Raw genomic sequence first — 144179 nt, forward strand, 5'->3', positions numbered from 1 at the left:
TAAGTGATCTTAGAAAGTTGGTATTACCAAAACATTTACGTAAATACTCGGTTGAAACATTAAATAGCCTCGATTTACTGCCCTCAATTTACATGATTTTCTATAAACATATGATATTTAAATGTTCCCTGCATATCCAGGAAAAATCACTATGGTTTAATGGTTTTTATATTATTCTAGATGTATGAGATCTAAAACAATTTGAATTTTCTGTTCGAGGTAAAAAAATTGCACTTTTTGGACATCCTTCTTTCTTTATTATTTTATATTTTAATTTTACATAATCTTTCATAAATTATGAAATATTTCGTCAAATTAATTTTACGATGAACTTACCTCAATACTTTTATACACAAAATAATGAAAGAAATCAGTTGGTGTAAATAAAACATATAATTGTATTAAAAAATATGTAATTGTTCTAATTGTTGTAAATTACAATCGTTAAAATTTAAATTTTTATTTCAGTTTTACTAAATTCTTAAAAAGTACGCTACTTGAAATATATTACAAAATATATTTATAGACAAAAATGAGAAATATTTTTTTCAGCTACGCTTTTTTAAAGACATCAAGGTTTAAATAGAAATTGAGATTTATTTTAATTATTTAAATTAGACTTGTGTAGTGAAAACAATTATTACAGTATTAAATAGGTTTTTAACGAGCTAATGTAAAAACATTTATTTAAAGATGTTGTAAAAATATAAAAACAAAAATTCTAATTGAAAAAACACTTAAAGAAAAAAAGCTTTTTATTCTGCGACACCGTATTTGACGTTAATATTTTGTTTAGAATTATTATGTAACTTTGATTTATCAAATCTATATATGTACGACTGAAGAAGCCACAAGTAAGCGGCGAAACGTAACATGTTTTTTCAATTAGAGTTTTTGTTTTTATAAATTTACAATATCTTTAAATAAATGTTTTTACATTAGTTCGTTAAAAGCCTATATTTCATATCGTAATAATTGAGATTTATTTATTTACTTAGTATTGCATTAAGAAAGATTTGTGTGTTTTGTGTACAACTAATCAGAGTAGTGTTAATGAAAAGTCAATTTTCCGCAAAATTGACACAGTATCATCTGTATATTTTTGCGATGAGCATAATTTTATTCCAGATTAAGATTCAAAGTATTTCAGCGATTAAAGGTTATTATTATTATTATATAAATATAAATAAAACTATATTCTAATTTTTTTTTAAATTGGTTTTCATAATATTTGGTATTTCATAATATTTGGTATAAAAAATTATAAAGTAGAATAATCAAAAACATGAATAGTTTATGAAATATTTTATATTTTTATGTGACACATTTTGACACAAAATATACAATAAAATATATAATATACAATAAAATATCTCATAAAATATTCATTTTTTAAAATAGTCTTACTATAACAATTTTACACAAAAAATAATAAGATTAATCAATCATTGTAAGAAAAAACCCATAATCTTATAATTTAAAAACATAATTTAAAAACTCATTTTTAAATTATATACTTTTTTAAAATATTTTAATATTTATATATTTTAACAAAGGTATGTATACTAGTGGACTAATGGATGAAGTTCAAGATAAAACAATTTATTGTCGCTAATAGATATATTTGTAAAATAAATCTCCCAAAAAGATGCGCCTTAAAGTTCGTGATTGGGGAAGCAATGGTTAATTAAGGAGAGTTGCTCAAGTCAAAATAATAAGAATTAGTTCAAATTTGTGGGGGATATTCGTCTATGAGAATCTGTCGTTCATGCCGAAGATGAAGGCAATTGTCTGCACGGTGGTCGAGTAATTAATCATTAAAGTTATACTTCTCTATCTTTCTTACACACGAGCGACATAGCAAAAAGGTTATGTCACCTGTAATTTAACTCTCAAAAGCAAGTTAAAAATGATAAGAATGTAATGAAAATAGATACAATTATTTCGTTATACATTTACGAAGGACTTTGACGAAAATTGAAATCATTTGTCTACATAGTTATCAAGAAATTGTATAAATAAAACAGCATATTGTAACTGTTTTGCGTAAAACTATCGTGGACGCTTCGACAAATGGCAACGTGAGTTAAATACTGACGTATTTGGATTTTAATTGTATAAAACATGATTTAAAATCTTATAAAATAGCTAATTAAATGTATTCCACATATTCATTTGCTGAAACTCATTTATTTTACACGACGAAAATTTGATTATTTGGAGTTGGTAGCTGTTACAAGCGCCCGTGTAGAAACATGGCTTTTGCACTTTCTGCACTTTAAAGAGAGATAAATATACATTGGACATTGGAGAGAAAAAAACAAAGGATTGAAAGTACAAAAAGTGCAAGCAACGCGAACAGACACGAGATTTCCCCTCTTGTCGCCTGCCCCGCAATGACAGCAACCACTCTCCTTAATGTAGTAACGCATACAAGTAATATAAGAAAATAATAAAGAAAAATTTTGCAATAAAATTTTATCAAAGAAGACAAAATAAAATTAATGATCTTTTTTTTTAATATTGAGAATAATAAATTAAAAGAAAGTTTTAAAAATTTAATATAGATTATAGTAATAAACATTAATATCAATTATAAGAAGAAAACAATGCTGGCAATATAAAGCTATGAAAAATTTCTGTTCAAAAAATATCCTAAAAGAAAAATTACATTTAGTTGAATTTTCTAGGACAATAAATATGATGTTTTTTAAATCGGCCAACAGAGCCAAAGCACGAAAAATTAATTATTCGGAACTGTATCTCTTGGTTTGAGATCACTGAAGCGACTTTTCGGACCTATATTTTTCACGTCTATTTCTCCATATGTAAGTTTCGAGATTAATTTATATATGGAACTTAGTGATCCCAAACCAAGAGATACAGTTCCGAATAATTAATTTTTCGTGCTTTGGCTCTATTGGCCAATTTAAAAAACATCATATTTATATTCTTAATATTGAGAGCCGATAAAAATATTTCTTTCTGATTTCTAGGACAAGTTCAATATGTAAAGAAAATGCCGCAGAGATATGAAATAATTATAACAAATTTATTAAAGTATAATAAATGTAAAATATAACAAATATAAAATATAATAAATGAAAAAATGTTTGTTGTTATAAAAGATTTTTAAATACAATAAAATTGTATATATTTAAAAATTTTAAATAGACACGAGTTCTCCGAGATATTTCAATCTTGAATTATACATAGAACGTTTATCAAAACAGATTTTTCCGGTTGAAAATCATCAATTAAAATATCCCTCCAGAGAAAAAGATTCTTGTGATATATAAATGAAATACTGAAATCGTTATAAAAATTTTTTTAGAAAATAGATCTTAGCAACAGAAATAAACGATGATTGCACCCTCGATATTAATTTTACAAAAATATAGAATTTACAAAAATATAGGAAAAAATTTTAGAGCTAATTTCAGGAAAAATTGAAAAATAAAGTCATCTTCATATACAATGTTTGTGTAAGTGAAAACAAATGTACTACTAACAACTCCTAAAGTTTTAATGGATTTTTGGAAAACTCAGAAAATTTAATAGAAAAATGCGACAAAAGAATATTTTTTCTAAATCATTAATAGACTTTCAAAAAATATTGTCGTTGAAAATTATAATTTGATAGATCACATTAAATAATATAAATGATTTATACTCAATTACTTGAACAGACTCTTCAACACATTTTAAAACAAATAATAAACTATGGGGTAGATGGAATTATTTTTCTTTAGTTATTATCATATTAAGATTTAAAGAAACAAATAGTAAAATAATTAGAGGGACTGTAACAAAATATGATTTTAAAATTATTCAAAGGTAAATTATACTTTAATGTTGGTAGACTATCTATATAGCCTTAGTTCGAAAACCGCTTGCTAAAATGAAAGAGGCAGAAAATAGGCAGGAATTAATTGCCTGAATTATTTTAGAAAGCGTTTTTTTTTTTAATTAGAAGAAAGATTAATTGAAAAACCTGGTTTTTAGATTATTTTCGAAGAAAGAAAAGAAGAGATATCTTCTATAATATAAGAAATTATTTCAAAAGATATTTTTGCTAAAATTTATTAGAAATGACATTAAAAGAAGGAACTTTATATAAAAGATGGATTCAAATTAAAAATGTTATACAAATATTATTATTCGAAAAAGAATTTGTCAAATTTTCTAAAAGAATCTATATATAACTCTCCTTCCGAAAGGCATGTTGAAATCAATAAAACCTTTGAAAAGATTCGAAAAGATCTTATTGAGCAATTTGCCAAAAAGATGCTGCAAATCATGTAAAGTTTATATTTAAAAAAATTTTTTTGATAGAGAAGTTTTGTAAATTTATAAATGTTAGTGAGTTCAACGTGTTCAAATGAATGTACTTAGGTCTTCTTTCGATTTTATCTGAGAAATAGACTTGTTAGTAATTACTAATTTATTTTTACGTGTAAATGAGTGAAAGTCTTATTTTATTTCTATTAATGTTTTAACTGACTAGACAACACAAGCGCGTGCTTTGCCATTGATTTTATGTGCTTTGATTTAATATTATTTTGAACAACTATCAAACTATTAACCTTTGTGTTGACAGCCGTTCAATGCTACGAATATAACACACAATGCAAATCGAAACAATTAATCAGGAACACGGAAAAGCGGCAACAATATATGCGAGAATCGACTTTACATGCCTTTTTCACAAAAAGGATACGGTCAAAAAAGTGAAATATGTGAACGACTATGCTAATATGTATGAATCAAGGAAGGAATTTTCAGTTGTGTTGTAATAGTTTGACACAGTTGTTTAAAAATAAAATTAAATCGGATGATAAAGACAATAATACTATCTCTTAGATGCATAATTATACTGATTTTATAAGAATCTCTATTATAATGAAAAAAAAATTAATTAATATAACAAAAGAAAGTAAATATAAAATAATAAAGAAAGAAAAAAGTGACATTTATATTCATATTTTTTTTCGACTCAATTTTTGATTGATATTTGGAATGCATTATATTTAAATAAAAATAATAATTAAAATTATACAAAACATAGATTAACATAAGAAATATTTAAACTCAAAGGACAATAATGTTAAAAAATCCCCGATTTTTTGCCCCTCAGGGAAATAGATAAAACCTATTCCATACATTTTCCGCACATATAAATATAAAAATGTACCTAAGATCGCGGAGAACTCTGGGGAAAACTTTTGACAAGCTGTTTGACTGGCTAAATAAGGTGTTAAAACGGGATCACTTTTCGGTTTGTAACGTTGATCGAAACGCACTAAATTGAAATTTTTTCCGAATTCTCACAGTTTAAAAACCTGAAATAATCTGATGATGAATGAAAGATGTTTGAAAGTTTAGTACTGAGCTTTATCTAAAGCTTATCATATTTCCCGTATAGGTAGTGTGATTAGGATGAAATGGTCAAAAACTAAAGGAATCCTCCTGAAGCGACATTAACGAGTTTTAACGTGACGTTTTGACATTATTGATAACATCCCAGCAAACACCGATATATAATTGTTACATTGCTATAATAAAACGGAATATAACAGGTAATATAACGTGTATGTTACATGTAACATCCATGTTAATTGTAATTTCCCACTCATAGATGTAACATTTTAATATAACATATATTACATTGTAGTTATATTGTAATTATATACCAAATAGCACATTGATGTATTGATAAGTCAGTGCTATCTTGGGATATAATGACAATATAACTACAATGTAATATATGTAATATTAAAAATGTTACATCTATGAGTGGAAAATTACAATTAACATAACGTTACATGTAACATGCTTAAGTATATAACATTTATATACTGTGTTTGCTGGGATGATAATATAATATTATCTATGCTATTAAATATTTTACTTGCAGAAAAAATATGTAGAAGGCACACGCGTGTGCACGTACGCATACACGCACGCACGCACGCACGCACGCATACACTTTCAAATACCTTTTATTCAACATTACAGATTATTTTAGGCTTTTAAACTGTGAGAATTCTGGAAGGTACTTATTAGTTCATTGCATTTTGATCAGTGTTAAAAACGGAAAAGTGGTCCCGTTTTAACACTTTATTTAGCCTCCCCGAGGGGCAAAAAATCGGGTTTTTTTAACATTGTCCTTTAAGAGAGACGGATAAAATATTTTTCCACACATCAAATATTACTGTTAGAAAATTTTATTTTAATGTAATTATTAAATTTATAAAAGCGAATTTCAGTAAAAAAAAGTATGATATATCTGGCAATGGTATGATATGTCCGATCTTACGTAATGATTTTGTCATTTTTATGAAATTTTATTAACTTTCTTCTTTATGATTTCTTATTCTTATGATTTCTAATATAATTCACGATTGATTAATGTTTATAAATAATTTCTAACAATTTTATAAAAAGTAGAACTAAACATATTAATTTTCATGTGTCCACACTTATTACAAACAAAATAAAAAAAATGAAATGTTATATAACTTTAAAAATTAATAATTATTAATTTTTATAACATATAAAACATTCATAACACCTTTAATATTTTTATATTATAAAAATTTACTTTTTTAAATTGTTGTACCAAGCGTAATTTTTTAATAGCTTTTTTTATATACAGATGTTTAACAGATTTGTTGAATTTGTTTTTTCTTTTCGAAGCAGAATGTGTATGTATTTCTGTGAGAAAAACAACTACATCACACATTAAAAATGTGAAATATAATTTTCAACATAAAATTACCAGCAATTATAAAGCGTATTAATTAATATACATTCGCTATTATCGCAATAAAGCGCTTGTAAGCAAAAAGATTTAGAAAAATTTACGCAACGATCTCATAGATTGTTGCAATATCAACCGATACTTTAATCATTGTAGATTGTAACCACGAAAATATAAATTAAAAACCAAACAAAAATTTACGAGCACATTAATCATTCTATTCTCATTTTGTGTTTATCAATTTTAAATTGTCATTACTTACATATATTCTAATCTTATATTTTTGTAATACAATTATAAATTGAACATTTTGAAAAGTTATTTGTCTAAAAATGAAAAAAAAATACAATCAAAGTTTATGTTAGACATTTAAGAAAAAAATTAGGTAAACTTTATACAAATGCGAGACATATCAAATAAAAATAAAGTTATATTGAATAATAAACTTGGTTTAATTGATGAGCGAGATAATATAAATTCGAAAGATAGAAAATCTGATTTTATAATCTTCAATGAGAAAAGAGCTCTAAAATTACAAAGAATTTGGAAAGGACTCTAACAGATAATCAAGAAATTGAATAACACCGTACATTATATTCAAAAATCGAATATAGGAATAGAAATAAAAATTATTTGAATAGATTCTTATTGTGAAAGGTAGATACCCAGGTAGGAAGCGTACATTATTTTGATGTCGAATAACGTCATTAGACGTCAAAGTGACATTATTTTGACGTCTAATGACGTCAATTTGCTTTACTTGGGTAGAAGATTAAGTTCACTAATTGGAATTGTTTATTAAATTAATATTAGATGAATCAGATGATAGGGTTAGAAATGATGAATTTTAAATGTCTTCAAAATAATCGTGGATTTAGATCCGGAGTTCGAGCTACAATCTGACTTGCATTCAAGGTCCGTAAATAATGAACGCAGGACAGAATAAACAGGTCTTCGCAATTTTGAAAAAGTATGTGTGAGTGCGTTCGTACGTAAGAGTAGTCTAGTAATCCATATATAAATGATAAAAGAGCACATTAATCGAAGTATGCTTTTTAACTCCGGGTTGAAAAATAAAATAGACTCTGTAACTCAAGATCATATTAAACATATATATATATATATATATATATATATATATATAGTAAAAAAAGGAGTTGTTTTTTGTGAACTTGAAGGTTGTGTTTGATTTAAATAGATGAAAGTTATTGATGGCAAGAAAGAGAGAGGGTGAGAGAAGGGTTAGAGGAAATGTGAGGATATATTAAAGATGTTTGAGGGTAAGGAACGATTTAGGGGAGAAGTTTTGGATGGGAAAGAGAGTAAGGTAGAGTTGTCCTCTGAGAGAATTGTCCACTACTTTTCAATTTGGTGGCGGACCTAGAAAAGAAGATTAAAAAAAGGACTGGGAAGAAGATTAGAGGAGGAAAAGGTCTACAAGTTAACGTATTTTGAAAAATCGTTAATTTTTATGTTACTTTTTATTCATTTGCATTATTATGTCTATATGTTATTTTAAAAAATGTTAATATTGTTTTCAATTTCAATTATATCGTTCGATAGAATAAAGTTTCAGCTTTAAGAGTCAGTTTTTTTTTAATATTGCCATACAATGATTTTTAATATGGATTTAAATAATTAAAGTCAAAATACTTATTTTTTGTTTAATCCGCGATAACTTCAGTAAGAAAAAATCTTAGAAACATTTTTAAGGCTTCTGCACACTTGATTGCCAAGTCCGCGTTGACAGTGACGATTTAATTCAAAATAATGTGGAAATATAATATCTCATCTATATTGTTTTATCGATAAAAGATGTACAATAATAAACGAAAATAATATAATTAATAAAATAATGTGATTTTGTTTATTAATAAATAAGCATAAATGACATTTTAATAAGCTAAATTGTAATTGCGACTTAGTGTTATTTTTCGTTTTACTGCAGTGTTTTTATATTTAAAATAATTGTCGTGATGTTAAAATATACCGAAGATTCCCATTTTGGCATAAATATATAAAAGCAAATATTTATTTATAATTTCGATACCTGTCAAACAGCTGGTTTTCGTCCTTATGGTTAGGCTCAATTCAATTCGACATATATGTATGCTATTTATTGAATATTCAAACAAAAGGTAAGTTTTCGATATATTTTACATGTCTACTCTATCGATTTCCAACGCTATTTTATTGAGAAACTTTTTTTATTTTCAAATTGAATACTTAAAACGTCGCTAGTGATATTTAAAATAGGAACGATATATTAATTATCTAAAAAATAATAATAGTAATAATGTTACAAATGTGACTTATGAAGTGCGAGAAAACAAGTCTCCTTATATCTCATTGCCGTATGTCAAAAATGTGAGCGAGAATATCGGTCGTTCATTAAAAAATGCTGGCTTTAGTGTAGTTTATAAAACAGCCAAAAAATTGGGCATCTTAATAAAACGAGGCAAAGATAGATTACCTAACGACGATAGAACTAATGTTGTGTATAAATTTGACTGTAAAAATTGTGATTCCTCATATATCGGTCAAACAAAAAGACATTTGCGTACTTGTATGAAAAAACATTATTTTAACAATATAAAATTACATGTAACAAATCATTCGGTCATAAGCAAACATAGACAAGAGTTGAGACATGAATTTGATTGGGTATCACCCGTTATATTACATAATGAAAAACATGTTAGAAAGAGAGAAATCGCAGAGATGTTTTTTATCAAAAAAGTTAATAATACAGTTAACCTACATAAAGACACAGAGAATTTAAACAACATCTATGACAAAATTATAAAGGTCGTATAAACTCTATATACTCAGTTTTGACGATCCATCATAACGATAAGATGCGGTTACTTTCTTTCAAAGTTCTTTCAAAAGTTTTTTCAAATGTTTTAAAAAATTCCGATATAATCATATTGTTTAATAATGACAATAGTGTCAACTAACTGCGCTTTTATTAAGAAAGTAAATTTTAATTCTTGCTCTTAACATCAAAATGTTTATCTTTATTAATCTTAATTAATTGTATCATTCATCTAGTTTCTCGCTTGAAAAGGACTAAAAACAGATGGTCGAAACGTTGTGGAAATAAAATAAAAAATTTTTCTTTGGCTAGTTTGGATCGAATTTAATATACCGTTTCTATTTTTTTATTTTAACGTAAGTCGCAAGAATTTTCATAGTATATTTTTTCGCTTCTGACGTCACAATTGAAGATGGCTGCGGTGAGTATGCAGGACACGATATATAAGACCGTGATGCAGGAGTCTTAAGTAGAAAAGAAGTGGTGGAAGAGTGCTATATATTGCTTGAAATTCAATAAATTTCAACGAATGTCATCTTTATGACCGACAAGATAAAACCATTATTGGCTGATGCTATCAAATCATTGAGAAGAAGAGTAAAGCAACGAATGTCATCCTACTTATTTCACGCATGCGCATGAGTTTTGGGGCATTTATTTCGAAGGAGTTAGCAGTCTAGTAATATGTATGTGCATGTGACAGACTCACAAAGTGAGAAGAAAAGGAGGATGTTCAAAAAATGCGATTTTTTTTACCTCAAGCGTAAAGTAAGATTTGAATTGTTTAGGTCTTATACATCTAGAATAATGTAAAAACCATAGTGATTTTTCCTGGAAATGCAAGGAACATTTAAATCTCCATCATATCCTTAATAGCACACCATATCCGAAAGATATTCAGAGGATATCAAGAAGATATTCTAACACCCTCAAAATATTTTCTTGAACGTCTTCAGGATATGTGTGCTGTTATAGAAATGTATATAAAAAAAAATCACGTAAATCAATGTCTCATAAATCGAGATTTCTTGATGTTTCAGCCGAATATTCTGATAAATATTTTAGTAATACCAAGTTTCTAAGATTATTTAGAACGATTTTTTTTAATGTCATTTAATCATAAATTGAATAATATATATACAGAGTGTCTTTAAAATCCGACCCGGTCTCTTTATTTTAGAAACGATTTGAGATACAAAAAATTGTTTTAAACAAAAGTTGTAGGGTTTCGAGAGGAACATAAGATCGTGCCATTAATTTAACCTTGAACAATCATTTAAAGGTCACGTAAAGGTCACCTTCAATTTCTTAAATGGAACTATCTATTTTTCATTACATATTCTTGTAGATTATTTCAAAAGCTTTACAAAACCCTATACTAAAATATGTTTTCATGGAATTCTTTTCGAGTTATAAAGGTTTGGTTAACAATTTTTTGACATAAAATGTAAAATATCTTGTAAAATATTCATAACGGGGATTATTTGTTTTTTATACCAGTTGATTATTCCGTGCAAAAAAGTACCGAAAACTGAATATTTTACAAGATATTTTACATTTTATGTCAAAAAATTGTTAACTTCAAACCTTTATAACTCAAAAAGTACTCCATGAAAAAATACTTTATTATAGAGTTTTGTTAAGCTTTTGAGATAGTCTACAAGAATATGTAATGAAAAATAGATAGTTTTATTTAAGGAATTGAAAGTGATTTTCACATGACCTTCAAATGACTATTCAAGGTTAAATCAGTGACACGATCTTATGCCCCCCTCGAAACCCTACAACTTTTTGTTTGAAACATTTTTTTGTATCTCAAATTGTTTCTAAGATAAAGAGCCCAGGTCGGACTTTAAGGAACACCCTGTATATATTATACATTATTCAATTTATGATTGATTGACATTAAAAAATCGTTCTAAATAATCTTACAAACTTGGTATTACTAAAATATATACTAAAATATTCGGCTGAAATATCAAGAAATCTCGATTTATTGTGAGATATTGATTTACGTGATTTTCTCTAAACATATGATGATATTTAATGTTCCCTGCATTTCCAAGAAAAACCACTATGGTTTTTACATTATTCTAGATGTATGAGACAATTCGAATTTTACTTTACACTCGAGGTAAAAAAATCGCACTTTTTGCATATCCTCTTTTCCACATTGTCCAACTACAGTTTTCAATATATAAAATTGATCAAACTCGTAAAAAATATGGTAACCTTTTGAGTAGAGATTTCAAGCTTCGAAATCTTTTTTTTTATTGATGCTGTTTAAAATTTGCTTATTTTTTAAGAAAAATTAAGTGTTTCTTTTTGTGAGCAGTAAAGACCGCCCACACTAATTACAAGTACACAGCGTTATTCCTTATCACAAAAATAAGTCAAAAAATTCTGAATAATTTTTTTCTATAACATCTTTATTAATAAAGAATTAATTAATTATTGGGTGAGATCAAACAGTACCACAAGACGATTGGATATCCCATATATGTATACATTTGGTCAAAAAAGTGCAGTGGAAAAATAAAAAAAAGTTGTGAAATTTAAAATGTGCTTATAACGCGCGCAACTAATAATTGTAGCTAATGATATCGAAGTTATATGTTAATATAATGAAACCGTTGCAATCCGGAACGGGAAATCTGGAATATTCCAACCATATGGTATCCAAATGTAACATCTGGATATAGATATTACTGAAAAGATTCTCTGAAGAATTCACTTCGGCAAGAAAGGGAAACAAACGACAGATTCTTCCTGCGCATTTTATCATCTCAAGGAGAGGTATATTTTGAGAAAATTTTAATATTGATTACGAAGAATCAATTTTAAAATGGTGGATTACACAGTGAGAAATTGTAAAATTGATTAATATAAGATCCAGTTTGCACAGAGTGAACCAGTTCATATAATTTAATGCTATTACGTCTAGTTTTTTAGATAATCAAGAAAAAAAGTAAAAAAATTTGTGAAAATTGGAAGAAACTAAAGTTTTTTTAAATAATCTTTTTTTCCAAAGATATATGCAAACAAAAATTCAAATTGTTTTGAATTATGCAAATGGAAATCTATCGATTTGGTTTATTTTTATATAAGTAGGGGAGGGGTGACTAATATGAAGTTGTATAGCCCCAAAAATTTTTTGAACTTTCACAGGACAAAAAAAATTTTTTTTATGTAATAGGAATCAAGATAGATATTTTTTATATATTTTAAATCCAAATTTATAATCTAATTTTATTCCATTATGTCTAATATAATTCTATAATACGTTTGCAGACTTGTAAAATCAAATTTTTTTTCAGAATATCTTCAAATCGATTTTCTCTTGTGTTCTCTTTTTGTTTTTCTTTTTCAATTAAGTACAACAAAAATCTGACATATGCTCATCCTAAATATCTTAATCGTTTTTCCACATCTTTGATATTCTGATTTTTCACTTTGTTCTTTACTAAAATCGGTTTTTTAACAACAAATTACAATTTACAATATGTGTCTGTTACCAATTTATCGAGCCGCTGCAATTCTATTCAAAAATATTGCATTGAATGTGGGGTGTCTTGAAGTGATGCGCGCACACACATAGACATGATTTCAAACATCAATGTGAGTTTTTCCTTCTTTCATCTTTTTTTCTTTTTCCACGGAGAAACCCTCATGGACATCCTTTTACCCCCAGTAGTTCTTAAGGATCGAAGGGTAGTGCTGAACTCTTACTGGCGAAATGGGGTGTTTCACTCGGCCTCTATTCGTGTAGGGTGCCATTTTAATTTGCATCGCTTCGGGAGACCTCGCATTCAATGTAACATTTACAAACAGAATTGCAGCGACTTGAATTAATAAATTTTACTTTAATAGAATTTTAAGATTTAATTACAAAGATATATATAACAAAAATTGGGAATATGCAAAAAATGATGAACTCCCTTTTGACATTTCGCTAAAAAAATCGTTTTTAAATTGATCACAAAATTTAATAGTGTGCTCTATATATACTTTTTCAGTTACAGCCTATATACAGTCCTATAGTATGTCCGAATATATAAATATGTACAAATAACTAGCATAAATACAATCTATAAAAAACTCTGAAATATACCCTAAGAGAACAAAAAGACAAAATGATGTCAATTTGACATCATATTGACTAAATATTGACCAAAAAATATGACATAAATTTAGTCAATATGACGTCAAATTGACATCATTTTGACTTTTCTGTTCTCCTTGGGTAATTAGCCGTTAAAATTTATATTACATTTGATGTTACATTTGACAGTCTTACTAATTATTAAGTTTAATTGTTAAGAAAAAAATCTAATAAATATAAAGAGAATAAATAATTACAACCAATGATAGATATTTGGATTTATTAAATCAATACAACCATCACTTACAAACATCACTTTCGACCATAATTTTAGTCCTCTTCAGGTATACTAAAATAAATTATAATAATGGCCTAGTTTACACCGATATACTTTGATACGCGTATTAAGTACTACTGACCAATCATAGTCATTCTATTCTTTAGAAGAATGGCTCTGTGATTCGTCAGTATGGCGTTTGATACGTGTATTAAATAATCGGTGTAACACTTCGTCACTTGTTTGTGTTAAACTGAGCATAACTCTAAACAACTTTTATTATTTTATCATAAATACTATTTAAATTATCTGTGTCCTTTTGTAGGTTAATCAGATTATTATATTTTTTAATTAATAAATATAAGTTACTAAAAATGTGCGTGCATACGTAAGTGAGTGCGTGGAGAAAGAGAGAAGGATGGGAAGGGGGAGGAGAGAGGAGAGAGAGAATAAAATTGAGGAAACAGGAAAAGGAAGGTGTACGGCGCAGGGCATGTAACGATGTTCGAGAAGAATTTTTGTAGCAAAAACGTGGTCTGGCCGGTTGGCTGCTGTTGGTTGGTAGTTTTCAGAATGGCTCGCTTCCGGCAGAGCCAATGTGGCGCAACACACGACGTGGTGCGACACCTGGCTGGCTTGTCTGCCTGCTCACTCGCTTAGTTGCCCGCTTGTTTGTCTGTCTGCCTGCTTATCTGCTTGCTTGCCTGCCTGCCTGCTTGCTTGCTTGCTTGCTTGCTTGCTTGCTTGCTTGCTTGCTTGCTTGCTTGCCCTGCGTGCGATTCTCAGCAGATAAAAATAATCGCCAAGAAAGTAGAAAAGTTCCGAGCCAAACAGGTTTCTGCAGAGCAAGAGCGAGCGAGTCAGCCAGTAAGTCTCGACGTATTCTTGCTCTCGCTCAGTTGAATCACCGTACCACACCGCACCTACGGAGGGACGCGGGTGCGTGCTCCCGACACAACGGGTGGCTTACGGTTAGCACGCAGGATCGTAATATTATGAGGTTCCGTCGACTGAGATCAAATCACGATATTTCGATCAAACGAACCTGCATAGGTGTGCCAAGAGCATATAGATGCATGTTCGTACGTGCATCTACAATTTACCACATGCAATTCACGCAACTATATGAGAGAATATGTAATAATTTCAGAAAATAACAAGCATTTTTTGATACCTGAGAGGAAAGGAGAGAAAGATTTATTAAATTATTTATTAATTTTTGAAAGACAATATACATCAATTTAAATCTTTCAATTTATTTATACAATACATTGCAGTTCATATGAGGAAGCAAATTAAATAAAATTACTTTTTCGGAATATTTAAAGTTTTAAAGATATTTAATAAAGTAATCTATTTTTTTATATTTTTATGTACGTACGTAGAAATATAAATATATAACTATAATATAATATAAATATAATATTAAATTAATTAGTGTCAAGAAATACGCTGATTCTAGATTAGAAATTTTTTTTAGATTTTATTAAATCATTTGTGTTATGTAGGAAAGTAATAAATTTTTGAAATAATAAAATTTAAAAAAATTTTAAATATATATATTTGTAAACTATCACATGTACATAACACATATATACACATATATGCACATGTTTCTTATCTATTTTTTTAAATTAAAATGAATTCTAAATGTACGAAAATATTTTTTTGCATTTTTGTAGAGTGTACAAAAGATGAAGTAATAATTTGAAGATTTTTGAATTTGACAGTTATCTATATCAAATAGAATTCAAATAAAGCATACACGGGGCGACCGGAGTGTTTGTGACGATCCTGATTAAGGCGGAGCCCGTATATACCGCGAAGAGAGGTGAGCGATTGAATCGGATTGGACTAAGGCGCAATTCCGACGGCGAGCGCAAAGAAACTGGTTTCGGTTTTGTGGAGTTTGCACCATTGCACCGCACTTTCAGTGAGACAGTCCAATTTATGCATCACGGCTATGTAGGCACTACACAATATCAAAACGCTGCGCCCGAGCCTTAAAATCCAGTCATCGTTGTCTCTTGTCTCACGCACACATCGTCATAATTATTATCGTTTTCATCATTATCAGTGCCATTATCGTTATCGTCGTCACTGCCATCGCTGCCGCTTAAATATCGCTAGTAAAATAATTTATAAAATCTGTGTTTCGACGTGGTACTCTGCCCAACGGACGGAAATCCAAATAAAACAAGAAAAAGAAGAAGAAGAATTTATGTGTCTATTATCTGTCTCATTCTTCGGTTCTCAATCACGTGCAAGTGCCTACGCAAACTAAATTTAATCCAAATGATCTAAAAATAATACGCACTGGTCACTCAAAACAAACGGACCTTCCTCTCGTCGCCAATCTTTCTTTATCTTTTCGCGCGTGTCGCGTCATATCGTTCGATGAAGTTACGCGCAATAGCGTAAATGTAACCGCGAGTACAGCCGCAGCAACTGCTGTCTCCGCTGTCGCTGTCGTCGCCACCGCCGCCGCCGCTGCCACCACCGCCGCCACCGCCATCGTCGTCACCGGCACCGTCAACGTCACCGCCACTGTTGCCGCTATTGTAATCATTGCTACCACCTCCTCTATCTCCATCCGTACTGCCATCGTCGCTGTCAGTACCATTGTTATCGTCATCGCTACCATTAACATTATTGCCATTATCACCTCCACTATTATTACTTTCACCATCACTATCTTATTCATCATTATCACCATCGTCACCATTAATATCACTACTATCATCATCATTATTACTACCACTATCACCATCATCACCACTATCACTGCCGCAACTGCTGCCATCACTACCGCCACTTCCACCGTCATTTCAATCGCCACTTTTACCGCCATTTCCACCGCCACCTCCACCGCCACCGCCACCTCCTTCATCTCTATCAGCACCGCCACCGCCACCGTCATTGCCATCATCACTATTACCGCCATCGCCATCGCCACCACCGACGCCGCCACCGCTGCCGTTTCCATTATCACCATAAGTCAACCTGACGTACGGAGAAGCGCTTTCCTCGTGGAAAAACTGTGACGTGCTAATTAATTATGAATTTCATGATACCTGGCCGGAGATCCTGACTATTCTCTTGTGTTGCCATTGCAATTAGTGTTCCTTCGTCATTGAAGCAACGAATCTGCTAAATTAATACCGGTGAGGAGTACAAATTCAACACAGGTACACACGCATCTTTATCATGAATTGCTCCCTGACATTGCTCCATTTTCTTTGTCTTTCTTTTCTTTGTTCTGTCTTTGCATCTTCCTCTCGCGGTTTATATAGAACCATCATTTTATTTATTCCGTACAAAGTGATCGACTAGGTGCTTCGATGCACTTTTTTCTCTCGTATGTGTTGAATATTATAGTATACGGTACAGAGACACATGAGAGAAAAGAGTATACATCTTGTTTTGAGGAAATATCTTTTTCGGTCGGTAACAGATGTTGTTGTACATAAAAAGCACTAAATATGTTATGAAAAAAGTTATAAACTTGATTTTCACGAGAACATTAGGAATACGCGGTAAAATTACGTTTCATTATGAACGTTTTCGCATTTCGCTCAAGCTCGTTCGTAAAGCAGTACAAATAGCGGTATTCACGTGATATGCAAAAGAATATGCAACACGTGCACAAAAATCATTGTATCGCCAATGAAGAGCGTAGTGAGGTTTTTGAGCATATGCCGATAAGCGCACAATCGCGTCGCATTCCCGATTTTAAAATCTCGCTAGATTAACCGCTGCGCGTTTGCAAATGTTCAATCTCTCGAATACACGTCATCGCGTATATATATATATATATATATGCTTGCTTTGTGAACGTGCAATTTTGGTTGATGTGCGAACTCTGTTTGCTCAGAATTATTAAATATGAACAAGATGAAGCGAGCATCCGACAAATATGGCAAAAGACTCTGGAAGGATGAGTTTCAATAAGCAATAAATATTAAATCGATCTCTTTCGAAATATTAAATTTGTATATTGATTTATAAATATTTTATAAATGTTTTGGAGATTGTTACTTGATAATATATAATAGTTTTTTTTTTTTTTTTTTTTTTTTTTTTTTAATTAAACTGACTGCACTAGTTCAGAGTTTATCTCTTTTTTCTTTCAATATGTGGAGGAAAAAAAGATAAACTTTGAACTAAGAAAAGTGCGATCAGTTTCAGCTGAAAAAATATTTCGAAAAATGAAAAACACGGTGTAGAAATGCTATATTCTTAAATTATTAGAGATTAATTAATACAAATATTAAGTACATCAACATTAAGAATTACAATATTGGGCTAATATATCTAATCTATCTAATATATCTATATCGACTAATTATATCTAAAATATCATTGTAATTGGATTTTCCGCTTACTATAAAATGAACACCACGCTCTCTCTCTGAAAAGCCTAACCTCTCGGAAAAGCCTAACCTCGCTGCAATTTTTCCCGTAATTTCGCATCTCGTCTAAACGAATAAGATTTATTTATCGCCGTAATCGCGCCGAACGAGACAAGGGCTCTCGTAAAATATATACACACACATATATATATATATGTATATACATATACATATATATATACACATTCTCCCGGTCTTTTACTCTTCTTCGGCGAACAAACCTGGGAGCCTCCGCGAACTTTTTTTCCTCGTCGGACGCGCTTCCGCGCGGACGGCGGGCCAATCAGAATTCGCGGGCGGCCGGAGAAATGGCCAACGTCGTGTCGCTGGGTTCGAGCGTATCTTTGCGCGTCGTTTTGTGAACCCCGTAGTCCGCGCAATCACGTTGACGTCTCTGTCGCCATTTCCTTCGGCACGGCGGAGAGCCTCTTCTGTCCGTTTATTTTGCAAGGTAAACCGCGTTCTCGGCGCGTTCGCGCGCATCCCATCCCGGTTCCTTCGTTGCCGGCCGCGAACTCGAGCGGGGCCGCGCGAACGGGAAATAAATAAATGTGTGCCGGGACGGAGCTCCGAGGCGCGTCGCGAAGTGCATCATTTCACGCGCCGGAGTGCATATATGTATAGAAGTACATCCTCGCAGATTTCGAGTCGCGCCTCGCCGGCCGGTGAATTTCCAGCATCCCTGAGAAAATCGGAGGGATCGTGTCGGGATTAGATAGATTCGCGAGGGAAAAATATTCTCTCCCCGTCGCCGTCCGGAATAGGATTCTTTCCTGGCGGCGCGTCCTGGCCTCTCGATCGACACGATTTTCGTATTAGTGCGATATTTTATTTTCGGGTGTACACAGGTATTTTTTTCGGTGCTTATTTGTTTTCGCGAATTTTGTTTTCTCGACTCGGACCATTTTTCTTTTCTCGTGTCGATTAATAATAATAATAATAATAATAATAATAATAACAATAATAATAATAATAATAATAATAATAAAAAGAATAAGAATAAATAAGACAATAGGAGGAGAGTATGGAGGATAGGATTATTAGGAGATAAGAGATTATAGGAGGATTAGGAGATTATTATAGGATGAGGATAGGAGATTTAGGATTATTAGGAGGAATATTATTATTATTATTATATATTATTAATATTATATTTATTATTCTTATTATTATTATATTAGTATTATTATTATATTATTATTATTATTATTTATTTATTATATTATTATTATTATTATTATTATATTATTATTATTATTATTTTATATTATTATTATTATTATTATTATTATTATTATTATTATTATTATTATTATTATTATTATTATTTCTATTAGCTTTTTGTCGTCTCGAAAAATCGCATTTTTTTTTATTAGTTACGTGCATTTATATAAATTATATATATATATATATATATATATATATTTGTATTTATATATATACATATATGTTTTTCAGAAGAATGTGAAAATAAAAAATCGAGAACCGTTATTTATAATTTACATTTACTGAAAAGAGTGAGTTATGAATAAATGATAAGTGTTATAAAATAAATAATAGTTTTTGTGTGTGTATTGAAAACTTGTTATTTTTTGATGTTAAAAATTCAGATATTTTTATTAATAATTTTTTGTTTTAGAGTCATATTAAAATTTAATTCTTTATATATTAAAAAAAATTTAATTGTATTTTTTATATATATAGAATTTTTCTTGCCAGACAAAATGGCAGAAGACATTGATTAGTGTTGAGATTTAAAACAAAATTATGATATGTATACTATGAAATATTTTATTAGTATCCACATGTGTTACTTATTTGCATTTATAAGTATTTTGTAGCAAGGATATAAGATATTTAATTTTATAATATAATGTGTAACTTTTAAAAACTAATTTATACAAATATATATATATATATATATATATATATATATATATATATTTGTACTTAATATATATTATAGAAAATAATGAAGTATACTTTATAATCGGAATAAAAAACTTTGATTAATATAGTAGTTGTTATTGTTTCAGCAATGGCAGAAGGAAATGGGGAAATAAAAATGGAAGAAAAACAAGAAATGGAAAATTTGGAACGGACAGAAGACTTTAACAAACTTATGCAATATGGATTAGATGAGAAAGTGGCTGCCAAGCTTGATGAAATTTATAAGACGGGAAAATTGGCTCATGTTGATCTGGATGAAAGAGCTCTTGATGCTTTAAAAGAATTTCCAGTTGATGGTGCGCTAAATGTGCTGACGCAATTTCTGGAATCTAATCTAGAACATGTATCTAACAAATCAGCATACCTTTGTGGAGTAATGAAGACATACAGACAGAAGAGTCGTGCGGGTCAAGGAACAGGCACTAGCACAACACCCAAAGCCCCGGATGAGGACAAAATTAAAGTAATGTCAAGTGAAAATTATTACATGTATTTTTATACAAGTTGCTTATACAAGTTGTTAGTTAAATTTCTCTTAAATTGTTATTTTTAGTTATTGCTTGATTAATATTTATGTAAGTGGTAAATGATAATTTTAGATGATTTTGGAGAGAACAGGATATCCTTTGGATGTAACTACTGGACAAAGAAAATATGGTGGCCCTCCACCAAATTGGGAAGGTCCAACGCCTGGTACTGGTTGTGAGGTAAATTTAAATATATATATTTTCTTTATTATAAAATGTTTAAAATGTATTTTTATTTTTAAATTATTTTCTACATTTTATATAAATTTCTTATAAAAATATTCAGTAATCTATGTACTTATATACACACATGTACACACACACACACATACATATATAAAATACTTAAATACTTGAGCCTTCATATATTAAAAAATGCTTGTATGTTTTGAAATTCTTACATTAAATATTTTTGCAAAAAGGTATTTTGTGGCAAAATTCCAAAAGACATGTACGAAGATGAATTAATTCCGTTATTTGAAAAATGCGGAAAAATTTGGGATTTGAGACTGATGATGGACCCCATGTCAGGTTCCAACAGAGGATATGCATTTATCACATTTACTAATAGGGAAGCTGCACAGCAGGCTGTTAGAGAGGTATGTCAGTATATATTTTTCATTAAATCTTTATTATTGTGTAGTTTATATATAATCTATATTTATTTATTTTGTTTTCCCTCCTAATTACAAATACAGTTATGAATAATTTAAACAGTTTTATTTTTTAATTTTTAGAAATGTTATAAAATTGTTATTGCCAAAATAATGCTCCTTCGAAATGATTATAATAGAGATCTCAGTTTCTAAATGTTTAATTTTAAATACTTAATGAGATTTTGAATAATCTCCAATGATATTGAATAATTATTGAATTTTATTTTATGTAACTTATTAGCCCTGATCTATAGTAGGTGATTTAAGCCGTAAGTCTTAAGAAATTGACCAATCACAGTCAAATATGAGGAGAATACTTGACTATAATTGGTCAATTTCTTAAGGCTTACGGCTTAAATCATCATTGTAGACCAGGGTTTATGGTTGAGCTATAATAATGTTAATTGTTTAATAATGTAGTAAAGTAATATATATATATATATATATATATATATATATATATATATATATATATACACACACACATATTTATTTTATATTTTTTAAGATTTTGCTTCTTTTTTTGCTGAACATTTCGAATGATTGTTATGTACTCCTATGTGGCTTGTTCTGCATTGTCCATTTTATTTATTTATTTATTTTTTTTACAGTAGATTTACATGGACATATTATTTTGTACAATCTGTATAATCTTTTTTATAATTTTATTAATTTATATTTCTTTAATATATACAGAGAGAGAATATCCCATTTTAAATAACGCGCGTGAATATCTTTGAAACTACTAATAATATCGCAAAATGTTTCGGAAAATATTGAATAGTTTTGAAAGAAAAACAAAATCTAATGTCAATAGTTCTTTTGTAGATGGAGATGTAGAGGAGATATGATGAAGATCAATTTCATATTTTTTTAAATGGAATTATATACTTTGGAATGCATCAATTGATGCAGCTCTTCATTCGCTATGAAAAAATTTTAGGGTATTTTTCAAAAAGCCATTAGTTTAGGTAATTTTAATTTTGATTTTATTGTTGCGAAGTAATACTAATAGTACAGTATGTACCTTTTTAAAATTGGTATTTACAAAAGAATATCTTTTATATATTTTTAACATTGATTAGGCTTCACTCTTATTCTTCTAAATGATATATCAATTCTTATGTATTTCACTGGAAATTTATCAAAATGCTTGAAAAATTCTTCAAGTTGTTTGAAATAGAAATTTTCGTTTTTTTTAAATTTTTTCTTTTTTTAAACTTTGTTTTTTAAAAAATAATTCAATGATATCAGATGTGGTCATCTTAAAAAGTCGACATTATCATCTTATCCAATCTAACAATTAGAAAATTTCTCATTTAAAATGGTTTGAGGCGTATTATAGTGAGCAGGAACACTGTTTCGTGTTGACACCACATTTATTGTCTTGATATTTTCTAGAAATCATAAAAGTTTGGTTTAAGTAAAATGTTTTGTTATAAAAAAAGTATCAAAAAGATATGAACTAATAATATATACATAATATGTTACATCTTGAAAGATCCTGCTATGGATCCAAATAATGACAGATTCGCTTACTTTCTGTTAATAAAACTTGTTCTGCCAGAAAACAAAATATACGAAATAAATCATGAGTTTTAGAATATGTTATGCTGAGAGTTTCTCGGCAGAGAATATATCAAAGTGAACAAAATCTCTTAATGCTTGATGCACATACACAAAACAGTACACTATCGTAATACAAATCTTGATTTCTTGTAATCATTGATTGAAAAAGTTGTGTTCAACAATTTCACAACTAATACAGGGGATATTTCCAGCTACTATTGCTATAATTGCAACATTTGATGGACTTTTCTGGGTAAGTCTGTCTGTCCGATGACGAAGTTTGGGTATCTTTCACAATACTGTCGTGCTGCTTTTCTACAATGTCCACAAATAAATTCTCCCAATGATAAAATTATGTTCACAATTTGATTTGGAATATAATCTGTAGGACTCCCGAGCAGAGAAAAAATATCGAAGACCTAAAGTACTCAAAGACTCGATCCTAGGACCTCTACCTCTCAGTAGGCAGTCACTGAGTCACTCGTTCCATATCACTGTATTCTTTTCTGCTCGCTTACATATTCTCTAGAAATCTGCCATCTTTTAATTATCTCACGAACCTCTGGAATTGCTGAGATAGGAAAATCTTGAAAGTACACCTGTACTTTACCTGATCCTAACATGAAATCTCGTTTGTCTACACAACATCCATATGATTGTAGATGTTAGTGGTTACACATAAATATATATTGAAATAACGCGCGCGTAAGTACTACTTCGCAACATAAAAATTAAAATATCTTCTAAACTAATGGTTTTTTTTTTATAGATATATATATATATTAATTTTTTTACAGTGAATGTGAAGAGTTGTATCAATTAATGCATACCAAAAGTATATGGGTCATCATTAGAAAAAAATAAATTGATCTTTATATATATATGTATGTATATATAGGGTGTGTGTGTATATATGTGCATATATACATATACATATACACCCTTCCACCTATAAAAAAAACTATTGTCATCAAATTATATCCCTATCAAAATTGAATTTTTGCTTGAGATATTTTTCTTTACCACCAATAGTTTTGAAGATATTCGCATGCATCATTTAAAATGGGACACCCTACACATTCATACATATATACAAACACGTACACGCACATAGGGTGTCCCATTTGATTTTTAATGCTCAAGTGTTGTAAAGATTTTTTAAAATTTTAAACTTAAAGTGTGTTACTTGGTTTTAATGAAGTTGAAAAACACATACAATGCTGCTTTTTTATTAGTTTGACCTTGTATGATCTTTCAAAGAGATCAGGATTACTTAGATTTAAAAATAAATATATAATATATACATATATATATATAGGGTGTCCGGTAACTAACGGACCAACGATTACAAATGGATTCTTTGGTCAATTTGGGAACGATTTTTCCTCAGCGAAAATGTCGAAAAAGGTCATCATTTTTTACAACTTTCCAATATTTGTCATTATGTATCTTTATAATTAAGCCTCAAATTAAAATTTTATTATAGTAAACTACCTGAAATTAACTGAAGAATGTAATTATGTTAGACTTTTAACTTCAAAACGTTTAATTTTCAAAAAACCCATTTTTTTCAATCGCTTATAACTCGAAAATTATTGACTTCTCAACATTTTTGCTAAGGAAAAATCGTCTCCAAATTGGCCAGAGAATCCGCCCTTAATCATTGGTCCGTTAGTTACCAGACACCCTGTGTATATGTGTGTGTGTGTGTGTGTGTGTGTGTGTGTGTGTGTGTGTGTGTGTGTGTGTGTGTGTGCGTGCGTGTGTGTGTGCGTGTGTGCGTGTGCGTGCGTGCGTGCGTGCGTGTGTGTGTGTGTGTGTGTGTGTGTGTGTGTGTGTGTGTGTGTGTGTGTGTGTGTGTGTGTGTGTGTGTGTGTATATATATACATATCCTCACTTTTTATTGTACATTCTGAATAATGTGATATCGAGATTTTTCGAAAAATATAATAAAATATAAATCTAGAAAAGTATAATTTGTTATCAGTCTGTATTCATATTTATTCACAAAAAACTTTTTTAGAATTCAATAACAAAAATATCACGTTAATATTTATCTTTGACATTAAAATTTAAATAAAGAGTGATGGCAAATAGTACTATGAGATGAAACATTAATTCCAGTAAAATTTCAAGATGAGTATAGGCACGGTTCCGGAGATACAAGGAGGAAAATTGATTTTTTAGTCAGTTTTATGAGAAATTATCACTTTCACTTCTTCATATCTAAGGAACCGTGCCTATGCTTATCTACAAATTTCTCTAAAATTAATGTCTTATCATATAGTACTATTTGGCATTAAAAAAGTTAACAATTTGAGGTCCCAAAATTCGACCCTATAAAATGGGTGAAAAACAGGTCTTATTGTCATCACTCTTTAACTAATTTTGATATTGTGCTTAAGAATTGATAGGAATGATAAGCAAACTTTAAAAAATTTGAAGAAGAGAAAAGAATCAATAATCATGTTATTCTTGTCCTTCTATCATGTCAATAATATACGATTTTTCTTAAATGAATCTTGCTTTTGCAAAAAATATATTTAATTTTTAGTATAGTATTTAGATATAATTATTTTTAAAAAATGTTGAGGATTCTATTGATTGTTGATTCAGATTTGAGTTTTTATAATAGACTGAACATCTTATACTTAATTATTATTTATGAAATACACACATATACATATAAGGGTTTACCAAAAATGTGGGAAATATTTTTTTTGAGAAAACTACGTATTTTTGAAAAAAAATATTTTAAAAAATTATAGGGTTTAAAAATGTCTAACATTTTTAAGGACCTTGAGAGGCATTGCCAAAATCAGGACAAGATTACTTCGAATTTTTTAAATAGAATTACCATATTTTTTTATATAAATCGATTTCTTGCAATATTTTATATAAAAAGTTATAAGGATATGATGGTCAAAAAGTAAATAATTTACATTTACGAGATATACTTTTGCACTTTAATTTTACATAATCTTTCATAAATTATGAAATATTTCGTCAAATATTCATTTTTTTATTATCTTATTTTAATAACTCTTATGCAAAAAGATATAATGAGAAAAATTGATTGGTATAAAAAAACAGTTGTTTCTAAAGGATTTATTTTAAAGAAAACAATTGTTTATCTCTTAAATTGATGTACAAAAAAATTTTTGGAACAAAATTTATAGGATTTTTAGTTAAAAATATTGTTAAGATGCCATAAATTTTAAAATTGACAACTTGGAAAGTAAGCTAAACAAAAGAAATGTCACAGTTTTGAAGATGTTTTAAAAAATTTTTGGAACAAAATTTATAGGATTTTTAGTTGAAAATATTGCCAAGATGCCATAAATTTTAAAATTGACAACTTGGAAAGTAAGCTAAACAAAAAAATGTTATAATAGTTTTGAAGATGTTTTAATATTATAGAGCTTTAATTATATGCAATAAAAGTGGGGTTAGATTAGGTAATTTTCTATTCAGAAAATTCATGATCTTGATATAACTTTGAATAAAAAGATTACTTAGTTCAGGTTGAATTAAAATCAGCATTGTATGTATGTTTTTTTATAAACTAATCACGTTGAACCCAAAAATTCTGATTTTGATGAAATATTAGGGAGAATAAATAAGGTTAGGGATTTTAAATTAGGGGTTTTTTGAAATTAAATCTCAAGTATGAGATTTATTTCAAATTTTAAGTCTTGGTAGTACACCGAGATTGATACGTGTCTTGTGCACGGTTTATTTCCAATGAAAACTTAAGTTTCGTTGGAAATGTAAATGCAGCAACATCCGCGTATGGCTCTTTAAGCCGTTCTTATTTGTGATTATTAGAGAATAAATTTAGAAATTTTTAGTTGATCTAAAAACGATTTTACGAAGTGAAACCATCCCGATATGAAAAATATTCGAGATGAGATCATCTCTATTAAACTATTAATAAAATTTTTAAAAAATATTTTTTTTATTAAAGAGAAATTTTTTTCATAAAAATTATCTCCAAAATATCATTGATAATAATTAAATAGAGGTATCTTACTTTATGACAATTTTGTATAAAATATTTATTAATACCTCGATTATTTTTTGAGATACATTGCGAGAAAAACAAAAAGCTATTCTATATATGAGGAATGGTTTTATCGTTTAGAATCGTTTTTGCAACTTAAAATTTTTAAATTCATCTATTTATCTCCTCTACATACATATATGTAATGTTCCATCCAAATTGGAATTTTCGGATTTGCTTGGTTTCTTTGTAGATAACTTTTGTTTAGGAGGCTCTTGGCTTCTCACCGATCATGTTGGAATTGTGACGTCAGAGACGAGAAATACGCAATAAAAATTCTTAGATGCCAGTTTTGGAATAAAAAGATACTTTGATGAAACCGCACTTCACTCTTAAAATATCTCGAAAACTCTATTCTTTTCCCTTTATAATTAATCAATAGCTGTAAAATAATTGTAAAAGTCTGATCACAATTATTTTACGGTTGATGATTGATTGTCAATGGAGAAGAATAATTTTCGTGGTATTTTAAAAGTGTGCTAAAGCTATTTGAAATAGTGTTTCGTGATATTTAAGAATTTTTAGTTTTTTTCTCGCTGACGTTACAATCTAACATAGCTGTGGCCTCAAAACATTTTTTATCCCAAAAGTCCATCTTATATCGAGATATTTGAGCATCAAAAATAAAATGTGAGACATATCGTATGTGGATGTGTGTGTATGTATATGAATGGGTTTGTGCACGCGCGCATATGTGTGCGTGTGTGTAGGCGTGTATGTATGCGTGCGCGTGTATACATATGTGTATATGTGTACACATATTATGTATATATGTCGCACATGAAAATGCGTGTGTACTTTAGCTGAGAACAATCCACATAATGTATGTTTTATATATATGCATATGTCCTGACCATTTATTATTCGTGTTATGCGCAGTTTTATATATATATATATATATATATATATATATATATATATATATATATATGTGTATCCAACTGAATCCCCCGAATATTTAACACACCGAAAAATATTCATTAATGATGTCCTATGAATGAGTTTCTTTTTCCAGCTCTCCTCTTTGCTCAGTGGGCAAAATTGGGAGTGGAGAACCTTTCCGAAAAAAATCACAATTGATTGTGTGGTCTCTCTAATTGGTTAGGGGTATATTTACCTAATTGGTCGATTTTCATTGGACAGATGACATTTTTGTGACAAAATTTTTGGAAAATGTTAGGCTTAAAATTTATTTACAGGAGTACAATGATACGTGAAAGGCCGGTTTCCTATATTGTGAAGATTCGAGCGACAAAGCCATGCCAACTTTCACGCTTTATAATATTAATAATGATTGTATTCTAAATTGCACATTTAAAAAACGAAATGAAAATTTAAAAATTTTACCATCTTACGAAAAAGAAATCACGAAACAAAATTAGGCATGTGTATGTTTTCTTCATCCCACAGCTCGATAATCACGAAATAAAACCCGGCAAGAGTCTGAAAGTAAACATTAGCGTTCCTAATCTACGACTTTTCGTGGGAAACATACCAAAGTCAAAAGGCAAAGAGGAGATCTTGGAGGAATTTGGTAAATTAACAGGTAAAGTGAATTCGAGGCGTGTGTACCTTACCTCTACCTATTACCTACCTGTCTTACCTTGTATTATATAACTTATAAGAGTGGTAGTTTTTAAGTAGTGGTTGTAGATGGTATGGAAACTATATTTATGGAGCATATCCAAGGATCACATTGACTCCATAATCTGCGAATATACACCTTATGGCACCTTTAGTTCTGGTTCTCCTTGCCTCTCGGTTTATTAGTGAACAGTAACACCTCTCTGGTCCAAGTCTTTTCCTCACATACATATATATATATATATATATATTTTAGGTTTGAGTTTTATCGAATTTTATCTGCTTCCTATTCTCTCTATACATGCGATTATCTTACCCTTTCCCCATTTGCTCCTCCTCTGCTTCCTGATTTTGCATAACCGATCGATCAATCTTTATTGCACTGATCTTTGTCTTTGTTTTTTCTTTTTTTTCTTTTTTCTTTTTTTCTTTTTTTTAAGATACAATGAAAAAAAGACGAGATGCAGAGATGAAAAAAGAAAATGTGGAAGTTACTTTTACATTGTTTTTTTACTCAGACGACACGGAAAAAAGGACCCCGTGCAATCTTTATAGAAACAGGATTTCGGTGGAATTGGTTAGTTTTTTTATATATTGTAGTTTGTGACATGAATAATGGATGGTTACTGAATTACAACTCGCAGAGAGCCCAAATTTTTTATGTTTAGTACCTCGCTTATAAATCAATTAACTATCTATAGTATATCTATTATTATCTATAGTATATAATAATATATATCTATTATTTAGTTTTGATTCTATTGTATTATATTTAAAAAAAATTAAAATATATTAATATTACTAGTCAATTACTGTGTTCTTTTGTAAATTAATAAAATTATTAAATTTTTTCATATAAAACATTTTTTGTTTAGCAGATCATAATCTACAATATACCAGAAAACCAGTTGATCTTACCAAGATGCAATTTTATATAGGATTATATAGTACGGAGTTTTTCAAATCCTAAATAAAATTGAATCCTGATAAAATTAGCTGGTTTTCTCACATGTAGCTCATGATCTGTCAAACAAAAAATGTAATAGGCTCAAAGTTAAATAATAAACGGTTACCGATTTACAGCCAGTCAAACACGAAAAGCTTGGACTCTGCGAATTGCTTGACTGGCTGTAACTCATTAACTATCTAAGTTTAGTTTTGAGGCTATTACATCTTTGGTTCAGGAGATTGTAAGCTATAATATATGAAAAAAATCGGCCAATTTCACCGAAATCCAATTCCCATAATCCTTGTACGGAGTCCTTTATACACGCTATCTCACACTATTGCCATTTTGCAATGCGCAAAGGTGATTCATGACACAAGTCTCTCAAGCTTTTGGGGGTATGGGAGATTTGCGTGGACCGCTGGGGCGTTTGGCTCGCTAACAAACGGACAGGCACTCCCTTCACCCTTCGCTCTCTACGATCTCTATCGATCCTGGAAACCGATTTTATACGAATACGATCCCCCACGATCCTTCGTGATATCATGATTTCTTGACATGAGCTCTCTTGTGTACCACAAACTGTCCCCCCTTTATACCCCTCTCCACCTCCGAAGGGCGCTTCATGAAATCCCATGTTCACAGCCAATAAGCAGGTAAAATCATAAATGGCAAGCTTAATTGGCACTTTCCTTCCACATTATTCTTACAGCTGAATGATTATGAGATTCGGAAAGGGAAAAAGATTGGTGTTACCGTATCATATAACAATCATCGCTTGTTTGTGGGAAATATTCCAAAGAATCGAGACCGAGATGACTTGTTCGAAGAGTTTACAAAGCACGCACGTAAGTTGACAATTGTCCTTAAATCAGCGAGCAGTTATATCCAAGTTGGAAGTTCTATTATGGGAAAGAGATGATGACGGAACAAAAAAAAATTTGTTTAATAATCACGAATCACGAATTTTCTAGCAGAAGCATGTGTGCCAAGTGGGTTAAATTCAACCCTCTCTTGCATAAATATTGAAAAAAAATCTTGCAATTAATTTAATATATTCAAACACACAAAATCCAAAGTTTTATTATTCATTTTTTTGGATTTTGTCTTTCAATATTTGATATAAATGTCAATGTATTTATTTGTATAAGCCAAGTGAACTCTTCATCGTGTGATTCCTTCATTTTTTTTTAATTTTGGGTTGTCAAAGTGCACTGTTGCAATAAATAGAAGTAATCATAATTGTGTATAATTGTATCCTACTAAATGAGTTTACACTGCAATTATGTTTGAGTCATTTGTTTGACATAGTTTTTCTTACTCTTCTGTAATATATATAATATGCTACAGGAGAGTATATATAATATAAATTTTTCTATTTTATTTGCATTTTTGAGGAATTAAATAGGTAATATTTGATATTTTAAAACAAAGATTTGTTAGTGAGCAATATTTTATTTTTTAGTTTTATATATATTTATAAAAATTTTTTATTTATTTTATTTCCATATATATATATATATATATATACATATATATACATATGTATATATATACATATATATATATAATTGTGTTAAATTTTTACAATGTTAAAGATCAATATGTTAAAGATTTAAAAAATATAATTACATTTTATGAATGTTTATCGTGACATCTCTTTAGACAGTGAATTTAATATAAAGAGGAAAACAACAGTTGTACGGTGTAAATATAAATTTGATAAAAAAGAATGAGATCAGTATGATTGAACGAATGTGTCTGATAATCACTATATTTTGTATGTATGTGTGCATAAGGTTCTTGCATGTAACATCAGAGAATATGGACACAGAGAGGAGATTAATGGAAAAAAATACAATGATAAGGGCAAAAACTTCATTGTTAAATTGATGAGGCATAGGAATGACTTAGAAGTTAATTTTAAGGGTACTATATTTATATAATAGTACAAGGCATCTAATTATTTTTACTATAATATAATAGGTATAGAAGAAAGTTAATCCATTACATTTATTTTTATGAATAAATTTTTATACCAACATCAACATACAAATTAAAGTGCTTTTCAGCAACGAAACGTTATATGTGTGACAGTGTTACACTTAAAGCTAGAACGCTGTTAGTTTTCTTTTTTTATCGCCAGAGGGCAGCACAATCACTTTGTGTAGCTTTTTCAAAGTTTGAAGTTTATTCTCTTGTTTTTTTAACTTCTACTATTTCATAGAAAAGAAAAATGATATCAAATGTTAGTATTCACAGAATTACATAAAACGACAGCCTTTTAACTGTGTACAATTGTTTCGATTCTTGTAATTTGAAAGCATTGTGTTAGTAAGCAATTACAAGGAAGTTTTAAGTATATTATATCTGCTTTATAAGTTTAATATACAAATATGAAATCAAATGGTTTAAATTTATCAGTAACATGTGATGAGATGCTTTGTTATCCAAATATCTTCTAAACTGAGAGGAAGGAGAGAAGGACTGTTTTTGAGAGTTACTTTGAGAGAAATAAGTCTTCCCCTGGAAATTGCCGAATTGCTCATATTTGACAATTTCTCAGTACTTTTGAGAAGGATCTGTCAATTTAGATTAGAATGAGACATATATATATATATATATATATATATATGAGAGAGAGAGAGAGAGAGAGAGAGAGAGAGAGAGAGAGAGAGACTGTGTGAGTGAGTGAATGAGTGTGTGCGCGCGTGTGTGTGTGTGAGAGAGAGAGAGAGAGAGAGAGAGAGAGAGAGAGAATATGTTGCCATATCTCAGGATTAAAAGTCGGAGAATATATAATATTAGAATGTCAGTCTTTGCGTATATATATGATCGAGTTATTGCATGAGAATTCTAATAGCATGAGAATTCTTAATAATATAGTGTTTACATGTCTTGAAATGATTAATCTTCAAATTTTTCAAATATGCAGATTCAGTAAAAAGTAAAAATAAAGGTTTCAAACATATGTATATCGAAAGAGTGTGTTATACAGAATTTAGAGAGCTTTTAATCTTTCTCTTTGTAGTTATTAATAATATCTTTGCATTTTTTTCTGTTCTTTCAATCTTGGTTTATCTGTAGCCTTTTATTCCACAATTTTATTGTGATACAGTGTTGGTGACGTAATATTACTCTTATTTTTATTTATATTATATTCTCTTAAATAGTTTGTGTTTATCAGTAAAATTGTTCGATTAATTTGTTCTTCTTAATTTGTTTTTTATCTTTTTTAGATTTTAAGTATATTACTTTTTAAAAAGTGCAGAAAACACTGCAAATAATAAAATAGAAATAATAATTTAAAAAGTTTAAATTTAATAATCTCGTTTTGAAGATACATTCAAGCGTTATTGTTATAGATATTTTGTAAATTGAATAACATATAGTGTCTGACTAATGCAATCTTTTATTTAACTTTTATCTTTAATTTAACTAAATACTGATTTTAAATTTATAAACAAGCAGTATTTTTTGTATCAAATATTAAAAAATAAGTAAAAATACAGTTGTCGGAATTTAAAAGCTATTTATTATAATATTTATACGTTATCTTATAACAAAAATTTGTATGTATGGATAATTATTGTTAATCGAAATGCAATAATATATAATATAATAGTATTCTGTAAAGAAAAATAAATGATTTAATATTTTGATACATTAAAAATTTAAAAATATTCAAGAGATTACATAACGCAAATCTCTTACGGTAACATCATACATAAAATAGCTACTTAAATCTATATTTTGTTTTTGCAAAGTTTCTATTTTTTATTATAGTAGCAATTCTTAAAAATTTTGCGATTGTCAAGATTATAAAAGTTCGAGCGAATCTCATCCGCTTCTCGTATGATTTTTTTCCGATATACAGCTGGCCTGACGGAAGTGATTATCTACAGCTCACCAGACGACAAAAAGAAGAATAGAGGTTTTTGCTTTTTGGAATATGAATCTCACAAAGCGGCTTCCTTAGCCAAGCGAAGATTGAGCACCGGACGTATCAAGGTTTGGGGATGTGATATTATTGTTGATTGGGCCGATCCTCAAGAGGAGCCAGACGAACAGACCATGTCCAAAGTAAAGATCGATGCAATTGAGTTTCATTATTCTTACATCAATTATATATATGCTATATTTTTATAGCCTTTTTATATTTGTTATGCTATACAAATTAAGAAACTTATTCTCTGTTTCAGGTACGTGTGCTTTACGTACGAAATTTGACGCAAGATTGTTCCGAGGAGAAGTTGAAGGAAAGCTTCGAACAATACGGCAAAATTGAGCGAGTGAAGAAAATCAAAGATTACGCCTTTATACATTTTGAAGATAGAGATAATGCCGTTAAGGTAAGATGTATTCTAATAACATACTGGTTTTTTCCCATTTGATAACAAAACTGGTTAACAAAACAAAAACTGTTGCTAAAGATGCTTGAGCGAATTTAGAATGTTTGCTCTAGTTTTTGAGATGTGTACTCAAATTACAATTTTACCCTGGAATTGCTGACATATGCGCAGCGTTTGTTATTTAAATAAAATTATATAGATGATAATCTAGACGAAAAAACCAATGTCATATTCGGAATCAGTGACATAAATTACTGAAATTGCTCTAAAATAATTGACAATAAAAACCAATGTGTATCAGTGTAATCAATATATTAAAAAGGATCCGGCATAATCTTTAGGGAAACTGGATTTTAATGAAATTGACTAATTTTTTTATAATTGTAACTTATGACCTGCTGAACAGATGTATTAGTTTCAGAGATAAATAATGGACAGTTACTGAATTACAGCCAGTCAACAACTCGTCAGAATCTAAATTTTTCGTATTTGACTAGCTAAATCAGTAGCTATCTATTATTTAGTTTCGAACCTATTACATTTTTTGTTCAAGAGATTATAAGCTGCAACATATAAAACAAATAGGTAATTTCATCGAAATTTAATTTTTAAGGATTTCATAAGGGCTCCTTTATTTTGAATATAAATTGATTAATGTATATTTGTGTCTTCTTTTTATTAGGCAATGAACGAATTAAATGGCAAAGAAATGGGTGGATCTCACATAGAAGTTTCGTTAGCAAAACCACCGTCTGATAAAAAGAAGAAGGAAGAGATGCTGCGCGCCAGGGAGAGACGAATGATGCAAATGTTACAGGGTAGAGGCGGGTAAGCTATCTTTACTTGAGCTGATACTTGCGTTTTCAGTTAAGGCTCCTGGATTTTCGCCGCGGTCACATTGTGATGTCAGGCGAGAAAATACACGCTGAAAATTCTGAGATATCATTTTTAAATGAAAAGATATTTCGATGAAACGTATTCAGATGGTTTTAGCACTTTCACAATGCTTCGAAAACTATTCTTCTTCGTTAATCAAGAACCGTAAAATGGGACACATATGATAGTCGTTTTACAGCTATTTGATTGATTACACTGTTAAAAAAAAAACACCGGCACGAAACTATTCATTTCTTATAGTTTTTTGAACGCTGAACATGAATCTGTCTTCAAAATTGCTTCATCACGTCACAATTTTAAAAGACATGCAATTAAAGTACAAAAAGAGGTTTTTTTCACGAACTTTGTTTATAGCTACAATATACGACATGCTAAAGAAGTTTTCTTGCCATCAAAATAAAGCAGGTCTTTTTTGGAAATTTAATTGCATGTCTTTTAAAATTGTGACATTATGGAGCAATTTTGAAGACAGATTTGTGTTCAGCATCCAAAAAAATTATAAGAAACGACTAGCCTCCGATGTTCGAAAAAAAGTCATTTTTTGTTGAACAGTGTTATAAAGGGGAAAGAATAGTTTTCAAGATATTTTAAGAGTGTGAAGTCATCTGAAATGCTGTTTTATCGAAATATCTTTATATTTTAAAATAGCTTTTCTAAGAATTTTTGGCGTGTTTTCGCGCCTCTGACGTCACAATTTCAACATGGTCGACAAAGAATCAAAAGCCTTAATTATTTCCATGCAGCGTTCATTATATTCTAGTTTTAGTAGAATTATATGATCTCTTATTTTATTATATTATCTCTTTATTATTTAATTTATTATATTATCTCTTTTATTATTTATTATATTATTCATTTTATTATATTATCTCTTTTTTCTTTATTTTTATAAAATCAATCCAAAATCAAGAGGATATAATGTAGCTTTTTCCTTTTCTTTCTCTTTTCCACAGTGGATCTCCATCTCACCCGAGCATGATGGGAGGACCAATGCCAGTTCGTGGACCTACACAAGGACCTCGGGGTACCGGCGCAGGTATGCGTGGACAGATGGGACGAGGCGATTACGGTTAGTATCAATTTTTGTTTCTTTTTTCTCTTTTTTCTTTGCCGAATCGTTTCATGTATTTCTAAAAAAAATACATATAATCTTGCAACTTTGATTTTTACAAAATAAAAACTAGTAATTTTTTTTATAAATGTCACGTATATGGATATAGCGTACATATATATGTGTTTTCGTTCCGCTCGAGCAATAACAATTTCTATTTAAACGTCAAAAATTTCTCAATTGAGATTTTTATGACACATACATATGTATGTATTTATGTATGTATTTATGTATGTATGTACATATGTATGTACATATGTACGTACATACATATGTATTTATGTATATATGTATGTTGTATGTATGTATTTGTATGTATGCATTTATTTTTATTTATTTATATTTAGAACTCGAAATATCCAGAGACATTCACCTTTTTATATATTACATATTACCCATATTGCATGGGGTAAGCATCGGTTATACGAGTACTCTCACATTCATATAAGATATAATTTCCTGTAGACTGGATTAATAAACCTCAAAATTAAAAAACTTATACTATATATATATATATTAACATGGTCAACAAACGATAAACGTTAGTTTATTGAACGTCAAATATTATTTCGATCTACATTTATTTATGATCAACATTTAGGTTTACGTGTGGTTATTATTTAAATTAAAAAATGTATAAATACGAAAGTATATTTTTATTATACAAAATATCCACGGAAGTTTTTGAACGAAAAGATTTTATTTTTTTATATAATTTGGCTGAATATTACGAGGTTTATAATTTTATAAACCTCGTAATATTTAGCATAAAAAGTTATAAGGTTAAACTAGTCAAGAAATGAATAATTATCTTATCTCAATATGCACAAAATATGAAAGAAATCAATTGATGTAAAAAAAACATTCTTTTTTAAAGTATGTAATTTGCAATTATACCGAATATTAGCATTTAATTTTTATAAAAAAGACTTGAATGGTTCTTTTAATAAAAAAATAATAAATAAAAGAGTTTTAAAAGTGTCCTTTAGGAAAAAGTCAGTATAGCGCATCTTCTTTCTCCTCTCAAAATTCTACAACTTTTATTTCAAACATTTTTTTCATAAATTGATACATAACCGTATTAATCAGGGTGATAAATTAAAATGAGACACTGTAAATTTTGATAGTTTTCTCGATTATTAATCTTTATTATTTTAATCTTGACTAAAACTCTTATGTTTCTTATATTCCTATTGTATAATAATATTTGACATAAGAAAGACATATTAACATAAAATTCGATAATAATTATAATTTTTTTATATAATGCAGCACATTCTATATGTTCGTATAAAATATTAAATCTGTTTTAAATTAATAAATGTATACAGCTACATTTAAGTAAATTAATATACAGGGTGTCCGGTAACTAACGGACCAACGATTACAAATGGATTCTTTGGTCAATTTGGGAACGATTTTTCCTCAGCGAAAATGTCGAAAAAGTTCATCATTTTTTACAACTTTTCAATATTTGTCATTATGTATCTTTATAACTAAGCCTCAAATTAAAATTTTATTATAGTAAACTCTACCTGAAATTAACTGAAGAATGTAATTATGTTAGACTTTTAACTCCAAAACGTTTAGTTTTTAAAAAACCCATTTTTTCAATCACTTATAACTCGAAAATTATTGACTTCTCAACATTTTTGCTAAGAAAAAATCGTCTCCAAATTGGCCAGAGAGTCCGTCCTTAATCATTGGTCCGTTAGTTACCGGACACCCTGTATATAAATTTTATACAAGAAAAATTATATAAATTATTTTTGCTTTATCAAAGTATTTCAATAAATTGAGAGTACTCGGATTAAATCGATGTAAAATTAACTCGACGTATAATAATTAATTTATTTGCCACTTAATATAATTGGTTTGAATTTTTAATTTTAGAATAATTGAGAGAATAACATTTTGTGTGTTGCGTGTGTGTGCGCGTGTTTGTGTGTGTGAATACATATATGTATGATATTAGATGTGTGCATAGCATTGTAAAAATCAACAAACATCTTGTTGCCTTATCACTATTATCTTCTGTGTGACATCTGTCTTTTGTTTTTATTTAACAAACGTCAATTGCATGTATATTCATCTCTATCTGTTTTGTATTTTTAATTTTGGTGCTCTGAGAATTATACTAGTGACAATTTTATTTATTCTGTGGCAGTGCACGAAGTTTAACATTGCATTGTCAGAAACAACAATTTTTGCATAGCTCTTCTATTTCTTACTTCAGATTTTTTGTTTCCTTTTTTTGTGAGCGTGCGTGTATTTCGCATACCTTGTGCAATGCATCATCAATTCAAAAATCTGTTTACAGCTCTCAAGGAAATAGGTAAGCCGCGATAATGAATGGTTGAATGCACAGTTGTAGAGTATTATATATGTAGTGTTCATTTTTTTCGTTTTACATTTTAATGCCTTTTTTAAATATATTTGAATATATATTGAGTACATGTTGCGAGGTTAATTGAAAATCAATTTTCTCCAAGCGATAATGTAAACGCTGCGAGATTTAGAAGTTTTTTTTATGATTTATTGAATGTTGAATATTTTTGAAACTGCATTAGTAATAGAATTTTTTTTAAGGACAATATGAGCCGTTAGGCACAGATATGCATATATTAAAGAAAACTTAAAAATTTGCTACCATTTTTTGTATCATTAGTTACTTGTTAGATTAATAAAAATAGAGCAAGGTGTGACTTACTCTGCCTCTCTGTGACATTAGGTAGGCAAATTCAATACGAGCTTGGTTATTAAATTTTATACATATATTTGAGAAGAAGGCATCCCATATAATTTTTGTACAATAAAGTAGGTAATCAAACTTGCCACATTGATAGAGTTCTGAGATGTGTATTGTTTGAAATAGATGCATATAAAATAAAAATACAAGATGCCCATTTTGTGTTTTGCATTTAAAATATATTTTTTTACAAAAATTATTTTACATTTCCATTTAAATGATTTTCATTACCCATTTTCTATTTTTAAATGCATTTTTCTAATTATGAAACTTTGTAGAAGAAAAATAAGGAATTTCTTCTTTGAGACTTTTTCTGAAACTTCCATTTCTGAAGAATATCATAATCAAACTGTGATTTTAAAAGAATAATTAAATATCTGTGATGTAGGCAAACGTTTTTAATCCTATATGTAATTTAATTTTTGTAATTCAAGTTTATATTAAAGAAATACGAATTTAAAAAATAATAGTAAGAGATATAAATAATAAAAAAATACAAATTTAAATAAATAAATATAAAATGTAAATATATATATATATATATATATAAGAAAATTATTTTATTTTCAAAATCTATTTAAGAAATGCCTATATTTTCCATTTTCTATTTTAAATAAATATTTAAAAAGTATTTTATATTTTTCAAATGGAAAAATTCCAATTTAAAAAATATTTTGCATTTTCTATTTTAAAATGAGGATATTCATACACATTTCTCTTTGGTAGATTTATATTTTATTTACTATAGTTAATAGTTTATTACTTTGAACTTTTTGCACCCTGCTTACATCTGCCACATCTTTAAATAAGATCGGGAGAAGATATTTCATAATTTTACAAATATTATATTATTGCAATATCATATTAAATTAATTATTATATTAAATATTATATTAATACAAAAATATATTATATTATTACTATAAATCTTTGTTTTCTTATCATTTCAAGGTTAAGACTTCTGGGTTTTCGCCGCGGCCATGTTAGATTGTGACTTCAGAGGCGAGAAAGCACGCGCTAAAAATTCTTAGATGCCATTTTTTAAATGAAAAGATATTTCGATGAAACAACACTTAAGATGGTTTTTTATTTTGAAATGGTATTTAAGAATTTTTAGCATGTATTTTCTCGCTTCTGACATCACAGTTCCAACATAATCGATAAGGAATCAGGAACCTTAGGCCTATGGCAGAGAACTAAACGTAAACGCTTACGTCTGTCGTAGTCATAATCATAAACGTAAAATAAGACAGAGAAAATACGTAACTACATAAGTCAACTTATTACTAGTGACGCATTTTCTCTGCTTTAAGGCCCATCTACATCCATCGTAACACTTTATCGTAAGCGATCGTAATCGTAAAGAAAAAAAAGTTGCAAGCATTGTCTGTCTACATAAAGCATTCTAGCATTCTAAGCTTTGTGTGTAACAAATAGTGTCGACAGCCAAGTAAAGAATGCAGGTAATTGGGGTTATATTCTAAAATTGACAGCCAGCAATTGAAAATGTATAATATATGTTACGACGTCGAAAGAAGCTTATGATAGACATTACGATAGATGTAAATCGACCATTATTTTACGTCTACCACTACGATAGACGTAAGCGCTTGCTTTAGTTATCTGCTATAGGCTTTAAGGATGTATGAGAGACATCTAAAAATGGTACAAAATTAATAAAAATTATATAGATTGCTTCTCCTTTATACTAAAACTATTATTAACATTTTTAATTCACTAACTCACTTAAAAATTATTGCAATTTAAATTTCTGCTAGTTTTACATATAATTTTATGAAAATTGATTATTCTGATGATATTATAAAAATATCGAAAAAATGGTACCATGTATTTTAAATTTTTTACATATATAACTGAAATTTTAAAGAATAATGTTGCAAAATTACATTGACATTTACTAACATTCACTAAATCATTTAGACGAAAATAATAATTTGTTTTTTCTCGATTTCTGAGCATTCGGACACTGAAAACAGCTGTGAAAGTTAGGATATTAAACTATAGCGATTTTCTATAAGATGAATAGCGTTGAACTTTTGTCTCTGATTGTATCTCTCATACATCCTGAAAATTACGGTTTTTGCTTGTTATTCTCATAATTATTCATCATATTGTTAAAATTTATTATTGATATCAACTGAAATAATAATTTTTTTTCTGACGATTCTCGTAGTGACATAATGTTCCCTTTTTTTGACTTATTGACGGATTATTACATACGAAAAAGCATTCATATTTTTATCGTAATTTGTATTTCACTTGAGAAGGACTACAACCACATGGTCGAAATGTCGTATTTTAAAAAAAATAAATAATTCTTAGTTTGGTTACGAAATCTAAGCTTAATTTTCTACTAACGACTTATATAAAATATCCAAAGCAAAAATAATAATAATAATAATAATAATAATAATAATAGTAATAATAATTAGAATCAACTGGTTGCGTGTTCTTCTGCTTTGCTGCCCTTGCTGTTGGTTCAGTTGGGCAAGTTTTCGCCCAAGTTTTCCCGTTCGCTGCTTATTTAACTTGGCAGTGTTTGCAATGAATGGCACCAGGTCTCCAAAGCCGGAATTTTTCCTATTTTATCGATGCACATTCTCTCGTTGAATGGTGTATAGTCGATTATGACTTGGATTGTATTGGAAATGTATTGTTTGCGAATCGGAAGTGTGAATATAATTCTATAAATAGATAGGTAAAATGGCTTACTTTCCAAATTGTCTGCTTTTAAGTTTATTTCTAATTTTTTAAGAATGACGTTGAAAAAATGAAGAATAAACATGCAGGTAAATGATTCAGTATAGGAGAGTCTAGTCTAATTTCCAGAATTGTAAACACACTTTTTTGATTTGTAAACAATAAAATTTGAAACAAATAATAAAACAAACTACAGTCAGTCAGTTGCTATTAACCAACTAGAATCGCATCCAACTGCATGTTTGCATTATCCCCAGAACTGATTGAACTTTTGTCACTAATATAAAATACAAAATGAAGTTAAAATAAATAAAATGCGAAAGTTCGGACAACAATATTGTTGGGTATATTTTATAAAATTACGAAATCCGTTAAATATCAAAATTTGTCCTGGCTCTTCTCTATAAAATCGCATTATGACTCATAAACGAACCAATGGAAGAAAATCGCAATTTAGTCTGCGAGTCTTTGACTTAGAATAATTTAAATAAATATTAAATCTGGTATAATTGAATAGGTAGGTTAGAATATATCTGTGTTTAGCGATTCCTATTGACATATTTTCGGCTCTGTATGATAAATATTTTTTGTTTACAGCAGATTGAATTAAAAAAATTATGAATGTCAGGATTTATCATCAGAACATTATTATTACTGAATTAGATGGTTTTCCTAAAGGAGGATGTTAAAAAAGGTCGATTTTCCGACTATCGATAGAACCTAAAATTTCATGGATATCTATGAACCATATAAGATGTAAAAATAATGGTCTTTTTTCTTAGAGATCTGGGAAAAGTATTGAAAATATATCAAAACTATTGAAAATAGCGTCATTCGATCGATCTGAAGACAACTAAAATTGATGACATGGATGAATTTTCAATTAAACCAAGTTCTGGTTAAGCACTTATTAAATAATTTTTGAGATCAATAATATTGTAATATCGGGATCGCAAAATTCAAGATTGCGGATCCAATATGGTAGATCAGTATTGAGAGAAACTAAATTCCAGGATATGTAGTTACTTCCGAATAAAAAATACATAGAAAATATTAATAGTTTTCATATTTTTTACATTAGAATTAAAGAATTATATTCAACATTGAAACAAAAATATTTAAATAATAAAACTAAAAAACATAATGTATTTGAATGTGGAATCAGATCTTTTATTCGGAAGTAACTACATCCTGGAATCTAGTTTCTCTCAATACTGATCTACCATATCGGATCCGCAATCTTGAATTTTGCGATCCCGATATTAAAATATTATTGATCTCAAAAACTATTTAATAAGTGCTTAACCAGAACTTGGTTTGATTGAAAATTCATCCATGTCATCGATTTTAGTTGTCTTCAGATCGATCGAATGACATTACTTTCAATAGTTTTGATAGATTTTCAATACTTTCCTTAGGTCTCTAAGAAAAAAGACCATCATTTTTACATCTTATATGGTTCATAGATATCCATGGAACTCAAATTTTAGGTTCCATCGATAGTCGGGAAATCGACTTTTTTTAACATCCTCCTTTTCAATAGCAAACATTTGAAATATTTATTCAAATTAAATTATTATTTTTAAATATTTTTTGGAGTGAAATTTTCGAATAATCTTACACTATTTATCAAAAGAAGTATGATAGGATAATGAATATATATAGTTACTCGTGTGGTACTGTTATACAATATTATATATAATTGCAACTGACAATGAGTTTTTTATTGTTTTTTTTTGTTTGCTGAAAAACCGTATATTTTTTTGTTATACGAGTCATTTTATGTGCGATATAATTTTATGAAATTATTTTTGTTTTTCTCTCTTTTAATTTTTTATTTTTGTTAATATTATTTAGCATTTTTTCAAAATTATCTTTTCCCGGCATGCCTTTTTTATAATATTTGAATTAGCATTGTTGAAATAATGTTATATTATTTTAGTAATGTTGCTAAAATTGGATATATCGTGGCTAAATTTGGGTCTATTTGTAATGTGTGTTTTTATAGATTATGATTACGACTATTACGGTTATGGGGATTATCGAGGTGGCTACAGTGATCCCTATTACGATGACTATTATCGATACGAAGATTACTATTTCGATTATGCACCGCCTCCGCCGCCTGCCAGAGGGAGAGGCAGGCAGCCTCAACCGGTGGGTCGCTTTTTTTCATGGTTCTAAAAAGTCATTTTTGTTTCTGAAATTATGTATAATTATCTTTTTTATTTTGTGTATATTAGAGCGGTAGTTTGACTGTGGCACAGTGTTCGCGGATTCTCCTAATATGTATTTATACGTTTTTCCAATTTTTGCCTATAAGATATCTCACTCTCTGCTTATATACATATATTATCTTTATCTGAGCGTGTGCAAATTTTAACGCTGGCTAATTGCCTATAGTTTATGATTATTAATTAACGTCCAAGGAAATGCACACAAAAAATGTGTGTTTTAATGTATATTGCCTTCATAATATTTGCATAATAAATGCATTTCACAGTATACCAATAATAGCACTCATCCGAGCTTTAGAATTTTTGAATGAATTTTGAGAGAGAGCGAGTGCATGAATAAATAAATAAATGAATAGATTAATTAATAGATAAATGGATGAATATTTATCATGAATGAATGGATGAATGAATGAATGTAAATGAATGAATAAATTAATAAATGGATAGATTAATTAATTAATTAATTATTTAATTAATTAATTAATTATTTAATTAATTAGTGAATTAATTAATTAAAGAATGAATGCTGTTTAAAGTACACTGTGATGCATTGTATTTACATAGAGATATACCCACACACATGCACGGATGCGCACACTCATACATCTACGCACGTACGCACAAATCCTAATATATATACTGTTTAACAATGCCAACGCTTTAATACTAAAGTTAGTTTTAATCCCTTTAATCCGAACACTTTGCCACTTTCAAATTGCTTGCAAATCATATCTGAGCCATGGTAGACCCATTCTAAATTTTCAAACAAGATATACAGCCGGGAAAAGCAATTTATCAGTCAAAAAGATAGAAAGATAGAAAGAAAGAAAAGAGAAAGGAAATATGCAGAATATAGAAACCAAACGTAATTAAATTATTCGAAAAATTCTCTGAAGGAAGGAAGAAGATTGCACATTTTTATATTGTTGCAGGATTAATCTCTTAATCTTACTTTTCTCTCACTGCTGCCCTCTAGCACAGTTTCAGGAGAATTCCAGATATAGGCAGAAAGCAGCGTACAGGACTTTCTCTCTCACATACACACATGCACATATATATAAAAATCTATATACAAACAATTCACTGTTTTTTCTTCCTGTAGAGCGACGTTGCGTCTCGTGGCTCGGATATGATATACTTTTTCTATGTCTAGTTACAGGGTTATCCAAATATGACGTAGGAGAGTGTATGGGTACAAGGCGCAAAATTTTTTTACCGTTTTATTTTTACCATATCTTTACATTAAGATCAACTTTCTCTCTTGTTAATGTTTAACTATTGTTGTACACAGTATGTATTCAGTCTTATATGTTGTCTTAGTATAGTATGTTTTACCCGGCGTTGTTTTTTTTTAACTATAATGTAGAGAGAGAGGAGGAAATACATTTTTATTTCATGATTATACTATTATTGGTGCTATTATATTAAGGATATTTTTTTAATTATGCAGTTTATTAAATAAAAATTTGTTTTAAGAATAAAAAATAAATAACACGCGTACATATAAAGGTATATTGTACAATAAATGGAATTTTTATATCATTATTTTATTTTATTATTGTCATATATATTACATAATCTAGTATACTTTTTTCAATCAATAATGTTTTGAAAATATTTAATGCTTTTTCATGTAGTGTTGTTATTGTACATAAACATAAACAGTCGTACTTTTTTCAATTAAATCTTTTACAGGAATATCGAAATGCATTTGTATAAGAAATATAGCGATATATTTTTGTGTTTTTACGATATTGAATATTCTATATTTTACATTTGAGTAAACAATCGTTTAACGCTTGGGGGTAGCACATGATTCACATACATATACATATACACGAACAAGTTAAACTATACTTACAGCACTATACTATACTGTGTACACTGCATTATATTATAGTAGTATATACTACAATATATTATATTAATTACACTTATAGTACTATACTATATAAACTATATTACACTATATTATAGTACTCTATTGTGATGTACTATAGTAGTATATATTATAGTAATTATACCATACTATAATACAATACTATAACTCTTATAGTATACTATAGTACTGTATAGTCGTATATATTATAGTATAGTACGATCACATAGTATGGTATATATAAAGTATACCATACATATAATAGTTATAGCATGCTAGATGTGTATAGTTACTATAGTAATACAATCATATATAGTATACTATTACAGTATAGTAATGTAGTACTATAGCTATAGTACACTATAGTACTATAATTGTATCACTATAACACATACTACTATACAGCACTATAGTTTCTACTGTAGCTTACTTATAGTGATGTATAGTAGTATATATTATAGTACCATAGTATACTATGGACAATTATAGTATCATAGTATACTGTGACTATAGTATACTACTATACTATATTAGTATACTATAGCTATAATTACTGTAGTACTATACATAACTAGCAAAATGTAATTGTTATACGTATAGTATACTTTATATATAGTATATTTTATATAAAATTTTGTATATAAATGCTAATAAGTTCGAAGAGGAAAAGTTTGAACAAGAGGAAAAGTTTGTCGCAAGTTATAAACAATGTGTCTCAACTTGAGGGATGTCATGTGAATTTATTCACGAATAATTTATTGTACATGTATTACCTAATTAATTATATGATTAATTATATCACTTGTTATATTATGTATTGTGCATAGGTTGTGTGATAAAAACCATCACAGAAGATAGATGACGGAATAGAGAAGATTATGTGCCCCTCTCGTATATAGCACCAGTAAACACACATCTCACAACTTTTGCTTTGGCTCTCGCCGTCCGTTTTCCCGCCCCGCCCTTCCCCCTTCTTTTTCATGTATATAAGATATACCCATATAGCTTCCAGCTGCTTATGAATCACTTTTTTTTAATCGCTTAATAATGTTGCGCCATTTATTTATATAATACGCCTTTTGGTTGAATTTTGTTTTAGCTACCAGTGCAATAGCTTGTGTCGCTTAAAAGTTCCTACGCCAACCAATCAGTTCGCTTTTCGCTTTACTACATTGGATAACTCTGCTAACTCCTACTGCTGTATGTAAAAAAAAACACGTGGTTAGTAAAGATTTGGTTATAGGATCTATCTCTTCTGCCGCGTTTTCCCTCTCTTTTTCATGCTTTCTCTCATTTTCGTTTTGTCTTTCGCTATATTTTTTTATCTCTTTTCTTTTTCTTTCCTCTTCTCTTTTCTTCCTTCTCTCCTTTTCCTTCATTCTTTTTTTTTTCTCTGTTACTAATCTATTCTCACGCTATGTTCATGATATATGTATGTGTGCGCATAAAATATATATATATATATATATATATATGTATATGCGCACACACATACATAAGCCTTGTACATATATGTACATCTCTAAATATGTGAAATATGCATATATGTGTAGAAAAAAATACTCTGATTAGCCATATGTTGACCAATTTTTTTTTATTTTTATTGTATGTTAATAACTTACATCCCTTAAAGGGCTACTCTACTGTAATTTAATTTTATATATATATATATATATATATATATATATATATATATATATAATAGTAGAGTGGCCCTTTCTTCTATCCTATATATGTATATGTATGTGTGTGTATATATATATATATATATATATATATACACACATATATAGGATAGAAGAAATAATTTAAAAAAATATATAAGATAAGATTGAAAAGATATATGCAAATGACTATGTAATTGGATAGGGTAACAATTTGGGTGTGTGTTATTTGGTCAGGCTGGTCGTGGCCGTGGAGTAGTGCCACGTGGCCGAATCGGTGGCCCGCAAGTCCGTGGGCCAGTCAGGGGGGGACGCAACCCCGCAGCTTCAGGGGTCCGTGGGGTCCAGCGGCTGGCCGCTCGTGGGGGGGTCCGCGCCAAGGGAAGTTTACCAGGTGAGGATGGTCTGTATCTCCACAATGAATCATCTTTTACACTGTTTAACATACATTTAACACTGTCCCCATTTACATCTACACGTAGATTTACCCCATTTACATCTACACACATATACACGCGTACACATGTTTATCCTGACTGAATAATTGATCGAATAATTACAAGTTTCTATCACTGACATTGTTATTTATCTCCAATTATTGTTATCGTGAGTTATACAGGATGAGTCACTTTAATCAATATACGTAAATATCTCGTAAAGTAAGCAAGATGAAAAAAAATGTTTTGTACAAAAGTTATAGGGGTTAGAGGGGGACATCTGATGGTAACCTTGATCCTGACTTTGGAATCTAATTTAAAAGTCGTATCAAGATCAACTTAATTTTTTTAATGGAACCCCCCATTTTTTATTACATATTCTTGTAGCTTATCTCGAGAGCTTTCCAAAACACTATAATGAATAATTTTTCATTAAATACTTTTTGAATGATAAAGGTTTGAAGTTAACAATTTTTTGACATAAAATATAAAATCTTGTAAAATATTCAGTTTTCGGTAATCATACTTTAATATTTTTATGCACAGAATAATGAGACCATTCAATTGGTGTAAAAAACACATAGTTGCCTTAAAAAAGATGTACATATGTAATTTGCAACAGTTTTTTAAAAGCAACTATGTGTTTTCTTTACATCAATTAATTGGTCTCATTATTCCGTGCATGAAAGTATTAAATTATGATGATCAAAAACTGAATATTTTACAAGATATTTTACAAGATATTTCATGAAAAAACACTTTATTATAGGATTTTGGAAAGCTCTTGGGATAAGCTATAAGAATATGTAATGAAAAATAGCAGGTTTTATTTAAGAAATTGAAGATGATCTTCACGTGACTTTCAAATGATTATATAAGGTCAAATCAATGACATCATCTTAGTTTCCCTCGAAGTCAAAGAACTTTAGTTTGAAACATTTTTTCCATCTTGTTCACTATACGATATATTTACGTGTATTGATTAAAATGACTCACCCTGTATATTGATAATGGAATTATATTGAAACGTTATTGAGGAGCATCTCCAGAAGAGTCGTCGACATCGCATCATGAAGTAAATATTCTGTCGTACGAATGTAAATTTAATAATGAAACATTAATATTAATTGGAAGTATGGCTTGACTCTTTAGTAGCAATTATTACTGTAAGAAAATTACTATTTCTTTCAGCAAATATACATAAAGTTTTTTTTTGCAATTACTATATTGCTATTATACATAGTTACTAGATTACAGATTATCGCATCATGTAATGTTCTACTTGATTTTTCTTAAGGCTTCTTGATTCTTGCCGACCATGTCAAAATCGTGACGTTAAAGGCGAGAAAATACATGCTGAAAATTTTTGCGTGCAATTTTTAGATAAAAAGATATTTCAATGAAACAACACTACAAAATTCTTTGACATGTAAAATTGTCCGAAAACTAACATTTTTCCTTTATAACACTGTTAAATAAAAAATTACTCTTTCGACCTTCAGAACGAGACTAGTCATTTTTTATAGTTTTTTGGACGCTAAACACGAATCTGTCTTCAAAATTGCTCCATCAAGTCACAATTTTAAGAGACATGCAATTGAAGTTGCAAAAACGGTTATTTTCACGAATTTTGTTTATAACTACAATATACGACATGCTAAAAAAGTTTTCTTGCCGACAAAATGAAGTATATTAGGACTTTCAACCCTCAATAGGAATTTTTGATATCGGTTATGGTTTATAAGATATCCATAGTTGAATATGGGGTATTGCAGAAGTTAGCTGACTAAATAAGTGATTTACTTAGATTGACGAGTTACAGTTTTAAATTACGTTTATTTATTCTTTAAGGTCTTTTAGGTCACTGAATATGAATCCAATGTCAAAATTGTCAAAATTGTGAGCTGAATATAGCGGATTTATAAAAGAAATTTTTTAATTTTTGCATTCCTCATATCGAGAATCATTTTGAATTTGACAATTTTGACATTGAGTTCGTATTCAGTGACCTAAAAGATTTTAAAGAATAAATAAACATAATATAAAACTGTTTGTAACTCGTCAACCTAAGTAAGTCACAGCTAACTTCTGCCCCATATTCAACTATGACTGTCTTATAAATCATAACCGATACTGAAAATTCCTATTGAGAGTTGAAAGTTTTAACAATATACTTTATTTTGGTTGCAAGAAAGCTTCTTTAGCATGTCGTATATTGTAGTTATAAACAAAGTTCGTGAAAATAGCTCTTTTTGCAACTTTAATTGCATGTCTCTTAAAATTGTGATTTGATAGAGCAATTTTGAAGACAGATTTGTGTTTAGCGTCCAAAAAATTATAAGAAACGACTAGTCTCGTTCCAATGTTCGAAATAATATATTAGCTAACAAGTGCGGGGAATCGTAAATCGGCCGAGAGTGCGAAAGTTTGGCGCACGAGGCGAAGCCGAGTGTGACAATCCGCACGATCCGCACATGTTGGCTACGATATTTTGTGTGACCGGTGCGTGGAAAGGGAGCCCTTTCTAAAATCCCATCATGTGCGTAAAGGGCGACTTTTCGCGCGCCGGTTTGCTCAAAAGTAATTTTTTGTTTAACAGTGTTCTAAAGAAAAAATGTTAGTTTTCGGACAATTTTACATGTCAAAGGATTTTGTAGTATTGTTTCATTGAAATATCTTTTTATCTAAAAATTTTATCTAAAAAACATGCAAAAATTATCAGCGTGTATTTTTCTCACTTCTAACGTCACAATCCAACATGGTCGCGGTGAGGATTAAGGAGTCGGTAACTGCTCTATATAATATACTTTTTGCTAAGAAGCTTTCTATTAGATATCTGCTTTTAATCTGCAATATAAATTTCTCTATTTTGTCTCTACTTTGTAAAAAAGAAGAAGTATGTTGAATACATCTAAATAGCATCCAAAGCATCTAAATTATTCTGGATAATTTTTTTTCCGTGATTGACAACAATACACATTAATTTCTACTACCCCTTCTTTTTTACAAAGAAAAAGGGGGAGATATACAGATAGTACATATACATTATGTTTATTCCTCGTTCTCCCAATAACCAAAATGTGAAGACAATTAATTACAATTAAAAAAAAAGGAATGATTATGTATTGAATATGAATGTCTTACATTGTTCGAGATATTTAATTGTATTCTGATTCTCTTTTTTACAGATTTTTGCTTGATATATATTTTCAGTCGTCTCAAGGTTTTTCGAAAGTGTTTATAATTTAGAAAATAGTAATTATACGTGTTAATTAACGTGAATATTTAGTGTTTATACTTCATATATGATTGCACATTCCTTTACATTTTCATGAATTTTTTTACATATTGTTCACCTTACAGTAAACGATCCAATCCACCTTCCAACCAAGGTATCCGAGTCCCATCTACTTGATTGTAATCGAGGAGTAGGTTAGTTCTTCCTTTTTTATGACAGTATTTGTTCAAAAGCCTGTCAAGAGTCTTGTAATTTCATAAAAAGTTAATAAAATATCTCTTTCGTGTTATTTTAATCTTTTACGAGAATCTGAGCTTGTTATGACTCGACATTATACATTTTCACAACACACATATACTCACATACACAAAAACTCTTACGCTCTCTTTCATTGTCCTATATATACACAAGATGTGCAAAAAATCCTGGAACGATCTAATATTTCGGAAAGAAAGCATTTTATTAAAAAATGTTTTAAACATAAATTGTAGTCAGAAATAAATATTTTTATCGGCTCTCAATATAAAGAATATAAATATGATGTTTTCTAAATTGGCCAACAGAGCCAAAGCACGAAAAATTTTTTCGCGCCTATTTCTCCATATGTAAAGTTTCGAGATTAATTTATATATGGAACTTTATGATCTCGTACCAAGAGATACAGTTCCGAATAATTAATTTTTTGTGCTTTGGCTCTGTTGGCCGATTTAGAAAACATCATATTTATATTCTATAAATTGTAGTGTTTAAAAGAACCTAATTTAATCCATTTAACAGTTTAAACCTTAGATGTAGTACCAAGGTCATATCAAGGTCATCTTGAATTTTTCAAATATAATTACCATCTTTTAGATAAATGGATTTCTCACAATATTCTGCACAAAAAGTTATAAGAGCAAAATAGTCAAAGAATTAATAATTTAAACGAGATGTTTTATACTTTAATTTGACATAATCTTACATAAAATGAAATATCTAGTAAACTATTCACTTTTTAATCATTTTGTCTTTATAACTTTTTATGCAGAATATTGTAAAGAATCGATTTATATAAAAAAACATGACGGTTCTATTTAAGAAAAATAAAGTGACCTTTATATGTTCTTAATGCTATCTAAAGTCAAATAGGTTTTTTTAAACACTACAATTTTTGTCTAAAACATTTTTAAAATGCTTTTCAAAATGTTAGATTATTTTGGAATTTTTCACTCTGTATGTGTGTATATGTATATATAATATTTTCCAAACATCAAGCACAATGATAGGATATTGTTTGATCTAATATATATTAGTTTTTTTTTTTTTTTTTTTTCCCCATCCAAATATTTGTTTTAACACGATCCTGTGTGATCTTTTTTACAGCAGGTAAACGAAAATTTGACGGGGGTCACCAGAACCAGGGGGAATCTAAGCGTCGCTTCCAGAGCAACTGGGGAAACCAGCCCCTCGCCCAACAACCGCTGGGCAATGCATACGGATTGGCGAGTGTGAATGGTGGCAGTGGTGGTGGTGGCGGTGACATAAATTTCGGAAATAGAGCCGGCACGCTCGGCGGTGTTTCCGGTGATGATCACGAATGGTATCAAGACTCTTACCAGTCATGGAGCTAACTTCTGCAAGCTTGTGAGTGATGAGAAAAAAAAATACGCACGCACGAACAAATGCATGAAAAGAGAAGATGAAGAGGAAGGGAAAAGAGAAAGAGAGAGAGAGAGAGAGAGAGAGAGAGAGAGAGAGAGAGAGAGAGAGAGAGAGAGAGAGAGAGAGAGAGAGAGTAAAGGAGAAGAGAGAAAATTAACATCAAAAGGAGGAAATATATGTATGTGTGTGCACGTGAAAGAGAGAGAGGAGGGGAGAGATACTAGACGAACGAAAGAGGGGAAAAATCATCCATTTATATTATCGCTCTTAATCGATTCGAGTAATTGTAAATGTTTTTTCATATTAATAATAACAACGCAGCAACTGTACTCTGCGCCACCACCATCGTCCGCTGTTGTTGTGATTATGTACAGTGATGTGCCACTGAGACTAACTTACATCGGAGTGTGACCGCCCACTCACCCCGTACTATTATTATTATTATTATTATTATGATAATACTAATCTAAGTACCACTACTGCATTGTCACATTGTTTACTGCCAAGTGATGAAGATCAGTGATGTTGATCATAAGGATTGTGATGGCTTGTATTAGTTAAGAGAACTCACGGAAGCCTGCAGTTTAATACATGATGCTGTTATGAATCTATGAAGCGTGCGTGTGTCGGATAAGCGAAATGAAACGAAATAGGATAGCATGAAGGAGAAGGCAAAGATGTTGGGGAACAAAAAAAATATAAAAGAAAAATAGATCAGACAAAAATTTCCAAGGTCGAGGAAGAGGCGAGAAATATTAGTAAGTACGTAGATGAGCAGAAACGAAGGCACAGGGCGAGAATGCGATATTTAGCGAGTATGCAAGATAGATGAGGCGTCCAAGACGCTGTATTTGCAAGAAACGAGAGAGAGGAGAAAAGGAGTTTTCTTTAAGCGGAATGTGTCTTTGTATGTGTATGTGTGCGTGAAGCGTGCTAAGTGCGCCACAAGACCTTCTATTGTTGGTCTATAAACGTGTACAGTCAGTGAAACTATTATTATTAAGAGTCAGGCAAAGTTTCGCGAAAGTAGCGAATGTAAAACGTTGCAAGACAACGGAGTTTCTGCGAATGTCTCCCAGATTAAGTTCGATTACAGTCAGATAAAGGATTTTATTAAATAAGAGAAAAAAAGAAAAGGGGGAAAAAGTATTGCTCACTATCGTAAAGAAATGCTGCTTGTACAGTAAATTTTTCAATAACACTACCCGCGTAGTAAGACAAATTCAGATTCAAATCGTAATATATTTATTTGTTGGTGTGTTTTTTTATAATTAAAAGAAATTAAAAATTGTTCGTTGAAAGCAAATATAAAAGGTGAATCTATTTCCTTTGGAAGAGAAATAAAGAGAGTGTATTGTTTTTCTAAATTTTATGTAAAAAATAAATTTGTTTTTTTTTTGTATTCTCTTTTTAAAAAATAAGAGAACGTTTTTAAAGATGACTGACTATGAATTTGATAATGATAGTCACAGATTGAAGTAGGATGTAAAATCTAATGTTTACAAATGCATGAACACATACAGCACACATTTTGAGTGTTGACTTGTTGTTATTGTTAGCCTGTTAGTTAATTAGTAAGAGTTGTAAGTGCGGGCTGTAGTTGGTCCCTGTCCCTGGAGCCCAGACACCCCCTGTTCTGGATGATTATTTGAAAAAAGAAAGAAAAAAAAAGAAAATAATGCAAATAATTTGTATTTTACACGCACCCCTGGAATATGAAAACAAATACAACATAAAGACAAAAAAAAAGAAAAAAAAGATTTAATTGTAATAACAGAATAACTGCATATCAGTCTCCTGTTTATTGTAACACAACAACCAAACGAGACGACAATCGCATATATAACAATATATTGGCTCTAAATCGGATTTGATATAATAATAGTAGAATTGGCGGATATATATATGTAATACAATATGGAGTCTGATTCTACATCGAATGATTATTGCCATAGAGACCGACCAATCATAAATATAAAAGATCGCATATATATCACATTTGTAACCTGGAACCGTCATATATGATTTACAGGCTGACACACACTCTAAACACACAATATAAAAAAAAATACGACGAAATCATAGGTACGTTACAACAGATAAGATGATCTAGATGATTGTTTTCTCAATCTCGTATTTATGAGCATTTTGTTAATTTTTATTCATGTTTTACTTAAGTCTAACTCTTCTTTGTCATCGATACTGTTTTACTAGTAGCGATGAATTTGATTCATCTAGAAGTAATGTGATTATACGAAAGAAAAAATTCTCTGTTCTTATTGCGATCATTGTTTATTATATATGCTTATCCACAATATCATATTGCGATCATTGTTTCGAAAAGGAAAAGGAAAGGAAAAAAACAAAGGAAAAGGGAAAAATCCGAGCAACTTGCGAAGACGCGATTTGTATTGGTGATCTACTTTTCATTCCTCTCGTGCTCCCTTTTTCACCGCCCCTTTTTGCTGATTATTCGCTTACCATATTTTATATATCTTTATCTACCTACTCTACTTACCTACACACCCTATTTATGAAAAGCATAATATCGAGGGTATAATAATATTAATATTAACAATATGATAAGGATGATATTGCTAATCATAATTGAGTGGGTTTTTGTGACACACATGATAATATTCCAACATAATAAAAAAATCTGGTTTTTCTGTGCAAAAAATTGTAATGAATAAAAAAGGAATAATAAGAACATGATAGAGAAAAAAATAAAGGAAAAAAATAAAACAAAAAGATATGTTATATATATATACATATATTATATATATATATATATATATATATATATATATATATATATATATATATATATATATATATATACACACACACACACATACAAGTACATAGATGCAGAGATACGATTATGAAGAGAGTTCGGCTTGCGGGGGCAAGGAATTATAACTTGGCTAAAGCGGAGACAGTTCACGGTGACGAGATTCTTAGACTGATCTAGGTACTAGTGTTTATCGATAATACCACCCGGCCCTGCTCCGGTTTAAAAAGGCGTCCCGAAAAAAAATATATATCACCGACGTATCTTTTTTTTCTATTTTTTATCTCCATCCCTCTTCTTGTTTTTCCTTGTCCCACCTGTATAATCATCTTCTGATCCTCTTTTTATATTTTGATAATTTGTAATGGGGTGCCTGGGAGAGAGGCGGGGGGGGGGGGGGAGTTATCGGTCGCATTTTAGGATATTTGCACCACACACACACACACACACACACACACTGTGGCTGGCGATGCCGTAGCCGCGTGCTCTTTTTTTATCCGGTCAACGCCCCGATTAATAATGATGATGATGATGACGATGATGATGATGATGATGATGATGATGATGATGATGATGATGATTGATGAATGATGAATGATGATGATGATGATGATGATGATGATGATTATGATGATGATGATGACAATATCGATAATAGTGATGATGATGACGATAATGATAATGATGATGTTGATGTTGCGATGATGATGATGATGATGATGATGATTCGTGGTACATTTCTTTTTTCTTCGAGGCATCATCATATCATTCGGGGTTTATCATGTCGTAGTTGGCCATCTCTCATGTCGAATGTTGTGTGATCCTTGGGTCGCGAAACGTTGCGAACATTGATCGAAGTGACCCACGAAACACATGTTTTTTTTTAATTATTATATAAATATATATTATATTTCTGCGAATATATGCATTTTTGTGACGTGATGTTATTTAGCACTAATTAACGAGAAAGAAGGAAATCGTACGATATAGTTTAACGAAGGATTCAGTAAAGAAAAACACCCACCCCCAAACCCCCGAAAAGGAAAAAAAAAGATACATGTACATGTTATATTTTTTTGCGCTACGTATCAGCTCCGTAGCTATAAAAAAAAAACAGACGTGCAAAATTTTTATCGCGAAATTTTTTTACCATTATTGACAATTATAAATTGTGTTTTTTCGGATTCTTTATTATTCATCTCCTATCTACTAATTTGCTTTGCTTTATAATTCCCGCAATTTTTATTTCTCCAAGTTGCCCCTAACTTTAGTGTGAAACGTAGTTAAACATAATGATTAATGATGAATTTAAAAAAAGAATGTTATAACATGATTCCTTTTTTCTGGCTAAGAGCTTGATTTTGAAGTATCAAAGATTTTTGTGTATGACCAGATGTATTCTACATGTCTCAATAAACAGTTGTATGTGAATTACCTTTCTTAAATTTGTGCTGCACTTTATTTCGACCTCTTTTCTTTCAACTCTCCGTCGCGATCATCTAATGACTAATATTTTTCATATGATAATAATTATTTATATGTTATACAGGGTGTTACAAAAGTACCGGAACAGCAGAATAACTAAAAAAATATGAGTCTTAGAAAAATTGTTAAGCACTGGGTTTTTATGATTTTTCCTGGCTATCTGAACGTCAGATTTTATCTAACGTTCAGATAACCAGGAAAAAATCAAGATTAAATGAAGATTATCATTTTCTTTAAACGATATACATTTTTGTTTGTATTTTTGTTCATATTTGTTTACATAAATGACATCAAAACTTCTAAAACATTATTATTTCATATAATTTATTAAAACTATAAAAAATTATAATACTAGTTTTTAAAAAATTTTTTTATTATTTTAATCGAGACAGTTAGTGTTTCTTAGATATTCGTCCCTATATAAAGCAATTTCTAGCTTCAATTTTTCATAACATGCCTAAAAAATAAGATCAAATGAGAAAATGCACTTTAATAGGAGATAAATAATACATTCATGACGTATTAGAATTTCCATATACCGTTAATATTTTTACAAAAATCTCAAATATCGCAAAAAAATCATTAACTCAATTATTTCGAAAATCTGATGTGATGACGAAAATTAGCTTATTGTTAGCATCGTTTTCAGCATCCAAAAATCTATTAGAAACACTTTGTCTCGTTCAAAATAATTTTTCTTTATCATTTATATAATTTTTCATATATATATAATTTTTATTCTTATGTAACATTGTAATATTAGAATGTAAGTTTTAGTTTAATAATTAAATATTAATAATAATAATACATGAATTTTAAATCGGCCAATAGAGCCCAAGCGCGAAAAATTAATTCTTCGGAACTGTATCTCTTGGTTTGAGATTACTAAGTTCCATATATAAATTAATCTCGAACTTGCATATGGAGAAAAATAGGCGAGAAAAATATAGGTCCGAAAAGTCGCTGAAGCGGGAATCGAACCCGCGTCTTTCACTTTCCGGACCTTTTTTTTCATCACAGCTGTCAGAACTACATAATGCTCCCATCGAATTTGGATATAACCTCTTTTTTAGTGTTGATGAAATTGAAATTGGTTTCATTATTGGTTTATCACCTAAAGCATCTTCCATCTCGTCATAAAATTTACATGTTTTAAGTTCTGTTCCACTTTAATTGTTATGGTCTAATTAATCTCGAACTTACATATGGAGAAAATAAGCGAGAAAAATATAGGTCCGAAAAGTCGCTGAAGCGGGAATCGAACCCGCGTTTTTCACTTTCCGGGCGACTGCTCTTACCAACTAAGCTATTCAGACCCTTTCGATCCTATATTTTTCATTTGCCTTTTTAGTAGATGTTAGTAAACCGTTTTCGCCCGGAAAGTGAAAGACGCGAGTTTGATTCCCGCTTCAGCGACTTTTCGGACCTATATTTTTCTCGCCTATTTTTCTCTATATGTAAGTTCAAGATTAATTTATATATGGAACTTAGTAATCTCAAACCAAGAGATACAGTTCCGAAGAATTAATTTTTCGCGCTTGGGCTCTATTGACCGATTTAAAATTCATGTATTATTATTATTATTATTATTAATAATATTGAGAGCCGACATATATTTCTTATCTGATAATTAAATATATTTTATTATTCCTCAATTTTATTGTGCCTATTTTACAATATTTACATTTAGTAACATTTTTTATATAAAATAGTACATTTCAATGAACTCTATTAAATATTACAACAGTTATAATATTTTTTAAGTCTTATAAAAAAAATAAACTTGTGTTAATATTAAGCTTCAGTGACAAGTGCACATCAGTATTCACGTTTTATTTCTCCTGCTTCTTCATTAAGTATATTTCCAACATAAACTTCATCATTTTCCACTGCTTCCAAACCTTCTTGTATGTAATTCTCTACATCTTTGTCAATACCATCCAGACATATATTATGTAATACTGTACAAGCAATTATGACATGGGGGATCATTTCATTTATGTTCATATTGAGAAACTTCAATCTACGGAATCTACTTTTTAATAATGCAAATGCACATTCAATTACTGATTGTTTTGATGAAAGAGCGGTATTAAATTTCTTCTGAGCCTGTGAAAAGATATAATATATATATTTAAACAAATTCTCTTACTACAAAAAATATAAGATATGTAATAAAATTATCTTACAACTGTAAGTTGACCACGATCAATATATGGGGGAATACACCATGTTAATACGGGATATGCTTTATCGCCAATAATGAATTCGCCATTTGGAAAGTAAGATTGTTTATCTCTTTGAACTTCTTTCCATAAATCTGAATTTTTGAAAACTTAAATCTCCAACTAAACCTGCATATCCTGCGAAACAGTCAGTGAATCTCATACAAGTATCACAGACTGTTGCAAAATTATGGCATGTTTTCTTATAAGTTCTATAATATTAGGAATCAATCTAAAAAGAAAGAAATTTATAATACTATATTTTTCTTTTTTCCTAATTCTTATTATGGGAGTTTTTCAGCAACAACACACAGCGACACAAAGTTATTCTATCTTTGTTGTTTACTGGTATTGAAAGAAGATGAATAATACACTATGTCGCTCTGTGCCATTGCTGGAAAGCTCCCTATTTATGTTATGGTTACAATGGATATCAATAACATGGTTACTTACTTTAGGAGCTTTTATAAGAATATGTGTACCGTCAATTGCACCAATTATGCCTTGCAATGGTGAATTCTTATTGAAGTCTGCTTTTACTCTATCAAGTTCTTCGCCTCTTGGCCATGAAATGATTTAGCTTGCTATATATTCAAACATTTAATAACTTTCATGAAACTCTTGTATAATGAACTCTTAGCAAGATCAAACTTTTCCCCTACAGAACTGAAATCAATTATTCATACTAATTAAATCATTACAAGTACAAGAGTACAAGAGCAAATATTAATCAGAAACTTACCGATAAGAATCAGGTGTTGCTAATAACCATAATGATCCCAGTAATTGTTTTCTTACTGGAATAACAGTTTTTCCTTCAGAAAATGAGAGCACAGGACCAAGTTTTGCTTTCAGATTTTCATAAGTTGCTGGGCTCATACGAAAATGTCTTTTAAACTGTTGTGTTCATTCTCGGAATGATTCTTTCAACATAACCTTCAACTCTTGAAGGCTTTCGTTGAACTCCACGTAACTGAAATCTTTTTATATCTCCTTCATCTAAATCCGAATCACTAGTTTTGCTGTCTGTATTAAAAAATACATTGCAACGAAGAAAATCATTACTGAAAGCAATTGCAGTAAGTGCAACAGCTCGCCGGTGTTCATCCATGTTTCCAATAATTTGAGGATTGCTATTTATTTTCAAACTTCGCACACCGGAAAATTATGGCAAGTGCGTTCTGATTCCATAATCCTCTTAGACACTAGACACTAGTTAGATTTTGCCTATCACCTATTCACTCCATTACCCACCAGGTGGAAAATCGGAACGCAGTTCAGGAGCAGTGTTGTTAGACGGGCTAGGTTTTTTCGCGCATGCGCATTGAATGTAGTATTAATGAAGTAGTCACTCGCATGAAATGGGGTCCTGATTTCCCCCTCTGTTTAATTTTTCTTAAATTATTGAAAATTTTTTAAAATAATTAATGAATCGTATAATTTTTATTATAAATATAATAAATTTAATTAAAAATGTTAAATATAAACATACAATAAACAAATAATGAAATTATAAAATATATACATATACGTGTACCTATGTTATAACATACGTAAATTACGAGTTTAGTTTTTATTTATACAATTTATAATTTGAATTATTGATTAATTTTAATATACATAAATTATAATAATACACTTTTATATTACATATATTGTAATAATTTATTTATTTTTACGTACGTTCAATTTATCTGTTTCCTGCGATTCCGCCAAAACTCCGTGGTCCAGGGTCTTGGTCCGTAGTTGCGCGCGCAAACATCATACGTTACTGTAGTCGTCATGGTTACGTCACGGTAATACGCGCATGCGCGAAAAAACCTAGCCCGTCTAACAACACTGTTCAGGAGACCGAACTCCTTAGAATTTCAGTGGTGGGGGTAAGTCAAAATACGGTCTCATTTCATAAGTATAGTAAGTAAAGAAGCATACTTCCTCTCTCTCTGTGCGACTGTAGCAAACAACCATGAGCTATATTTTAAGATTGCTTTAAGTTAATATTTTATGTTAATAATTTATGATTTAAATTGTTGCAAAATTGAATTATATAATTTTAGATATAAAATTATTATTATTAACAAAAATATGTGTATGCATCATTATGTCGTATATATTTGTGTAAAATCATAGATAACATAATTATAATACAAATCTGATTTTTGAAATTCTCACTTGTATATTTAAAGTAAAATTATTATACATACTTTTTTGACTGTAATGTCTCAGTTGATTTGCTCTGCAAAAACGTAGAGGTGGATCAGCAGCTGAATAAGTACAAAAGAATGAGCTCTGCATATGGTCGAGATGTGTTCTGGTACAAAAATTCTCTGATAAATACACTCTCTCCAAAGTCCTGTGCAAAATTTATCAATTCTATCTAACAGTTTCTTTGTATCATCCCTAGCATAATTTTAAAGAATGTAACCAGCTTGACAGCATCGATAAGTGTATGCTTGTACGAGTTTCCATCGGATATGTATGTAAAGCGATTATAATAATACAGGCACACATAGTCTTCCCACTTTGCTCCGGCTTTCCTGTTCACGTTTTGTTTTGCATAGTAATAAGCATGTCAAATAAAACTATTCCCACATATGTGTAAGCAAGTGCTTCGTAAAGGCGTGTTGTTTAGAAAAGGTTTTTAGTTACATCTCATACAAGTTTTGATCAAAATTAAATACTATTTGTGCTGCTTCTGAAATGCTTTTGTTTATTTCACAGCTTTGTTCCTTGAGACATAGCACTGCATCTATCTGATACAGATAGATATATAGAAAAACCAGAAGGACCAATCAGAAGATTTAGTCTCTTTACACTTTGTCAATAACTCATATAATAGCTGATACCACAAGATGCTGTTTCTGTGACGAACATTAGCCTCCACACTAGCGGCATATTTATAAGCTTTATCCAATTTACGCTCCAGCATATAATGATTTAACAATTGTAAGAAATTTTTCCCCTTTTCCCCACCGAACTGACTGGCGAACACGCGGGGAAAGCATGACACCCGATTAATTGGTCGGTCGGCGCCCCGTTACGCGACCCAGGCCCGGTATTCTGGGGGTATTCTCCCGATCGCGCGCTCGCTAGGCTTTTGGGGTATAAAAGGAGAGAAGGAAGAGTTACGGGGGACTCGAGTGAAAGGCATCTGCCCTTTTTGGTTGTAGCCCTCGATATTCGACTTGACTAGAGCAACCTAACGGTTTTGTTAACGTGATAACGTTTTTGTATCTCGCTCGCAATTTCTGATTTGAAGTAACCGTGAAAATAGCGACGCAATTCGACATAGTGAGTCGATCCTGATATCTCTCGAAGTGTTTGGCCGGCGATTATAATTAACCGCACCCGTACAATTGTGTTTCCATATTAAATGAATATCTCTAATATACTGTCCATTAATCAAGTGACTCCTTATTTAGTTGAGACCCTCAGCCGTTCCTCGTTCTCCTGTTGTTGTCCCAAACAGGGCATTTCGAGCTCAGCTTCTTAAGAACAATTAGTGAGAACAACTTATATTTCGAATGACAGAAGAGATCTTACAGTATAAAATTCAGAAGTGGGATAACTCGCCTTCCCTTAAGAAAATTGTACGTATATTTAGGGATAGCCGCGTCCCGCATTCCTGAGCTCGCCGTTCACCGTTTTCACGAAAACATCACGCGACGCTCAAGGTGACGCGTATGTTTTTGTTCCTGTGATAACGTGCTAGGTGACTTCGATATTGTCTAAGACTGTGTTCGAGGCAAGAACGGGATTCCACATCGGACAAAGAAATCTATGGTTGGAACGCGAGCCCAGCGGGATCAGTGGCAAATAATGGAGCGAGATCGGCTTACAGCCCTATCTATGGATGATCTGCGACAAGAGGCCCTACGTCATCAACTGCCAGCAACAGCTGATCGAGAGGTGTTGATCGAAGCGATCTCGGCACATTTGTCCCTCGATAGTCCGACGGACGAAATGATGCCTTCTGCATCAGGTTCCCGCACTACCACCCGGGAGGATACGCAAAGGAAGTGGCAGTGCAGATCGGCGAGGGTCGGTGCCATCAGTGGTCGTGACACCTGCCGCGGGAACTGCGGCGCAAACTGGGGCATTGGACCGCCTCACTGAGACCTTGGCTGTATTTATGCAGCAGCAACAACAAATCTTTATCCCCAGGGGACCTTCCCCAGAGCAGGAGGAAGTGGAGCAGATTCGTTCTCCAGCAGTCAGTACATCATCGCCGGCACAAGCGGTGACCTTGTTAGCACCGCAAATTCCGGAGTTCGGCGGCACGGACGAGGAAAACGTCCATATTTGGTCACAAAGAGTCGACAGAGTGGCTCAAGTGCATCATGCGTCGGAAGACGTCGTGCTCCTCGCAGCCTCTAGTAAATTGACGAAACTCGCAAAGCAGTGGTACGAGATGCAATCCGGCCACGTCTTAGAGTCGTGGTACGAACTAAAGCAAGCAATGATAAAGATGTTTGATCGTCGTGTCTCGTTTACTGCCGCGATGCAAAAAATTGAGGCTCGAAAATGGAATCCGGCTAAAGAATCATTTGACCAATATTCAATTGACAAGCTAACATTAATTCATCGTTTGGATCTCCCTAGTACAGATGCGATCAACTTGATAATCGGTGGCATTCCGCAACATTCACTTCGTGCAACGGCTTTGGCGTTAACCACGCAGTCTGTAGATAGATTCTTGGAAGCAATGAGGAGGATCACCTACGGTATGGGCGACATGGAGAAAAAAAACCATCATCAGAGTAAAGCCATTAAGAAGGACTACAAAGCAGCTGACGGGAAGACACAGGGCCACAAGGACAGGCCGACCAAGGGAGCATGCAATTATTGCAAAAAGGAAGGTCATTGGAAATCGGACTGTCCACTGCTGAAGAAGAAAGAGCGGACAGTAGCAACGGCCTCATCCTCCTCCCCGGCACCGGAAAAGACATCATCTTCCACGCAGCCGACGGCAGCGGCGGTCGAGGATAACAACAGGGATAAGTTTTACCTCTCTGGACCGTTAATAATAATTGACAAAATCAATAATATAGATTGTAATTTGAGCGCGCTAATGGACACAGGAAGTTCAGTCTCATTTGTTAGTTTGAGTAATTTTCAGAAATTTTTCAATTGTACGCAAACCGCGTTAGAACCAGTCGATCGGAAATTTAACGCTTTGCCGAAAAATCCGATTAACGTCCAGGGGAAAATTAATTCCGTGATTAGCTTTAAATCATTCCCCGATCGTACTTACGAAGTCTGTCTTCACGTAGTTGATTCAGATTTTTCTGAAATGGATTTAATAATCGGACGTGATTTCCTAGAGAACTACAATTTAACATTAATTTTCCGACCGACTAGGTCCGATTCCACTGCATTTACGCAACTCCTTTTACAATCGGATGTTTGTTATACTGAAATGAATGCGGAATCTTTGTTAGATGAGTGTGAAATAGATTTCGGGCTAGCGGAAAAACAACAGCTCAAAGAAGTGGTCTTAGATTGTTTAAATACCGAGGTTAAGGTAATCGACGATGACTATTACGTATCGGTTAATTTGAAAGACCATTCAACGTACGCATTCGCACCTAGAAAATTTGCGCTAGAGGAGCGAAAACAGATTCGGGCGATTACCGATGATTTATTGGAACGCGGCATTATCAGGAGCAGCACGTCTCCGTACTGCGCAAGAAGTGTTCCCGTGCGGAAGAAAAATGGCAACCTGCGACTATGCGTAGATTTACGCCCACTGAATGCGCGCATTCTTAAACAAAAATATCCTTTTCCTCTGATCGAGGATTGTCTGGCGCAATTGAGCGATCGAGCGGTTTTTACATTGCTCGATTTAAAAGACGGGTTTCACCAAATCAAAGTCAACCCTCAGCATACGAAGTACTTTTCATTCGCGACGCCCGATGGGCAATTTGAATATGTACGATTACCCTTCGGTTTTTCGGAAGCACCCGCTGAATTCCAAAAACGCGTCGTCCAAGTTCTGCAACCGCTCATACGACAAGATAAAGTTCTAGTCTATATTGACGACATTTTAATAGCAAGTCGATCGGTAAAGGAAAATTTGGAAGTATTACAAGAAGTCTTATTAGTTTTAAAAAAATACGGTTTTGAGTTGAATTTCGCCAAGTGTTGTTTTTTGAAGAAAAAAATCGAATTCTTAGGATATATAATTTCCAAGAATCAAGTAACCATGAGCGATCGTCACACGGAAGCCGTGAAGAATTTTCCTGCTCCGAAAAACACTCACGAATTGCAGCGATTTCTCGGGTTAACTAATTATTTTAGAAAGTTTATACAAAATTACGCACATAAAGCAAGACCGTTACATAATTTGCTACGAAAATCGGTAGACTTTAATTTTGACGCAGAATGTACTTCCGCGTTTGAAATACTGAAAACTGAACTGACTGCGTATCCGGTACTTCGCTTGTATCATCCAACCGCACCTACTGAGTTGCATACTGACGCAAGTGCTCAGGGGCTTGGAGGAATACTTCTCCAGAAACAATCAGACGCGAAATGGGCCCCCGTTGCGTATTACAGCCAAACGACAAATAGCGCGGAGTCGCGATATCACAGTTTCGAGCTCGAGATGCTCGCGATTGTTCGAGCGGTGGAACGCTTCCACATTTATCTATACGGTATAAAATTTACAGTAATTACGGACTGCAATGCGCTAGTCTACGCAGTCAATAAAGCGAATTTGAACCCCCGAATCGCTCGTTGGACGCTGCTATTACAAAACTATGATTTTAAGGTGGAGCACCGTCCGGGAAAAAGAATGGCACACGTCGACGCGCTTAGTCGCCAAGTATTCTATTTAGAAATCTTACCCTTGGAAAGGGAGCTAGAATTTAAACAGCTTCAAGATCCGCGAATTAAAGAAATTGCTGATAGTCTCGAATTTGATGATAATAATAAATTTCAATTAATCAATGGATTGATATATCGGAAAGGAGAGGACCGCGCGCGCTTTGTAATTCCCGACGCGATGATCCCCAATATTCTTAGAATATATCATGATGATATGTCGCACTGTGGATTTGAAAAAACGTACCAAGGGGTACACGGATCGTATTGGTTCCCAGCTATGCGAAAAAAAATTCGCGATCATATTGATAATTGTATTACGTGCCTGTATGCGAATTCCTCAACTAATAGGCGCGAAGGCGAATCGCAAATAGATGATTTTGCCCCTACGAAACCATTTGAAATTATTCACGTTGACCATTTTGGTCCTCTGCAGGAAACGCCAGAAGGTTCAAGATATATCTTTGTAGTGATAGATGCGTTTACACGGTACACGTGGTTGTTTCCTACGAAAACAACGAACACTAAGGAAGCTCGCAATTGTTTAAAATTTTTATTTCATATTTTTGGAACACCCGTTACGGCGGTTACTGATCGGGGTTCGGCTTTTACAGCAAGAGATTTTGCAGAATTTTTGGAAAAATTAAATATTAATTTTAGAAAGGTCGCCGTAGCCTCACCGTGGGCTAACGGCATAGTAGAGCGTGTTAATCGATATTTGAAAAGCAGTCTAACTAAATCGATCGATTCGGCTGATGATTGGGAAAATAAACTTATCGCGGTACAGTACACAGTGAACAATACACATAACTCAGCAATAAAAACCTCTTCCTCGAAACTTCTGTTAGGGTACGAGCAACAATGTCATGAAGACAAAGATTTGAAAGACTATTTAGACTGTTTACTCGAAATAGATAATAACATGTACGAACAGAGAGAGGAAGCACGTGATATTGCCAAACAAGCTAACAATAAGCTCAGGGAATATAATAAGGCTTATTATGATCGTCACCACAAGAAACCGACTGTGTACAAGGAAGGCGATCGAGTATTGATACGCGATCTTCAGGCCAAAGTAGGTATAAGTAAGAAGCTAAAACCAAATTATAAAGGCCCGTATGAAATTGCCAAGGTTCTAAATAAAAACCGGTATGTTGTAAAGGACATTCCTGGGTTCGACATCACGCAAAAACCTTACAATACCATCTTGTCTTCCGACAAATTGAAATACTGGACGAAGCCGGTAATTAAGAATAATAAATGACAGTACTAAATAGAGAAATATATGTACCTTGGCGACCGCACTGTTAAAAATAAGTTTTCTCTATATTGCGGGGTTATTTGTATGATTAATATTAATAATGTACCCGAATTACTCACTTAAGATTTTATGCAATGTAATTATATATGGCGAAAAATTATCTTATAATCTCAGGATAATTAATGTGTATTTCTGTTCTTAGGTTTACATAATCGAAAAAAAAAAAAAAAAAAAAAAAAATCGGCTACATTCGAGACGAATGTAATATCAGGATGGACGAACTGTAAGAAATTTTTCCCCTTTTCCCCACCGAACTGACTGGCGAACACGCGGGGAAAGCATGACACCCGATTAATTGGTCGGTCGGCGCCCCGTTACGCGACCCAGGCCCGGTATTCTGGGGGTATTCTCCCGATCGCGCGCTCGCTAGGCTTTTGGGGTATAAAAGGAGAGACGGAAGAGTTACGAGGGATTCGAGTGAAAGGCATCTGCCCTTTTGGTTGTAGCCCTCGATATTCGACTTGACTAGAGCAACCTAACGGTTTTGTTAACGTGATAACGTTTTTGTATCTCGCTCGCAATTTCTGATTTGAAGTAACCGTGAAAATAGCGACGCAATTCGACATAGTGAGTCGATCCTGATATCTCTCGAAGTGTTTGGCCGGCGATTATAATTAACCGCACCCGTACAATTGTGTTTCCATATTAAATGAATATCTCTAATATACTGTCCATTAATCAAGTGACTCCTTATTTAGTTGAGACCCTCAGCCGTTCCTCGTTCTCCTGTTGTTGTCCCAAACAGGGCATTTCGAGCTCAGCTTCTTAAGAACAATTAGTGAGAACAACTTATATTTCGAATGACAGAAGAGATCTTACACAATTTGATTGGAAGGGCGACATCATTTGGTCTTACATTCATTTCAGATTTGATAAGTTTCTCGAAATCCTCACTGTTATAGTTTGGTCTTTTTATAGTCAACAACTTCTCTTTCAATTAAAAAACTACCGAATGATGTGGGAATTGTCTATCAGCAATACTCGCTGTTGTCAACGGGAGCAGGTTAAGGTTAATAAAAGGTGCTCCCTGGTCCGTGCTCGTAAAGCCATAGTCAAATATCTGTAAATAAGAAATATTAATATAACAATTTAATTGTTTTTTAATTTAGCAATAATTTTTTTTAATTTTTCACCTGTAATAACTATAAATTTTCTAATAACTGATTTTCTCAACACAAAATTTATATCGTTAGTATAATTACTTAAAATCCTAATAAATACACTAAGACTAATTATAAATGTGTCAATTTAAACGTATTTGTATAAAATACCTGTTTCATCTAATTGTGCATTTCTCTGATCGCGGAATAATATATTTGTAGAGAGCTAATTTAATAGTTGGAAACAGCATGCGCAGTATATATGCGCATGCGCAGTATATGTGAGCAATTGAAAAATAATTATTTTGTTATAATTACCCAGATAGCTACAGTAATTATTATGACATTATTTTGATATCAAAATGCATCATTTGCCATCAAAATGATGCATTTTGACATCAAAATGATGTCATAATAATTACTGTGGCTATCTGGGATTAGTAAATAATCGACCAACAATCATTTCTAAAGACATAATTGGGACCAACAATCGATTTCCTATCGATTTGACGTATAATTAATTAAAATCTATTAAAATTGTATATTTAGGTAGGCTAACTTCATATTGATATTTATTTTTTTAATAACCAACAAAAACTAAAATATTATCAACAATGATCAATAAAAGACCAACTATTAATTCCAATTATTGAAACTTCGAAAATCTAATTTTGGTAGGCTACCTTCACAGAACTGCTCTACGGCGTCCGTATCGGAAGTTCGATACACTTATTAAAATATCGATACATAATAATATCGAAAGATAAAATATTAATACAAAATATCGATACTATAAAATAAAAAATATCGATATTTTGAAATATCGATACTATATCGCCCATCCCTATTTCCGAGGTCTATTTACTATTTAATTTTTGCCTGATACCGCATGATATGGTTGATCCTCTTTACGAATTATCGACGAATTCAGAGATAATCTTTTTTCTTCGTTTCTACATATTTTATTAGACGTGAAATAAAGTTCAAGAATATTTTATTTGTATATATGTATATATATATATTTAGTATTTTTTGCCACATTTTTTAATAATTTATCACGGTAAAACATTTCATAAAATTGAGGTTATGTTTAGAAAGTCGCAAAAGAAATATAAAAATATAATTCAATATCAATGAACTTATATTACTTATTGCTTTCCATTTACATTAGAACTCAAATAATTATCCCTAACATCATTCTATACTCATTTGTGTGAATCATCAGTATATTATTTACATACTGTACATAATGTACTAAATACATCTCTATAACATCTCTTGTAGTATATTATTTCTCGTATATATGATACATGTAAAGTATGCCATTATTATTTGTAATTTTCATGTTGCAGTATAATCAAGAAAATATAGAGTGTGCAACCTTTCTTAACATCCACTTATTTACTGGAGCACAAAGCCTGAAGTGAGTTTGATCGCTTGTGAATATTGCATGTGTGTGTCGTTGACTTTGTATTTGATACATGTTAAGTATTTTATATGTTTAAAGTATTGTTAAGTAAGTTTATTAATAATTTTTATGTTGCAGCATAATCAAGAAAAGATTGATTGAGCGTGCGACCAGGTTTTACATCCATGTATTTATTGGGTCAGAAAGTATTAAGTAAGTGTAATTTTTTATGTATTGCATATCTCTATCTACATTAAGAAAAAAGATTGGTCAGATTGACTAAAATTTTCAATATAATTTTATTTTATTTCAACAAAATGTTTACTTAATCAAATAATATTACTTTGCAGCTCCAAATTATTCTTAGAATGAGTAAACATTTTATTGTTAAAATAAAATAAAAATTTGAAAATCTTAGTCAATCCAATTATTGTTTTTTTTCATGGTTATAAACATGGTCTGTCAGAAAAGTAACACTGAAAAGTATTACTTTAGAAGAAAGGATTATACTTCATATTCTGCATAATTATAATTTTTTACTGTTGCCACATTATGCACTACATATTTTAATTTCATTACTTTTCTGATAGATGATGTATATAATCATATATATATATATATATATATATATATATTATAATTATATACATATATATTATACATATGCATATATATATATACATAAAATTGATACAAACATGTTTCCTATTCTAAAGACAATTTAAAAGATACAGTGTGTTCACTCCTAAGAATAAATACATTTTTTAATTTAATAAAATTAAATTCTATGAAATAACTTACATTAAAATTTAAGCTTACAATAAATTTGCATAATTAAAGAATAATAATTTAAATTAATTAATAATTTTGATAGTTTGTATATAAAATATTTTTATTACATCAAAAAGTAAAAATTTCACACTAATGATTTACCACACATAATCTAATATTTACATTCGTAACACATTGACAAAAATTTAATGTAATTGTTTTATAGAATTTGGCTCTACTAAAATAAATGTATTCGTGCTTTAGATTAAATCTGTTGTATCTTTATAACCGTTTAGAACAGGACATATGTTTATATGTATAACTTTTATTCTAAATAATGTGTACAATTCTAAAATATAGACCATTATTCCTAAAACATCCTGATATATATATATATATATATTTTTAGATATTAGATATATATATATATATATAGTGAGCGTGCATCTAACGCTAATTTTGAAAAGCAAGAATGTTTTTTTAATCTTTCAAGTAAATCTCTGAGAGCAGTATGTGATTTGATATTTTGTAGCCCACAAAGCAAGCCTATTTTTCAAATCGTCTTATGTATTTTTCAAATCGTATATATATATATATATATATATATATATATATATATATATATATATTGGTTAAACAATAAAATGAAGAATGGAATGTATATGTATATATAGGGTGTCCCATTTTAATTGTGCATCCCACATCGTAGAAAGTGGTTGGATGAAAAAAGTTTCAGACAAAAGTTGTTAGATTTTGAGGGGGACATTCGATGGTGACACTGACCTTATCGTGGATGATCGTGATCAAGGAGATTTCAAGGTTAACTTTAATTTTTCAAATGAAATGACCTATTTTTGATATCGGAAATCGATAGAGCGGGAAATTTTACGTTAAAAACGTAAGGAAATAGGTGACGTCAGATTGACTCTTAAAGGTCATATGAAGGTCATTTTGCCTTGAAATCACCTTGATCAAGGTCATCCACGATAAAGTCAGGGTCACTATTGAATGTTCCCCTTAAAATCCAACAACTTTTATGAAACATCCATCCAACTACTTTCTGCTTGATGTTATTGGGAATGCACATTTAAAATAGTATACCCTGTGCGTGTGTGTGTGTGTGTGTGTGTGCGTGCGTGCGTGCTCGCGCGCGTGTGTGTGTATAACTATCTAAATTAACTATCAGTATTATATTTAATATTTATCATATAAATATTTATAATCTTACCTTAATACTTTTGTATACAAAGTTGAGCAATCAATTGATATAAAGAAAAATTATCTTCACAAAAAGTATATAAATTGTAAGCAACTAGGTTTGTCCGGAAAGTAATGCGTCGCATTTTTTTGTGACGCGACTATACATCGCAGAGCGATGGGACCGGTTGGGGAGGAAGGGGGGTACCCTTAGCTTTCCAACGGTAGGTCGCTCAATTGTTTCCATGCGCTTGGAGGGTTAGGACGGCTTATTCTGTGAACCTCTGCTTAGTGGTCGCGTCGAACTTGTGATGGAGAGAACGATAGAGCAACGCTATGCGATAAAGTTTTGCGTGAAGCTGGACAAGACGCCGCTGGAAACTTTTGAAATGCTCAAGAAAGTTTTCGGGGACGATTGCCTTTCCAAATCGCAGTCAAACAGATGGCACAAGATGTTTAGAGAAGGTCGGAAGGAGGTCGCCGACGAGGCCCGCGCAGGACGCCCGTCAACATCGCGAACGGACGACAATGTGACTCGTGTGCGCCAATTATTGAATTCAGACCGTCGAATGAATGTTCGCTTAATGTCGGAATTATTGAACTTGCCGAAAACGATTGTTCACGAGATTGTATCGGAAGACTTGGCCATGCGGAAGATTTGCGCAAAACTTGTGCCCAGAGTGTTGACCGATGCGCAAAAGCAACACCGAGTGGAAGTTTGTGAAGAACTCAAGCAACTCTGTGCAGATAATCCCAATTTCCGGCGGACTTTTTTTTATTTCCTCGGCTGAAAAGGGAGCTCAAAGGACAACAGCTCGAGTCGGTTGACAACGTACAAGCTACTTCGACGGCCTCCCTGAACAGCATCCCAGTCAAGGAGTTCCAGAAATCTTATGACGCATGGAAATCGCGTTGGCAAAAATGTATTGACGCAGAAGGGTCATACTTCGAACAATTTTAAGTTGTTTTACCTATGCGATCAATAAATTCTTTTTTAAAAAAATGCGACGCATTACTTTCCGGACAAACCCTGTACATATTTTTTCTTAAAAACAACTGTTTTTTTACATTAATTAATTTTTGTCATTTTGTACATAAAAGGTATTAAAATAAAATCATAGAAAAATTAATATTTTTTGAGTTATTTTGTATTTTTTATATCAAAATTATACATCAAATTAAAACATCTTTCAATTTTTTATCTATTTTATAACTTTTTATGCAGAATTATGAGATTCATTTATATAAAATAATTAGATAGTTCTCCATTTTAAAAAATTGAGTTCAATTTAAAATTTTAAATAATTAAGGTCAATATAAAATAACTAAAAATTTAATATTTAAGGGGATGCCGGATGATGTTTTTACCGACCGAATGCGAGAATATTTAGTTTTTTTTATATAACTTTTTATTGACTATACTGATCAATAAATCCTTTTTCACGATTAAAGTACTTATAAAAACGGACCGCGCTAGCTATGTTTGCATATACAGGGTGTCCCATAATTCGCAAACCACCGCGAATGGGCAGATAGAGCGGCGCGTATTAAACTGAATAAAAAAATCCTGTATCATTTTGCGATATTCGCAATAATTATTGAGTTATTAACTGAAATATCTAAACGAATGAACGGGTAGAAAGCGGTAGGCCGGACTCGGTGTGCATGTACCGCTTAGTATCAAAAGTATCATCTTACTTTTCGGCGCCACTACATTGGTCGCCGCTCACTGCATGACGCCGCCTCGATCAAATAATGCTTTCTACCTGCTTATTCGTTTAGATATTTTAATAAATAACTCAATAATTATTGCGAATATCGTACACAAAATGATACAGGATTTTTCTATTCAGTTTAACACGCTCTATCTGCCCATTCGCGGTGGTTTGCGAATTATGGGACACCCTGTATAAATCATATAAAAATCAAAAATTACAGTTTTGTTATCGGCTTCTTTGTGTCAGTTCGTAATAATACTTATTTAATAAAAAAGTTCTGCAGTTTGTCTGTGCATGAAATATAGTATACGCGATAAGGATAATATGAAAAATTATTAGTAAACGATTAAAAGTGAGATTGCAAGTCTAATAAAAAAGTTATATATTAAAAACATTTTTACGCGTATGTGTTGTATACGTGCATATGTTTAGATATGTGTGGTGCTAACCTATCGGAGTTCGGCCGTCGCTCCGGCATTCCCTTAAATCTTTAACATTTTGTTTTAATGTATAATAAAATTTTAAATTAAAATATAAAATTTATTTTAATATTTTTTAAAAGTGTAATAAAGTTGTATTTGTTGTTCTTTAATAAAATTTATATTTATATTTAATTTTATATCTAAAGCATTCAAGGTCAAACTGATAAAACTAATAAATAAACCTTTTTAAATAAATTTTTGTTTCATACCCTAAAAATAATACTCAGAAATATACCACAAATCATTTATATTTATTATTGAATAGAAATACAACAATGGATCGAAAGCGCCCCAGAAAAGACATTTCACATATATCGAAGAGGCACTTTAATCAACTAGTTGCAGAATCAAAATTGATAAGTGACAGTTTATTAAATACGGGTATATTATCAGATAATTATAACAATCCAGAATATTCGAGAAGCAGTTCCACAATTAATTTACATAATCGTTGTGAGACATTTACAACTAAAAATAACACTATTTATGGAGAAAATAATGTATTTATTAAATGTGAAAAAATGATGAATATCTGGAATTAAATGAAGAATCTTCTCACGAATCACTACCTTATATTGCATCTGAAAATGCAAATACAAAAGACGATTTGAAAAATAGGCTTGCTTTGTGGGCTACAAAATATCAAATTTCACATACTGCTCTCAGAGATTTACTTGAAAGATTAGAAAAACATTCTTGCTTTTCAAAATTAGCGTTTGATGCACGCTCACTTCTAAAAACAGCAAGAAGGCAGGAGATGCATACAGAAACACCAGGTACATATCAATTTTGTTTTCATACAGATATGAATTAACTTTTTTCAATGTTTTATATTTTATAGGAATGGACAATTTTCAAGAAATTGTAATTAGAGAATTATCGAATTTGGAATTAAAAATCGACAATATCAGCCAAAAAATGGAAGTAATAAATACATATCAAAAACTCATATTGGATAAACTTTCATTCAGCTCAACTTTGGATGTGGAACAAAGTGAAATTGATGTTTTTGAAGATTTGCCGCTCAAAGATGAATACAGTCTTCAACTCATGGAAGAAAAATTAAAAAATGATTTATCTTATCGAAATCAAATGGTGAGTTGAAGATTTATATTTCAATATATATATACTAAAAATAATTCAATATTATATTTCTTTAAAAAAACAGGACAATAGCTTAGGATATATATATATATAAATTATGTTTACATGAAATTAGTTTTTTATAGTAATTTTAAAAAAGCATTAACATATATGGATAAAGTTCCGAATAGGTGAACCCTCCGATTTTTTTGAAACTACACTATTTTTTGTATTTTTGAACGCTGATTACGAATATGATAATGAAAATTTGCGACTAGGTCATTTTCAAGGTCAAAACTCAAAAAAACTGACAAAAATATAACTTTTTAGACATTATTTTGATAAATATTAATGTAAGAAAAAAATGTTTCAAATAAAAGTTGTAGTTCTTGTAAAAATACATCATTTATGTCCTATAAATTTTTTGCGTAAAACTGATAGTTTTCGAAAAAAATTAGATAAGAAAAACCCTCTCAAACATTAATATATTCTTCGTTCTCAGCCGAACCCGGAGTCAACGACGAAGACGTGACGAAGAACTGACTCCATTTTTTTGTTTTTATAATTTTTATATTTTTTTATAATTTTTTTATAATTTTAATATTTTTTATAATTTTTTTATATTTTTTGTATTTTTTTTACATTTTTAATTGTTTTTTTTAACGCTTTTTTATTTTTCAAAACTATTTATAAAACGCTAAATATATTACTCCTTTCCCGGATAACATCTTTTAATATCGATAATCAATTGCTTGAAAGGATCTTGACCCAATCGTCGAAGTCGACGACGCCACATAAATTCACACAAATGATCAGCGATAGAACTCTTTTGAACACCACCGTGAGATAATTCACGACGCATCCAGCGCCAGGACGACTCAATATTCTGAGTGTGAGCATCAGTTTCCGGATCTACAAAAAATTCAGAATGATTCACCGTCTTGTGAACATATCCATGATGTTCCAAATCTATATATCCCTTCCAACAATCCGTATGGATCTCAGTCCCAGGCATCACATGTTTTTTTATTAAAGCTACAAGAGTATCTTTGTCTCTCTTGTTGTCCGGGCAAATTTCGAGCCGATAATTAGTAGCATGTCCACGGTGAATCATTCCGAGAATCCATGATCCCTCAACAACACGTCCTCGTTCGTACTTCCGACGACCAATCTTACACTCGTCAATTTCTATGATTCCACCTCCCAAAAGACCCTCTTCCTGAAACTCCTCATCAAGTGCAGCCATGCAGACTTCTCGACAAAAAGAAAATCTATCGGCTACAGTTTCACGAGATATATACCGCCCATCAATAATACTGCTTTCTCGAATCGTTTGATTAAACGACATATTGACAGAAAAACAGTACGTTATGAGAATACATGCCGCAGGAGAAATATGACACCTCTCGAACCATGTATCCTCCGCAACAGTCGCAGTATGTCGATACTTTCCTTTTTTCATACAAAGGAATCTTCCGCATTCAAGATCAGATTCTAGCAAATTCATGTATTTTTTATGATGACTGCAGAACCTTTGTGTTGGAATCAAACCAACTTCTCTCAACCACTGAAGAGTTGATGAACGATTTTGAAAAATAGACGCCAATAAAAACAAATTGTATGTTTTATCCATTTTTTTCGTAACAAAAAAAATTAAAAGAAACAACCTTATTAATTAGGCTCCAAAACTTTTATTCGAAATTTACGCTTTGCATAAAAGTCGCAAAACTATATAAAACTATCTATAATTATAAACCTAGTTTTGCATCCGAAGCACAGAACAATAAGAGGTAGACCTTACTTTGCAAGAAAAGTCGCAAACCCATGTAAAGCAGTGTAATAATAAATTTTGCATCAAACGATGGATGGTAAGCATTGCTTTGCATGAAAAGTCGCAAGATATGTGCGCGCAAAGAGTTTATATTTATTAAATCTTCACCTTACTAAAAATATGATGAGTCAACAATATACTAAAAGTATTAGGTACAGAAAATATTAGCAAGACCCCTACGCAACGAAAAATGTATCATGAATCAAAACTAGATAAATAGGTTTCCGTGGAATCTCGCTTCCCATGGAAAAGTGTTTGCGTGGACAGTTGCAAACCCACGTAGAACCTCGCTTCGCATGGAAAAGTGTATGCGTGGAATCAGTGGGTTCCACCCTCCTGCGGGGGGCTCCACTACCGTAAAACTAGACAAATAGGTTTGCGTGGAACCTCGCTCTGCGTGGAAAGTTGCAAACCCATGTGGAATCTCGCTTCGCGTGGAAAAGTATATGCGTGGAATCAGTGGGTTCCGCCCCCCTGCGGGGGGCTCCACTACCGTAAAACTAGACAAATAGGTTTGCGTGGAACCTCGCTCTGCGTGGAAAGTTGCAAACCCATGTGGAATCTCGCTTCGCGTGGAAAAGTATATGCGTGGAATCAGTGGGTTCCACCCTCCTGCGGGGGGCTCCACTACCGTAAAACTAGACAAATAGGTTTGCGTGGAACCTCGCTCTGCGTGGAAAGTTGCAAACCCATGTGGAATCTCGCTTCGCGTGGAAAAGTATATGCGTGGAATCAGTGGGTTCCGCCCCCCTGCGGGGGGCTCCACTACCGTAAAACTAGACAAATAGGTTTGCGTGGAACCTCGCTCTGCGTGGAAAGTTGCAAACCCATGTGGAATCTCGCTTCGCGTGGAAAAGTATATGCGTGGAATCAGTGGGTTTCGCCCCCCTGCGGGGGGCTCCACTACCGTAAAACTAGACAAATAGGTTTGCGTGGAACCTCGCTCTGCGTGGAAAGTTGCAAACCCATGTGGAATCTCGCTTCGCGTGGAAAAGTATATGCGTGGAATCAGCGGGTTCCGCCCCCCTGCGGGGGGCTCCACTACCGTAAAACTAGACAAATAGGTTTGCGTGGAACCGCGCTCTGCGTGGAAAGTTGCAAACCCAAGTGGAATCTCGCTTCGCGTGGAAAAGTGTATGCGTGGAAACAGTGCGTTCCGCCCCCCCTGCGAGGGGCTCCACTATCGAAAAACTAGACAAATAGGTTTGCGTGGAACCTCACTTTACGTGGAAAGTTGTAAACCTATGTGGAATCGTATATGTATTGCAAAGTACATGCTTAGATGGGAGAACAGATACAAGATTTAGATTTCATCGTTTTTGTTGAAAACTATCATTCGTACGGTAAAAATTAATAGGACGTAAAATGTTTTTCTCTGTAAGATCTAAAACTTTTGTCTAAAATATTTATCATGATTTGTCGTATTTACTGAAATAACTGTTAAAAACTATAATTTTTATGGGTTTTTCTTGATTTTCACTATGAAAATAAAAGGTGCGCCAATTTTCACTATAATGTTCGTAATCAGTGCATCAAAATACGTAAGAATGCTGAGTTTCAAAAAATCAGAGAAGAGCACTTTTCGGAACTTTACCCGCCGTTTTTAGTCTTTAACATCGATTTTCTCAAAAACTTTCAGTTTTACGCAAAAAATGTATACGGCATAAATGATGTATTTTTACAAGAACTACAACTTTTATTTGAAACATTTTTTTCTTACATTAATATTTATCAAAATAATGTCTAAAAAATTATATTTTTGTCAGTTTTTTTGAGTTTTGACCTTGAAGATGACCTAGTCGCAAATTTTCATTATCATATTCGTAATCAGCGTTCAAAAATACAAAAAATAGTGTAGTTTCAAAAAAATCGGAGGGTTCACCTATTCGGAACTCCACCCACATATATTTATTGGAATATTTTTATTAAGAGTTGCAGATCCTAAGATTGTATCCTTCTCATTTTCAGATATTTTATGTAAAGAATATTATTTAAGAAGTAATATAAAATTTCGATTATTTAAGAAGTAATACTATATATTTCGAAAATAATTATTAATGTAAGTTTTATAAAATAATTTCAGATCAAACAATTGACACGTCTCACTTGCCACAAATTAAAAACTTCATGTTTACGAATAATAAAATCTATATTTGCAAATGAACTTGCAGAGAAATACAGTTGGTACGGGGCCAAGAAGAAAAACGTTTTTTCAAATCTGGATATATGCAAAATAATTATGAGTAAGTAAAATATTTAAAATTAGTCTTTTTTTATTAACGAATTTGATACTTGCTTACAAATTGAAAGCCATTTGTAAATTTTTGTGGCATTTATTAATTATTAAAATATGTCCCCAAAATATTAATATTTTTTAACTACCTTATCTGGGATATCTGATAAAGATTGTGCCAGCTCTCATGAACAGTTTGAACATAATAACTGAACAAAAAATTCTTTTTATTATTTTGCTATTTTTGCAATAATTATTGAAATATTAGTAAAAAGAATTTTTCTAGGCATGTCAGTGGCCAGTCAATTGTTTCACGACACAAAAAGTTTAATTGCGCGACGAAAGGAAGTGTCAATAAGGCCGTTCTTTGGCCCACGTCAGAATCGCTCCAAACTGTGGTACTTTCTTTCTGCCGATGTAACTCACAACCTCCTAGAATCGTTTGCTGTCCGAGCAATTAAAGGCTGAGAATGGGCAACTTGAAATTTCAAAAATCAATGGGGTTTTCTACATGGTTGTAGTGCCGGTCTCATTTCAACATATCATTGTTAAGCTTTCATCACTATATTTTCTCAAAAACTACTAGAGTATGTGTTGCTTTTGATGTGGCAACCCGTAATTGCGGATTCAATACCTGATTTCCCTTAATTGACTTTATTGAGTTATATATACCCTTAATTGAGTTAATTAAATTGGCTCATATCAGTTGAAACAAGTGCAATCTTATGCAGAGGAGCACACGGCTGGAAATGGGATGTATCAACTGTTGGTCTATAGGCAAGAGAGAAATATCTTATATCTTCAAATACAATCGCGCCACACATCATCAAAGGTGCATAACTTGTGGATTGAATATAGTCAAGGACTCAATGCCATCATATCCTGTTACTGCCAATAGTAAGGTCGGTACTAGAACTGTTGGTTGTTGTGCACATGTCGCATTCGCCGCTGTCTTTTGGTATTTGCGGTATTCAAGACACTCTGAAAGACTTCAAGAACGATCATCCCAATTCTACGCACAATATATCCAAGATGCTGAGAACATTTCAGACTGGTCTGACAATGAGTCAGGTGGAGATAGCGGCCAATCTAATGGCGAATAATCTTCTAATTGAAGATTTTCCGGTGCCTACTTCCAATTCCTCAATTATTGACTGTTCACTTTCTCATTGTGAATTTGGAGAATATTGTAAATCCCATTGATTTTTGAAATTTTAAGTTGCCCATTCTCAGTCTCTAATTGCTCGGACAGCAAATGGTTCTAGGAGATTGTGAGCTACATCGGCAGGAAGAAAATATCATAGTTTGGAGCGATTCTGACACGGGCCAAAAAAACGGCTTTATTGACACTCCTCCTTTGGCTCTTGCTATTTTTTAAAAATTATTTTATTTCAATAATTATTACAAAAATTGCAAAACAATAAAAGACTGCACAATCTATATCAGACACTCTGTATATATTAGAAATAAGCGTATATTATTTTGTTGATTTAAATTAATACTTGATGATTTAAATAAATTAGATTTATTTGTTCTTATTTATTGAGAAATAATTAATTTGTAGAAATATGTTACTTTTCCAGGTGTGATACGAAAATCACATGAAAATGTAACAGATGAGCAAATTGCTGCACCTATTAAAATATGGCTAGCTCATGCTAAAGAGCGCATGGAGCGTTCTCGAAATCTGGAGCAAGAATTAAATCTTATGAATTCATGTTATGTTGGCCTCCAGAGCGAATAATCCAACATTATTTTTTAATTTTTATTTTAATTGTTTTTTAATTTTTTTATTATTTTTTAAGTTTTATTTTTTAAATTAGAGAAAATGCAGTTGACTTTTAAGATGCTGTTAACTTTTTGCTAGTCAACCTTTTAAAAAAGTAAGATAATGTATATATATGTAGATAATATATATATATATATATATATATACAAGATGATAAAACATACATATATTTTCTTATCTATACTGCTTTTAAAATCGTAATATGTAGTTTCTTTTTTTGACGGTATTTTTCTATTAATGCGAAATTTTGTTTTTTTGCTAATTAAAGAAAGAAAAATAATTAATTAGTTTCTACTGATATAAGTACTATTGCCTATTGTCTGCACGCCTCTTAATTTTATAAAATATTAGAAAACGTATCTTATATATTGACTTATGATTGCAACCCGGATGAATGTTAATGATGCTTGAGTAAGAGATAGCGATAAAGAAATAATAATGAGCATATCTGATTGTGAGTAGAATGACTTCAATCAAATTCTAATTAATTTAATCGACGATCAAGTGATACCCGAATTTTACCAATGGATAGAATTTAATAATTTTTTGTCTTTGATATATATGCAAATAAGAGAGTCGATTTGAAACGATGAATAATATTATAGTTTTTATCTTTATTCTTTATTTCTACTGTGTTCACTTTGTGTTCAGTGGCGTGAAAACATTCATTCAATCTTTATTTACAAATATGATAATATGAATTATTGTGTAATAATGATGTAATTAGTATTAAAATTTAGAATAGTAGCAACAAAAATGTAAAACAATATTTTGAATTTATGGAAATACATATTAGTTGCTTTCCATTTACATCAAAACTCAGATAAATCTTACTTCTGTCTTTCTTCAACATCCATGTTGTTATAGTCTGAATGACTATAACTATATTATATTATATTATATTAATATAGTTTTAATAATAAATTAGTAAGTCAGCTATTATACAATCGCATCAACACGAGCGACGACCCGCCGTATCTATCACCAACACGGAGCCGCCGTTATCAGCCCACGAGCGATCGAGTTGCAGCAGCAGCAGCCGACCCGTATAGAGCGTAACGATGCGAGCCGTTATATTGTAAGTCCGAATTTATTTGATTGCGTGAATGTCGGAAGGTGACGAAACACCCCGACAAGCGATTAAAAACCAATCGTGGTTGCATAGTACACCTGTACGGTTAACGACGCGAGTATTGCCTTTAACTGCGCAAAATCTCGAAAGCGTTCGTAGAAATTTAGACAGCGACTTGACAAACGAAAATAATACCGAGTTACCTCCGAACGTAATAAACGAACGAGAATTTCCGTTTACTAGTTTTAACGCGAGTATATTCGCAAATAATCCAAGCGACTCCGTTCAAGTAACTCAAAACGAACCGCGTCGATTGCGACCGTATATCAGCCGAACTCTGAGTAGAGTATCTTCGCGGAGAGAATTTTTATTAACGTCATACGACAGCGAAATATTCGATCCCGAAGAAATTTATAGCGAAATAAATATGGCAGAAAATACAAACGTGAACGAAATTATTCCGCCAACCGCGATAGATGCCGAAATAAGCATACTCCGACAAACCCTTGCACAAATGGGACAGAATTTAGACGTCACGTCACAACAACCCTCCGTCGTAGCGCCCGGAGAAACTTCACAAATGCTTAATATAATACAAGCTATACATGCAGAGCTACATACACTAAACACACGTATGAATAGGATAGAAGCCGCACAGGCATACACACACACAGACGAACAGCGGGAGTCCGATTACGAGCCTCGTATGACTTACGGACGGACTGAGCGCGACGTACGAAATCGACGGAGTACTGCACGACAATATATGTCTCTAAAAGAAGCGCGAATGATAATACCCGAATTCGACGGTACATCGCGACACCGCCTTCAGGAATTTCTAAACGCATGCACATATACAATGCAAAACATACATCCCGGAGACGAAAAGTCTCTGATACAAGGCATACTATTTACTAAATTAAAAGGTAAAGCCATGCAAGTTTTCGAAACGCGAGACATACAAACGTTTGAAGAATTAAAGCAACAACTAGAGACCGCATACCAATGCAAGCAAAGTACTGCCCACTTGCAATTAGAATTTAATTCGCTAAAGCAGAAATATAATGAGACAGCACAAAATTTCGGGCAACGCGTCGACCAGCTCGCTATGAATTTATACGATTCAATGATAGAGGGAGGAAACCAAACGAGCTCAGAGAAACGCACTATCTTACAAACGATCCAAACCCAAGCATTATTAAATTTTCAATTAGGGCTACGAAGCGACTTAAAGATATTCGTACGCTCACAACGATATACGACGCTTCAAGAAGCGATAGCCGGCGCGAGCACGGAAGAGAGATTTATCGGACCTAGCATGTCACGGGCAACAAATTCCTCGCTAAATAAGCCTGAATCAACGCGGTCAGGACAGCGAACAACGGGACAATGTTATAGATGTGGAAAACCCGGACATTACGGACGAGACTGTCGTAGCAAGGTTAACGTTCTGCCGAAACCGGAAAAATCCTCGCGCGTATCCGCCATCGAAAAATTTTGCAATCATTGCAAAAAGCGTGGACATAACCGCGAAGAATGTTGGGAATTGAACGGGCGACCGAAAAATAATACGCCCCCACGGAACAAGCCAGAGGATCGAAAAAAACCGCGAAGTATTAATAAAATAGATAATCAAAGAATCCGGCAGGAGAGAAATTCCGAGTCCGAACGTAGCAGCGATGAAGACGGAGAGCGCGGAGATAAGATTAAGAAGACTCGCGCGCTCGAATATCAGGTGACACACGTGCGCCGAATGCCGAGAGAGAGAGCGAGTTTAAATATAATTACTCTGCCTATGCGAGAGGCAAAACGCGGAAAAGTAAATATGCTTTACGATTCGGGAGCTACGATTTCATTGATAAAAGTGAAACACTTGAAGGGCGAGACCGAAATTTACAATAATAAAATAACCCTTGTTGGAATAACCGGTCATAAAGCAAAGACGATCGGAAAAATGTACGCGACAATTGAGCTAAACGGAAACAAGATAAAACACGCGATTTACGTCGTGAAAGATGATTTCCCAATGGAATACGACGGGATCATAGGAATCGATTTCCTCCAGAAGCAGCAAGTCACGTGCGATTACAAAAAACGCGAATTACAAATCGGAAACGCCGTCCTAAAATTGTAACCGTACAACAAAATTATCTTAAAACCGCGTAGTGAAACAATTATACACGCAATAACAAATGATAATAAGACAGGGATCATTCGAGCCAAAGAAACCGCCCCAGGAATCTATATCGGACGATGTTTGGTAGAACCGAAGAATTACCAATGTCCCATCAGTGTAATTAATACAACTGATAAGCCGGTCGAGATACACACACCCCTCGTAACCGTAGAAGACGTTTGCGAAGATAACGCGCACGAGTTGTACACGATACATATAGACGAGACTCCGAATCAATTAACGCGTGACGAACAAATTTGACAATTGTTACACACAAAACATTTAAACGAGGAAGAAAGGAAAGCGATACAGAAAATATGCAAAGAATATAGCGACGTGTTTTATTTAAGCGGAGAACCATTGTCATGCACAGCAACGTTAAACACGAGATAAGCACGCGCGCCGATACCTCACCCGTCAATGTGAGACCGTATCGCCTTCCCGAGAAACACAAATCAGAAGTGAACAAACAAGTACAGGAAATGCTAAAAGACGGAATTATTAGTACAAGCATTAGCCAGTGGAATGCACCGTTATTAGTAGTGCCAAAAAGACTGACGCAACAGGCAAACCGCGATTAAGAGTAGTAGTCGATTTCCGGAAGTTAAATGAATTGACTATAGGCGATTCATTCCCACTGCCGAATATTACCGATATTTTGGATCAGCTGGGAAACGCGAAGTATTTTACGACGCTCGACCTTGCATCTGGATATCACCAGATACCGATGGCCGAGCGCGACAAAAATAAAACAGCCTTCTCGACTCCCTACGGACACTACGAGTTTAATAGAATGCCGTTTGGACTTAAAAACGCGCCTGCGACTTTCCAACGACTTATGAACTCAGTGCTAACCGGGATACAAGGACTCCGATGTCTCGTTTATCTCGACGACATCGTTATATACGGATCCAGTTTAGAGGATCACAACAGAAGACTCGCGGAAGTATTACAACGCCTACGGAAACATAGTCTCAAACTACAGCCTGACAAATGCGAATTTTTACGAAAAGAGGTAATATATCTTGGACATATTATTTCCGAAAACGGTATACTGCCAGATCCGTCGAAATTAGAGGCGGTAAAAAATTTTCCGACACCACGGAAAGTAAAAGACGTACAATCGTTTATCGGACTAGCGGGTTATTACCGGAAATTTATAGAAAATTTTTCGCGAATCGCAAAACCGTTAACAAAATTAACGAAGAAAACGGAAACGTTCGAATGGAAAAACGAACAACAAATCGCGTTTGAAAAATTGAAGGAAAAATTAACGACAGCGCCAGTGCTAAAGTATCCGAATTTCAATAAAGAATTCAACGTGACTACCGATGCCTCGGACTATGCAATCGGAGCCGTACTATCACAAGGAACGGTAGGCAAGGATAGACCTATCGCATACGCCAGCCGAGTATTATCTCGCGCGGAACAAAATTATAATACTACGGAGAAGGAACTATTGGCAATTGTATGGGCTGTTAAACATTTTCGACCATACATTTATGGCACAAAGTTTAAAATAATTACCGATCATAAACCCTTGATATGGTTGTTCAATGTAACCGACCCCGGGTCTAGATTAATCCGTTGGAGACTGAAACTCGAGGAATATGATTATGAAATCATACACAAGGCCGGACGAGCAAACGCGAATGCCGACGCGCTAAGCCAACAAGTAACCCGAGATATCAACGAGGAGACAAAAAATAGAATCTTCACGTTAGAAGAAGAAAAAGAAGAGGAAGAATTCGCGGATAATACAAGGAAATATTCTGAAGAGGAAAAGAAACAAATACTCTATGAATATCACGATGCACCCACAGGAGGGCATCAAGGAATCGAACGAACAATCAAAAGAATTCGATTAAACTACAACTGGCCAGGATTGACAAAAGATGTCGAACAATATATCGCCAAATGCAAATCCTGCCAAAAAAATAAATTATCGCGCCGAATAAAAGCACCCCTCGTAATCACAGATACTCCGAATAAACCATTTGAAAAATGTGCATTAGATATCGTCGGACCGCTAACAGTTACCACTAACGGAAACAAATACTTACTAACATTTCAGGATAGCCTGACGAAACTCAGTAAAGCGATACCGATCGCAAATCAGAAAGCAAATACCGTCGCGAAAGAGTTTGTTACGAAAATAATTTTTGAACACGGCATTCCCGAAAAAATTTTAACAGACTAAGGCACAAATTTTATGAGCGAAGTATTTAAAAATATATGCAAATTATTAAGAATAAAAAAGATACGAACAACCGCGTATCACTCCGAGAGTAATGGAGCATTAGAAAGATCGCACCGCACATTAGCCGAATATTTGCGACAATATATAAATGCTGACCAAACCGACTGGGATGAATGGGTGCCATACGCAATGTTTACATATAATACCACTCCTCATTCAGCTACGGGATATACCCCCTTTGAATTAATATACGGACGACAAGTCGAACTACCGACGGCACTAACAAAACCGCCTAAACTGACGTATAATTACGATGACTATCTACAGGAACTAAGGGAAAGAATACGTGCCTCAAATCAACTTGCGAAAGAAAATATTAAAGAGGAAAAAATAAAATCGAAAGAGTACTTTGATAAATCCGCGAAAGAAACCGAATTTAAAATAGGCGACAAAGTACTCGTATACGACGAGACACTCCGACGCGGACGATCCAAGAAATTAGACGCATTATGGGCAGGACCGTATACAATAATAGAAAAAAATTCAAGCGTCAATTACACAGTAAAGAAAGGAAGAAGAGCGATACACATACACACAAACAGATTAAAATTATTTATTGAAAATTAGGACTTACCTAATCGTCTGCTTCGTCCTCGCGACATAAACGTCCATAAGGAAGAGGCCGCCCCTCTTGCAAAGCCCTCAAAGTTTGCATGGCCGGAATCATAAATCCCTCCTCGGGAGGCACCAAAGCAACTTCGCGCACAACGCGCACACCAGACCGCACATTTACACTCACGTGTAAAGAAAACGGAAAGGAGCTAGCCGCATATCTTGCGACAGCCCCCAAAGCCCGTTCGAAACGGCTGGTCGGCAATGCGGGCCCCACAACTGGGCCCACACATCGAAGAAATCTCAAACACGAGAAACATAGCGGTTCCCACCAGGGCACAAACTCCACATGGCATTGCGAACAATCGAACCACATATCGGAACCAACCATTTTTTTTTTTTGAAGACGCAACGATAGTAATAAATCAAAGGTTGTCATAAGACTAAAGGAACGACAGAAGACATATAGACCGAACGCCCCTCTTGCTTGATAAAAAAAAATTGCAAACGAAAGCATATTCACGATCAAGGACAAAGTAGTAAGAAGAATTATATGTATATCATTACAGGGCACTCTCACTCTTAGCCTGCAACGCTGCAGTACTCGGAAAGGAAAGTGAGAAGAGTCAACTGTATAAGATAACAGAGTTCAAGCACAGTCCAGGGATATATTTCGAGCAAATCGGACAACTACACTTTTCCAAGAAAACATGGAAACTAGTAATAAAATTAAACCTTGCACCTTTAAAATTTAGACATGAACAAATTGCCAATTACATGAAACAGACAGAAATGATGTGCGACGAAACAGAAAGTTCATGCGTAAATTCGGTTCGTATTATAAAACAGAAATTAAAATACCTAAACAACATAAAAAATCAAATTGATACCCTATACAAAGGACCGACAAACAAACGACGAGGACTAATAGACGGTATAGGATCGATAACAAAAACATTATTTGGAATCATGGACGCAGACGATGAAAAACAAATAAACGAACAACTAGAATTAATAGCAATAAGCAACGGGTATCCGAACACGCGATTCGAAACCAGCTAAAAGTAATAAACGCTACGGTAGCACATTTAGATAGATTAGAAAACATAATCGACCATAATGAGAAACTGCTAAAACAAACTATGGCCGAAACTCTTACCTTAGAAAAAATAAACGAACATTTCAGGGCGATAGAAGCAATCGTAAACGAACTAATAAAGGATACAGAAAACGTATTAGAATACTTAACATATATACGAAAGGGCAAAATGCACCCCAGATTAATACCAATAGACGAAATTATAAATAATTTAAAAGATGCAGCAGCACAACTTCCCGAAGGATTGTATTTCCCCTTTAAAATTCGTACAGACGACTGGTTATCGATAGAAGAAAACATTGCGATAACAGCGTACCACGAATCAGATACAATATATACAATTTTGCGTTTTCCTTTAATTGTACAGCCGACATACGACATTATAAAAGCGATAGAATTTCCTACGCCATACATAAAAAATGTATACAATTATATTAAAATAAACAACCCAATTATTGTAGTAGATAAGGAAAAATTAACATACGGCATAATAACAGAAAAGAAGTTAGAACAATGTAATAAAATAAATACACAATATGTATGCAAACAAAATACACCCATATATCGCATAGATGTAGACGCACCGTGCGAAATTCAAATGTATACACTGCGACAACGTTATCAGGACAAATGTAATGTTAGACAATATACCTCGTCCCGCACGATATGGATAACCTTACACCAAGAAGACACTTGGCTATACTCGACCTCCGCTGAACAGACAATAACTATACGATGCGACGGACGATCAGAAAGTAAAGTAATCAAAAACACAGGCGAGATTACATTAAACGAAAATTGTAAACTGACAACAACAGACACAACATTACAAACAGCAGGAAAACTGTACGGAAATACCTTAGAAACTTTCCTACCAAATATAAATATAACAATTCCACGAGACGGAAAAATAGGACATGATCAGGACACATTAGAAAACATCTCACAACATCGTTTGGAATTGACAAAACTCAGAGACAAAATAGAAACTATAGACAACAACTTACAAAACAACGAACAAAATTTTTATGCACGGAAGCAATTTGTCTACCCAATGACATTTACTGGAACAGTAATGACAGTAGCTACAATATTCATTTTAACATGGATAATAATAATAAAAAGAAAAAATAAAAACAAAAAACAACCGAAAACTACAACAAATATTGACTTCGAAATACCGAGATCAATCCTAAGAAGAAGTCAAAGTACTAGAATTTAAGAAACGATTGTAATACTATACTGTAACGGGAAACCATTATTATATGTAAGTTAAGAAATTAAGAACGAAAAACTTCGTACCTCCGTTTTTCTTTTTCAACGGGGGAGGAATGTTATAGTCCGAATGACTATAACTATATTATATTATATTATATTAATATAGTTTTAATAATAAATTAGTAAGTCAGCTATTATACAATCATTTGAGAAACGTTCTCACGCTCTCGCGAAGCGCTTATCGCGAAAAGACGCAAACGCGATGAAATATAAGCGTTACGCCGAAACCCGCGGATCGCAAGCGAAGAATCAACCTGCTTCGCTTGCTCCTAGATAAAAGCGTGTGAATAAAAATTAGCCAATGAAAGAGCTTCTCTACATCTTCCCCCGAAAGATGTAGAAAAGGGTAGGAGACCACCGCGAACGGAAAGCGAGGCGACGAAGTCAGTCGCTAACGAAAATCCAAAAAGTCAAGTCGCTAATTAGAACCTAACTAGGAGTCGAAGACAAGCCGCAGAATATAAACTATCACCTGTAATCTGACTATCGAGAGCGAGCATAGTTAACTAACCATCCAGGTGGGATTATACAGAATTAAACCAACTCAAGAAATAAGGGAAATAAAAGATTTATTCAAATAAACAATCGAAGTTAGTCAAGGAGGAGACGCCCGCCGGATCCTAGGATCCTCATCCTTCAGTCGACTGAGACCCCAAAATTTTCCGTGCCTTCCCGGAGGCACAACAATGTTAACTATTTTTACTAAATTCAGCAATTATTCACTACTATTAAATATAACCTAATCTAATGGATATACCAATAATATACTGATAACGATCTATAGGTATACCTATAAATATACCTATAGCATATTAAGCGGATTGATAATCATTTTCAAGGATGTTAAATTTTGTTTTCTGTAGCAATATAAAAACAATTTACACAGATATGCATGATTACAACGAAAAGACTACATTGACTGTGGGAATTATATGCTTCTATATGAAACAATTTATATTGTTCATTTATCTGGAACACATATACATAATCTTATCTTATAATTTATTTTAATGTAAGATAAAATTTGTTTATGTTAAGTATTACGACATATATTTTTGTGCAACCGGCGCGAAAAGTCGCCCTTTCCGCACATGATGGGATTTTAGAAAGGGCTCCCTTCCACGCACCGGCCACACAAAATATCGTAGCCAACATATGCGGGTCATAAATCGGCCGATCGTGCGGATTGTCACACTTGTTAGCTAATGTACTATTATTATAAGTAAGTAAATTTAGAATAAAATTATTTTTAATTTTTAGAATAAATTAATATTAAAGAAATAAGAGAGCTGAGGGTATATTAAAAAATTTCTTTAGGTAATCGATATTTAAAATTTTTTTAAAAATCTTAATATACATAATATGCAGTTAAAAATACAAAGAAACAGAGATAAAAATTTTACATAAGCATTTTTCTATATCTTATTGTTTCGACGGTAATTATGTACTTAGCACGGTTAAGCGTATATACGAAAGCGTTTATAATTAATTCTCGAAAATAATATTTTGTAATGTCATATATAACTATCATATATGGTTGAATTTGGAAAAAATAAGCTTTAAATTAAGTAAAAAAATTAATTTTGAAAAAAAAAACAAATATGTCCATATAAGAAAAAAATTTACGTTAAAAGAACATCTAAAAGAACTTATAGGCAAATACAGTATTGCTCTTATAGATAGTGTTAGATTATACTATATGTAGTTTAAGGGGATGCCGAAGCGACGGCCGAACTCCGTTAGGTTAGCACCACACATATCTAAACATTTGCACGTATACACATATACACATGATAGGTTAGCACCACACATATCTAAACATATGCACGTATACAACACATACGCGTAAAAATGTTTTTAATATATAACTTTTTTATTAGACTTGCAATCTCACTTTTAATCGTTTACTAATAATTCTTCATATTATCCTTATCGCGTATACTATATTTCATGCACAGACAAACTGCAGAACTTTTTTATTAAATAAGTATTATTACGAACTGACACAAAGAAGCCGATAACAAAACTGTAAAGTTTGATTTTTATATGATTTATATATGCAAACATAGCTAGCGCGGTCCGTTTTTATAAGTACTTTAATCGTGGAAAAGGATTTATTGATCAGTATAGTCAATAAAAAGTTATATAAAAAAAACTAAATATTCTCGCATTCGGTCGGTAAAAACATCATCCGGCATCTCCCAGTTTGTCTGTGATGAAATATAGTATACGCGGTAAGGATAATATGAAGAATTATTAGTAAACGATTAAAAGTGAGATTGCAAGTCTAATAAAAAAGTTATATATTAAAAACATTTTTACGCGTATGTGTTGTATACGTGCATATGTTTAGATATGTGTGGTGCTAACCTATCGGAGTTCGACCGTCGCTCCGGCATTCCTTTAAATTACAAATAAATAACAGTGTATTTATTTAAGTATCACATTTTTGTAATTATGTATCACATACCATGAGTATTATGTATCACATACTACTAATGAAAAAAAATTGTTTAAATCACAATTTTTAAATTAACACAAAATATAAAAAAATAAACTAAAGATTTTATGAAAACAAAATTAATTGCATGAAACAATATAAGAAAATTCATATCTTAAACAAAACATTTTGAAAGTACTTTTATAAAACTATCATAAAGAAATCAAAGTTAACAAGAAATAAGAAAAATTTTTAAATATTACAGGTTAAAGCTTTTCTAACAATTTGTCCATTTGTTCTTTAAAAATCATAATTGCTTTCTCTTGTTTTTCCATTTTTTCTTTATGCCGCTTTAGCTTCTTCCCGTTCCATTGCTTCTATTTTCCGTTGTGTACTCCATTCATCTAATGCTTTCGCTATTTTGCTTTTCTTTTTGTTTGGTTTTGATGATACATTTTTTTTTTCATTACAGCTGTCAGAACTACATAATGCTCCCATCGAATTTGAATATAACCTCTTTTTTAGTGTTGATGAAATTGAAATTGGTTTCACTATTGGTTTATCACCTAAAGCATCTTCCATCTCGTCATAAAATTTACATGTTTTAAGTTCTGTTCCATTTTAATTGTTATGGTCTAATTAATCTCGAACTTACATGTGGAGAAAATAAACGAGAAAAATATAGGTCCGAAAAGTCACTGAAGCGAGAATCGAACCCGCGTTTTTCACTTTCCGGGCGACTGCTCTTAACAGTTCCGAAGAATTAATTTTTCGCAGCTTAGGCTCTATTGGCCGATTTAAAATATCATATGTTATTCTTAATATTGAGAGCCGATAAAAATATTTCTCGTTTGATTTTATACATTTATATTTACAAATTGTACAATGATATATAATAATATTAAAATAATAATTCAAAGAGTGAACTAATGTACAGAATGTAAGACACGGGCTCTTATTAGACTTGGCAATCGATTGCTTTTTTACTTTTTGGCCAGTATTCACAGTTGTTTCTTATATTTAAGATCGTCTTAAGACCTCGTTCAACCAATCAAATGGCCGCATAGCATCTCTTGATTGGTTGAACAAAGTCTTAAGACGATCTTAAATATAAGAACGGACTATAAATATCGCTCTTTTTTATATTTTTTTCATCGCGACTTTAGGCTGCGTTCGGAAACACCACTCGTATTGTCTCGTATGCATACAAATTCACACTACCCGTTCGAAAACCTTTGATGTATACTTGAGTGTTTTCGAGTGAATCTTCTTCTTCTTTGTTTTGGCTGCGTAGGCTTCCTCAGAATAGTCTTATACACCATTAATTGTTTTTCTTTTTCTTCTTCTTCTTTTAATGGCAATGGCGCGAACCACGCTGCCAGATGTATCTTCTTAGTTAGATTTGAGATGTAGACCAGAGTACTTACATTAGATAATTAAATTGCTCTCACAGAGGAAGGATAATATAGGAGATATCACCTTAGGAGGGTCCTTAAGTATATCAAAAACTTTATAAGGAGGTGACAATTCTAGACTCTTCGCAATCGATGAGAGCAGCAAAGACGATGTTCCTCGTAGAGAGGACAGGACCACAGAATGTGGTCAATATCTTGGACAGTAGCCCCACAGTCGCAGACAGGCGTTTGAACAATGTTGCATCTAAATAGGCTGGAATTCAAATTGTAGTGATTATATCTAATTCTAATAGAAGCAACAATAGCGCTTCTCCCAATTTCAAGTCGAGCAAACCACGGTTTAGATGGAAAGTTAGGATAGAGTTGAAAGTATTGCGTGCCTTTTAAACTGGATTGACGCATGAGAAAGTCCCTAGTAGCAAGCAAATAAACATCGCGAACAAAAAAATAAAAATCAGAATGAGGAACAAGAAAATCACAAGGAACACCCTCTTACAGCCCTCTTAGCTAAAGAGTCAGCTAATTCATTACCTGGAATTCCAACATGTGCTGGGATCCAGAATAAGATAATATCAACATCCTGGAGAGAAGCAGACCTCAGCTTATTCTTCAAAGTCAAGACAAGATAACTGCAATCGCGATCCAATCTTTCAGAGGATAAAATGTCAAGCGCACTCTTAGAGCCAGAAAAAATAACAGTTTTGTCAATGTTATGCTCAAGAATAAAATCAATCGCATATATCAGCGCCGAACATTCACCCGAAAAGACAGAAAATCTGGCACTGGCTTTAATCATCCTTTCAACCCCAAGAGAGGGAGAGACAAAGGCCACCCCCACACCAGACAAAGGGTCTCTCTTAGAGGCGTCCGTAAAAAAAATGCACACGATCCTCAAGACGCGAAGAAAAGAGTCGAAAAATCTCATGGGGATCAGAACAAGTCACTCCCCCCTTCTCAAAAGCAGGAGTCGGATTAATATTAGGTGAAAAGGTGGAGGTCTCATACGAAAAAAGAAACAGCGGAATATTTGAAAAGGAAGCAAGAGCGGGTTTGTACTTTTTAACTGAAATAAAAGCTTTATAGAGTAAAAATCTGTCTAAAATATGAAATCTATTTTTATTAAAAAAAATAATATTTTGAAGATTAAAAAGGTTATCAATTAAAGGATTAAAATAAAGAGCAAAAGATTTAACGACAAATTTAGAAGCAAGGAAAATTAACCTCTGTCTCATTGGACTGATGCTGATCTCTGAGTATAATACATTAGTTGGGGTCGAACATCTGACCCTCACACAATAGCGAAGAGCTCTACGCTGAGCCCTATCAAGCTTTTCAATAAGAGCTCTGTTATGCATAGGAAAAAGGAAAGATCCATATTCGATAGAGCCTTTAACCAATGCTTTATAGATAGAAAGGAGGATATTCGGATCCGCACCCCACCAAGTTCCACAGAATGATCTGAGAACATTGGTCAATCTGCTACATTTAAAAGTCAGATGTCGTACGTGTATCTGTCCCCCTACTTTGAGTCAAGAAAAACTCCCAGAAATTTATAAGAAGGAGAGAGATGAATAATAGTACCATTGAGATTAACTGAAAACTGGGAGAAGTTAAGCCTTTTATTGGAAAAAATCATTAGAACTGACTTAGACGGAGAAACCAGAAGGCCACGTTCTAAAAGATATCTGGAAAGTCCACCAGCAGACTCTTCCAATAACTCCAATAAAATCCTTAAATCAGGAGAGCGAGCAAAAAGAACAATGTCATCAGCAAATTGTAAAATCCGACATCCACCAAGATGTTGAGCACAATCTCGGATGTATAGGTTAAACAAAAGCGGACTGAGAATCGAGCCCTGAGGTACCCCGTTATACGAGTAGAAAGAGCCAGAAAGAAGACCATTGTTAACAAATTGAACATGCTTAAAAAAAATAAGATGATAGATAAAGCAGCAGATTTGCGGTGGTAGGCCAATTTCAATAAGATCCTCAAGAAGGATATTTGGAATAACATTGTCAAAGGCTCCCTTCAATATCGAGAAATAAACAGGCAGTATCCTGGGCCGATGCAAAACCAGCATAAATCCCACTCGCAAGTAATCCGAGGTCCAAACACAATCTTCTCCTTCTAAAACCAAACTGTGATGGAGGAAGAACTCTGAAGACTCAATCCACCACTCAAGTCGAGTCAATATAAGTTTTTCCATCACTTTGAGCATGCATGAAGTAAGAGAGATAGGACGGAATTTACCAGGAGTATTTTTAGGAATGAGAAATATCAAGGAGTGATTCCAAGAGAAAGGAAAGGAACCAGACAAAAGAAGTCTATTAAAAATATCAAGCAAAAGAATGAGGTATTCATAAGGAAGAGAGGAAATTAAATTGTAGTCGATCTGATCTACTATAATCCCGGAGAAGAACGGATTTTTAAGTTGTAAATGACTGAATTTTCTAATAGAAAAAGGATCAGAAAAAAGATGACATTTAATGAAAGAGGAAGGAAAGTCAGAGATGTCAAAAAATATTTTATGAAAGGAAGAGGGAGCACATATGGAATTTAATTCTCTAATAGAAAAAGGATCAGAAAAAAGATGACATTTAATAGAAGAGGAAGGAAAGTCAGAGATGTCAAAAAATATTTTATGAAAGGAAGAGAGAGGACATATGGAATTCATGGTATGGATCATTTCACTAGGAAAAGAGAAAGTAGAAGAAGGAAAAGAAGGGGCGATGCCCAGACATCTATTCCTAAAACGCTTAATAAGCTTCCAAATGCGGGAGATAGGAGTTTTAGGAGAAAAAGTTCCACAAAATTCCCTCCATCCTTTTCGCTTTTCAGCCCTAAGAACACGTCTAGTAGTCACTTCCTGCTTTTTAAAGGCGAGGAAATTAACGAAGGAAGGATTTTTTTTATAGATAAAAAAAAGCTTACGCCTTAAATCAACCTCCTGCTGACAAGTCTCATTCCACCAGGGAGCAGGATAAGATGATCTTTTAAAAGGAGAGGAAGAGGAAGAGGAGAAAGAAAATTTAGGATTGTTATTTCTATTATCCTTTGAATGTTTCCGAGGAATGCATAATTTAATATGATGAATAAAATTATCATACATGCTCAAAGGATCACATCCAGAGACAGCTAGAGTTTCCCTAAGATGACTCACACTACTTCTTAGGTTAGAAATAAGAAGTTTTTTATCATCCAAAGAAAGACGAATTTTATGAGAAAAAAATGAAATCCTATTCAAAGAATAATTAAAAAAAATTTTAATCAGATAATGATTACTAAAATACGAGTCAGACAGGACAGACCAATCACACAGTCCAATGAGAGGAGAAGAAACAAAGGACAAATCAATAGCTGATTTTGATTGAGAAGGACAAGTCACAAAGGTAGCAGATCCGTCATTAAGAAATGAAAAAGCATGCTCCAAGGAGGAAGACAATAGTTTCCTACCCTTAGCATCAGTTCTGCCACATTTCCACTCCCTATAATGTGTATTAAAGTCACCAATAAGCAGGCAATGAGAAAAGGATTCACAAAAGGAAAAAAGAGAATCATAATCCTGTTCAGAAAGAGAGCAATACGGATGTCGATATATAGTGTTATATCCCTAAAAGATATAACTATTAAGGTATAACTATTCATATTACATTCGCTTGACGACGGGCACTGACCACGGAAAAACGCATACGTTGCGAGATACACGCGGAACCGAAATTGCCTAACGTGCAAGCAAAGCAGAAGGACTTTGAATTTACTTCGCTTGCACCTAGGTCCTTGACCGAGGGAGCCCGTTGCCTGGCACCCCTTCCGATCAAGGAACTTCCAAAAAGCGATATTATAAAAACGGAGCAGGAGACGCGCCCGGCAGTCGCTCTCGAGTCGTTAATTAAGAGTAACCTCGCTAACTGCGTGCGATCTATAACATCTTATCGCAGTCGCGCGCGCGATTCACGAAGTCATACGTAATTGCTTTCGCTCAACTAGTTAAGTAACTACAAAGTGTAATATTGTGAAAATAAAGATAACGTCAAGTGTTTAGTTCAAATAAAATCTCTTTAATAGTGAGAACGTGAAGTGAATTAATACAATAACCCCGATCCAAGCCCTGACGCCCCGGATCCTCATCCTAATTTGGCGCGACCCCTTGTGCCCGACCCGAGGCACACAACAACAGAAACAATTTTCAAATCAAAAGATTCATAATGAACAGTGATCAGCATGAGTTCTATTTTATTGTTTAAATTAAAAGGAGAAGGAATAAAAGTATATGGAATGTGCTTACGGATAGCAAGCAACAAATCACCTGAATTTAATATCAATGAGTCTAATCTATAAATATTAAAATCACGAATACATATAATACAGTCTGAGCACAACCAGGTCTCAGACAATGCAAGAATATCAAAATCTGAAAATAAAAAATCCAGAAGGTCAATTTTATTAGAAAGCGAGTGACAGTTCCACTGTAACACTCAACGGGCAATATGAAGGAAACAAATCAGATGAAAAAGAACGAAAATTATTCATGAGGAGGTGAAGGATTTAAGGAATTAGGAGGGATGACAGGAAAATTAAGAGAGTGAAGAAATGAGCTAAGCAATTGAGATGCATCTTCATAGATTCCAAGAATTTTTAAGAAAGGAGCAAATTTATTCATAAGGATATCCAGAATTTTTATAATTTGATCAGAAGGAGAAGGGGAAAGAGGAGAGGATAAAGAATTAGTAGTAGTAGAAAGATTACAGAGGCGCGAAGTGTCCGAAGAGGGAAAGGAAGAGAAAGGAGAAGGAAGATTGAAATTAAAGGCGCTATGAGAAGACGAGGGAAATCTACCGTTGGGGGCAATAAGAAGGGAATTAACATTACATTGAGGAGATTTTTTAGGTAATGGCTTACGAGAACAATAGGACGGCGAGGTTTGATTATTTTTAGTATAAGTTATTTCAGGTTTATGAAATGAAGAAGCAGAAGACGAAGGAGGAAACATTGATTGGGAAAAGATTTTACAAGAAAAGATGGAAGTTAAAGGAGCAAAAGAATTATTAGAATCGGTATACAAATGCGATGTGGAAGAAGGTTTTAAAGGAGGAAATTTATTTAAATCTTGCAGTGGAACAGACACAGTTCCATCATTACGTACAAGCCTTCTGGCCTCATTTAGTGAAATATTTTTAAAAGCCGCAAGCTCTCTAACTTTCCTCTAAGAAATATAAGCAGGGCATTGCACACTGATAACCTTATGCGCACCTCTACAATTGATACAGAACGGGGGATCTCTCTCCTTAGGGCATGCTGAGTCCCCCTCATGTGATCTCTCTCCACAATGTATGCATCGAGAATGACCTTTACATTGAGACTTCATATGGCTAAAACGAAAGCAAGAATAACAAAGTGAGGTCTTGGAAATAAAGGGATTCACTACATACCTGACCCTGTATAGAAAAATATTTGTAGGTAGATTCTGTCCCTTGAAAAACAGACAAATCGTCTTAGATGGAACAAGATTGGAGTCCACATTCACCACAACAGCTTCTGAAGACTCTCCAGGAGAGCCACCAGTTCGTCTCAATCTTCTATTCAAGCGTTTGACCAGCTGTGATCGGAACCGAAGAATTTATGTTCTGCAGAATCTCATCGTCAGAGAGGTCCAAAGGAACATTACAAATAATGCCCTTTCTTTCAATTTTAAAAGAAGGAATAAACACTTTGTAATTCTTAGACTTCAAGACAGAATTAGAAAGAATGCTATTAGCGGCATTTCTAGTTTTGAATTGAATGACAATTCTTGAAAAACCAGATTTCTTGATCTCAATAATATCATTTTGATAAATCGGGGAAATGATACGACCAATTGTGATGAGATCAATAGATGTTTGCGGCTGAATAGATTGAATAAATACATCAAATGAACCTTGAGCCTTGGCATCATATTTATTCTGACTGGAAGAGTCAAAAGAAGTGTTGAAATTACTTTCAAAAGAAGAAACAGATTGCTCACCTCTCTCAAGGACGTTAGATACATCTGTTGACATCGTGATATTATGTTTGCTTGAAGCAAGTTTTTTCCCACTCTTGGATTCCTTGGCCTTACGTTTTTTTGTTGTTATTGGTAATTTAAGAGCACTGTTAACAAAAGGTTGTTGATTAGTTAAATTATTAATATCTAATAAAGGGGGGGGGGAGGAAAGAGAAGGAACAGCAGTTTGCAAAGTATCAATATTTTTAAAATTAATATTATTATTGTTAGATGCAACAATGTCTTCATTTTGAAACCCCATTTCATCGTCTTCATCATATTCAGAGAAGGGAGAAAGCGCAGACGAAATAAGATTAAGTGATTTTTCATCATTTGTCAAAGGAGTTTGAGAAATGATAGATTTTTTAGCAGCATCCAAGATTATTGGAATAACTTGGGAGGATACAGGTCCTCCCGGGTCATAGACAGACATCAATTGATCAATTATAAAGAAAAGCAGTTCTATAATAGAGAGAAAGGAACAGAGCAAATGGCAACATGCACGTGGCACCAGATAAAATAAATTTTGTGTCAAAAATGGCAGAAAGGCTCGGCTAGCATCACGGTCGTATACGCAGGTCTCGAAACTCTCATGGTGGGGGTAAGGCTCTTAATGAATGTCAAAAGTTTCTTGAGTTAACCGCTAGTCATATCGCACTGTGATCGCATAGTAAGAGTTCTTTTTTTTTAATGACTATTTCATAACTCATATGTCATATCTGTTTAATTAAAATTTCATTAAAATGCCATTGGAATGTGTTGTGCCAAATTGTACAACAAATAAATATAAGTGCATAGAAAAATGGTCAACTTTTCAAGTGCCAAAAGATGAAAATCTTCGTGCAAAATGGACAGCATCAATTCCTGGAGTAGAGTTGTGGCGATTACATCGCTTGCCGAAAATTGACGAGCGAAAACACGTATACGAATACGGTCACTCACACATACGAAAAGTACAGAGACACAAATAAACATAAATAAATAATTAAGACGATAAACTAAAGTGGTGATCCCGACGTGATCGCGAACGAGCGGGAATTCGCGATTTTTTTTGTGTGTTCGCGTGAGAGCAGTTCGTTTCTTTTTTTTTACATTTTTGACGAGTGAGACAATTTATCCGATCGGATCCGGAAGTGAGTGACCAGTTGCGAGTGCAAGACGATTCGACATGCTTGTGACGCGAGACGACGGAGTGGTCGGTTCGCGCGTGGAGACAGAGGCGTGGGCGTTCGAGCAGCCGCGTGTGCAAATGCAGCAGGCAGCCCCGATCACGATGCAGGCGGCCCCGATTACGATGCAGGTGGCCAGGTTGGAGCAGCCGCCGGGGTATTTTTTAACTGCCCTCGAGATAAGCCGTGTTGGCATGCGAATGCCAGAATTTACACCGTCGGATCCGGAGCTCTGGTTTAACATCGTCGACTGGAGTTTCCAAGCCGCCGAAATCACGGTCGATACGACGAAGTTCGGTTACGCGTTAACATCTATCGGGCCGAATTACACTGCCGAGGTGCGAGATATTATTATGAACCCGCCTGCGGAGCACGCGTATGAGACGCTGAAGACGTAGTTAGTCAAGCGTCTGAGCCTGTCACAGGAGCATAAGACCCGGAGGCTCCTGGAACACGAAGAGATTGGAGACCGTAAGCCGTCGCAATTTTTACGACACCTCCGCGACCTCGCCGGAAACGTGGTTGGCGACCCCGTCTTGCAGACGATTTGGTTGAGCCGATTGCCAGCTTATATTCAGCCGCATCTGGTGACGCGCACGACTGATACGCTCGAACAACTGGCAGATATCGCGGATGCGATTGTCGAGGCGACCCGGACACCGGCATTTCAAGTGGTCGAGGCGGCGAAATTCGTGCCACCGCAGACGCAATGCGTGAGCAATCCCGGGGCCTTGGAAGCTAGATTGGAGGTGCGACTGGTGCAAATGCGGCTGGCCATGCAACAGGAGATGACGGAACAGCTGACGGCCATCCGTAAGTCGATTGAAGCGATTGGTGACGGTCGATACCGAGAAGATGATCGACGTCGTTCGCGCCCTCGTTTGCATTCGCGTTCGCGCCCGCGAGCGCGATTCAGCAGCCGTGGTCCACCGGCCAGCGGCATATGCTGGCACCATTGGCAATTCGGAGCGGAAGCACGACAGTGCAGAGCACCCTGCTCGATGCAACTGCAGGGAAACGCGGGAGCCGGTCGTTAGAGGCGGCGAGCGACCCGGGACACAGTGCGCGCCGCTTATTCGTGACTGACGCAAACACGAAGATAACATTTTTAATCGACACGGGTGCGGATCTCTGCGTATCCTTGGAAGATGGTTCGAGGCCCACGACAGAGATCCATCTACGAACTTTCGGCCGCCAACGGCACACCGATTTTTACTTATGGGACGAAAAACATGAGACGCTGAAGACGTAGTTAGTCAAGCGTCTGAGCCTGTCACAGGAGCATAAGACCCGGAGGCTCCTGGAACACGAAGAGATTGGAGACCGTAAGCCGTCGCAATTTTTACGACACCTCCGCGACCTCGCCGGAAACGTGGTTGGCGACCCCGTCTTGCAGACGCTAAATTTCGGGTTGCGACAGGCGTTCACATGGAGATTTGTCATCGCGGACGTATCAAGGCTAATAATCGGCGCCGATTTTCTTGCGCATTATGGCCTCCTAGTAGATTTGCGCAATTCTCGCCTCGTCGACCAGCTGACGAATTTGACCGCACGTGGGCGTTGTGTCAAATGCAACGTGCCCCAGGTAAAAACAATCATGGGGGAGACACAATACCACCGATTGTTAGAAGAATACGCGGACATCACAAGGTCGGGAGGACAGATGAAGGAAGCGATTCACGCCACACGACACGTTATCGAGACGACGCCGGGACCTCCTATCGCGTGCAGACCACGGAGACTCTCTCCGGATCGACTTGCAGCCACAAAGAAGGAGTTCCGACGAATGGTGGAAGCCGGAATCGCGCGATCTTCCAAGAGCAGTTGGTCGGCGCCCTTACGTATGGTGCCGAAAAAGGGCGAAGAGTGGCGACCTTGCGGAGACTACAGAGCGCTGAACGCGAGAACGATCCCGGATCGATATCCTGTGCGTCATATTCAGGACTTTGCGCAGGCCCTCGGAGGCCTATTTACTATAAAGGAACTATTTACAACGATAGATCTGGTGCGGGCGTATCACCAAATTCCAGTGGCGGAGGAGCACATCCCGAAAACGGCGATCACCACACCGTTTGGCATGTACGAATTTCCGTACATGTCATTTGGATTGAGAAACGCGGCGCAGACGTTCCAACGATTCATTGACGAGGTTTTACGCGGTTTAGAATTTTGCTACGCGTACGTCGACGACATCCTGGTCGCGTCGGCATCGGAGGAAGAGCATCGGGATCATCTGAGAGCAGTGTTCGAACGTCTGCGAGAATACAGGGTGACCATCAACCCCGCGAAGTGCGTGTTCGGGCAGCGGAAGGTGGAGTTCCTCGGTTACGAGATTTCCGGCGGGGGAACGCGACCGCTGCCGGCGCGTGTGGAGGCGATTCTCGCGTGTCGAAAGCCAGGAACGGCGAAGGAGCTGCGAAGATACCTAGGCATGCTCAATTTTTACAGAAAATTTCTACCGAGAGCCGTCGAGATGTTAGCGCCGCTTAACGATCTCCTCCACGGCAACATCAAGGGAAGAGCGGCAATATCGTGGACGCCGCGAGCGCGGAAGGTATTTGAGGATTCGAAGGAGAGCTTGGCACAGGCCGCGCTCTTGCGACACCCCAGGTTAGACGCAGAGCTTGCCCTGTTCACTGACGCGTCGGAGCAGAGCATCGGCGCGACTTTGCAACAGCGAGGCAGCGACGGATGGAAGCCGTTAGCCTTCTTCTCGAAGAAGCTAAGCCCAGCCGAGGTGAAGTACAGCGCGTTCGACAGGGAACTGCTGGCTATCTACCTGGCGGTTAAGCACTTCCGATATATGCTGGAGGCGTGCGCGTTTGTGATTTACACGGATCATAAACCGCTGATTTACGCCTTTTGACAAAGACCGGAGAAGAGCACGCCGCGCCAGTTCCGCCACTTGGACTTCGTCGGGCAGTTTTCCACCGACATTCGGCACGCGACAGGCGAGGAGAACATTGTGACGGATGCATTGTCTTGAGTCGAGGAGCTGCATTCTCTCTTGGACTACGCTGCACTGGCGGAGTCGCAGGGGACAGACAAGGAGCTCGACGACTACATACGGCGGGAGACCGGATTGAAGCTCTGAACTGAGAAAGTGCAGATTCCCGGAACGGGAATCAAAGTATATTGTGACACGACGACGCCGACACCGCGGCCGTTCCTGACAAGGCCCTTTCGGCGGGCCGTATTCAGCCTGGTGCACGACCTGGCACACCCGGGAATCAAGGCGACGGGCAGACTCGTGGCGCAGCGCTACGTCTGGCCGTCGATGAACACTGACTGCCGCAGCTGGGCACGTGCATGCGTGCCCTGTCAACGATCCAAGATATCTCGGCACGTCTCGGCGCCATTGAGAAAATTTGCTGTTCCATCCAGCAGATTTGAGCACGTCCACCTGGACATCATCGTGATGCCCGTCTCGGAGGGCATGCGATATTGCCTCACGTGCGTGGACCGCTTCACACGGTGGCCGGAGGCGTTCGCACTTCGAGATCAGGAGGCGGAGACGGTCGCAAGGTCGTTCTACGAAGGATGGATCTGCCGATTCGGGGCACCCGTACGAATAACAACGGACCAGGGGCGCCAGTTCGAGTCCAACCTTTTTCGGCGGTTAAGCAAGCTGACAGGAGTGCAGCACCTGAGAACGACGGCATACCACCCGCAGGCAAATGGAATGGTCGAGCGGTTCCATCGCCAACTCAAGGCGGCCATCAAATGCCAGCAGAGAGATCGCTGGACAGAAGTACTGCCGACGGTGCTGCTCGGGATCCGAGCAGCATGGAGAGACGACCTGCAGGCGACCGCAGCGGAGCTGGTGTGCGGCCAGACGCTGAGGATCCCAGGGTAATTTCTGGGCCGACGGCCTGCAAGCAACGAGGACGACACTGCCGACTTCGTGAGGACGCTGCGGGAGCAGTTCGAGAAGCTGCGACCGGTGGACGGAACCCGACACGGGGAACGACGGCCGTTCGTCTACCGGGACCTGGCGACGGCCGAACAGGTGTTCGTGCGACACGACGGGCCGAAAAAGATGCTGCAGGCGCCGTACGAGGGGCCATACGCAGTCGTCAGCCGCAACGAAAAGATCTTTGTCGTGCGCATGCATGGCAAGGAGAAAACGGTCTCGATAGACCACCTTAAACCCGCTTATATTTTGCAGCCCGAAGCAGAAGACAGCAGCTCGGCAGAGTCGGCGACACAGAGCCGAGAGGGTGCGGTCGACGGACGGACGGCGCGAGACCAGGACACCGAGATCGAGCGGCGAAGCGCGCTCCTGCTCCGAAAGAGCGAGAGAACGACGCGAACGGGGAGAAAGGTCCGATTCCCGAGTCGATTCCAGACGGGCCTGTAACACCGGGGAACCAGGACATGGATCGCGAAGCCGAGGAATCGCCGCGAATATATATATATATATATATATATATATATAAAAAGGAATTAAATATACGGTTCGCAATTTCAATTTTTTTTTAATTCTTGATTTTGTTCTCGACGGAATTTGTATGTATATAGTAGGACAGACATGAGCCGCGGAACGCGAAAAAGGAAAAAACGAATTCGACACATAGCAGAAATTTTGTATATATATTTCGCGTTTTATTTTTTAAATGTAAATTGACGAGTCTCAGACCGAGAGCGACGTGCGTTCAGGCAGACGAAACGACAAATTCATTGAAATTCGTTATGTATATTGTATTAGATTATCGGCATTTATTATTATTGTATCATTATATCATTAGTACGTCATATTTATTCTTATTCTTTAGCACTTCGAAGTATAACGGCGAGAAGAGAAAACCTTAGAATTTGTCTCGATCTGCCATCGGAAAAAGAGAAAAAGAAACTATCGCGGAAACGTGCAATTTTTTTTTTTTCGAGCGAGTATCGTGCTATCGGTATAGCACTGGCGGGGTAGTACTGTGGCGATTACATCGTCACATGCTTGCCAAAAATTGATGAACGAAAACACGTATACGAATACGGTCACTCACACATACGAAAAGTACAGAGACACAAATAAACATAAATAAATAATTAAGACGATAAACTAAAGAGAGTTTGCGATCAAATCAACGCGTGTGTGAGAAACATTTTGAAAAACATTTTGCCATTAAAGAATTAGTAAAATACAATAATAGTGGAAAACTGATAGCTCAGGTAAAATTTTAAAAGATATTTGAACTAATTTATATCTTATTTCTCTGGTACCTTTTTCCTGTAAATTTTTGGTATTTAAAAAAAAATATAAATTCAGGTTCCGCTTATAAATGTGCACGCTTGCAATCGGGGGTTGTACCAACAATATTTGAGCAATCTTCGTCAAGATCAAGAAGTCCTCTACAAAAAAAAGATATTGTCAAAAATTCATATGCATTACAAGAAGGTAAGTTTTAATTTATAAATTTTATTTTAATTAATTGTATTATTTTAATGTGTAACTGTTGTGTGTAACGCAATTTATAAAACATACATTTATTTATACATAATTTGTTTAAGTCGCAAACTCTTCTCATTCAAAAACAACAATTGAAGATGAAACGAATTGCACAATTGCAACTTTTAATGCAAACGTTGCTACCCAATGTAAGCATTTGATATGTTCTGTTTTTAAAAATGATTAACAATAATTAATTTTTAATTTTAAAAATTAATTTTAATAATTTATTTTTAAGTTTTAATTTATTTTTATTTTTATCAAAATAATTTTGTTCAAGCACTGGATGAGGTAGGAGATAAAATATTTGAACATTTGTCGAAAACTATTTTGCAAAATGAATCAATCGAGCAGAAACAGTTTCTAGAAAACATTTTGCAGTCTCAATCGGTCATAGAAAAAAATAATATGGCAAAAGATGATACTGAGGTTCCAAAACTCACCAATTCTAAATGTTTGTTTACGACTGTTATGTTTGATTCTGTCACATTTAACTTTAACGCTCAACATAAGTATAATCTAAAATATAATTATTTAAAATCTAATTATTAAAAATCCAATTTTATAAAAAATACATGAATAAATAAATCAATAAATATAAATTAATATAATAATAATAATAATAATAATAAACAAATAATAATAATAATAATAAAGAAAAAATAGTTTTCTTTAAATCAGGTGATGACACTTTTGTAAAAAATTTTTCTTTAAAATTGCCAAAACCATGGAATGTTTGCAAATCAGCAACTGAAGAAGTTCTGTTTACATATGCTGTAAAAGCCGATCACCGCGAAACAAAACAATATATATTTGAAAAAACTATTATAATTAAAGCTTCCAGAGAAATAACTTACGAAATTTTTATGACGCCTGTTGATATTACGGAAACAAAACTTCCAAAAGTATTGCATAATATTTCAACATTATCAGAAATTTTAAAGAAATTTAAATACATGCGTATTTGTAAGGGAATAACATCCATCGGTTTAGATTTTGTACCAGCAAACATTTTTTTGAAACCCTGCGTTCATGCAGGTTGGCGTCACATAGATTGCAAGATGTTATCTGTAAATAGTGAAAGATGTACTTCTTGTAAAAAATATTCTAACACATTATCACAAAAAGTTAGAAAAATGAAGAAAAGAATTAATATTAAGCGTATTTCTGCTTCTTCAAACCCTATTGATCAAATAAAGTTGAAAGCCATGCGAGAAAAAATGAAGTATCAAAGATCAAAAACTCTTTGTTTAAAAAACAAAATTAATTTAATCACAAATTCTATCGCGAATCAGCAGCAAAAAATTGCAAACATGATTGATTGTGTTTTAGAAAAAATTTCAAAAAATCAAAAAATAGTCGTAAGTGAAATTATTTCCGCTAGCAAAAAATCAGATCCGAGAGGCCGTCGTTATACGGATGAATTTATTATGCTTTGTATGTTGATGAATATCAGGTTACAAAGTTATTATGAGTTTTTACGAAGAAATGATATCATTCCATTGCCATGCTCGAAAACAGTTCGAAATTATATGTCATTAATAGGCACAAAATGTGACTTTGATGAAGATTTTTTTGAAATACTCAAAAGATCATTTGCAATAAAAGATAAACAAAAACGCCACGGTGTTCTAGTCCTAGATGAAATAAATTTGAGAAAATCTGTTGCAGTATCTGCAAAAACGTTAACATATACTGGCTTAACAGACTTCGGAAATGATGGACCACAAAGTTCGAACATTGAAGATTTGGCGACGCATGGACTTGTATTGCAATTTCAGTCCTTAACAGAAAAATATACTCAGCCTATTGCAGTTTTTGCTTCCAAAAGTGCCGTCGGTGGTGAAGACTTAGCGAAGCTAGTATTAAAAGCAATATGTCTTTTAGAAAATACTGGCGCTCTAATTTAATATATGGAGTAATTGAGGATGATGCTTCAACAAATAGACGAATGTGGAAAATACTTGACATCAATAGTAGCATTGATAATTTGCATAATTGGTTTACTCATCCACTTGATGAAAAAAGGAAAATATTTGTTTTCGGATTCACCACACTTAATTAAATGCATTCGAAATAGGCTGTATAATACAGGTCGTTTACGGGTATTTAATAAAATTTTATATATGTATAATTATATAATTACATGCTGTGTAATATGTATTATCATATGCAAAACAAGTTTTTATTATGTTTTTAGGTTAATTAAAAACATGATTATATTCCATGGAAATACTTCACTCATTTGTACGATATAGATATTACTCAGCTAGGTAATGCTAGAATATGCCCGAAAATATCTAGGAGACATATTGAACTAGACAACACAGCCAAAATGCGCGTCCGATTTGCAACTCAAGTAATCTATATTATTTATTTATATTCATTTATATTTCTTTTATTTATATTTCTTAAAATCAATTTAATTTTTTAATTAATTATCTATTATTATTTATTTTTATTATCTATTATTTTATTATTCGAAGATTTTTAGCAATTCCGTAGCAATTGGCTTACGTTTTTATTTGGCTCACAATATGAAGCAGTTCGAAGGTTGTGAGGCAACAGTAGATTTTTGTCTGACAATAAATAACATGTTTGATGCTTTAAATCGTAAGCAGCCAAATGAAGGACTCACACCAGAATCAAAGGATTTTAAAGTTAATGTTCAAATCTTTTTATTTATAAATATATTAATTTTTTTAGACGAAATATCTTAAATATTACATAGATTTACACTTTAATTAATGTTTGTAACTTATGACTAATATATTTGTCTGTATTAAAAGATATTAGAAGATGCTCTTAAATGGTTAAACCAATGAGAAACGGATACATGAAATAATATTATTCCAGAAAAGGAATTTCATACAAAAGAAACTGCACATGGATTACGAGTAACTATTAAATCTACATTAGATTTATGCAATTATTTAATTGAGAAATACGGTTTTAAGTACTTATTAACTGGCAAAGTAAATCAAGATAACTTAGAGATTTGTTTTCAAAATAATGTCATATCTAATATATCATAATGTCATAATGTCATATGTAATATATCATATATACCATAATATTATCAAAACTTATTTTATATATTTACATAAATTTTTTGGAACGATACGTGAGGCTGCTGGGAGCAATGAACATCCTACTTGTCCTACATTTTTATTATTATATAAGTTATTGTCGATTTCTAGCATAATTAGGCCACCAAAACATGGTAACTGCACAGTAACCGAAAAGCATGTTGAAAATGTTATAACAGTTGTTATATCCCCCAAAGATATACAATAGATATAACTATTAAAAGTTAACTAATATTAAGAAATGGGTACTCGTATTGCATCCGCAATTACGACAGACACTGACCGCGTTAAAAAACGCATACGATGCGAGGTATACGCGGAATCAGAATTACGACAGATAATGACCGCGTTAAAAAGCGCATACGATGCGAGGTATACGCGAAATCAAAATTACGACAGATAATGACCGCGTTAAAAACGCATACAATGCGAGATATACGCGGAACAGAAATTGGTCAACGTGCAAGCAAAGCAGAAGGACTTTGAATCTGCTTCGCTTGCACCTAGATTCTCGACCGGGGAAACCTGTTGCCAGGCACCCCTTCCGATCGGGAAAAACTCCAAAAAACAACGATATAAAAAGAGAGGAGAGACGCGACAACTCGCTCAGTCGCAGACACAAATAATCGCTCTAACCACGATCTCGCTAACCGCGCGCGCACTTAGCATCGACTCGTAGTTGTGCGCGATACGCGGAGTAATATAAAGTCAGTGCCGCACACTCGTAAAGCTACAGTGTATTGATAGTGAAATAAAATAAAGACCAAGTGGTTGAAGTTGAATAAAGAATTTTAATACAAAAAGTGTAGTGCATTTCTCTACAAACACCCGACAAGTCCTGACGCCCCGGATTCCCATCCCAATTTGGCGCGACCCTTAAGTGTCTCTCCCGAGGCACACAACACAGTTGCTGATCTTAAAGAGATGGGAAATCTGAATCAAAAACAGCTGCAGCCTTAGAAAAATTAAAGAACAAAATCGATAATTAATAAGAATATTTGTCAGTCAGCTCTCCTATTTTTTAAAAAACTCCATCTTCATCTCGACTAAGAGCCAAACGCGATGTTAAAATCGATAATGTTATAAGAAATAAAGATTGGGAGGCAGATGATGTCATCGAGCATGATTATACTCTATCCCCAAATTGCCTAATCCTAGATTGCATTATTTATTATGTTACAGGTTTATTTATATTAATTTACATACTTAGAAGAAAATTGTTAACTTGACTAAATCGTTCAACTAAATTTTGTTAATGGAACATATATAAGTATTTTAAGTCAAATAAATTTTGTTAGATTTAATATGTTGTATTTAATTTAAATATTTCTATATGTTTAATTAACAAAATAGTAATATAATTGAACGGTTTAGTCAAGTTAACCATTTTTTTTCTCAGTGCGCTATATCCAGACAGCACAAAATATCCTGAGAATATCCCAAGACATTTATTTGTGCTGCTTGGATAAATACTGCTTGATTGATTAATTTTGCTAACTAGAAATGTAAGTATACTCGTAATAAAAATTATAAATTATTTATAATTAATAATAATAATCCCAGCAAACACAGTATATAAATGTCATATACTTAAGCATGTTACATGTAATGTATATGTTAGTTGTAATTTCCCTCTCATAGATATAACATTTTTAATATTACATATATTACATTGTAGTTATATTGTCATTATATCCCAAAATAGCACTGACTTATCAATACATCAATGTGCTATTTGGTATATAATTACAATATAACTACAATGTAATATATGTTATATTAAAATGTTACATCTATGAGTGGAAAATTACAACTAACATGGATGTTACATGTAACGTACACGTTATATTACCTGTTATATTCCGTTTTATTATAGCAATGAAACAATTATATATCAGTGTTTGCTGGGATAATTATTATTATTTATAATTACAGGTTATCTATGTAAGCAAGTTTTAAAAAATGAAGTCTACAATAATTGTACATCTTGTAAAGAAGCTCTAATAACCAGTTCGAATATTAATACTTTAGTTTCGCAATTATAGTTATAAATATGAAAACACGAGGAGGTTTGATTCATGCAAATTTATATTTTTTTAATTTAATTAAATATGTTAAACAATGTTTTTCAAAACGCGTCTAATTCAAATGTTTTTGATTTAACGGTAGATGAAGTATTAGATAATTATGAATTTACATTTCCTTGTAAAGATCACGGTTCAGACATTTTATCTTACGCTGTGTTTTATTCGAGGTTTTATTACATCCGATTAAGAATGCATCAGTTATTTACTTATCAGGAAAACCAAAAAGTACAAAAAAAATCTATTATTCAACGAAAAATGTCTAAACTAAGCAATGTTTAAAATTGTTTGTAAAAAGGTGTATGCGTAATAACATATAAATATATAACGTGTAATAATATATAAATATATATTATTTAATACCGATATTTTTGTTATTTATGTACAATTCTTGAAAATATTTGCATATGTGCAAATATATATAATAAAAATATATATTAATATTATTTTTATTGATATTGATATGCGATATGATAGAGTTATATCTAAAAAATATTTATAATATTATATTTAAAACATTATGCACTTAATATAAAAAATTATATTATTTTTAACCACAAAACTTTAAAAATACTTTAAGAATATCAATAAAAATATCAATAAAATTTCTTATACATATACTTACATGCATCTGTTAAGGGTCGACAGGTCGGCCGGCCAAACTCCGAATTGATGTTGGAGACCTCGCGCGGTGACAACGCGAAACTCCGATTTCAGTGTTGCCAACGCCGAGAAACCAATTCTCGGGTTTTATGTAGTGGTGCATGTCTGTACACGTACATACACTATTGCATTGCTCACGCGGACGCACCGTAGAGAGACAAGGACCGATAATTACGTGTTCTCCTTGTTCCTCTATCGTGCCGGTATTCGCGAGATACGGCCTGAAAATGCTTTCTGGCCTTCCGTAGCAGAAGGCAGTAGCGTAGCAAGGCTAATAAGTACCTACTTTTTGTAAATTTTATATATGCTTATGCACATATGTGCGTATATATATATATATATATATATATATATATATTATATAACGGATATGTTGATTATTCTTGATTTCTTTTTGATTATTGATGCTATTGTATCATTTGCTCCAAATACTTATAACGTGAAAGAACGTTGAGTAATGTATAATCAATGCAAGGATGTTCAGTATATCATCCAGTAAATTAGAGTTCAAATATTTCAATATCAATTTTTTTATAATATATATATATATATATATATATATATATATTAAAATATAGAAAAATGATAAAAAAATATATTTCGGCAATTTAAAAATTTTTTAATATATTGAAAATATTTTTACTACATACACTATATATATAAGTGTAAAATAATTCAGAAAATAAATTTAAAAATAAATTTAATAAAAATCTACATACCAGCTGTGTGCATGTGTGCAATTGATTTATTACTTGAAATTTATTTACGGAATTATTTTGCATTTATATATTTATAGTGTGTGTAGTTGTAAAATATGATTAAAATATTTTCAATATCAAATTTTTAAGTTTATCGCCTATATACAAATATATTTCTATGATTTTTCATATTCCAATATATTATAAAAAAATTGATATTGATATATTTGAACTCAAGTTTTTTACGTGATTAAATATTCTTGCATTGAGCCATCATACGTTACTCGTAAGTTCTTTCACGTCATAAGTTATTATGTAGCAGAGAGAAAGAAATGAGAGTTATACAATGTAACATCAATAATCGGAAAAAATCAAGATAACGGTTGTCATATCTGTGTATATATATATATATATATATATATATATATATAAACTTATATATTATATATATATAATATTTCATTTATTTATAAAATACATTTTCAATTCATATTCAACCTGAATGATATTTTCTATATGCTTATGCTATCCTCCGATCTATCCCTAACAAATTAGGAAGTGTAATTGCATTATTATCATCAATTATTATCTTATACTTTTTACCTCTAATTTTTATAAAATTTAATTCATTATCACATTTTATCCTTTAAATCAATATTTATTTTGAATTTTCATTAATATTTTTATTCTATTAACATGAGCAGGAGCTCAACCTATTGAAATACCTTTTATCATTATTAGACAAATTTTATCATTATGTTACTTTCTTTATTTTATCTTATTACCTTTCCTAATAAAAATTTGAGATTTAATTATTTTTAAATAAATATTAAAAAATTTATCATTATAAATAAATTTAAAATATTAAAAATAATTATATTTAATACTTAAATTTTTTATAAATTACTATTAAATTAAGGTAATGATCTTGAATTTAAGTTTATGTTTTGAAAACATATTAAAGAAATTTTAATTTTTTATTAACTTTTAAACATTTAATTTTTTTTACTAAATTATTATTTATAATATAAATTTAAATCCAAAAATTAATAAAATATAAACTAAAATTATTGGTAAAATAATTTTCCAACATAAATATATTAATTCATCATATCGTATTCGAGGAAGTATTCCATGTATAAAAATTACTATTCTACATAAAATATTAATTAAAATAAAAGTTAAAATTATTGAATATTTTAATAAATTTCTAAATATATAAATTCTAATTAATCTAAAAAAAATAATTATTCGATATTCAGATAAAAAAATTAATGTAAACCCACCCCTAAAATATTCAATATTAAACCCTGAAACTAATTCTGACTCACCTTCGATAAAATCTATAGGACTTCGATTTAATTCAGCTAAAATCCTAATAAAAAATATAATAAACAAAGGATATAAAACTACTATATATCATAAATAAAATTGATAATTAATAAAATCAAAAAAAGAATATCTCTCTCTTATTAATATAATAACTAAAACAATTAAAATAAATCTTACTTTAAATGATAATATTTGTGAAACTGATCGTATTGCCCCTATTTTTGAATAAATCGAATTAGCTGATCATCCCATAAAAATTATAACATACCCTCTAATAGTTATAAAACAATTATTAATAAAATAGAATAATTTAAAAAATAAATATTAGTAATGTAAGGAAATACTAATCATATTATTATTAAAACAAATCTAATTATAGGACATAAAAAAAATTATAATTAGATTTATATACATAAAATAATTCTTTATTAAGTAATTTAATAGCATCACTAAAAGATTGAAATAATCTTATAAATCCCACCTTATTAGGTTCTTTACGAATTTGTACATATCTTAAAATTTTTTGTTCCAATAAAGTTAAAAAAGCTACCCCAACTAATATAATTAATAACAAAATTAACAATCTTAATATATTTAACGCACTATAAAAATATAATCTTAAATTTTGACAAATTATTACTTGTATAATTTTTTTCTATTATACATCATTTAAATTCTAAATTTAATACACTTAAATTCTGCCAAAGTAATTTTATTTATTTACATATATTTAATCAATTAAATTTATTCATTAAAAAAAATATAATTTGAAAAAAAGTTCTTTCGTACAAAATTTTCTTAATTTTATTATAGATAGAAACCGATCTGGCTTACACCGATCTGAACTCAAATCATGTAAAATTTTATTAGTCGAACAGACTAAAATATTAAACTTCTTCATTTAATTTTTATTTTAATTCAACATCAAGGTCGCAATCATTTTTATTAATATAATCTTTCTAAAAATATTACGCTGTTATCCCTAAGGTAATTAATTTTTATAATAATTATTATAAAAAAAAAAAATTTTCTTAATTTAATAATCAATCCTTTATAAAAATTTCATTAATTAATGTTAAAATTATCTTTAAATTAAAGTTTATTTTATTTAATTATCCTCCCAATAAAATATAATCATTAAAATAAAATTTATTTCCTTAAATAAATTTAAAAATTATATTAAATTCAATAGGGTCTTTTCGTTCCATAATTTCTTTTAAGAATTTTAACTTAAAATTTAAATTTTAAATCTACAAATTGAAACAGCTTTAATTTCATCAATTCCTTCATTCCAGTTTTTATTTAAAAAACAATTGATTATGCTACCTTTGCACAGTCAATATACTGCGGCTATTTAAAAATCACTGAGCAGAAATAATTTTAAATTATTATCAAAAAACCATGTTTGTGTTAAACAAGTAAATTAAAATTTTAATTTAATAAAATAAATTTGCCTAATTCTTTAATTATATATACATATATATTTTAAATTTAAAAATTTCTATATAATTAATATAAATATACTTATACTATCATTATTTATTAAAATACTTAATTTATTTAAAATATTTTTTTATTTAATTAAATCAAATTTTCAAATTATTATTATATTTAAATTAGAATAATCCATTCCATAATAAATTATTAAATTTTTATAAAAAATTTTTAAAAATAAAAAATATTTTTCTATTTACATCATTTATATTCATAAAATATTTTAATTATAATTTATAGTTAATCCCATAAATTTTTTACATAAATTTACTAATTAAATTTTATTATTAATTTAATTAATTGTAAATGATTTATATATAAATTAAATTTATATAAAAAAAACTAGATATCATAAAAGTGGATTAAAATATCTTTTTCAAATAAATATTTAAAATAATTTTTATACATTAACTTTAATATTTTATTTAACTCATTTTATTCCGAGAAATTTAAATTATTCCAATAAACAACAAAATTTAATAATCCCTGATACAAAAGGTACAATTAATAAAATTTACTTTTATTTAATTAATTAATTTATTTTAAATTTTCATTTACATTACTTATATCTATAATATTTATTTAATTTTTTTTAATACTTCAACAATTCAAAAACTAACTCTATTTAATTTTTTATTATAATTTTATTTAATTAAAATAATCACACACACAAATCATATTAAATTTTTCATAAATATTTAAATTTAATTTTTTTTTAATTTTAATAAATCATATTAAATCATTAATCTTTTCAATGTAAATAAAATATGTTTAAATAAACTAAAATTTTTTTTTATTTTAAATACATTTTCCAATATATTTACTTTGTTACGACTTTTCTTACAAATCATAATTAATAAGAACGGCGGGCAATTTGTACATAATTTAAATATAATTCAACTTATAAATTTTTATAAATTTACATTTAAATCCTTTTTAAATAATAAATTTAAATATAATTTACAAAAAAAATATTTTTCAATATAACTCATCTGAATCTTAATAATTCTACATTTTGATTTGAATTTAATTTATAATATAAATTTATAATTAAAATCTCTTAATTTAATTTTCAACAATATATAAAATATTTATATTAAGTTAATCCATTTGTGGATTATCAAATTAATCAACAAGTTTTTCTAATATAATAAATTACCGCCAAATTTTTTATTTTTAATGCTTTACACTTAATATTTAATTAATTTTATTTTTATTTAAATAATAGGGTATCTAATCCTAATTTCTTTTTAAACTTAATTAGAAATAAATTTTCCAAAATAAATTTTTTTATTAACTAAAATTATTACATTTCACTATAAATAAAATTTAAAAAAAAATATTTAAATCTCCTTTTTATATTCTTTAAATTATTAAAATTATTTATTCTTATCATCAGTTTAACCGCAATTGCTGGCACCTAAATTTATTAATAATATAAATAAAATTATCTATTATAATTTTTATTAAAATAATTATTTTAAATATTAATTAATCATTAAAAATTATTTAAATTTTTAAAAATTTTTTTATAAAAATTTATTTATATTCAAATTTTATAATTAATTTATAGAAAAAAAATTATTTCCCTACCTTATTCACTAATTTATCATATTTATCTAATTCATTTATTTTTTAATCAATATATAATTTAAATTAATATTAAATTTAATAAACATTTAATTTATATATTGACTAAAAAATAAATATGACATTTCCTACCACATTCACTAATTTATCATATTTATCTAATTCATTTATTTTTTTATTTATTTATAAAATACATTTTATAAATAAGTAAAATATTATACAGACAATTTATTACATAAATTTTTTTATAAATATAATAAATTATTTATTATATATATTTTTATTTAATTATTTATATAATAATTATATTTTAATATAAATTACGCACACGGATAAGAAATATTTTACATTTGCTCATCCCATATAAAAATATAAAAGTAATGGAAATTAAATTTTACATTAATTTATACTAGTATTATGAGGTAGTTAATACATGAAAATCATATAAGATGAATTCTGTACATCGATTAGCATAATATGATTACAAGTCAATAAATGATTTTGCTAATATATTATTTTGAATAAAAATTAAAAAAATATAAAAACAAAAAGAATGAAATTAATAAATTTTCTTCATTCTTTGTTTTCTTCTTCTATTAATTATTTTTTCTATTATTTGAATAAAAGATGTATCGTGTGTAATAGATTAAATAGATAGATAATTTATATAAATATATAATTATACGTTTTGAAATTTATATATATATATATATATATATATATATATATTAATTTCAATATATACATATATATAAATTATTATTTATCTATTACATACGATACGCCTTTTATTCAAATAATAGAAAAAATAATAGAAAAAATAATAGAAAAAAACAAAGAATGAATAAAATTTATTCATTTTATTTTTATTTGTTTTTATAAAATTTTTATTCAAAATAATATATTAGCAAAATCATTTATTGCGACTTGTAATCATAATATTACGCTAATCGATGTACAGCATTTATCTTATAAGATTTCCATATGTGTTACTACCTCACAATACTATTATAAATAAATGTGAAATTTAATTTGCATTACTTTTATATTTTTATATATAATGAGCAGATGTAAAATATTTCTCATTCGTGTGCGTAATATATTGGTTTTTGTATTTATACTGATTTTACACATATCAAATGCAAGAGAGACAAAGATAGAATGATACTCTCTCCTTGTCAAGCTGTCAGTATGTTACCACGAAAATTTCCCCATGAGTATAGATCTAGTGAGATTTGTTCATCCCAAATATTACATAAAAAGAAGTTACGTAGCTTCGTGAAATATTTTTTAATATATTCTTTATATAATAAAGCAGGGAGACAAAGAGTCAAATTTTGCATTATTGCTCTTAAAAATTTATAATAAATTAAATACGATCTCGTGGCTAACCCAACCTTACCCGCTGCTAGCTGCGCATCTTCCCAAGTTATATTATGAATTTTATATTTATCTTTTTTCCAAAAAATCGATCTTTGTCTCCCTGCGGACAATCCTACTGATTAAGAATATCGTAAATTTAATAAGATTCATTAAGTATTTTGGCTAATATATGGGATGAACGAATCCGTAATTCCCGGCCGGCCGATAGGCGTCTCCACCATGTCGCCTGTCGACCCTTAATTTGTACAAATATAAGCTCTTTACTCAGCGATCACAGCGCTCTGCGGTTAGCGACCGATTTATGAACCACAAATCATGACATTAAGAGCCTTACCCCCACCATGAGAGTTTTGAGACCTGTGTATAGGTTTGTTCTTTTTAGCTGAACTAACTACACTAGTTCAGAGGTTGTCTTTTTTGCTTGACATTGGAAGGAAAAAGATAATCTCTGAACTAGTGTAGCCAATTCAGCTGAAAAGAACAGACCTAAATATGACCGTGGCTAGCATGCACCTCATCAAGTCAAAAAGATTCGGCCAAGCAGAAGCAAAAGCAGACAGTAAAGCACTAAAGCACTGAGTACTTATTAATATTAAATTATTGCACGCACAACGCGAGTCGACCGTCACCATAAACGTTCAGCGACCGAATCTCCCATTAATTGTTCATATATATCGGTTAAGGGTCGACAGGCGACATGGTGAAGACGCCTATCGGCCGGCCGGGAATTACGGATTCGTTTTTCCCAGATATTAGCCAAAATACTTAATGAATCTTATTAAATTTACGATATTCTTAATCAGTAGGATTGTCGGCAGGGCGGCAAAGATTGATTTTTTGGAAAAAAGATGAATATAAAATTTATAATATAACTTGGGGAGATGCGCAGCTAGTAGCAGGTAAGGTTGGGTTAGCCACACAAGATCGTATTTAATTTATTATAAATTTTTAAGAGCAATAATGCAAAATTCGACTTTTAGCCGCCTTGCTTTATTATATAAAGAATATATTAAAAAATATTGCACGAAGCTCTGTAACTTCTTTTTATGTAAAATCTGAGATGAACAAATCTCACTAGATCTATATAAAGAGTAACTCATGGGGAAATTTCCGTGGTAACATACTGGCAGCTTGACAAGGAGAGAGTATTATTCTATCTTTGTCTCTCTTGCATCAGAAAATTCGAGTTCAAGTCTATCTGGTATAATAATATAAATGTTTTTTTTTCTATCTGGTATAATTTTTTTTATAATATAGGAATATATAAAAATTATTTAAAAAAAATATATTTTTATAGGTGAGTATTAAAAATTTTTTAATATTGAAAATAATTTTACAATTACACACACATTGCAAATGCAAAATAATTCCATAAATAAATTAATCCGTAATTCCGTAAATAAATAGTATTTTCTATATTTTGAGAATTCTTTAGTTAATTATTTTTACAAAAAAAATATTTTTAATTATTTTTATATATTTCAATATATTATTAAAAAAGAAAAAAATGTTGATACCGATAAATTTGAACCCGAGTTTTCACGATGACAGACCTTTGCCATTATGTATACATATATTAGTATATAAATTTACGACATGTTCTACAACAGACTAGAATTAATAGTTGTTCTCTCCTTGTCTCTCTATCACGCTGACGATATGTAAAGTCGATGAAAAAATACAAAATAAAAAAAGCAATCAATTGCCAATAAGCCTCATAAGCGCCCGTGTCTTACATTCTGTACATTAGTTCACTCTTCGAATTATTATTTTATTATTATTAAGTATCACTGTACAATTTGGAAACATATATGTAATTTTTGATTTTATTTGCATATATATACACACATATGTGCATAAGCATATATAAAATTTACAAAAAGTGAGTGCTTATTAGCCTTGGTACATTATTGCCTTCTGCTACGAAAGGCCAGAAAGCATTTTCAGGCCGCATCTCGCGTATACCGGCACGATAGAGGAACAAGGACAACACGTGACTATCGGTCCTTGTCTCTCTACGGTGCGTTCGCGTGAGCAATGCAATGGTGTATGTACATGTACAGACATGCACCACTACATAAAACCCGAGAATTGGTTTCTCAGCGTTGGCAACACTGAAACCGGAGTTTCGCGTTGTCATCGCGTGAGGCCTCTAACATCAATTTGGAGTCTGGCCGAGCCCCCTGCCCTTAGAGCATATATACCTGGAGGGGGAATTGCTTTGTCTGTCGTGCTAAAAATCTATGTCCAAGTTTGGTGCAAGAGAGAAAGATAGCTTTTAACCTTTATCCGCAATGCGCAAACGTAGATGACGTCACGGTGACGTCACGCTCACCGCGCCGTTTGAAACTGGAAATGTAATTGGTGCCTTCGCTAATTCGCGTTTGCGCATTGCGAACGGAGGTAACAATCTACCCTTCTCTTTTCTTAAAAACGTGGTTTTCTCTCGCACCCAACTTGGGCACAGTTTTGTTCTAAGCTCCTGCCGACCCTTAGAAGTCAAATCGTGCTTACAGTGCGGAACATAAAGAAACAAAAAATTTTTTCAGACAAAACACGTCCGAATGCGTCAAAAGGCGAACCCCCTTTTTTCGAGTGAATTGTTCGGAAATATAGAGACAAGAAGACTAGGGACCAGGGTATCGATTCTGTAACTTTTTTTAAAGTGAAAAATTCTCACCAATCACGCATTAATTTTAAAATGAAATCGATATGCGATTGGCGGAAATTTTTCACTTTTCATGCTTTCACTTTAGAAAAAGTTACAGAATCGATACCTAGGAGACCGAACTCCAGTGGTAGGGGTGAGTCAAAATATGGTCTCATTTTATGGGCGCTGTTCGCAGTATGGTCGTCGGCCAATTCATGAACTACGACATGATGGACTTTGCTTGTTTTATCAAAAAAAGATTTCCTATGTGAACTTCGTCGTTCCTACGGGTCTATCCAGACAAATTTGCATAGACGCATAAGCATATGCATAATCATAACTGAAATATGCTCTATTCAGAAAAATTTGCATAAGCTTATGCATAAAAGAAATCGACCAATCATAAAAGTGCGTTCCGAAATGCATTTCAATGGCAAGTATATTGACAATGAATTTTAGAACACACAATCTTAAATATTGTATAAGGCCGAGTCTACAATAGGTGTAGTAAGCTCTAAGCCTTAATAAATTGATCAATCACAGTCAATTATTCCCCTCATTCTTGAACTGTGATTGGTGAATTTTTTAAAGCTTAGAGCTTACTACACCTGTTGTAGATCTGACCTAAGAACCAACTGTGAATACCGGCCTTTGACTCACCCCCACCACTGAAATTCTAAGGAGTTCGGTCTCCTGTTCTCTAGTCTTTTTGCATAGAGGGAATCACATTGGTCTGCCACTAAATCACTCGTCGAAATACAAGGGAAAGTCAGTGGGATTCGGTGTGTTTGCATTTTTTTATTTTACTAGCTGAAACTAGAGACCTGTAATAAGAGATGCGCTAACCTCTCCCCACTCTTTCTGGCAGGTGCCATCTTGTGATCATGAAGCAGAAGCAAAGAATATAGACGAGTATAGAAGCACGGTTCTCGGTACCCCGCGAATCACACTAGTTGGGGTACTTTGCTATAGTTTACATCACGTATACTGTACTATCTATAGCATTTCAGTACAGTTCACGTGACGTAAACTATAGCAACCACAGCTCGTACGACCCGCGGGATACCGAGAATCATGCTTCTATACTCGTCTATATTCTTTGGCAGAAAACAAATTAACAAAGCGGAGCATAGAGCACTCGGAGCTGCAGAGCAGAGCAGTGGAGAAATGAAGAATGGAGTATAATTTAGTGTTTTCTATTTATCAACTATCACTGAAATATTAATATTGTGCTTAAAAATTAATTTCCTAATGGAAACTTATCTTTCTACAACGTCAACCTGCACTTTGCACCATGATCGTACCTTACAACAAGTATATTTGTGTCGACGCGCACTTACAATGATCAGAATTAAGATGGCGGAAAAACCACGTGATTCCAAGAGCCAATCAAAAACTGTTCGGAGTTGGCGCATCTCTTATTATAAATATATATATATATATTATTATTATTATAAATATATTAACTATAAATATATATATATATATAAAATAAAAATTTTGTTGGTTATATATTAATTTCTTATATTGAACAATAATGAAATATTAAACAATATTGTATTTTAATTTTGGACTAATAAAAAAAGATAAATTCAGAACTAATACAACCAGCAACCAGTTTAATAACTATAAAGGCCATGTTTCAAAATTTACTACTAAAGAATAGACCATGCATTAATAAATAATATAGCCAATTTGGCTAACGCTTTATATAATTCTTATGACTAAGGTCGAATTCACACCTTGACAGAAAAGCAGAAAACAGAAAAGCAGAAACCAGTCAGAACTCGCGTTGGTTAGTAAGTTTACTGCCATTAAGTTTATTACCTAGTAAGTTTACTATCTGCGCGATTCTGATTGGCTTCTGCTTTTCTGTTTTTCTGTCAAGATGTGAATTCGGCCTAAACTTGAATACAAAATATAGCGTTTTCGAGTGAAGCAGGTTTAAGTGATCCGGGATCGATTAATGACGTCATTTCTCTGAAGAATAAATAGCTGTGATTGGTCAATGACGTCATTAATTGACACCGGATCGCTCAAACCTGCTTCACTCGAAAACGTTAATAGATATCTTATTGCGCGTTACACAGCGGTAAATTAAGGAATTTACGATTACAAATATTGCATTGCAATATTGGCAACATATTTTCATTTATTTCATTACCAATATTCGAGTCATCATGGACACAGCAATATTGGCAATACATGTACATTTATTTCATTACCAATATTGGGGCTCCATGAACTTGGCCCCTCGATTTTGACTTTTAAAATTTAGTTTCTTTTTAATCGTTTGTAAGTCGCTTGTAGGTGATTGTTAGATTAATAAAAATGTTTGTTAGATCAGTCCTCCTTCAAAAAATAAAAAATAAAAGTAGCCGTAAAGTTAGCCCCTACAAAATTAATTTTTGTTGAATTATTTACTTTATTAAGGGTTTATTTGATGCAAAATCGTTTGTTGGTCACGAATATGCTAAAAAAACGTTTGTTAGTTTCTTATAACTCGTCTAAGGCCTAGTTTACATCAAGCACTTGATACGTGTATCAAATAGTAAATTACTAGTAAATTAGTTCAGTTGGCTGACCAGTTTAAATACACTAATTGATACGCGTATCAAGTGCTTGATGTAAACTAAGCCTAAGATTCTTGACGTGTTGTCAAATCGACACTATGTTTCGTTTCTTTTGATATCTTAAAATTAAAATTTTACTTTCGCAAATCATGCACTTGATAAGGATTCAAACATAAGGGTCGAAACGTTGTGATTGATTAATTAATAAACAATATTCGCCAGCACGATCGAGAGAAGATTGTTACTTTTTGTTTGTTAGTCCTTGTTTCTTCAATAAATGCTAAAAACCACATTTAGTGATTTTCTGGAGAAATAACCGTGAACTTTGCCCCTCGCTTTTAAGGGTCGACAGGCGACATGGTGGAGACGCCTATCGGCCGGCCGGGAATTACGGATTCGTTTATCCCAGATATTAGCCAAAATACTTAATGAATCTTATTAAATTTACGATATTCTTAATCAGTAGGATTGTCCGCAGGGAGACAAAGATTGATTTTTTGGAAAAAAGATGAATATAAAATTCATAAATTTAAAGTGTAAGACAGGCAATAAGAGCCAATCGCGGAAGACAGTGCGTTATCCTAACGAAACTAAATTTTTTTGTTAGAATTAAATATCTGTGCACAAGGCACCTAATTTTACTTGATCACGGCCAAGATTTTAAAATATGAAATAATTTCATCTTTAAGATTTAATTTCAATAATCCTTTAACTCCCCTACGGAAATAAATAAATGCAAGAGAAAAATATAGATCCGAAAGTCGCTGAATCGGGAATCGAACCCGAGACCTTTCGCTTGCCGGGCGACTGCTCTTCCAACTGAGCTATTCAGATCCTTTCTCGATTCTATACTTTTCTCTGCTATATATATAATAATGTTGATAAACAAACGCCTTTATGCCAGCGTGTATAAGTTAAGAATTTAACACGGCTCTGTAATATAAATATAAATTTAAAGTGTAAGACAGGCAATAAGAGCCAATCGCGGAAGACAGTGCGTTATCCCAACGAAACTAAATTTTTTCGTTAGAATTAAATATCTGTGCACAAGGCACCTAATTTTACTTGGTCACGGCCAATATTTTAAAATATGAAATAATCTCATCTTTGAGATTTAATTTCAATAATCCTTTAACCCCTCTACGGAAATAAATAAATGCAAGAGAAAAATATAGATCCAAAAGTCGCTGAATCGGTCTTACACTTTAAATTTATATTTATATTACAGAGCCGTGTTAAACTCTTAACATATAAAATTCATAATATAACTTGGGGAGATGCGCAGCTAGCAGCGGGTAAGGTTCGATTAGCCACAAGATCGTATTTAATTTATTATAAATTTTTAAGAGCAATAATGCAAAATTCGACTCGTTGTCTCCTTGCTTTATTATATAAAGAATATATTAAAAAATATTTCACGAAGCTACGTAACTTCTTTTTATGTAATATTTGGGATGAACAAATCTCACTAGATCTATACTCATGAGGAAATTTTCGTGGTAATATACTGACAGCTTGACAAGGAGAGAGTATCATTCTATCTTTGTCTCTCTTGCATTTGATATGTGTAAAATCAGTATAAATACAAAAACCAATATATTACGCACACGAATGAGAAATATTTTACATCTGCTCATTATATATGAAAATATAAAAGTAATGCAAATGAAATTTCACATTTATTTATAATAGTATTGTGAGGTAGTAACACATGGAAATCTTATAAGATGAATGCTGTAGATCGATTAGCGTAATATTATGATTACAAGTCGCAATAAATGATTTTGCTAATATATTATTTTGAATAAAAATTTTATAAAAACAAATAAAAATAAAATAAATAAATTTTATTCATTCTTTGTTTTTTTCTATTATTTTTTCTATTATTTGAATAAAAGGCGTATCGTATGTAATAGATAAATAATAATTTATATATATATGTATATATTGAAATAAATATATATATATATATATATAAATTTTAAAACGTAATTATATATTTATATAAATTATCTATCTATTTAATCTATTACGCACGATACATCTTTTATTCAAATGATAGAAAAAATAATTAATAGAAGAAGAAAACGAAGAATGAAAAAAATTTATTAATTTTATTTTTTTTGTTTTTATATTTTTTAAATTTTTATTCAAAATAATATATTAGCAAAATCATTATTGACTTCTAATCATATTATGCTAATCGATGTACAGCATTCATCTTATATGATTTTCATGTATTAACTACCTCATAATACTATTATAAATTAATGTAAAATTTAATTTCCATTACTTTCATATTTTTATTGTATATGATGAGCAAATGTAAAATATTTCTTATCCGTGTGCGTAATATATATTAAAATATAATTATTATATAAATAATTAAATAAAAATATATATAATAAATAATTTATTATATTCATAAAAAAAATTTATGTAATAAATTGTTTGTATAATATTTCACTTATTTATAAATGTATTTTATAAATAAATGAAATATTATATATATATAATATATAAGTTTATATACATATATATATATATATATATATATATATATATATATATATATACACATATGACAACCGTTATCTTGATTTTTTCCGATTATTGATGTTACATTGTATAACTCTCATTTCTTTCTCTCTGCTACATAAGTACTTATGACGTGAAAGAACTTACGAGTAACGTATAATAGCTCAATGCAAGAATATTTAATCACGTAAAAAACTTGAGTTCAAATATATCAATATCAATTTTTTTATAATATATTGGAATATAGAAAATCATAGAAATATATTTTTTATATAGGCGATAAACTTAAAAATTTGATATTGAAAATATTTTAATTATTTTACAACTACACACACTATAAATATATAAATGCAAAATAATTCCGTAAATAAATTTCAAGTAATAAATCAATTGCACACATGCACACAGCTGGTATGTAGATTTTTATTAAATTTATTTTCTAAATTATTTTACACTTATATATAGTGTATGTAGTAAAAATATTTTCAATATATTAAAAAATTTTTAAATCGCCGAAATATATTTTTTTATCATTTTTTTATATTCCAATATATATATATATATATATATTATAAAAAAATTGATATTGATATATTTGAACTCTAATTTACTGGATGATATACTGAACATCCTTGCATTGATTATACATTACTCAACGTTCTTTCACGTTATAAGTATTTGGAGCAAATTATACAATAGCATCAATAATCAAAAAGAAATTAAGAATAATCATATCCCTTATATAATATATATACATACATATATATATATATATATATATATATATATATATACGCACATATGTGCATAAGCATATATAAAATTTACAAAAAGTAGGTACTTATTATCCTTGTTACGCTACTGCCTTCTGCTACAGAAGGCCAGAAAGCATTTTCAGGCCGCATCTCGCATATACCGGCACGGTAGAGAAACAAGGAGAACACGTGATTATCGGTCCTTGTCTCTCTACGGTGCGTCCGCGTGAGCAATGCAATGGTGTATGTACGTGTACAGACATGCACCACTACATAAAACCCGAGTATTGGTTTCTCGGCGTTGGCAACACTGAAATCGGAGTTTTGCGTTGTCACCGCGCGAGGTCTCCAACATCAATTCGGAGTCTGGCCGGACGACCTGTCGACCCTTAATTTCAATATTTTAGTTTTACAGAGAGTCAGTCAATGTGGAATCATTTGTTGGTCACGAAAATTGACCTACTTGAGTTAGTGCTATTGATGCTTTCCTTAATAGTACAAAATATTCGAAAGATGTTCTCTAAACATTTTCGGGATATGCGTGTATTGTTAGAGTTATATAAAAGTTAATGAAATTAACTTTGCAAAATCAAATGATAATAATATATAATATTTAATTTTTTATAAAAGAGTGATTTAAAGAAGGATTTATCACTTATATATATATATATATATATATATATATATATATATATGTGATAAATCCTATATATATCGCTTATATATATATATATATATATACACAAGGTGTTCTGTAACTCGCGCCCCACCCGTCAGGTGCAGGTGGAACAGGTCAAACTGAGTAAAAAAGTCCTTTACCGTTTTGTGATTTTCTCAATAATAAAGGAGAAATTAATTAATAAATTTCGGCCAATCCACGCAAGTGGTAGCACGCGGGGAGAAGGGACTGCCCACTGTGACGCGGTTGCTAAACACGCGGCGAGAAGAAATCGCGGGGAGAAGGCTTTCTTCCTCATTCTCCATATTCTCTCGATCTTGCCCCATCTAACTACTATCTATTTCTTTCTTTGAAAAATTTTTTTCGGGACAAAAAATTCGAGTCATTCGAAATCCTCAAAAATCATCTCGATCAATTCTTCGTCAGTAAGAAACTTTTATTTTGGAAGAAAGGCATCATGTCACTTCCTGAAAGATGGGCCAAGATGGTTGAACAAAACGGTACATATTTGCTTAAATATTAATCCTCTTTGTGCAAAATATTGCGTTCAAATTTATATTGAAACGAACTTTCCGAACAACTTAATATATTAATATAATATAATAATATAATATAATAATATAATATAATAATATAATATAATATAATATAGTATATAATAATATGAGTATTTTAACAGTACAACATATTCGAAAAACGTTCCGAGAATATCCAGAAGATATTCGAATATCCTCTGCGTGTCCTCTGAACGTTTTTCGAATATGTGTGCTGTTAGGGTAAACATACTATAATATTAGTGTAATGTTGTGCTTGCATTATTTCATAGGTGGTGTATGCGCAGCGAAAGCCAATGAGATACACGAATAATATCTATCTTGAAAATAATCGTAGGCGCATATCGCGTTGTCGCGGCAGCCCGCGTCGTCGCAATGTCGTCTCATCCGATGTATGCAGGGTCGCATTCACCACCGCGTGATTTCCACTGAATCGCGTTGCCGCGTCCTGCGCACGTTCCGTCATCGTCATTCGTCGCTCTCCGCGTAACCAGTAGGCGTGTCGGGGATCGGTGACGATAGTCGCGCGACTCTGCATGCAGGGTGTAAATACTGCGCGTAAGGGTGGAACATCGCACCTTGGGAGTGACAAGCCCCGTAACAAGGTGAGTCTCTTTCCGAGGGAGAGAAAAAAGTTTTTTTATGCGAGCAGGAGGCTGCTTCTCACGAGATCAGAGGGAATTGAGTGTCGAGACTACCCTCGCAGTGATATGTCGATCATTAAAGGTGTGGAGCAGTAATATATGGCTCAATAAATAATGGCTCGGTTCGGTCTGTCATGCTTAGAAACTCAGGTTCAATTCTATAGGAATTAGAGGTATGGAGAGAGAAAAGGAGGAGCGGAGACAGTCTCGCGATTTCGTCAAGTTGGAGTATATTTAATTTAATAATAAAGTCTCTCTGTAGAAATTCTGATAAAATATTTGCGAGCTTATAAGATACACGCGTATAATAATGGAATATTTTTCGTTATTTATTATGTGAAATAATGTATAACGTATAATGTCTATAATCTTGTTTTTATTTCATAAAAAGAGAGGAGAGAAAAAAGAAAATGTTAAATATTTAATAAAAAAATATTTTTCATATTTTTTTATATTTTCAGTTTATATTTTTAGACTTGAAATATTTGTTATGATGTAATTAAATATTGCAAATGCGATAAAATGTCGAAAATTAAAAAACATTTTTTGAGATAATAAAATATATTTTGGGATGATAACATTTATATTAAAATTTTCAATTGTTTCTTTGTCTTTTTAATCATTACCATATTACAACATCAAGTGTTAGTTTTAATTCGTGTTTATAGCTTGAGGAATGTTAAAGAATTCTGTGAGAAATGTTAGCAATTAATTCTGAAATGAGAGATATGTAGATAATACATTAAAATATGTTAATTTTTTAACATAAAAAAGCTATTGTTTAATTATTGTTAAAATTAAATGCAATAATAGATTTAAATGAAATAAGTGAAAAAATTGTAAGATTAGTGTTCATGCAAATCAATGAATAGTGTTACTAAAATTGAACTCATGGTGATGAAAGGACAATGTCAGTATGATGTTAATATATTGGACTTGATTTTCAATATTTTAATTTTAATTTAATTGTGAATATTTTCTATATTTTACTTTAATAAATATTCTCTTAATTACTAAATTTTTAAAATATTTTTCTCTTCGTTTCTAAAATATTTCTTTTAATATTTCTCATTTATTTTGTTCTGAATAATTGTTTATAATAAATTTGAAGTCATGTCTTTTTATGTTTCTTGTTTTTTATATATTTATCTAGATTATATTTCTATAACTAAAAAACAAATCTCGTTTTCTATGGAATTTTTGACATAACACCGACATACCTTATGAATTTCTAGAAATTAGTATTTAGACATTTATTAATCTATTTATAAATTTGTTTCTTAAAAAATTTTTTTTTATGCAAAATTATAAATAAATGATGTGATAAGAAAAATCTAAAATAATTATAATATTCCAAATTATTTACCGAGTTAATAAAAATAAAATTATTATTTGATATAATTTATTGCGTGAGTTAACAAATTACTTTCATACAGCAATAAATAATAATAGCGTAAAAATTATATCTAAAATTTGGAATATTATATATTACAATGCATTTAATTTTGAACATTTGAAGTTATTCACTGGATGATACTCGACTAATTTAGTATACATGCATTTGTATTATGTGAGTATTATGATTTATTAAAGAAACCTTGCGTTTAATATAGAGCTGCCGCTATTGACCATCTTGCTATCCTTTTCCAAGCGCATGGGTGCGGTTCTGATCCTATAATATTCTACTTTTCACCGATATTGTTCTTCTATGTATTTCATTTCTATCGATTTGTTTCTGTTTATCAATGACGTAAAAAATAGAAAAAAACATGGGAGACAAATTTTGTTTTTTTTATAATTTCATAAAAATCATCTTAAATAAGTATTAATCTTTTACTTATTAATTTAAAATTGTCGAAATGAAAAACTATTTGTGAATGTTAGATATCAATTATTTTTAAGAATTATTATAATTTAAGGGGTAAATATACAGATTAATAAATAATTTTTGTTAAATATAATTACATTTAAAATTAAAAAGATCTAATTTTCATAAATATTATAAATAAAATAATATTTGGAATATTTAAATGTTTTTCTACAAAAAAAGGAAGTACAAACTAAATAATTTGTAGAAATAATATTTGGAGTTATTAATTTTTATATATAAATGAGATTATCTTCATTGATTTTAGAGTTTATAATTTGCTAGATTGCATTGTTAATCATTGTATTATATGTGATTTTCATTATTTATTTATAGATTGATCAAAACTACTTATTCGCATGTAGTATAAGATAGACCGATTCTTGTATCTACATATATGTCACAATACTTCAAAATTATTGGCTATTATTATTATATAAACATATTAGGGTGTTTAAAAAAATAGAAAAGTGTTATTTGCGCCCGCATTCCAGCTAAAAAGTTAGGTAGTGGGGAGATAATTACCTAACGTGTAAACTCTAACAAATTTTATTTAATGGTTACACATTCGCCTTGAAATTTTCCCATTTAAATAATACGGGGAATGCAATTTTTTTGAGAATAAATTTGACTTATCTTTATCAAAATCAATTAAAACAATTCAAAATTTGATCTCAGTAGTTACTGTAGACCGTGTTGATAACTGCTAAAACAAAGTAAACTAAGGACGCAGTGCAAAAATTAATAAAAAATCATTAAAATTTAAAAAGAGCGATTTTTGCAATTTTTAATTTTTATCTATTTTTTTAACATAAATAATACAATTATGATTTGAATGGTTATTTCTCATCTTTTGGTTTGAGAAAAGAGCAAAAAAAAACGTTTTTTAAAAATAAATAATAATAATAATAATAAATTATAAAATAAATTATAAAAATAATTTATAACTTAATAAATATACAAATTTAATATTGAAACCAGATCCCTTAAATTTAAACAATTATATCACTGGCATGGGAATCTAAAACGCAGTTAGAATAGTAATCAAATCAAAATTTATTGTTACAATTTCATAGTAAATTAAAATAAGACGAACGTTTCGATCGATTTTTCGATCATCTTCAGTGCACAATAATCATTCAGTGTAGTATAACAAACAAAAGTAAATTGTTTAAAAATATTTCGCATCGTTAAAATAATATAATGTTTTAATTTACTATGAAATTGTAACAATAATTTTGATTTGATTACGCTATTCTAACTGTGTTTTAGATCCCCATGCCAGTGATATAATTGTTTAAAAATAATTTATAATAAACACACATAAAAAGGCCAGAAAACAAACAACTAAACAATCATAAATATATGAGGTCTAAAAATACTTTAATCATTAATGAATCTAATTACAAAGTCTTAAAATTATTTAAATAAAATCGCAAATCGAATTGTTAGATAGTGCTTATTTTGACATTCTAGACGAGATTTCGAACATATGATTTTAAGACATCGTTTTTATTTTATTTATTTTTATTTTTGTCACCTATTTATTCAACCTGTTTACTTGACATACATCAGTCAAGATTTAGATATAACAACAATTGGAAGCCTCCTTAAAATTATTTTAAGTACAGACAATTGTAAGCGTTATAATTAATTATATTTTACATTTCAAACTGTAAGTGATCTATAATTTTTTAATTTTTTATTTTAATTTATGTGCATGACAGTTTCATAACTTGGAAATTATTGCCTCGGTTATCTTCAAACGGATAGACTTTCGTTGACTAACGAGGAATATTGTTTGACTGTATGCCGGGGTACTACTTTGAAACAAAATATAACAGTACTTTCCGGTATTCACACATTTTAACTTAATTTTTGGTTTTTGATTGAATTATTTTACATCATTTTACATTATATTCACTGTATTTATTGCGATTCATCATTCGCTTATGAACATCGACTTTTTAATTATAATATTAGAATTTATTTACTGAGCAAGACTAATTGTAAGTATAAGTCAAAGCGTTAAAAAAAACTTTATAACCTTGCGATTTTATTTAAATGATTTTAAGACTTTGTAATTAGATTGATTAATGATTAAAGTATTTTTAGACCTCATGTATTTATGATTGTTTAATTGCTCGTCTTCTGGCCTTTTCATGTGTATTTATTGCGTTTTATAATACATGAGCTTAATTAGGTTTGTTTAATTTTTGTTTTTTGGTTTATTTTCTATATTTTTCGTTACCTCTACATAATTTATAATTATAATAAATAATTATTAATAATTATAATTAATTATGATTATTAAATAAAACTTTTAATTTATAAAACAAAAATTTTATTATATTTATTTATATTTTTAAAAAACATTTTTTGCTCTTTTTCCAAATTAAAAGTTGAGAAATAATCATTCAAATAATAATTGTATTATTTATTGTAAAAAAAATAGATAAAAATTGAAAATATACAAAATCTGCTCTTCTTAATCTTTTCAACGATTTTTTATTAATTTTTGCCACTGCGTTCTTAGTTTACTTTGTTTTAGCAGCTATCAACACGGTATACTGAGTAATTACTGAGATAAATTTTGAATTGTTTTAATTGATTTTGATGAAAATAAGTCTAATTTATAGTGAAAAAACCGCATTTTCCGTATTATTTAAATGGGAAAATTTCAAGGCGAATGTAGAACCATTAAATAAAATCTATTAAAGTTGATACGTTAGGGTAATTATTATCTTCCCACTAGCTAACTTTTTAGTTTGAATGCGGGCAAAAATAAAAACTTTTCATTTTTTTTGAAACACCCTAATACGCATACATATATATTATATACTCTTTCTAATCTATTAATATGTTCACAAAAAGGTGGAAAAATATTTATAATCTCTCTCTCTCTCTCTCTCTCTCTCTCTCTCTCTCTCTCTCTCTCTCTCTCTCTCTCTCTCTCCCTCCCTCCCTCCCTCTCTCTCTCTCTCTCTCTCTTCCTCTTTCTCTCTCCCCTTTTTCTTCCTCCCATTTCTCTCTCTCCATCTCTCCCTCTCTCTCTCTCTCTCTCTCTCTCTCTCTCTCTCTCTCTCCCTCTCCCTCTCTCTCTCTTTCTCTCTCCCCTTTTTCTTCCTCCCATCTCTCTCTCTCTCCATCTCTTTTTCTCCCTCCCTTCTTTTATTATTTTATAATTTTTTTATTATTTTTGTGTATCTAATCTGGCATAGAATTAGCGTTATTATTTCCGCTTTGTTAGTAACTTTATATCTTTTTTAATTTATCAAAAATAATTAAGTTTATACATAACACATGATATATACATATGAACATTATAAGTATTATAAGATTATATAATATAAATATTACTAGCATTTTGGACCACGCAAAGCGCGGCCCTCAAAGCTAGAAAGCTTCAAAAGAGAGGCGACCACTGGTCATGTAATCACATACTCCTGATAGCCTGGCTTAATACGTGTTTTTTAAGCGGGGAGCACACACTTTTGCATAAGCGCATAAGCATATGCGTAAAAAATTCGATTGGTTGAATTTCTTATGCATACGTTTATAGATCAATCAAGATTCTTATGCTTACGTTTATGCGCCTATGCAAAAGTGTGTGCTCCCTGCTTTAGACATTGTGACACCAATGCAGAACACACATTACACATACATCACACATTTGACATCTGTCGGTGTTAGATTAGATGTTCTGCAATGTCTAAAAAGCACATATTATGCTAGCCAATCAGGAGCAGGTGATCACGTGACTAGTTGTCACCTCTCTCTCTCTTTGAAGCTATACTTAAAGCCTTTCGTTTCGGACCGTTACACTTAAGTGCGGTCCTCAAATCCTATATACAACCTGCTTTAACAGAGAAAATTAGTTGTTCTGTCTGTTTGACCGCGAATTACTTCTACATTTATTTATTGATTTTCGTGAAACATGTACCACAATGTTTTTAATGTTACGGAGATGGATGTTGTTTTTTTTACATCTTCATCCATACATCTACCTACGCACTTTTGCAAATTTTTAGGGGATGGTTTCTATTTTTTTTAAGTTTTAACACCTTTACCCACCCATTCACACATTTATTGATCAATTTTCTATAATGCGTGGGTGGGGGGAGGTGTAAAACTTAAAAAAATCACTATCGTCGCCATCTTCAAAAAATTTTGATAATTTCGAGAAAATCGATTGATAAATGTGTGAGTGCGTGGGTGGGTGAATGGAGATGTAAAACTTTGTAAAACTTTAAAAAACACCATCGTCGCCATCTCCGAAAAATTTGCAAAATTTTGGTAGTAATTTCGAAAAAATCGATCAATAAATGTGTAAATGCCTGACTGGGTGCGTAGTTCAATAAAAAAACCACATAGTATGATGTTTTGGAGTATTCTGAACCTATTCTGGACCGATTAGCATAAAAATATAAAAAAAATTTTTTTCGCGAAAACAGCCTCCTGTATAAGAATAAAAAAAAATTTTTTTAAACTACATAGTACGATGTTTCTGAGCATTCTAAACACACTGGCATAAAAATCCGAAACAAATTTTTCTCGAGAACATATTTTTCTCTATAAAAAAAAAATTTTTTTAAATAAAAATAAACCGCACAGTAGTCTATTCCGAAAAATTTGCAACATTTTGGTACCAATTTCGAGGAAATCGGTCCATAAATGTGAAAGTAGTTAGCAGTCAGACAAAAAGACAGACGGACGAAAATTATATATATATACTAGCTTTTCGGACCGCGCTTTGCATGGTCCTTATGTAGCCTATATTAAATCCGTTTTAACACAAAAAATTAATTCTTTTTTCTGTATTACCGCGAACTACTTCCACATTTGTTGTTCGACTTTCACGAAATTTATACCAAAATAAATGTTTAAATTTTTTTGTGTATGACTTACTATGTTTTCTATTTCTTTCTCCTAGATATTTTATTTTACACCGCGTTTTGCATATATTTAAATATTTATTATATATTTTTATTTTTATTTTCTTGTTTATTTTAATTTCCACACAATTTCATATTTTTTAAATATAAAACATTATTTTAGTTAATATATACTTTAAATATTTTTGTTTATTACTTATTATATCCTTTTTTAAATTTTACTCAATTTTTTTTTTAAATTCATTAAAAGTAATTTAAAAATTTTTACGATTGAAAAAAAACAATATATTAATAAATGCTCCTACCTAATAATGCCATTTAACAATCACGCCACTATCAAAAGATGATTTTATTAAAAATATAAAATATGTTTCTTTTTCATAATTACATACATTTTTACATAAAATAACATTTTTTAAATACACGCACGCCTGGGTAGATGCATGGATGGGTTAATGGGAGTGTAAAACAAAAAACCAAATTCTCGTCATTCCCAAAAAATTACAACATTTTGATACCAATTTAATGAAAATAGAAAAGGTAAAATTCTTCTCTCGACCGTACTGGCAAATATTATTTATTCAATCACAACTAAACTAAATTCTGTCTGGCGATTCTCAAATATCTACGTTTTTATTAATGAAAATAGATCCATTCTCATAAAAGTTTATAAAATGTTGGTCCCGATTTCGTGCAAATCAATCCATAAATACGCGCGCGCATGGGTGGATGCATGAGTGAGTGTAAAATTTAATTAAAGAAAATAGCAGGCTTCTCAGAAACATTTGCAAAATTTTGGGACCGATTAGCACGATTCATAAATTGGAGTGCATGGGTGAATTAGTTGAAGTGTAAAACTTAAAAAAGAATTACATAATAGTCATTCCAAAAAAAATTTGCAAAATTTTGATATCGATTTCGTGCAAATCGGTCCATAAATGCACGCGTGCGTGGGTGAATGTGTGGGTGTAAAACTTAAAAAAAATTAATAGCAGACTTCTCATTAAAATTTTCAAAAATTTAGTATCGATTTCATTCAAATCGGTTCATAAATGCGCGCGCGCGTGGGTAGATGCGTGGGTGGGATAAAACTTTAAAAAACCACTTAGTAGTCAAAAAAATTAATAGCAGGCTTCTCAGAAAAATTGCAAAATTTTGGTACTGATGTCGTGCAAATCGGTCCATAAATGCGCGCATGCGTGGATAGACAAAACTAAAAAAATCAAATATTATCCCCGAAAAATTAGCGAAATTTTAGTACCAATTTCGAGAGAATCAATCAATTAAGACATGAATGCATGGGTGGATGCGTGGGTGGGGCTGTAAAATTAAAAAAAACCACCGAGTAGTCATCCTCGAAAAATTTGCAAAATTTTAATAAATTTTCGTACCGATTTCAAGAGAATCGGTTAATTAAGACGTGAATACGTGAGTGGGTGCATGAGTAGGGATGTAAAATAAAAAAAAACACCTAGTAGTAATCCCTAAAAAATTTACGAAATTTTGGTACCAATTTCGTGAAAATCTGCCAATAAATGTGTAAGTGCGTAGGTGGATGTGTGTGGATGGATGGTAAATAAAAAAAAAACACCTAGTAGTCATCCCCGAAAAATTTGCAAAACTTTGGTACCAATTTTGTGAAAATCTGCCAATAAATGTGTAAATGCGTAGGTGGGTGTGCGTAGGTGGATGGAAACTTGAAAAATCATACAACAGCCACTCCCGAAAAATTTGCAACATTTTGGTACCAATTTGGTGAAAATCGGGCCATAAATGTAAAAGTAGTTCGCGGTCATACAGACAGACAGACGGTACTTACGGTCAATAAATGTATGAGTGCGTGGGTGGGTGGGTAATCATGTAAAACTTAAAAAAAAACCACATATTAGCCATCTCTGAAAAGTTTTCAAAATTTAGGTTCTATAATAATTTCTAGGGAATCGATCCATTAATGTGAAAGTGCGTGGGTGGATAAGTAAAGATATAAAAAATATCATTAAACTTAAAAAAATCTTTTTTTGCAATATTTCTGAACATTCTAAACACATTGGCGTAGAAATTCGAAAAAAAATTTTTTGCAAAAACGTACTCTCTGAGAAAAAATAATAAAAATTAAAAAATTAAAAAAAAAACCCACAGCCCACTCCCGAACAATTTGCAACATTTTGGTATCAGTTTCACGAAAATCGGTCCACAAATGCGAAAGTAGTCCACGTACATACAGACAGACGGACGGTACTTATATATATAAATATATAGATAGGCGCATTTCATACAAAATCAAAGGCTTTTTTCTCCGACCATTTTTGATTTGCTTTATTTTTTTATCTTCTTGTATTTAGTAAAAGTAGCTTCCATGAATGTTTTTAGATTTTTATTTTTATTAATTTCTGAGTTATATATTTTTAAAAATATTGATTTTTTTGAATTTTAACAACTTCAAATATTTATAACTTGAAAAGAAATAAATATATTGTCATTAATTAGGTCGTATTTTTCAAACAAAATATTGAAATAATTAAAAAAAGAAAATTTAATGTTTTAGTCAATTTTAACCGAAATTATTTCTTTTCCTCAATAAGACTCCTTCGATTTTTTTCATAAAAATGTATAACATTTTAGACTTCAAAAAAAATTTTTGAGCTATTGGCAAAAAACTTTTCGAATTTTTTTTCAAAAATCGCATTTTTTGGATGTTTAGACATTATTTTGATTTAAAAAAATTTATATTTACAAAATTAATAAGCACTCATTTCAAAAAGTCAGGAAAAAAATGCCAATATTTGTAATTTTTAAAGATTTTTGCTATTTTTTTCAAAAATAGTGTTTGTCAGTTGTTTAGGCAACTCCGACTAAGGAGAACACTCTTAAAATAAAAGATATTAATACAATCAAACGTATTTTATTGGAAATTAGTATATAAAAACACTCGTATAATAATAACAATCCGCCGAATATTGAGGCGTAGTACACGTATATTAAAAATACGTAGTACACGTATATTAATAATAAAATTTATTAATTATTTAAACTACACACATCAAAAACAGTTTTGCACTTCCGTAGTATTTGCTAAGCATACTTCTTTTGATCTATTATGAATAGGAATATAAAAGTGGACATAACATACAGTAAAAAAACATAATGTATTTATAACAAAATAGAATTTATAATTAAATAGAATCAAATTTAAAGTATTTTAAAAGAAAGTACTCTCTCGCAGTCAACTAAAACTTCTTAATATCGAGTAATACCACCTCTGGCGTTGATACAGGTTCGAATTCTTCGAGGCATACTGTCTATTAAATCGTTTAAACGCTCTTGATCCAGCCTTATTCCACTCTTCGACGGCACTCCTACGGATGTCTTCCAAGGTGTGTAGAGAGTTTCTGCAGGCCTGCAGAGCTCGTTTTAATTGGTCCCAGGCATGTTCGATCGAATTCATATCCGGAGAAAATGCGGGCCACTCCATCCGAGTGATCCCGACTTCTTGGATGTAATTATTGACCAGGCGCGCACGGTGCACTCTAGAGTTATCGCCTTGTAGAACAAACTCATCTCTCATATCTTGTTGAAAAGACATCACAAACGGTTCGAGGATAGTATCCCGATATGCCTCAGCCCTCAGATTGCCTTCAATAATAATGAGCGGTATCCGGCGTCTATACATGATTCCGGCCCAAACCATGATAGATCCTCCTCTTTGCTGGACTCGAGTTGCAGAATGTCGGAGGCGTACAATGTTCCCAGGGCTTCTCCATACACGACTCCGATTGTTGTCAGGTGTGAGGTAGATTCTGCATTTATGCGTGAAAAGAACACGTTGCCACTCATTCAAAGTCCATTCTTCATGTTTTCTCGTCTACCTGTACCGAGCACCACGGTGTTGCGAGGTGAGCAGGGGTGCTCGACATGAACGCCTAGCATAAAGATTAATGCTGTGAAAACGATTCCGGATGGTTTACGCTGTTACCACCGTGCCAGTGGCCTCCAAGAAGTCACGGCGCAGCTCCGTTGCATTATCACCAGGGTTCTTGCGGGTCAGAATCTGAAGATATCGGTCTTGAGCGACTGTTGATCGTAAACGACCGGTGCAAGGCAAATCTTCCACTCTTCTTGTGGTTTGTCGGAAACGATTACAAATTCTGACGACATTACTATGACTCATCTCGATGAGACGTACTGTATTTCGATCTGATAGCCCTTGCTCGCGCAGGGTTACAATACGAAACGATTGAATGTTGTGATTGTCCGACGAGGCATATTATCACATTAACGAGATCGTACAGATAGATATGTACTTTTAAATTTAAAGTGTGTAAGTATTCGCCTATAATATTAGTTCGAACACAACAGATAGCGACACTTACAACCTTGTCTCCGTGTATTAACATTGCAAATAAAGTTGCTATCGGCTAAAATTATAGGCGCGTCCTCAGCATTATAAGAACGCGTGATAAGAGGGCGGTGCAAAACTTTTTTTGATGTGTGTATGTAAATTGACAACAAAAAGTGTTTTTATGTGAATGCGCCATATATACTCTATATATACAGAGTGAAGAAAAAATATGGGATCGGTCAAATATCTCAGAAGTGCGATATAGAAAAAAATGTTAAATACAAAAGCAGTAGGCTTTGAAATGAGTCTCTTGATGGTGATATTGATCTTGATCTAGAGATCAAATTTAAGGATCATTTCGAGGTCAACTTTATTTTTTTAAATAAACCATATTTTCTATATAATTGATTTTTTACAATATTCTCTCTAAAAAGTGATACGAGTTGGATGACCAAAAAGTAAATAGTTTATGAGATATTTTGTACTTTAATGTGACATAATTTTACATAAACTATTAAATATCTCGTAAAATATTCATTTTTTATGATCTTATCTAAATACTTCTATGCACAAAATAATGAGAGGAATTAATTGCTGTAGAAAAACAGTTATTTTTAAGAAAAAAATATGTAATTTGTAACTAGCAGCTACATATATTTTCTTAAAAACTACTGTTTTCTTTACACCAATCGATTTCTTTTATTATATTTTGCGCATAAAAGAATTAAGGTAAGATCATAAAAAATGAATATTTTATGAGGTATTTCATAGTTTATAAACGATTATATTTGTTGGGCAGGGTCAAAATACGCGCACATGCAATCTAATGAGTTATATCGGTTAGGTTAAAACTACCGGTATACTAAATAAACAGATAATTTCACAGTATAAAAATGACATTATTACTGATACGTCTTTACACGACATTGACAACAGTGACGATGAACGGAAGGAAGGAGACTGCAGGTTGTTCAACGTCGAAGCAAAAAAAGAAAACAAAAAATGAAGTTATATTAATTTTTAGACAATTGAGCATACTGTCTGCATCGTAGGTTAAAACAGAACACTATTCATGTCGTCACTTATAATGTAGGTAGTTATTATAATACGCCAACATGCCTCCTTAACGATCGCTTACTTTCGTTAGATTGCCAGTCCGAGCCTATCTATGAGTGTTGTTAGTTTTGACGCTCCCAATGATTTAGTTAGATTATCTGCTATCATTTCTGCAGTAGGACAGTATTGTAGTTTTACCTGGTTCCGGGTGCAGAATTCCCTGATGAAATGTTCCTTGGTGTCGATATGTTTTATCCGTCCACTGGCTCTTTCTACCTTAACAAAACTCAGACAGCTTTGATTGTTCTCGTTTATAATTATCAGTCCATCTGGAGGCTCGTGCAAATCTGTTAGTAAATGCCGCAGCCATACAGCCTCCTGACATGTTACAGCTAAGGCGTTGTATTCTGCCTTCATGGAGAACAAAACCACGCGGTTTGCCGTTTGCTCATCCATGCTATGAGTCCTCCTCCATAGAAGAAAACACATCTAGTAGTTGAACGTCCGTTACTCCGATCTCCTCCCCAATCTGAATCAGAGTATCCTATTAATTTCCAATCATCTCCCGGTTTGAACCGCAAAGTGTAATCATTTGTGCCCTTTAAATAGCGGATGACTCGTTTTGCTGATATCTAATCCATTTCTGTAGGTGCGCTAACTTTTTATCTTAGTAGTCCAACGCTAACAGCGATATCCGGTCGGGCATTCACTGCTACATAAAGCAATGCTCCTACCAGACTCCGATATAGTGTGGTATTTGGCAATAGTTTACTGTTTCCATTTACAACAGTATCCTGGATTTATAGCGGTTTTAAATTGCTTAGCGTTGCTCATACCGAACCTGTGAACAATATTCTAAATATAATTAGTTAGACATAAATTATATTAGTTAAACTCTTAACTTATACACGCTGGCTTAAACGCGTTTGTTTATCAACATTATTACATATAGCAGAGAAAAGTATAGAATCGAAAGGATCTGAATAGCTCAGTTGGAAGAGCAGTCGCCCGGCAAGCGAAAGGTCTCGGGTTCGATTCCCGATTCAGCGACTTTCGGATTTATATTTTTCTCTTGCATTTACTTATTTCCGTAGGGGGGTGAAAGGGTTATTGAAATTATTGTAAATCTCAAATATGAGATTATTTCATATTTTAAAATCTTGGCCGTGACCAAGTAAAATTAGGTGCCTTGTGCACAGATACTTATACTAACGGAAAAAAAAAATTTAGTTTCGTTAGGATAACGCTTTGTCATCCGCGAGTTGGCTCTTATTGCCTGTCTTATATCTTTAAATTTATATTTATAAATTATATTATTTGTTTTCGAAACGTATTTCATGGCCCAAGAAATGTTTGACGGTCTCAAGGCATGTTATCTCATAATGTTGTTTCAAGTTTTGAAAAACTTCTTCAATATCCGATTTCTTAGTATTACCGAATAACATGTCGTTTACATATATTAACGCATAGATTGCTCTCTGATTCTTACGTTTCACATATATAGATAGAGATTTAAGTTACTTTGCTTAAAGTCAAGCTCCAAAAATACAGCATGCAACGTCTCGTTCCAACATCTTGCTGATTGTTTTAAACTGTAAATGCTTCGCTTTAATCTGCATACAAATTTTTCTTTTCCAGCTTTTGAATCGGGTGGTTGCAGCATATACAGCTCCTCCTTAATTACTCCATTAGGATACGCAGTCTTCATGTCTAGATGTTTTAATATCATGTTTCTTTTGCTGACGACTGCTAGAAAGGCTCGTAATGTCTGTCGCGTAACGGGTGCAAAAACTTCACCGTAATCGACTCTGAATTGTTACTTGTACCCTTGTGCCACAATTCGAGCTTTGTGTTTCACTATTTTGCCTCTCTCATCTCTTTTTAGTTTGTAAACCCATTTTGAATCAATAGATTTCTTACCAGCGGGTAGATAAACTAGCTCCCACGTCTTGTTTTCTTTGTCATGTGACTTCATCTTCCATAGCCTGACGCCACTTAGGTTCCTTTATAGCCATTTTGTAATCAGTCGGTTCAGTATCGCGAGTTACCACACCGACTATATAATCCGAGAAGCGTTGAGGCAATATTTCTCGGTTTTGACGAACTCTTCGATTCAGCATTGGGTCTTGTTCTTCCGGTCGTTTTCAGGTAAGATATCTTCAGAGTCACTAGAAGGTAGAATATCTTCAAGATCGTAATAAATATCCTCATCAGATTCTGCGTCAAATCTTTCTTCAGGATTAGGTTGATTAACGACTTCTGGAAACTCTACTTCGTTTTCTTCTGCCTTCTTCTCTGTCGTAAGACTTGATTCTTCTTGCTGTTCCCATCCATTTCTCAATTCAATAAATCTCGCATCACGACTAATTGTTATCTTGTCAATCGATCGATTCAAAAACCGATATCCTTTATATTCCTCAGAATACCCAACAAAAGTGAGCTTTTGTGCTTTAGCTTCCAGTTTGGATCGCTTCACATTAGACAAGTGTACATACGCTTCGGATCTAAATATTCAAAATTTTTTATAATTTGATTTTTGGTTCGTCCAATGCTCATACGGGGGCGATCGACAGCCCGAGATGGTAGTCGATTCTGCATGTATACTGCTGTCAAAACCGCTTCACTTCAATATTTTATAGCCAAGTTAGCATCGAGTAACATACATTTTCACATCTCTACTAAGCTTCTATTTTTCCTCTCTGCTACACCATTTTGTTGCGGGATGTAGGGGGTTGTAAACTGCCTCTTAATGCCTTCAGCTTCGTAGAAACTTCGGAGATCCTGGTTATCATATTCCTTTCCACCATCAAATTAGATTATCTTAGGTTTTCATCCAAATACATTTTCCGTCCAATGAACATAGCATTTTATCTTTCCGGCAGCTTTAGACTTTGCTTTTAGCAGATACACCACTGATAAACGACTATAATTATTGATCATGATCATGAAGTATATATTACCTCCAGGAGTCGTGGTCGACATTGGTCCACAGAGATCAGTGTGGATCAATGTCAGTAGTTGCTTAATTTTCCGTCCTACCTTCTTTAGGAAAAGCATGCGAGTAAGTTTGCCCTTGAGACAGCATTTGCAAATCATCCAATTACCATAATCAGTGACGTTAAATCCATTAGCCAAATTCTTAGTTACTATCGTTTGTATGACTTCTGGATCTCGGTGTCCAAACCTACGGTGCCAAATGTGCTGACATTGCTTGAGATAATGGCTAGTAGCTTTTGGGATTTGTTAGCTATTTTTAATCTATATAAATTTCCAATCTTTTCGCCGACAGTAATGACATTTCCAAATGTATTCTGTATCCTGCAGACAGCATTGCCAAAATTTACAGAAAGTCCTTTTTCAGCCATTCGTCTCATCGTTAAAAGTCCTTCAAACTCAGGAACATACAGGACATCCTTCAGGGTTTTCTTTACGGATTTGCCATGTTCTTGTTGACGTTGTCAATTTTCTTCTTGTTTCTTCTTGTTGACGTTGTCTTCATTCTTCTTGGCTAAAAACTT

The 144179-nt window shown here is 32.1% G+C and overlaps 4 protein-coding genes, 1 long non-coding RNA gene and 1 pseudogene across 29 annotated transcripts in view; 5 read left to right on the forward strand and 1 right to left on the reverse strand.

Annotated features, from left to right (window-relative positions):
- Positions 1–16531: 16531 nt before the first annotated feature.
- On the forward strand, positions 16532–16963 carry LOC114942674 (uncharacterized; the record flags this gene model as incomplete). Its single annotated transcript, XM_029318089.2, has 1 exon — positions 16532–16963. A coding segment is annotated over one exon (426 nt), but the record flags the coding sequence as incomplete, so codon positions are not given.
- Positions 16964–16986: 23 nt separating this feature from the next.
- Positions 16987–56832, forward strand: Syp (synaptotagmin binding cytoplasmic RNA interacting protein). Of its 11 annotated transcripts, XM_085489923.1 has the most exons (14): positions 18716–18823; positions 19831–19889; positions 20409–20785; positions 20922–21029; positions 21272–21448; positions 30380–30515; positions 33545–33750; positions 33870–34019; positions 34702–34847; positions 35870–35985; positions 38348–38362; positions 43506–43654; positions 47515–47680; positions 52315–56832. In XM_085489923.1, the coding sequence occupies exons 3-14, from the start codon at positions 20411–20413 to the stop codon at positions 52560–52562; spliced, it is 1992 nt and encodes a 663-aa protein (XP_085346049.1). In that variant the 5' UTR covers positions 18716–18823; positions 19831–19889; positions 20409–20410; the 3' UTR covers positions 52563–56832. The 11 variants fall into 11 exon arrangements, with proteins under 11 accessions (XP_029173930.1, XP_029173928.1, XP_085346049.1 ...); XM_029318097.2 differs by lacking the exons at positions 18716–18823; positions 19831–19889 and adding an exon at positions 16987–17148; XM_029318095.2 differs by lacking the exons at positions 18716–18823; positions 19831–19889 and adding an exon at positions 16987–17124.
- An 11186-nt stretch (positions 56833–68018) lies between these two features.
- LOC114942679 (uncharacterized) lies at positions 68019–68602 on the reverse strand. The gene is made up of 2 exons (XR_003821849.2): positions 68515–68602; positions 68019–68303 (listed from the first exon to the last, which is right to left on the reverse strand). It is a non-coding gene; the product is annotated as an uncharacterized LOC114942679 (long non-coding RNA).
- A 571-nt stretch (positions 68603–69173) lies between these two features.
- Positions 69174–81665, forward strand: LOC114930159 (protein GVQW3-like). 7 transcript variants are annotated; one of them, XM_085489915.1, is made up of 6 exons: positions 69174–69198; positions 69696–69766; positions 69890–69964; positions 74761–75014; positions 78917–79076; positions 80650–81665. In XM_085489915.1, exons 3-6 carry the CDS (start codon positions 69937–69939, stop codon positions 80808–80810), a joined length of 603 nt encoding a protein of 200 aa, XP_085346041.1. In that variant the 5' UTR covers positions 69174–69198; positions 69696–69766; positions 69890–69936; the 3' UTR covers positions 80811–81665. The 7 variants fall into 7 exon arrangements, with proteins under 7 accessions (XP_085346041.1, XP_085346038.1, XP_085346039.1 ...); XM_085489912.1 differs by lacking the exon at positions 69174–69198 and adding an exon at positions 69211–69403; XM_085489913.1 differs by lacking the exon at positions 69174–69198 and adding an exon at positions 69211–69343.
- Positions 81666–107091: 25426 nt separating this feature from the next.
- On the forward strand, positions 107092–107852 carry LOC146719629 (uncharacterized; annotated as a pseudogene).
- Positions 107853–128208: 20356 nt separating this feature from the next.
- The window catches only part of LOC114944706 (tolloid-like protein 1), a 73508-nt gene continuing 57537 nt past the window's right edge, over positions 128209–144179 (forward strand). For 3 of the 9 annotated variants that reach the window (XM_085489937.1, XM_085489941.1, XM_085489939.1), the window contains exon 1: positions 128210–128465. The gene's annotated coding sequence lies outside the window, so the exon portion shown is untranslated. The other 6 variants (XR_014926455.1, XM_085489940.1, XM_085489945.1 and 3 more) reach the window with 4 other exon arrangements.

This window comes from Nylanderia fulva, unplaced genomic scaffold (assembly GCF_048542155.1).
Source record: "Nylanderia fulva isolate GAGA-0341 unplaced genomic scaffold, ASM4854215v1 Scaffold91, whole genome shotgun sequence".
In the NCBI taxonomy this organism is placed as follows: domain Eukaryota; kingdom Metazoa; phylum Arthropoda; class Insecta; order Hymenoptera; family Formicidae; genus Nylanderia; species Nylanderia fulva.

Bases quoted from the DNA above. Each gene is read 5' to 3' on its own strand.
- Syp (XM_029318097.2), top strand. From the start codon at position 20,411: ATGGCAGAAGGAAATGGGGAAATAAAAATGGAAGAAAAACAAGAAATG. The intron at 21,030-21,271 runs GTAAATTTAAAT...TTTTGCAAAAAG, and splicing joins CGCCTGGTACTGGTTGTGAG to GTATTTTGTGGCAAAATTCC. The intron at 47,681-52,314 runs GTCTGTATCTCC...TCTTTTTTACAG, and splicing joins AAGTTTACCAGGTGAGGATG to CAGGTAAACGAAAATTTGAC.
- LOC114930159 (XM_085489915.1), top strand. From the start codon at position 69,937: ATGTATTTATTGGGTCAGAAAGTATTAA. The intron at 75,015-78,916 runs GTGAGTTGAAGA...AAATAATTTCAG, and splicing joins TATCTTATCGAAATCAAATG to ATCAAACAATTGACACGTCT. The intron at 79,077-80,649 runs GTAAGTAAAATA...TTACTTTTCCAG, and splicing joins TATATGCAAAATAATTATGA to GTGTGATACGAAAATCACAT.